The sequence below is a fragment of the Anguilla anguilla genome, chromosome 10 (genome assembly GCF_013347855.1).
Source record: "Anguilla anguilla isolate fAngAng1 chromosome 10, fAngAng1.pri, whole genome shotgun sequence".
Classification (NCBI taxonomy): domain Eukaryota; kingdom Metazoa; phylum Chordata; class Actinopteri; order Anguilliformes; family Anguillidae; genus Anguilla; species Anguilla anguilla.
The window spans coordinates 17,686,213-17,822,681 of record NC_049210.1 but is presented as its reverse complement, the minus strand read 5'-3'; the positions used below and the strand labels follow the sequence as shown (position 1 = coordinate 17,822,681).

Sequence of the window (136,469 nt, the reverse complement as noted above, 5' to 3'; positions counted from 1 at the left end):
TTTTAATCTCCTAAAGTACAATTCAGCTCAATATTACATCTGAATTTAACTAAAAATGATGTAACTGGGCAAGACTGGTCTATTATTTTGAATGAGACTTCTTTAATCTTAATGGTTAAGAGAATTTTTTGTGAGACAGTGGTTTCCCAATTGCTGTTATTCCAGTAGGGGGAGCTGCTAAAGCAGGGATATGTGTATAACCCCTAAACAGCAGGATTGCACCAGAAGGGATTTCCACAAATGCTATTACAAACTGTTTAGGAGTTATGGGTATTATGTAATGTTGAATAAATTCCTGGTAATTAAATTGTTGACTTCCTGTTACTGTTAAATTGCTGACCCACTGAAATGATATTGTTGAACCATTCTGGAAAAAAATAAAATTTGTTTTAGTGCAGTTTCTCCTTGTTATTCCATATAAAATATAAATTCCCTATAGCATAAGGACATTTTCATGAAAAGCTAAAAGGTAAATATGAATTGTATAATATTATAATGGCAAGCTAAAAGAAAGTGTAATCCTCCCACTTGAGAGAAGATGTGATTAGGCATCCAGTACTGAAGTTGGACATTTCAAAAATGGTTTTATCCATTTTGTTATAAATGTATTATTCAGTGTATAAAGATGAAGAAAATTAAGCCCTTCATTTTCATAGGTATTCAAAATGACATATTTTTTGTATAATGCATTTTATTTTTCCATAGGAAATTAAAAAGCAGCTGGATTTTAACTGATGGCATTTCCATCAATATATAATGAGAGAGCAGCATATGTGATCCGTGAAATACCTTCTGCTTTAGTTATTAAAATTGTACCTCTCAGAGATAGGTCCCTCAAAAACCATCGGTTGGGTTTTCTTTGGTTTAGTATTCTTTTTCTAAAATTTCAGTTTAAAAATTGGCATTGTACCTGTAGTTTTTTATATTTGGTAATAGAGATTCCCAAATATGTAACTGTATCTGTGATTGGAATTTTAGAAATTGCATAAATGATGCAGACTTTCACTACCATAAATTCATACTTATTTACATTCAAATGTAATCCTGAAGCCTTAGAGAAAGAGATAATGATATCAAGAGCATTCGAGACATGTGATGAATATTTTAAAGATTAGTGTGGTCTGCAAGCTAGCAAATGATGATTTTTTCCCCTGCTATTGTGATGCCTTCTAAAGAGCTTTTGTTCTGATTAGACAACAGTTGGGTGACGAGCAAGAACAGATATGGGCAGATCGGGTATCCTTGACGGATAACATTATTTGATATATATCCGTTTTTCATGAAGCTAGATTGAGACTCATCTATAACAGCATCCAATGCCAAATTGAAGCATTTTGCAAATGCAATTGCTAATATTTCATAATCATTGTTTATCAGGCAGATTGCATGCTAATTATCTATGAGTAATAGGTCCTTCTTAAAACCTATGTAAATGTAGGAGGGAGAGATCCATTAGATATGCTTTTCAATGTAGACCTGCAATATAAATGAGGCTAATTGCAAAGCAATTGCTTTATAAAATTATTATATAATTCCACCCACCCCAGGGGACTTGTTTAGTTTTAAAGTCCAGGAAACTGAAACCTGTTAATTCTTTGATGATGTGTTGTTTCAATACTTTTTCTATTCACAAACAGCCAAGAAATGTTTTTAAATGATTCTTGCGAAAATAAATAAATAAATAAATAAATAAATAAATAGGCAAACAAACATAGAAAAGCTTGTGCTGAAATTGGCTTGCTTTTCCCCTTGGTTAATGCCAGGTCTTCAGTGGATGAGGTTAACAGGGTATTAGTCACATAATAAAAATCTTAAGTCAAAGTAAATGATGCTCTTGTCACTTTTGTGCGAGTAAGGCAAGCTAAGTTGAAAATGCCTAAGCATTGCCCCTTCGCTGGATGCGGAGAAAGCAGTATACTGTAATATTACAATAACCCGCACACTGCAATATTACAATAACCCGCACACTGCAATATTACAATAATCTGCACAGTTAGTATATTTACCATTATTCTGCCAGAACGTGACACAGAACATGTTGGATCAGCATCATGGATGAGGATGACTTCCCTCCCCTGCTTATTACACCAAGCAAATCCCCTCTAAGTGAGAGAGGTAAGAATGGGTTGGGCCCCCCATGACATTTTCTCCACACTGTCACAACCTAGTAGCACCAGGCCTGACAAACTGGAGTGCATGATTCAAAAGAACAGAATTCAGATTGCGGATATAACGAGAAAACTCCAATCCTTTTGTAAAGAGATAAACACTATAAAAGAAAACCAGTTCATCCAGGTAGAGCAACTTTACAACAATGAAAAGAGTTGACAGTCTGGAGGCGTAAATCACCTAGAGAGCAATTCCAGGTACTGGAATCTCCGGTATCTGGAATCTCCTGCAAAAAAACAAAACAAAACCGAGGAATCACCATGTGCATTTGGAAGGGATCAGAATATGTCAGGCTCTTTTTAGGCTACCATACATTGCCTGGGTGGTAAGAGAGCAAATGGAGCCAGAAGTGCGATCCTCCAGTTCTCCTCTAATCACAGTCATAACATTGAACAAGCAATTCACACCTTGTGAAAACTGCACAATAAAAAATATCTTTCAAAAAAAAAAAACATTTTAAAGCTAAATTCTGTGGCCCACAAATGGTTGTGGCCCTAAATGACCACATAGAGCATGCATAAGAGAGTCTGCTAAATGCGTGTATTGTACTGTATTGTATTGCATGCCAGCAGCCATCTCTGTTTGTAAAAATGGCCTACAATTTGCAGAGGACCTGTGTAAAGGTGAAAAGGAAACCGCTTTATTTAACCTGTGATGAAGGGATCCTTATTGCTCCCAAAACTGAGCCATTGTAATTCAGAGGAATATGGTTGACATTAGGGTAGCCATTTATAAAGCAATGCAAAAGAATCAAAGGTGTGGACATAACAGGTAAAAATTCAAAAACATCATTCTCAACAGCTTGAGAAGTGCACCATCACCGTCAGGTGACATGATGCTTACACCTTAATGGGAGGGCCATTTAAATCACCAACCTAACCTGTTATGCCCTTTGCTCTGTATGCCAACTGCAGCTATGCACGCTGGGCCAACTTTGCATACCTCTGTATTTATGCCGGTCAGAAAAGTTTAGCGCTCCCATCACCACCCCAGCATACACCTGTGGGCCCTGCATCTCACATGATCACTGGGAGATGGGAAGGGGGGGAGAGGGGGCTGTAGTTATCACTCCCTGTCATTTTGGCTGGCTTGGGCAAACAGGGAGCGATAAGACGGCAAGCCTTGATGCCAAAGTTGCATTTGCATTAATGTTGTCTGACTGAGCAGTTTGCAGTTTCGAAAACAGCCTTTGAGTTTCGCAAACAAGTTGCAAGTTGCAGCATGACGTGTCATGAATCTTTGATCTAAACTGGCCTATAAAACAATAAAAACATAAAACATGTTCCAACTGAGTTCAACTCATATTTCTACTTGAGATAAAGCTCAATACAGCTGTGATACAACTGCAATATAGCTAGAATTTTCCACTTTACACATCCATTCACATCGATTTTTTGATGTTTTTGCATTTTTACCTGTTATGTCCACACCTTTGATTCTTTTGCATTGCTTTATAAATGGCTACCCTAATGTCAACCATATTCCTCTGAATTACAATGGCTCAGTTTTGGGAGAAATAAGGATTCCTACATCACAGGTTAAATAAAGCGGTTTCCTTTTTAATCTACTTTCCCACATGAAATAACTGTGAAGAATGTTACAAGTTACAACTGTGTTTACTGGTGGGACAAACAACAAACGTAGCTGCGTTAGGAACTGCGTGGGGGAGGGAAGCACATAGTAACCTTTTGTTGATGGAAAGACTCCAAGCAACATGACGTCAGCTAAAAGGAATGGAATTGTCTCCCACCATCAATGATGTTTCACTGCAAAAACCAAAAACGAAGTCAATCTTAACAAACATATTTTTTAAATCTTATTTTATTATTTTTAGGTAATAACACCAAATGATTGCCAATGAGGTAAGACAGTCTGATTTATATTGCAAGATTTGCCAATGGGGTATGAAAATTTCACTTGACAAGCAAAAAGCAGCTTAAAACAAGCTAATATTTTCTACTTGAGAGGAAAAAATGAGATTTTAATTTCATTACAAGATTGAAACACTTAAGACTACCTTCTTTGCTGTGTGACTAAACAAATTACCTTACACTCACCCTTCAAGTACGTCATGTGAGGACAACAGCATCAAAATATGATCACATGCTGATGGAAGGCAATATATGATAATGTTGCGTACCCTGAGCAGACAAGCATGGTAAGCATGAGTAAGTCAAAAGAATGTACATAAAGCCTACACAAACATGGTACTGACAGCAAACAGCCAACAGCCATATTCACCTCTCCAGTTACTGTAGTCAGCACCTTGCCTACGGGCGTAACCGAACACCCTCAGACCCCACCCAGCCCACAGGTTTCATCTGTACACCAGCTCAAGAGAAAACATGCTGTAACGCATTTATAAATGAGTACAAAAACACCATTAAATGCTGCTACAAAAATTTTGAAAAAGTCTTACTTATTACAAGTAATACAATGAAATATACAAAATTCAGAAAATACACATAGCGACTAAAAAAACGAATTGAAGACAAAGAGCCTCAAGACATTACCAAACTTCCACAATGCACAATGGGAAAGGTGAAACACAATCACACACAAATACCCTGGATGTCAGTATGATTTTCTTACACTCCATGGCATAGTTTCCTTGTGAACGGGCACTATACTGTGAGATCCGCAGTTGACCTGATCCACTCAAGTCTCAAACATTGAAAAATCAGTCGTCTGTCACCATGATAGTCTCACCCAACCTATAACAAGGATGATGGAGCTGATAAATATTAGGACAGTAATCAATCATAGAACAGCAACTGAAACCAAATGATCAAGAATTGTTTCAGCTGAAGATATTGCATTTGGGGCGGCACAGTGGTGCAGTGGGTAGTACTGTCGCCTCACGCCCCTCTGGGCCTTTCTGTGTGGAGTTTGCATGTTCTCCCCGTGTCCATGTGGGTTTCCTCCGGCTGCTAAATTGGTTTTCTCCCACAGTCCAAAGACATGGCAGGTAGGCTAATTGGAGACACTAAATTGCCCATAGGTATGCATGTGCGTCAGTGAATGATGAGTGAATGGTGTACATAGGTATGCATGTGCGTCAGTGAATGATGAGTGAATGGTGTATGTGACCTGTGACAGATTGGTGGTCTGTCCATGGTGTATTCCTGCCTCTCACTCAATGTACGCTGGGATAGGCTCCAGCACCCCCTACGACCCTGCCCAGGATAAGTGAGTATAAATAATGGATGGATGGATAGATAATGCATGCAATAATGTTGATACTTAAGCAATGGGTGTGGGTCTGAAAAGGTATGATGCTTTTAACATATCTGGCCTTAGACAATTCAATTCAATTAAATTTATTGTCATTATACCATTCCAGTATAACAAAAAGTCTTGTTCGCCAGTCTCTCTGGTGCAACGTAAAAGCACAAAGCTCCTCAAAGGATTTAAGACATGCAGGAGCATCTTTTTTAGGTTTATAACCTGACAAGCTCTTTTGCATTCATCATAATGTAGCCATGCCACATACTGTGTATCTCTACAACAGGAATAGAGAAAAGTCATCCTCAATGGAACAATAAGGGAAAACCGTGCAAATGCAAACATTTAACATATGGATATAAAATAAACTATATGCAGCAACATGTAATAGTTTCTTCTTCACCCACAGTTTTGAGGGAAAACCCCAAAAGGGTATGCTAGCTAATTTGCAATTTAGCGCCATCCAAACAATGGAATATTCAGATTAAGTTGAATTTACCCAAAACACTATTTTATTTTGAATAAATTGTACCCTGGAAAAAATAGCACACAGGAGCAAAAACATGACTATCATTCAGTTTATGACATAAGATGAAAAATGTAAATCATTAAAAAATTTAAAGCATTAAACACTTCAGTTTCAGAAATTTTCAGATATGTGAACATGCGCATGCGGTTTTCCCCTGTCGACTACAACTTGTGAGTCGCGTAGGCCTTACACCAAAACCGGTTTTTCACGTCGGCAGGGAACAGTTTTTCATGCGTATTAAGCCGCTTCGAATTCTATGTTATTTGCCACTCTCAAAACAAATGCACTTCAATAAAAAAAAAAATGTGCTGAAGCATTTCCTTTTAACATTGCCCGTTTAGCTAGATAAGACACATCAATTTCCTGAGACGTGTATACGATGGGCAACTGTGTCAGGCTGGCATAGCCTATTGAATTCAATAGGCTATGCCAGCGCGAAAACCAGGAGAATAAAATCTACAGCACTGCGCCACTTCGTTGAATTAGTTGCTTCGCGACTTAAAGGCACCCTTTTTACTGCTATTCTGAAGAGTCATTATATTATGATTCACAGAAATTACCGTTAGAGTCGAACCAAACAGAGATCCGTCTGGAACACACTCGCTATAGGCAATTACAGCCCCTTCCATTTGTCCATTAAACCCGCCCCACCTATGGGTGATCGACAGACCGGGGACCATGTACCACCTCTAGTACGCTATGAAATATTGTGACCACGCAGTTGTCTTCATTCACAACCTATGGACGCATACAAGCGAGTAATTAATAGAATAGTTGACTGCGCGCAATTTGCGGGAGTTCTTTTCAGAGAAACTCAAAAGCACGCAAACATCCATATTTGGCCACACCTCAGGTCTCAGTCATCTCTGAAGCTAAATGATCTGGGTGGAGTGTGACATCAGGCCTGGGTAACTGAAAAGGAAGCATCCGAGTCATCGCTTGAGAAAGATAACGTGTACCTCCGGTTCTAACCTGTTCATCATAACTATTTATTCGGCATTTGAGTTTCGTCCGTTTCTACAGAAGTCTGACGTATGGATGGAAATACTAACTTCCACACACTGGCTTCATGAGGTTTGTAGCAGTTGTTTGTCTACGCAAAATGGCAATATGCTCATGGTTTTACGTACTGAAATTAATTAGAATTAAATAATTATCATGTCAAATAATAGGCTAAACAAAAATAAGAGAACATCGTTGTTCCAAACGCTATAGCCGAACCTACGCAACTGTAGTGAACAGCGCGATATATGTAATTTATTCACTGCCGTGCGGTTTAGTGATGCCCTACGTATGTTTAAATTATGCAGTTGTTGTTTTTTTCCGTCGGGGATGAACATTTGAAACATGTCCTGTAAACTGAGTGAAACTAAAGGAGTTGCAAACCGAGATAAATTGCGGCACTGGCACTTATAGGAGCTTGAATATGACTTGTTCTTCCACTGGATTCTATTTCACTATTGTTCATATTATAAGTCTGTTTTTCCATACGCGGAAATTGGATTTAATAATTTTATAGTGAGTAGCCTAATGATCTGGAAATTTATATATACAAAAGACTTTACTGCAAAATGGTCAGATGCGATTAAATAGCAGGCTATATAGTTCTTTTCTTTTTAAGCCTAAATTTAGAATTGGATTTTGTTTCCGTAATACGATTCGAAAAGCAGTTGTAGAGCAGTCTATTTCAATGGGGCGCTTCAGAATAAAGTGCTCCGAATCGCCTGGTCATTCTGACAACAATTTCACATTCAGGAATTATAGGCAAATTGAGACTCCATTAAATGTAGACCCCTGATAATATATTTAATGCCCTTCATTGTCAGCCAGGACTACGTGCAAGTTGGAAACTTATCAAGGCGAACTGACTTTAAGACTTCCGGATTCCTACAACATGATGAAGTTCATCAGGCTGGTAGACATACTTCTTTAACAATATCCAAACCTTGTTTTACAAGCCCCCTTAGTGTTATCAAGACAAACAGAAACAATTGAACTTTTATGTAGATAAAAAGTATCGAGTAGTTTTCATAGGCTACAGAAAAAACAATTAAAACAACTGCATTTTTATGTAGGCTATACTACTGAGTATTTCATTGAGTACATTCCTTAAATAGAACTGCAGTATTTGAATTTATACACTCTCAAAACAGATGTATTAAAACAACACAGTCTATGTGAAAGTCTCCCTTTGTGTTACAAATATACAATTTATGTGTTACAAAGTAGACTGACAGAAAAAGTGTTGAAAGTAACACAAAAGTAGCAACCTAAAACGTGTTGGATATTAACGCATACTTTTTGAGAGTGTAGGGACATGGTGTGAAATCGTATGTAAAGTACAGGTCATAAAAAAGGAAGTATGTATGCACAAATGGGAAATATCACGTAAGGTAAAGGATAGCTGGAAAGACATGGTATTGTACGGGTTAATATAATGTGACAGGGTAAAGCATTGTATGGGAACGGTTCATAGGCAAGTTGTGGTAAATGGAAAATTATTAAATTACAGCTTCACTTAACACTGAGAGGTCTAGGGCCTGTTTTCCCTCTGGTTTGTGCTTTTTTGCACATCCGGTCTTTCATATAATTTGGTTCAGTACAAAATTGTCCACTCTGTTATTTTATTGTAGATTCATGTTAGGAGACTGTAATATGGCACATGGACAGGGGGGAGAGGCAGAGATCGCGAGACGGCAGAGCAGCCAACGAGACCCAGTAGCGAGAAGTGCAGGCTCCCTGAATTTACAATTGAACTAGCATACAGCGCAAGAACAACCCACTTATTCTGTCTTTGAATGTTTCAAACACAACCTGGTGCCTCATTATCACTCGAACAAAGTATAAACACAACCCAAATACTTATCTCGTCATTCCTGAGCAAACAGAAAAACCGATGTGATTATTAGTCAAAATGTACATTTAGCAACCGAATATGGACCGATTGCCTCTTTATTCTTTTTCTTATATATGTGGACATGCATAGTCTCCATGCATCTCCATGGTTTTCCCCAGAATATTTCATTACTTCTATTACTCTGAATGTTTAGAGTACAAGTGAACGCATGCAAAACGATAGGCTTTATCACTCGAACGAAATATAAACAAAACCCAAGTACCTTTCTTCAAAAGACTCGAAAGAAATAGCGAGTGCGCTATTGTCTAGTCCTTACTTCGTACGCACTTCCTGTTTACACTATGTGATTGTAATTATACTAAATACATTTTTGCTAGACAGTATTGTTCAATAATTTTTATGTAGACTGGTACCTATATATATATATATATATATTTACTCCTGGGCAAAAAAAATCTCCTGAATATTTTTTCCGTTGAGTTCAACAGGAAAATGAATCAGGAGAAACAATGCTTGTAGTATCTGTAGTATCTACTGCATATCTGGCAGCAGCACGGTGGTTTGAGGCTCATTTGGTACCTTGGACCCTTGATGACTGGATTTTCATACTGTATCAGCATACTTTACAGCTGAATCTAATCCCACCCCCCAATTCCCATAGAGATCCATTCAAATGCAAATAGTTTTTGTATCGTTTTTGTATCGCTTGTAGGACAACCTGAAAATAAGATATCCAGACTCTGATGATGTTGATAGGTCACAGACATCAGGAAGGAGCAAATGGCGGCACATGAGGTCTCAGGAGTGCATTTGTTTAATTCTTGCAAATTTTCTGACCAATGATTTGTTGTTAAGACCATTAAAAGCTTAATATTTTAACATAATGTCAAATACAGTAAAAGAGTCATGTTTTGTATTTGGTTGCATATCCTTTGCATGCCATGACTACCTGATGTCTGTGACCTATCAACATCATCAGAGTCTGGATATCTCATTGTCAGGTTGTCCTACAAGCGATACAAGAACTCTTTGCATTTGAATGGATCTCTATGGGAATTGGGGGGTGGGACTAGATTCAGCTGTAAATTATGATGATACAGTACGGAACACATTTGTTGGCTAAATGGCTTTAAGTCATCAAGGGTCCAAGGTATCAAATGAGCCTCAAACCACCATGCTGCTGCAAGATATGCAGTAGATACTACAAGCATTGTTTCTCCTGAATGTTTTTTCCATTGAGTTCAACAGGAAAATTAATCAGGAGAAACAATGCTTTAGTTACTAGCTGTAATTACTACATGGTGAAACCGAAATGTATAAGAATACCCTTTAATAAAAGCTCTGAGTCTGCACTTTGACCGCGTGTGAATTGTTTGATTACAAACAGAGAAAATAAAACATTAAATCAGAAAAAGCAGAAAAATGCAGCGAGTGGTTTTAATGTTGTGGCTGATTGGTATGTATATATATATATATATATATATATATATATATATATATATATATATATATATATATATGTGTGTGTGTGTGTGTGTGTGTGGAACTACAATCCAGCTTCCAAATGCGCAAAATTATATTGAACAGCCTTAGACAAAAGTGTGAGACGAACATAGCTGGCTCCTTTGTGTTGTAAATGATTAGTACTAAGATAGTTTGCATCAAACAAAGAAACACTTTGCTCCAGTTGGCTAATGGCTAGCAAAATCTCAGACTGGTTTAGCAACAAACCAGAGGACTGTTTGTGTAGCCACAAGGCTTTGCTTCACAGCACAAATGAAAACAGGTTTCTACCTGAAACGAGAGCAAAGTTATTCAACATTAAATGCCATATCCCCCCTTTTCTGTCCTCGGGGACTAGGTAGACCTAAAGCGTTGAATGAACAAATTTTCATCTAGTGGCACATGCAAACGTGACTCGGGTTAAAAGATGATCTGAGGTTGAATGAAAAGAGCAATCTCAGGAAAATCTGTCCCATATTCCACTCATCAGTTGGCTTATACAGAGACTGGGATATTGGATGTCTGACATAATTGAACACAGTTTCATGTAACATCACTTGTTTGTCTCCTGCTGCAGGTTTCAAAGACAACAGCTGGTTCTACATGGAGAAAAAAACCTCATTGAAATGGGCTTTATGCATTACAATCATCTTTGTATTCATGACTGTTGTGTGGATGAATCACAAACAGTATTTCAGCTCAAGTCCATATGTACGTGAAGAGATAATTAAAGATTATCATGAAATCCCAAAATATTCAAAACAGAAAAGTATAACCCCAATTAAGAACTCAAAACATTTAATGGTTTCTGCCTTCAAAGACCACAGAATAAATGGAAGAACTCGGATTATCAGCATCTTAAACAGAGACCAGCTGCAGTCACTGTTTTGCATTTTTCAATGTGGAAAAAATAATGATGTCACGCCAGCAGAAATAGATATGCACAGTGACCATTTTGGATTTCGCTATGTGACTACTGATGTGTTGTGTAAAAATGTACCAAACTGCAACGCCACACACGTCACACTCTCTCTGAAGCCAGACATGCTGTACAACCTCACAGACTTCCTACCAATACAGAACCAGATACAGGAAGAGGAAGCATTTCCATATGAATTTACCATTTGCATCTCCAACCTGTTTGGAAGCTATAACAATGTTCTGCAGTTTGTACAGACTATGGAAGTGTACAAGCTCCTGGGCATTCAGAGAGTGGTGATCTACAACACCAGCTGTGGTCCAGAACTTGAAAAGGTGCTGCATTACTACAGTGAGGAGGGTATACTGGAAATCGTAGAATGGCCTATAGACCAATTCCTCATCCCCTCCAGAGGCTGGAACTTCAAAGAGCACGGGGGGGACATGCATTACTATGGTCAACTGACCACTCTTAATGAGTGCATCTACAGAAACATGTACAGGTCCAAGTATGTGCTGCTGAATGACATTGACGAGATCATCATGCCTTACCAACACGCAAACCTACATCTGCTCCTGGAGGACCTCCAACACAAACACCCAGATGTGGGCATTTTCATCATTGAGAACCACATCTTCCCTAAAACCCAGTTTGACAACAGCGGCCGGTTCAACCGCACAGAGTGGAAGAAGGTGCCAGGAATCAACATCCTGGAACATGTTTACAGAGAGCCTGACAGGAAGAACGTTTTTAACCCAACCAAGATACTTGCCAACCCCAGACAGGTGGTGCAGACGTCTGTGCACTCAGTCCTAAAAAATTATGGACAGACCTTTAGGGTACCGCCAGATGTGTGCAGGATCGTGCATGTTCGAGTGCCCCTACAAGGAAGCCTCGCAAAGGAACAACTGTTTGTGGACAAAAAGCTTTGGGAATTTGAAAAGCCTCTCCTGCCAAATGTTGATAATGTATTGAACAAATCTGGGATCTTGAATTGAAGTGACAACAGGGTTTTAGATTGATGATCTGCAAATGTGAAGACAGTTTTAATTCTCTGTGCTTTTTATAGTGAACAAAGATTGTTCAATAGAGGTGGGGTGAATGAGAGGGCATGAAACTTTGAAATTTTGTAATTTTGTCTGGGTGTTGCTACCTGAATTCATGCAGAAGTTCATAGATCGGAGTATTTATCTTGCACAACTGTATCAGTTGTCCATCAGCCCATCCTTTTATTCACAAAGGATTCCTGGAGTCCTATCTTGAGGCTGAGACTTTCACACCTACAGCGGAATGGTAAACTCCTTGGTAAAATCGCAGACGCGGACAATGGACCATTTTGGTGGTGGGGGTTACTGGTATTTCTACTCTTGGTTTTTTATAAAAAGCTTTACATGAACTGCAGACAATCTTTTAAATAAGCGATCTTCCTATTCTTGTTCATTTTTTGAACTATGTGCTGGTATCACATTGCACTAAACTGTTCTGGCAGAAAAAGAATAACATACAAATCCTATGTTGTGTTCCTTTTTCTTTTAAATTCACTTTTATTCAAAAGTCCCTTCAGTGTTTTTGAGACATGGAGAGCAGATCAAGCACAAAAGAAAAGGTGTCATTTCTAATTTGTCTTTCAATATCTACTTTTTCCCACAGTGCCACAGGACTGCCGCCATGGGCTATGTGCTGCAAATTGTGGTCACTCACTCACTCACTCACGGATGACCTTTGTAGGCGCATGCGCAGGAGGTGCGCCGTGGGTCTGGAGGGTTTTGTGCTTGTTATGTAAATCAAAACAATTACTGTACTAATAACTAAATAAGCATTTAGTTTTCTGCACACTTGTACAGGAAGTCAGGCAGGATGTGGGACAGGCCTTAAAACCCTGTACAACTACAGTGCATAGAGGAAGCAGTAGGGAGGCCGTAGATACTTATGAAAACAAGTTATGCAAAAAACGGGCAAAACAAGCCTTAGATTAGAACTACTCAGTAAGCCAAGGAGGATAGGCTGCACTAGGAAGGTGAAAGCAGAGACAGTGGGGGTAGATTATAGCCTTCCTGCTGGTCTTCGTCATGACAGAACTTGAGAAGACCAAGGCAAAACCTCAAAAATCATACTTGTTTAGTCATGTGATTTTTCCAGAACTTGATAAGCAGCGCCATCAAAAAGAGCACTGTAAGCACTGCAACCACTTTAGCTTTGAGGGAAACTTTTTATTAAACGTGCAGATATTTAAATGATCTGTCCTATGTAAAAAAGAAACTTTCTCCTCAGACCATTTGATAGCCACACTTGCTTGTCAGGGAAAGGTGGCCAGAGGCCAGATTTTTGGAAAATGAAATGTGCTGATTCAGTCTGGTGACTCTGAGCCCCTCAATAACTTATTTAACGGGAACAGGGATTTGGCAAAAGCTAATGTGGCTCTTCATTGTGTTTATGAGTCTCATCTCATAAACCTCATCAGTGTGGTCATCTACCTCAAAATGCTCTGTATTGGTAAAATACCACATTCTGGACAGATCATGGAGCATTTCTATTTTGGGGAAAAAACTTTTGTTCCATTTTTCTGCACAAAATCATATCGCCATCACCCAAAGGAGTGCAAATCATAATAATCATTCTGAAACAAGCATTTGACAAGGATTTTTATATTGAAATATAGAGTATAAAAATAAAGACAATCAGATTTTTTTTTGAAAGTCTTAACATTGTGAAAAGATCAATCAGCAGAAATTTGGGCAAACAATTTATGGAGGGTGGTTACTTTGTATTGGGGAAAACAATGGAATGTTCCAGTAGCCTATGAAGGGCAGAAATTGTTCCTTCAGTTTCACTTTTCCTTCAGATCATTATTGAACATTTCTAGTAAGGAGCTAATTAAATATAATTGGAATAATGCAGTGCATAAATAAATTAAGGCCTTGATCACTTATAGCATTTCCAAAGCGCATGGTTCACACCATTAAGTTTAAAAATATTTTAATGCACATCATCCTACAACTAAATTTTACTCTAAGCATTTTTTTTAATGCAAGTGTGGGTGGAGCTTAAGTGAAGTTTCAATTTATCAAAAAACATCTGTATAATCTTTAAAACTTATGTATAAACAATTGTAAATCTTGAAAGCAAAACCCTTGTCTACTATAGACCATACACAGCTTTGACTCATTTCATGCTTAAAGTGATACTATTAAAAAAAAAAAAAACCAATCGGTGAAAGATGTTCAATAATGGCTTTAAGATTTTTAAGGACAGAGCTTTTCATGATGTTCCCGGCCGTTATAAAGTCTAGCATGACAACATAGTTACTGCCCCACCAAGTGACCAAATTAGAAATTTCATCCTTACCTATTGCTTACATTTTCCAAAACCCAATTAAGGACATTTAATGTTGCTGCCTATATGGGAAATATATTGCACCAAATACACAAAAAAGGCACAAATGACTAAAGCTTGTGTACAGGTTCGCACTGGGGGTGAGGGCAGGGTGTCTTGTAAATGTATTCAAAAACTAACTAACCCAACATATTTATACAGTACATGCTGTAGTGGATCCGTGCTTGCATCATTCATTTTTACCTCCATGGAATCCTGATACCATTTATTCAAACGCATTAAAAGAACTGTTCCTAGGCCAAAGGAAGAGATGCCCTTGTGCAAAGCCGGTGCCCGGTTTGAGCATTCCATATGATTGGACAACTGATATAGTACGAGTCAGCTGACACAACACAATATACACAACAGTTTTATATTAGTTCATTCACTTCCAGATTTATACACCTCATTAAAAACGGGTGACGCTATGGTTTTGTCCACTGCTGTGTACACTTGGGTGCATATGCAAGTGCACATACACAAAACACGCACACCTGCGTTACACATTAATATACAAGTACTTGTATGCATATGTACAAATACTCACATATTGCTGTAAATATGTACTGCTCACACACAGATACACAGTACATCATGTAGGGGTGCCTTTAAAAAAATATTGCAATAATGGTGAAATTCAGGAAGACAAAACTATATGGCACAGTACTTTCCCTCCCCGTTCTAAACCATGGAAAATCTGCCAGAACTTACTGAGGCCGTCGACTGCGCTGATTGCCTGTGCAGGATTATATAAACAAGTGTCAATGGGAAAAACATGAGCCATTTACTCGTGTCACACATGGTCTTAAGAGCTAACCGACCAAACAAATTACCCTTATTCTGCACTGGTGGGTATAGTGCGTGACGTGTTCATTTAAATAAACTGTTAAAACCCAAAAATCTAATTGTAATACCATTGCTCACACTGGAGATGTTAATTAAAAGTGAAAACACTGAAATTAAATTTGATAAACTTAAGGTGACTTTAATACCTTGAAACCTAACCAGAGGACACACACATACACATGTATGTTAATAAAGCATATGATTGGGGAGGGTTGTGAGTTTTACGATGCAGGCTGTTTGATCTGTTTTCCAAGTCACAGTTATAACATTTGCCATTTTAATGAAATATTTCCAACACATCAGTGGCGGTGGTGGGAGAACAGGGAATACTCCAGTTAGAGTTCATAGGTCTGGAGACTTACCTCAGACTCATTCTGAGTCGACCAAGCAAACCAACAGTTTTAACTGCACCTCTGCTATAAAATGATTTCAAAAAGAAAATGAATTCAAAGGTGTTGAGAACAGACGCAGGTTTCCTCACAAACAAGTTGGTGATAATGTTTTACTTTTCATTGACTTTTTTTTTTTTTTTTTGCAAAAAATTATAAAAGAATAAAAATGCCGTACACGCAGCAGGTGCTATGTTTTTGTAACATGGTTGTGGTCTGCACATGCTGACTGGCTTGTATTCACCCGTTTACACTGCCTACAAAGCTGGGAGTTGCACAATGCTTCTTGTGTGTGTGGTTTTTTTCATGTTTTTTTTTTGTGTGTGCAGCAGGTTTTTTTTTTGCAAAACTTTGGTTCATGCAGTATCTTGACTTCATGGCCACATATTCGAAATAAGCAGCACCAATCGATTTTTACCTATTCAGATTTTGTGTTTTGAACACACCAGGGCATTTCCGGCATCTACCCATTCTCCTTCCACAGTACCAAATGAATGCTATGATCAGGCATGCTCGTGGCAAATACCAGCCCAGAGTCATTCTGTCCATCCAGCCCGTTCAGCCAGGAAGTCACACCGGGCAGGAAACTGGATCCTCTTTTGGACTTCCTGTAGGCGGGCAGAGGCCAGCGGCCCGTTATTGTCTCTGTCCTCAGATCCATAATATACAAGTAATGGTTGTCAAACAAGAGGGCAAAAACTTCTCCAAAACTCAGCAAGGACAGGTTGGCGGAATCCTGCGTTTTGATAACCCTAAAAAAAAAAAGACAAAAAACAAAAGCAATGGTGTAGAACTGCTCAGGGGAGTTAAACCTGTTTCCTGTACCCTATAAACATACCAACTAGGGGACAAAAAGAGTAGGGAGGAGGTCAAAGGAAACATCTGCGACAAACTGCTATGTAACCACAACGAACATCTTACCCTAAACCACACAAGGCCACACACAGGCAAGATGCTAACATTTCTTAGGGTTCAGTAAGCAAATGACAAAACAGGTGATGACAAAAAAGCAACTATAGCAGTTCCAACAATTGGTTGTTTACATTGATAAATTTGAACAGAAAAGGTTCTGAAAATGTATGCTTTACTTACCATTGCTTTAAAATTATAGGAGAAAAAAAATCCAACCAAATTCTTAGATGGAAGATAACTAGTTCAATTTAAATGAGGTGTTACATGTGGTTTGACTTTCAATTCAACATTCTCCTTACAATAATGGACAGGGAAAATACTTTTTGGTTTTCTCAGCATAGAAGCCACAAAAAACTGGATAAAACAAAGACAAAAAAGAAATAGACAATAGGTTCAGTGTATTCGATTAGGTCCTATGAAATACTGATTCAATGTCTTGTGATATCGGTGATATACAGCACCTAAATGGTTGCAGAAAAAAGTTGTAATAAATCTTTAATTGTGACTTTTTTGTACGAGGGGTTTCCCAAACCATCTGAAGGCCCCCTAATTGGCCACCTGATTGTCCTCGCTCCAACAAAATTATGTTTTCTTACAAATTTAACTAACACCCAATGACAAGTTGACATTTATATATATATCATATCATATATCATTATATCAGTCTGTGATACGCAACTACTGCACATTGTACAATACAAATACTACACAATAACAATGGTCACACAATTATAATGGCCGCGTAAAGGTTCGTTAATTTTTAATGTAATCCTATGTTGGCAAATCAGCGACAAAACTCACAAGGATGGAAATGAGACAAAAGGCAATGGGGCCTCATTCACAAATCTTAAATTATTCTTACTTTAGTTCTTAAATTTGTTCCTATGAAAAAAAAAAAACAATATGAGACACGTGTAGACCTTTGTTTTTGTGCATATCCCAGGTGTATGAGAGAGATGATGAATGCTGGCTGTCTGCAAATTTTATGCAAAATCCTGTTCATGTGATTTCCATAAGGAAGAAAATACAGATAAGAAAACAATGATGAATGGCAAAATGGTTTACGATCAAATACACACGTACGGATGTTTTGTGAATGAGGCCCGTTTTGTGCTAGTAAAAAGCAGTTAGCGCAAGCAAAAACTCTCCTCAGTCTTAGCATAGCATCGCACAACATATGAAATTAATATGGCACGTAAATACACCAAATGGTGCATATACTGTCCATTTTATAGGAGAGAAGCAGAGAATTTTTGCTGTACCTTGCTTGCATAGAAGACATTGCTGCGAGAGCACAGTGCCACCCCCCCCCCTTATCTCCTCAATTCGGAAGGCACAACCATGTTCACGCTATCATGCTCATTGTAACCAATTTGAATTTTGACTCAGCTTTTCAGGACTTTGTTGCCATTACTTTTTCCAGGAACAAAAAGCTGCAAAAAAAACTTTGCCAATAAAAATACCGGCCGCTAGTTTTCCCTGCTATCACCTAGACGTTGACTCATCAATGTCTCAATTCTGCCTTTGCTGCAGTTCTTGCGCAGTGGACTATGATCAATCTCAGGTCATTTACCGTAACTGTGGAGGGAAACAAGCAGTCCAAGATAAAGAAAAAATTGATTTCCCCACACAACTGGAAAAGAGAATCCCACCCGAGTGAAATGGTCCAATCTGGCAACACAAGTCGCAAGGAAGGGACATATTTAAATGGCGGTTAAAAAGAAAACAAAAATGTTCAAATTCAACTTCATGATATAAACAATCCAATGACAGACGGTTTACCATTTTATTGAAATAAATAAGGAGGGAAAGCTTTAGCGAGCAGTGAGGAAACTGATAAGAAGTTGCATATGTACAGAGCTCTGTACATAGTGAAAGCAAACATGAAACATTTTATACTAAGCTGGAGGTTAAATCAAGTTCTTCCGAAAATGTGATTTGCAGGGAGTGTCAAATATCACACCAAAGCAAACAAGATACTAAACATGACTAACCACATTAACAGTCAACTGTATTCTAAAACTTATTTTGGGGGGGGAGGGGGGGGTTATGTGTTGTTCTCTGAAAAAGAAAGTTTTGGCCCTGTTCATTATCATCGGTGCACTGGGAAATCTAGGCATAAACAAGAAATGACAATCATCAGAAATGCGATCTCACCAATGTGACACGCAATAGGCTATTTCAATAATACTTAAAAAGGCATCTTTGGGTTACTTTTTCTTTTCGTCCAAACTGAACAGTATTAACTTCCTTGTTTCAAGGATGGGTTTCTGCAAATACTGACTCATTTCCTGTTCAACGTGACTCGTGGCTCTTGTATTTAGACCACACAAATTCTGTTTTATATTGCTGGTGGCCAGTGGGGAGCACACTGAGCTCAATATCAAAACTCAAAATCAGGATCACACCTATCAAACTGCAGAAACGATACTGAACTTCAGCACTCCCTTATTTCTGATATTGTTAATTACACTGCAGATCTGTCTTCACGATTAATGAAAAATAACATTTGACCTATAGTACCTTTAAAGTGACATGGGCTGTTTTTGCAGATCGCTGGATTCCTGCAACACAATGTCTTTCATATCTGGAACCATAAAGGTGTATATTTTGTACTAAAAGTGTAAGAAAGTCAGTTATCCTCCGCATTTGACCGCAAGAGTGCTGATGAATACACAATGCTGTGATGCTTGATATATCCAGTTATTGTTGTGGATGCGGGGTCAGCTGTAGGCAGAAGTCACAGGGGCATTCTCTTCAAAGACAAAAAGCCACACTACACTGAATCTAAAACCCCTTCCTCCACACAAAACACAGGTATGGAGACAGGCAAGCAAAGGACAGAACAAAAGGGATAGAGTAACAGTCCTTCAGGGGTGGGGTGGGGTGGGGTGGGGGGACAGGGGGTATTCTCTCTTGGGGGGGGGGATTGGAGTTGTGTAAAGTTCTTACCGTTCTGACACATGCGACCACTTCAACAACTCCCCTGCTGCTGGCTTACTATTGTAGAAACAGATGCAATTAGTACAGAGATGGGCTCACCAAGCTGTGAACTCAATACAGTCACTCACACACACAAGTAGGCACACACAAACACGAGGAGTCTCCTGAGATAGTCCCTTGCCCTTCCCTGTTAAGTGTGTGGGATGCATAACATCGAAATGTGAAAACTGAACACAGCCCGTGTGGAAACTGGTTACTTCCCCCAATTTGGGCCACTTAGCTCATCAGTTCCTCAATTGTGCAACGCCTTTAAAAAGCGTGAAACGTGAGAGGGGGTGCGGAATAAAAAGCTCCCCTACTCCACCCCCAAAACTGACACTGATTGCACACAGCATTGTGTATTCACCAATACTTCCTCTCTAATTAATGTGTGTGAGTTACGAATAAAAAAAAACAAGTACTTCAAATATTAACTTGTCTTTTAAAGGAACTACCAGTTTCTCAAAAAAAAAAAAAAAAAAAAAAATGTGGAAACAAAACCAGAAGCTGCACTTTGAGCTAATTCCCTCACCGTTCTTCCGTGGTTTGGAATCGCACAGATTGCCGGAGTCTGAAACCGGCTTTCAGCGCTGCGCACGGGAACCGGTGGAAGGGAATCGGAATTCAGGGCTCGTAAAAACAGAGGCGCCCGCGTACTGCCTGAGCAAATGTCCCTCTCTCTCCCCGCTGTGGCAAAAGCGTGGCGGTGAAGTGCGCAGGCGGCCGGCGCGGGTACCTGAGAATCTGGTAGCTGGCGAAGTCCCACTGGTAGAGGCCCAGGTCGGAGCTGCACACGATGTAGCGCCCGTCGAACTGCAGCCGGGGCTGCAGGCACACGCTGCGGTCCTCCGACACCGTCAGGGTCTTCAAGCACTTGCAGTTGATCTCTCTGCCTATCGGCCACACCTGTTCGTAGAGAGAGGAACGGGGGCGTCGGCCTTTTACTCGCAACAACCGCGGCAAAGGGGCTGCTTTAAACCTTCAGCGTGGTGGAAAACCTCTAACATTTTCACAACTAAGGTTTCAATATAACACAAAGGCAATCAGGGTTTACACCAAGACACATTCACAAGCCACCAATGTGCCCCCCCCCCATTCCAAACAATATGAACAAGTTGTAGTGTCAGAGCTCCCTCTGTTGGTCCTTTTGAAATATAACAGAGATTCCCGCACGGTAAAGTGGTAGACACTGACAAAAATGTGTTTAGTGTAAAAGGAAAAAAGAAAGATGAGACGGATGATTAATAGCCTTACCTTGATTTCATATTTATCTGCACTTAATAAAATATAGTCACCAGGACTATGCATCAGAGACTCCACTTGGCTTTTTTGCAAGACCACCTGATTTAGGGATTAAAGGGGAAAAAAAAACATACTGTCTCACATTTCAGACAAAAAAAGTTACTTCATCAGATTTCAACATTATATTTAAAAATTTAAATGAAAAAATACTGGCCATCCTATATTTATAATCCACCGTAGGTGCCCAGGCAAGATAACATTCTTTGAATGAAATATACATTAAAAAAGCTATTAAGAGAGATGTCTCTTATTTACATATCAAATAAGCAAAGACATAAAGGCACAAGTGAACATTGAGAGACTATAGGACTGGTGGTGTTTGCTTACTGAAGCCTGAGGTAACTGGACAGACTTTTGTTGTATTGGCCTGTTCAGCCTCAGGCCTCTGCAACTGAACTAGACAAATGTAACAAATTATTAATTTACTCCTGGCAGCTCCCTGCTTTATTTTAGGTGCGTGCATGTGTGTGTTGTGCACGTGTGTGTGACGGAGGGGGTTCCTACCTTCGTGACCCACTCTGTGTGCCCGGTAAGGGTGTTTAGACAGGCCCCTGCTGACAAAGACCAGACCTTCACGGAGAAGTCGGCTGAACCGCTAACCAGAGTATCCAGCTCATCGTTGTAATCTATGCTGAACACTGCATGAACAATGAGAGAGAGGGAAGAGTAAACAAATCTGGACCTTCAGACTTGAGAGATTTATTTCATTTATCCAAGGATGGACTATATCAGTGGTTCCCAAACTCGGTCCTGGAGTACCCCTGTGTATGCTGGTTTTCATTCCAACCACAATTGCAATACCAGAATTTTAACAAGTTGTTCATTTTTCTTAATTAGGTGCTTATCATGTTTAGAGGGATTATTAACCCACTTAAGCCACATCATGTCAAAAATAGCCATAAACAATAAAGTTCCCATGTTCATATTGTGCTTAATTGCAAACAATTACATAGAAGAGGTAACAAATTTTTGGACCAATTGAAAGAATGAGATTAATCAATAGACCCCTGAACATGTAGTGATTTAATTTAATTTCCTGAAATTTATTGACACAATGCAGGTTTGGCTCGTTATCATTTGCTTTGTCTTTCAACTCTTCGTTATCTTCCAGATGGTTAGTTTTAGTGGCCAGATGTCCACACTTTGACCAATTAGAAGCCTATTGACACACCTCAATCTTTAATTTGATCCGCTAAAAATAATTTACCTTTTAATGTAATTGTTTGCAATGTAGCACAATAAGCACAGTGTGAACATGGGAATTTTATTCTTCATGGAATGCTTAGCTATTTCTTACATAATGTGGTTGAAGAGGGTAAATAATCCCTCTAAACACGAAGAGCACCTAATTAAGAAAAATTTACAACTTGTTATAATTATGAAATTTCAATTGTGGTTGGAACGAAAACCAGCGTACTGGGGTACTCCAGGACCGAGTTTGGGAACCACTGGACTATATAATTAATCAAATCCACTGTCATTTTTTTGCACACACAAAAATGTTTACACATACAGTGGTGCAGTAATTTATTATCTGTAATGGGAGCAACAGAAGAACTGATTTCAACCCACTGCTTCATCTGCCACCAGTTTAACACCAGTTTAAATGCCCCTGTATTTGTTCAAATAATGGAATGTCAACTCTTTCTTCCACTTTACAACAGGTTCGGCATAATCAAAACTGGCCAATACCCATTTTGTAACCAAACCAAACCACTGTTTATAATATAGCCTAGTTATAGTTGACATAGGCCTAATATGCACACACATTAGACATCAATTAAATAAATGCCAAACTTCCTGTCTCTCTACTGTTGAAGCCAAACCAAACCATTTGGCGCGATATGAGACTATTCATGAAAGGATATTACACAGTAGAATACTCTGCCATGCAACAGTAGTTTAATGAGCCCCACAACAAATGAAGGGGTAAAAATCAGCCCTGAGCTAAAGCTCCAGATCCCCACTGGCTGAGAGTTAGTTCTGCCTCTAGGTGGAGGCAGAATGGTCTCCACAGTCACACTGCAGAGCTTTTAGACACTTGCCCACAAAAAGGATCTCAACGGTAGCGCGAGTAACACTTTTCTTTCGCCGACCATCTAAAGAGAGAGAGAGAGAGAGAAGCGGAGCGGTGCCATACCAGCGCCAGTGTGTCCGCGGAAGTGCTGTATTTTCGCTCCCGAGCTCCACTCCCAGCAGGCGATCGTGTTGTCAAAGGAACCCGTCACCAGCTTCTGCTCGTCAAACTTCACCGCTGCACAGGTGTGCGTCTGGATGCCGTAGATACACTGCCCAGTGCACACGTCCCACAGCTTAGCAGACAAGTCATCAGAGCCTGTAAAAACAGAACCAGAAGCCCTTACAACCTTTAATGGTCGGTCGCAGTGATCTCCTCAATGGCAGGAGTGTAACAGTTGGGTTTTATTTGTATTGCTTATTTGCTTTTCCCGCAGTTTGGCGATGCCAGATCGTTTTCACCAGCGGCCATTGCTGCGACCTCTGTTATCAATTCAAGAGAATGCTGACAAGCGTGTGCTCTCCTCCGAAACATGTGCCGTCAGCCGCTGCTTATGTTCACGGTCTACACGTCAGGCCTGCGTAGCCATGAGTTCAAGGACGCTTCATGTCACAGGTCAGCAGATGGGCAGCGGGTGGCCCATCCACCAGGAGAGGGGTCACTAGCTTGTGTGAGGTTGTCGTACTGACCGACTGCAAAAAAGGCTGTCATACTGACTGACTGAAAAAAAAAAAACCTCCCCATGCGATGCCAACGGCAATTGTGCTGCCGGCCACAGACACAACCCTAGCGCAGTCTGGATTCGACACCAGACTGTGGGGCCCCATCGACACACAAGATCAGTGCCTTAACAGGACAAGCCGCTCAGGAGCCCTATCCTCTACACTGTTATCCAATTCAATTACTACTGTAAGTGTGATCCAAGTTTCTTCTTGGAGAGCTGCACAGTATGCTGGTGCTTATTTTCACCATAAAATTAGCAACTGATCCAGACTCATGAAAGCAACTAAGGTGTGTTAACTGCATTTACTACACAGTGAGAGGAAGGAAGCTCACTTCAGCCACCGCTGATTTAATTCAGCCCCTTCACTACATTACAATACATTACAGGCATTTAGCAGACGCTCGTATCCAGAGCGACTTACACAACTTTTTTTTACACAGCATTTACAAAATGCTACGTACATCAGGCACCCTTCACCGCCATGCTGCACCAGAGCTCTCTCCACGAATCAGCTGAGGAGTAGAGGGACAAACTGAAACACTTCCTCCCTGCTTTGTCGGTATGTCACGTGTTGAGCCCTGTACCCACCTGTGCACAGCAGACCGTCCCTGTAGTAGAGGGCATACACGCGTGCGCTGTGCCCGATCAGCGAGGATGTCTCGAAGGCCTCCTGGTTCTTCAGCTGCTTCATCCTCAGCTTGGCCTTCAGGTAGACCTTCTTCCAGTGGGAGGCGTCCTGGATGGACTCGTCGATCTGCCAGCCCAGGTCGCGGCACGCCCCCTGCCACACCTCGGTGCAGGTGTTGATGGCCTTGTTCCACTGCTTGCACACCAGGCAGCAGGTGAGCAGGGTCTTGGGGTCCAGCCAGCGCAGCAGGTAGAAGGTGAGCTCCAGGGGGAGGAGCTTGAGGAAGTCGCGCTTCAGCAGCGTCTCCAGGCTGTTGGAGAGGTGCCGCAGCTGCGCCGCCCCGCTCAGGCCAATCAGGTGGTCCAGCGACTGGTTCTTCTGCTGGTCGGTTAGCGTGAGGAAGGAGGCGGAGACCGACTCCAGCCATCCCTCAAAGGCCTTCTTCTCCATGAGCTCACGTGAAAGTTTACCTGTCGGAGTGGGAATTAATGACGCTGCAGTTGTTGGAGAATGGAGCTTTGTGAAACAGAAAATGGCCGAGGTTACATAGACGCTATCTGTGACACTGATATCAAGCAATTGTCATGTACCTTCGGATTGGTAGAAATAGGTCAGTGACTGACAGTTAATTTAGCACCCCCACCCCCCCCAAACACTGGCATGTCATAGTCACATGCTTCAGCAGATTCAAGACAGTTCAATCATTTAATTTCAGCCAGGTTAAAGACAACTATCTGTAGCAACAATCTGTAACTGCGTAGCAAACCACTGTCATAATATAAGCTGCTTTAGTAGTTGGCTGAGATGATTTTACAAACTGCTTCCACGGGTCTACTATTTTTGGCATTACTTGACACCCTTACTCAGGGCCCTCTTGCATATTTGACATTATTACACAGCAAATTGGCCTACTTTAATTTAAAGAAGCAATTCACCAGGGCAGTTGGCATATTATTAAGTAGTTGTCCAACTATTCAATAAACCGAATAGTAAAAATTTTCAACGAACAGTTAGCTATTATTCACAGGAGGCATCCCCTACTTGATTCGTCTTGCCTCTTCAGCGAAATAGCCGCTTGTTGTATGGGTGTGCGATTAGCATTCCCAAAGCTAAATGCTCAATTGGTGTCATTGAACGAGGGAACGGTAGACTTCAGCGGTATAGCCAGCTAGTAGGCTACAGTGTGTAAAGGCCACTAACGTGCACCTAACTACACAGAACAATACATTCTTTTGACAAAATGCTAGCAGTTAGGTTTATATGCTAATAGCCCCGTAATGTTAGAATCTCGTTCAAGGAATAGAACTGACAAAAAGCACAAAAGTAAAAGCACTGCCAGCTAGTCTAACACATAGCGTTCTAAACCGACAGCTAGACCAGTCATTACCACCTGTTTAATGCGAGCGACGTTTTATCCATTTGCTACCACAGCGTTATGATTGTAAAGTCAATGCCCAACATGTGTGATTTGACGTTAGATGGCTAACCTTAACAGGATAATTTGTCAACAGATTGTCTTACCATTTCCCGTAGAACTTGTAGTCTATCGGTGGTAGCGGGTAACTTCCAGGAGAAGGTTTGCAGATAAGTACATTCAAAACCCTTTGCTTCACTCGTGCAGTAGAAACATTTACGCAAGCTAACTTGGCTCACTCAGCGAAAAGGCTAGTTGTAGTTTGCTACGAAAAGGGGGTTAGCTAGCCAACAAGATGAGGATCGTGCAATACGGCCAGCCAGCAAAACGTCAAATGCATTTGTGACTTAACGTTAGCTATTTTCAAATGTTTGACAACAACGATCCAAGTTTGCTAACTAGCCAACTAGCTAGCTAGCATTTTGGACTAGCTAGCTAGCTAGCATTCCTCATAATTCACCGATAACACATTTTACGGAAACGCATGAGAGGAACAACCCCCACACCCCAAATACGTGACACAAAATACCGCTGACCAAACGGTAATGCTTGTTCACGTTGGTCCACTCAGCCCGAGACGATAAAATTGAGCTCGGTTGTATGCAGGCAACAAGGCTAAGGCCGCTTTTGTTTCTTGAGCTTGATTGCCACTGGACGAGGGCAGTTAGCTTGGGAGCTACGCTAACTAACTTAATATCTGAAAAATATAACGTAATTAATTAAACAGTACGATTTTACGAAAACAACAAATGTACACACAGTTCACCAGCTGTGTTACTGTTACCTAACTACAAAACCGCCTCAGTTGGAACTGTCTGAAGCCACAGGAAGTTATTCGTAGTAGGAAGTTCAGTTTGACATCAAAGTAGCTAACGTCAGAGACCGTAGCGCTGTTAGCCTCTCTGCTAACGTGGGGAGGAGCAGCTGCAGCAGTAAGATGGCTGACAAGGCAATCGCCTGACACTGTACAGCATGATACATTAATTGCATGCATTGTTTTTGTTCACAACTGATCTGCTGGCATACCATTGTCGTAAAGTGTAATAATTTGGCTACTAAGAGTCACAAGTTAATTAGACACTGTGCTCCGTTGTGATTCCTGGAGGGCCCTGCTGAGGCGAACTATATACACTAAAATGATCACACAAGGATATAGACCGTTGACGTTAATTTATTGTTAGCTGCCGGCCGGTAGTACTAGCAGTGGCCAACACGGAATGTATAGTACAATAAAGCAACGTTATGGTAAACGAACTAAATGTTTTTGTATGTGTTTGTTGTCTGCTGCTAGCCCATTCGCTGTAGGTGGTTCAACAAACTAGTTAAATTGTCTTGCTAGATCTTCTGCACTCTCAATCTGATGCAGATTGCTTCGGAAGTGATGAATTTATGTAGAGGGTCCACATGACATGCCTACCTTGCCACTCTGCCTTAATATTTGAGGGTGAAAGTAAGTTTGAGTGACTCGTGTATTGCTTTCTCGTACTCTGGCACTGCAGACTATACAAATGCATTTGCGTCTGTATTCGGCAGTTTCACCTTTGCTGGCAAATTGCACACGATTAAATATATGTAACGATTTGAGCGAGGGACATGCCCGGCGGATCACATTTTTGAATGGTGCTCATTTATTCATGCAAAGAATGCAGTTTAAAACATAAGCACAGGAAGAGTCGATCTGGGTTTATGGGCGAGCGTGGGTTGCCTGCCCTGTTTATAATGCAACCTGCCGCCTAAATTTGAATCTGCCGGAGACATAACAACAACATCCTAACTGGCTATCACAGATAAACCCGGACTAGTAACATCAAAACAAGGAAGTAATGTGTGCCTATTATTTATGCACACAAGCGGGCTAACTAGTTAGCCAGTCGCCGGTACAATACACGTGTCGGGTTGAGAGCTATTTTGTCCCATCAACTTTAATGCATGCACCCCTCAACTCTTGCATATATTTATGCAACAGTACCTCGCCAACCACATATGCAGTTTTCACTTTGTGTCGCCTACCATTTTACCAATGGAGCATTTCAATGTCAATTTCATTCCCCTTTGACAGGAAGGCATGAGTGGTTTTGCAAGTATAACTATGTATTGCACTCTTGGCTGGAGGGTTACCATTTCACAGAATTTGTTCCATTACATATCTAAAACCATTGTTAACTTGAGTCAGGAAAGACTTGCTTAGCCACCTTTCTGGTACAGTGCTGTGAAAACATTTTGCCTGATTACCTCTATCATTGAATATTTGTCATACATTTGTCATGAATGTTTTCAGTTCTTTAGACAGAATGTAATATTAGACATAGGGAACCTGAGTAAACACAAAACACATTTTTCAAATAATTATATTTATTTAATGAAAAAAGTTAATAAACAACAATACCCCCCATTTTAAAAAGTAATTTCCCCCTCAAACTCAGTAGCTAGTTGTACCACCTTTAGCAGCAATAACTGTAACCATACATCTGTTATAATTTGATCACTCTTTCACATTGCTGTGGAGAAATTTTAGCCCACTTTTCTTTGCAGAACTGCTTTAATTCAGACAAATTGATAGGTTTTCAAGAATGAACTGCTCGTTTCAAGTCAGGATTTTGACTAGGCCACACCAAAACTTTCATTTTGTTATCAGCCGTTCAGATGTAGACTTGCTTTTGTGTTTTGGATCATTGTCTTGCTGCTTAACCCAAGTATACTTCAGCTTCAGCTAAGTAATATGGTATCTCATAAAAAACACGTTTTCAACGTACAAAAATACCAAGTTACACATACAAGACATACACCGACAATAACTCATTCATTCAGACTGCCAAAATCCAGGCCTGCCATTAAAAGTATTGATATCAAAATGACGCCAAGTTACGGTACTACTAACAATATAGGCTATCTTGCCTCACCGAAATTTAATAACATGTATTCCAAAGCAATCCTACCCAATATTTCCTCAATTCTTTCAAGTCACTTGGCCCTGTGTTTTGTAATCTTACCATATTACAATGTCATGCAAACTTTGTGTCAAATATTAAGGAGCTGTTTGTTTTCATCGCTGATAAAAATTACCCACACATTTTTAAATCAGCTGATATATCTTAAGTAGGCTTGTCGCGATGTCCGTCAATACATTTTGTAATTACAATTAACAACTAAAATAAACGTGCATCTGCAGTTTCAACATTGAATATCCAAATATGTGCTTGCTAACAAGCTAGCTGGCTAAAACGTAATTTGCTAATCATAACATAACATATAGCTCGCTGACTGATTTTATGACATTCCAAGTTCCAGCGCACACCAAACTACGGAGGAAGAGGTCTGCATGCTATTTCGCCGAGGCTCTCAACCAGGCGAACGTTTCCCTGCTCCTGTTTACAACCTGAGACACTTCTCCAAACCGTTCGCCTGGTTGAGAGCCTCGGCGAAATAGCGTGCAGACTTCTTCCTCCGTAGTTTGGTGTGCGCTGGAGCTTGCCATTGAGCCATAACACGGCATTCTGTCGCATGCTGCAGCAAGGGTTTCTATGAAAGTCTCGCTGGTTAAGAGATTATTTTCTATTTCTCTAGCTCTTTGGGCCATTCCCTGTGAAATTTGGTGCCCCTACTTGAAAGGTCCTAATACCAAGAAAATAAGGACCCCTTAATGAAGTCCGAATTATTGCCTCATTCAAATTTTAATTATTTAACGTTTTTGTTTGCTTATCCTTGATTGTACTGTCAAATTTTACTGATGCTAATGTTAAACTTGTTTTTTTCACTCAGTAGCCCATGAAGAAAAAAAAAGAAATAATTCAAAAAGTAAAAACGGCTGTCTTGTGATATGCCTGATTATAAACCGAGTTATATATATATTCGGAATTGTAATTTATATATTCAGAATTGAAGTTATATATTCGGAAATTGAATTTATATATTCGGGAATTGTACTTATATATCCAGAATTGAATTTATATATTCAGAAATTGAATTTATATATTCAGAATTGTAAATATATTCGGGAATTGAATTTATATATTCGGGAATTGTACTTATATATCCAGAATATAATTTATATATTCAGAATTGAAGTTATATATTCGGAAATTGAATGTATATATTCGGGAATTGTACTTATATGTGCACGGTTCACCAGGGATATAGTAAACTAATTAAATCAAGGTAGGCTATAAACGAACACTATTAAAATCTGCGGTGTCTATGACACTGCATCCATGTTTTGCATGTTCTGTAATTGACAGCCGGTCCTCTTTATTTATGACTTACATACAGTGCCGTGGAAAAAGTTACCCCTTCCTGATTACCTCTATTACATATTTGTCACACTGAATGGTTTCAGAACCTCAGACAAATTGAAGGCTAATATTACACAAAGACAACCCAAGTAAATTAAAAAATACAGTTTTAAATGATTATTTCATTTATATAATGAAAAAAAGTTATCAAGCATCCATGTCACCGGTGAAAAAGTAATTGTCCCCTTAAACTTAGTAAGTTGAACCAACTGAGCAAAAACTAACCAAATGCTACTATAATTTGATATCAGTCTTTCACATCACTGTGGCTGACTCAGAACTGCTTTTATTCTGACAAATTGGTAGGTTTTCAAGTACAAACTGCTCGTTTCAGGTCCCGCCACAGCATTGCTATTGGTACTCAAGTCATGGCTTTGACTAGGCCAAAACTTTAATTTGCTTGTTTTACAGCCATTCAGGATTTGCTTTTGTGTTTTGGATCATTGTCTTGCTGCAAAGACCAATTTCGCTTCAGCCTCAGCATACAGACAGATGACCGGACATTCTCCTTAAGCACAGAACATAATTCAGTGCAAATGTGAGATGAGCATTGATGTTAGTGGTTTCCGCCTTGCTACAGCATTTTTGCCCAGTCTATTTCTTATTGTGGAGTGGAGTCATGAATACTGATCCTAGCTGAGGATAGAGAGGCCTGCAGTTCTAATTGAATGTTCTTCTGGGATCTTTTGTATCTTCCGAGATGAGTGATCGCTGCACCCTTGGATAAATTTTGGTAGACCAGCCACTTATGGGAAGATTGACCACTATTCCATGTGTTTTCCATTTAAAGATAATGGCTCTCACTGTAATTCGGTGGAGTCCCAAAGCCTTAAAAATGCCTTTTTCCTCTCATCTCTTCTGGAATTTGCTTTTATTGTGGCAGTGCGCTTGTATAAACTTTGTGTTGACTACTTTACTCTGATGGTAAGGTTCAGTATGAGTGAGGTTTAGATTCAACTGGGATGACTGCAATCAAGCCTATGTTCCGCTGAATTTAATTATCAATTAAATTTGATTAATTGGTTGATTGAGTAACTAAGGTGGGAATTACTTCTTCACATGAAGGATATGGGTGTTTGATAACGTTTTTTCATTTAAATGAAATAAGTATTGAATTAAAAAAATGTATTTTGTGTTTACTCAGTTTCCCATTATCTAATATTACATTTTATCTAAAGATCTGAAACCATACCAGTCCAGGGTGTATTCCTGCCTCTCACCCAGTGCATGCTGGGATAGGCTCCAGCCCCCCCACAACCCTTACCCAGAATATGTGGTTTAGATAATGGATGGTTGGATGGATGGATCTGAAACCAAATATGAAATAATAGTCATTATAAGTGTGCACGTGTAATTTTGACATTGTCCTATTAATCAAGGTGGTATAGTCTCAATACAATTCTGTCCTGTGTTGTTTTAGTTATTGCTGTACTAACACAACACATCTTATGATTGACAATACAATAACAGCGTGTAAAAATAAAGGGATTTAATAGTCAAAAATGCATTTTGAAATACAAATGTGTGAATTCAGTCCAAGAGGTAGAACTAATACAGTCAAAATGCTATTGGAACTGAAACTCACTTTACATCTTTGTACGGGGAAAAATGGCAAAATTGTGTCTTTTACATGATGGACATCTCATAGTATATCAAACAAAATATTTAATGACAGCTTCAGCTAAGGCAATACTGATAAAATATTGTTCAATTAAAAAAACTAAAACATAAAACTCATCCATTTTATTTCTGGGAGAATATAACACTAATAGTTCATGAGTGGAACTTTCCTTATGCTGTAATATACCTCTCCATAAATCTGCAATGTTGAATTACATAAATACATTCAGTATTATAGCACTTTAATTAATCTTGATCCCACAACAAAAAGCACAAATTATAAAACCTAACAAATAAAGAAGTATCCAAGTTAACACATAACACTCTTGCATTGTCTCTCAACATTTTCATAACTTTACCTGACATTAACAACATTATGTGTGAGCTAGGATGTACATTTCAGTTATATATAATTAAAACAACTCTTATTAATAATGTCATCATATTCTTAAGAACACAAAACATTTTTATTATTGGGATTTGCGATACAAAATGAAAACTGTGGTCCAGCAGTTTCAATTATATTTGAACCATGCATACCATTCTTTGTAGACTCCTGTCCATTCATGTTACTCTCCTATAAGGCTGAACTTGACCTATTTTTGTTTTTATTTTTATTGTGGGCAGTACGTTCCTGGCTTAAGCCCTAGCATCTGAAACACAGCAAACAGGAATATGTGAAGTAGCTGCTGTCAAGTGGCATGTAATCCCTCTTTTAATTTGTTTGTGGGGGAGGGGAGTGGTAGTCATGGATACAGTGTGATGCAGCCCTTGCGATCAGTAGGGATAGCTGGAGATAGAAATGTAGATGATGAAGATGCTCTGATACGTGACATGGCCCTGAGCGGAGAGGGTGGTGGCTTGAACTCGGAGGCGCACCAGGCCTGGCCGGTCCAGCGGCCGCACCGTGAAGATGATGCCCCGCCCGGCCTCATCCCGGATGGCGAACCATTGCCCGTCAGGTGTGTCCCCGCCCTGCTCCAGGATGGTGAAAGCCGTGCGGTCCTGCAGGACCCCAGCCTCGGAGAATGCGGACAGGCGCACCACGTTGTGATTGGCTGGGATGCCCAAGGGGAGGGTCAGCAGCTTGTACTGCAGCACGAGGGGGGACCCCCCAGATGCGCAGTCTAGAGAGCAGGGTCTGTAACAGGTTCTGCCAAATAGGGGGAGACAAAAAGGTGAGTCAGTAGGGGAGGCAGAATTGAAGGATTGAAGCATGGGAGTGAGTCATTACCAAATTCCATGAGTGTGAGAAGAGTCTAATTTGTTGTTGGCTGTTTGCATTTTTCTCAGTTTTTTCCTTGCATCATAATATTTTCAATGACTATTATTTTTGACAATGAAGAACACTTCGCACACACTGGTAATTTGCTGATTGGCTAATTAATGTGACTTAACACCAGTCCTTACGACTCTTAAACTCAGTTCTGTATTTGTGTGTGGATTTCATTTGCTTGTTTAGTTAGCTAGCCAAGCCAACCTATAAACCTTAAAAGCTATCCAGTATGTACTGATCATGTGACATATTGTACTGTCAACTTTGTATGCTGCTGTGTGCCTGTACCAACTGCAGAAATCATCCAGCCACCAGCACTGCAAGTGGTGTGTATCCGCTTTCCAGTGTACAACCATAGCCGAAAACAGGTTTCTTGTTACCTATAGTTCATGGCCTGGCTGAGCTTTTCCCTCACACACACTTGCTCCTTACCCAGGACTGCCCCCTCTCTGGTACGAGGTAGGACAGGGCGTGTCCAGGCACTGGTACCCTCCACGAGTGTTGAAGCACATCTGGTTGGGGCCACACTGGATGCCCTGCTCCGTGCACTCATCGATATCTGAAGAAGGAAGATGGGAAATGTGCATCGCATTTGACGTGATCGCAGACCAGGAAGTTTGCTCTAATCACATTGGGGCAGCCAGCCACACTCACCTTTGCAGCTCCTCCCATTGGGTAAGAGCTGGTAACCTGGGGGACACAGGCACTGGAAACTGCCCACTGTGTTCCGACACTCGTGCTGGCAGGGTTTTCTCAGCAGACACTCATCTACATCTGCACAGAGAGAAAGACAGCAAGAAGATTAATAACATTGTTATTACTATTCATTTTGTTTTCCATCGGTTTTCCTAACCATGTGTTTACTGATGATGTAAGTTTTAATGTTTACATTTAGAGCGTTACACTTTGATATTTACCTAATTAAATACCTTTGCTATAAAGCATTTTGATTTGAATTTTATTTGAATTCCCGAGAGAGAGAATGCATGCAAAGAGATATAATGAGAGGTCACAGAATCAGTCACTGTAGGACAGAGCAACATGGGCTCAACTTTGGAAAGTGTGCAGCAGAAGGAAAAGGTTGGGAAGCACTGATGTAAGGAACAAAACAACACAAGATGTACTGAATGAGGGCCAACACTGAACATGGCTCTTTTGTGCATGTACGCTTTATACAATCAAACAGTCAAAGCGTATGACGACAACTGAAGTCTTTGTTTTTGAAATGCTGCCTCGCCTGACCTTTTCCATCACTGGTCACAGAGCTGAGTCAGTGTGAGTGCGCTGTTTCCTGGTCCAGTACCCACCCACGCACGCGCCGTCCCTGCGGCTGTACCCCAGCGGACAGCCGTTCCGGCCGCCGTGTGAGAGGCCTTGCTGCTGGGGCTGGACGGAGAGGCGGGAGAGCACCGGCCGGCCCAGCGTGGAGACCAGCTGCGGCCGCAGCCTCGCCAAGATCCGCGTGCCGTTGGCGGGGGCCTGCCCCCTCTCCAGCCCGGCACAGGAACGCCCGTCGCCCAGCAACGTGGTGCCCGGCGGGCACGTGCAGCGGAAGCTGCCAGGCACATTGCGGCATTTGTGGGCGCAGGGGCTGGGCACCTGTGTGCACTCGTCAATGTCTGAAAAAGAGGCCATTGAGACTCATAAATCATACCAAGTCCTCCTCTCCCTCCACCTTCCCAGACAAACCTTTCAAATAGCTTTCTTCTGTTTAACTAATCTATAATAAAATTGACAAATGAGAAAATGAAGAAAAGACAGTAGCACAAACTAAAACAGCAGCGTAGGCGGCAGTGTAATATAATGGCTAAGGAGTTGGTTTTGTAACCTAAAGGTCGCAGGTTCGACTGCCCGGTAGGACACTGCCGTTGTAACCTTGAGGGAAGTACTTAGCCTGCATTGCTCCAGTATATATCCAGCTGTATAATTGGATACAATGTAAGTCGCTCTGTATAAGAGCGTCTGCTAAATGCCTGTAATGTAAAACAGAATTTTGCTTACCCAGGCATGGCCGACCCACGCCCTGTGACCTGTATCCTCGGGGGCACACACAGCCGTACCCGCCCACAGTGTTCTGGCAGATCTGGCTGTAGCGGCACATGTGACTTCCGTCCTGGCACTCGTCCACATCTGTGACACGCAGGCAGAGTGGGCGTTCAAACCTGGCGTGACATCACACCGCACGCACGTGTCGTATCAACGACAGGGCTTCCCCGATTGGCCGCCGGGGTCCTCTTACCTACGCAAGCCCCGCTCTCCGATTTGGTCATGCCAGCTGGACAACTGTCGAAGCACTGGTACCCGCCCTCTGTGTTGCGGCACTCCTGGTGGGCCGGGCACACATTCCTTGTGCACTCATTGATGTCTAAATGTATGGAAGCACAAAGAGATTCACCTTCAGCAATCCAGCAGAAGGACAAAGGAGCCTCTAACCTCTAACTTATTTCTCTGAGACTCACTTGATCTTTTTTTTTTTTCACTGATTCTTCTCTCAAATGTCTCTCTATAAACTGCACAGATCACATTATGTTGTCAATAAGACAGGGATGATATCATATCAGTCCAAACGAGGCTGGTACAAATGACAACTTATTCCAAATGCATTTTTCTCCTTGTTTCAGAATGTTCTACCTTGGGTAGCACAGATAGCCCCTTGATCAGTACCTTAGCTCATAGCAAAAGTAACTGCTAACATGCTGCAATGTTACTGACCTAAGCAGCGGACACCGGACAACTGGTACCCTGGGTGACAGGCACAGCGGAAGGAACCCAGGGTGTTCATGCACTGCTGATGGCATGGTGACAGGGAGGACTCCTGGCACTCATCCACATCTGAAACACAGACACACACACACAAATGCACACGCACACGTTTCAGTCACAGACAGAGGTCAGAGGTCAACCTCACTAAAACAGCAACTAAAATGTAACTCCTAATTAAAATTAATGTTGTGTTTCAACTGCGAGTGAAGAACGATGTCACTTTTTGATCTGAAACAGATTGTTCCCTGTTTTTCCATTTGTCTTCATTTGATGAGCTTTGAAAATGGAGAATCAATAATGAACCCAAAACCATAAATCAGGCAGTGGGAGAGCTCGTCCATCGACCCATTCCTGCTGTCTGGTCATAACATAACATAACATAACATAACATAACATAACATAACATAACATAACATAACATAACATAACATAACATAACATAACATAACATAACATAACAATGACCAGAGCAGGCCATTCAGCCCCAACCTTGTTCCCATTTTTCTACCACTAAAGGGTACTAACTAGATAGTATCTAGCACTGTATCAAGCCTGGTCTTGAAACCCCCAAGAGTTTCTGCCTCAACTACATGACCAGGCAAGCTATTCCACACAGACTACTCTCTGTGTGAAGACATATTTCCTGATGTCTGTGCAGACATTACCTTCAGCTAATTTCCATTTATGCCCCCTTGTTCTACTGACAACTCAACCGAAAGACTCCTTTTACTAAGCTTGAAGAGATTATATGATTATTTAATTACTTTTTGCATATTGGGCAATTTGCCTTTCAAAGAGCCTTTTTGCTACCTTTAGGTCTTTTTTAACATAAGCATACATATTACAATATTCAGCCTTATTACTCTCAGTACTGTCATTTTTATATATCTTATAAAGTTTGTTCTTTTTTCTCAAATTCTCCCATATAGCACACATACCCTCGCAGCTGGTTCCCAAAGCACTGGGCTTGAATCCTGGCCCACACTGGGCCTGGCATCGATACGTTCCCAGAGTGTTCACACACTGTTGATTGTAGTGGCACCTGTGTGAGCCCTGAGCACACTCGTCGATATCTGAAGGGAGAGGTCACATACATGTCCTGTCATGCATCCCATGGGAACTCAGGTTTAGTCTTTTTACTAATAAATACTAGTCATTTTACTCCATTTAAAAGCTCTCAAGAATAAACATATTCATCTCAAACCTAGTTCAACACTGCAGGTGTGTTTGCATTGATTTTCGCACAACTAGATACAGCTTATACATTTCTATGAATGCACCTGTGATGTCAGAATCATTTAGGCATGACGACAATCACTTTTTTGTTTAGGTTAACGAAAGCCTAAACAAGATGGTCATAACATCTCAGATGTGAAACAAGATCAAATCCCAGCAAGAGCTCAAACATCAGTGGTAGCAGCTGAGATAAAATTTATATATTCTGCATATTTTGATATAACCCCAATAAAGTTAATAATGAAAATGATTTATTGTCACCTTAAAAAAAAGGTGCAGGATGATTGTCAGTTAAAGATGTCTACCAGTGCTCCGAGCGGCTCACCTTGGCAGGTGTTGGAGTGCGGGGAGATGCTGAAACCGGATGGACAGGCACAGGAAAATCCGCCCATGACATTATTACAGGAGTGAGAGCAAGGGGATTGGACAGCGCACTCGTCCTCATCTGAGAGAAAGGACAGACAGCCACACGCACACGCACACAGGACATGCACGCACACATGCACACATACAGACACACATGCACACACACACACACATTATACACATATACACATACAAACAAACAGGAGCAAATACAAGGAGAATGTCGTTAGAAGTTGCAATACTGTTTAGTTTCAACACATTAAACTTACAATATATTGAACTAGCAAACTGCTTGTTCACCAATGATCAACAGAATTCGCACATTTGTGAGCATGAGTGAGTGAGGCTGAGCTTTGTGGACTGAGGCCGGAAGACATTAGCCAGCATCAGAAAAGTGCTAGGCTGTAAATGAAATTAAGATAATCACTTTCTACAGTAGTGCTCGTGTTGTCCGAGCTTATTGAATATGGCGAGGAAACACTGCATCGTGTCCAAGAGGTAACTGGGCCACCGCTTTACATGAATTCTTGCCATCTATCTCTAAATCTAAACGGATTTGTGTTTCCAAATATCTTTGGCAAATCAAGTAATCGTACGATTTGTGCAGAGTCACTGTGGATGATGTGCTCATTTACGGAGCAGAATATTGGTCTGAGTGGCATATTAGATTGCAGCCTCTCGGTCATAACGGCTGGTGTTTTGGGCTCCGTTTGGGATACAAAGCTTGATGGGTGCATTTTCTAATGAACCACAATCTTATTTATCTTATTCTATGCCATTTTATTGAATAGAATGTTCTAAATAATTTATGACTGAAGAAGCATTTTTTGATTTATAAAGCTGAACGTGGGCCTGGTCCATTAAAAAATGGGAAAAATATTTCACAAAGAATTTAGTTGTTTGGGCTTTTGACTTAATTTCATTTAATAGGATGACTCATGAATTTAAAATCACCATTGGCAGACATGGCTTACCAGCACAGTATGAGGTTGCATCCAGGATGAAGCCTTGAGGACAGGTTTCTCCTTCACCATCTAAGAATATAGGTATAAAGGTCAAAGGTTAATATTCAACACTAAAAGACAGGCAAGAAAAAAACAAAAAGCTTGATCTAGCAGTAATTGCAATCACTGCCTGTTAACCACAAACATGTATTTAGCAGTTTGGCACTCACCAGGAATGAGGAGGGACACAGTAAGCTGGAAGTCCAGACTCAAGGTAAACCGGCTATAGGCCCCATTGATGTTCGAGACCCTCAGGAGCTGCAGCAGGGGGCCCTGGCGGTCCTGACTCCCCTCGTACACCAGCGAGTGGTTGCAGCGCAGCAAAAGAGGAGCGCCGCCCTGCTGGTGGGTCTGGGAGGACCATGCGTACAATTGCCCTGGGCCGGTCTGCACATAGGATTCATCAAACTCCTGAAAGAGGACAAACTGAGGTCAGAAATCCTCTCCAGAGCATGTGCACTTTAAAGTCTAGGCCTCAATCTTTCTCTTAAACTTTGGCTCAAGAAATTATAGAGACATTTATCTCTTCTAAAGACCAGGTCCAATCAAAATAGCAATCTTTTAATAGTTACTCAAAAAGGACTGAATAAACCAAATACTTCGATAATTAAACCTTGTCAAAGTCGACATTTTATATAAGTTTTTTTTCTCCAAATACTGCCTGTCACAAGATGATTTGGTATTGGTCATTTGAAGACCATGGTTATTTCTTGATTAACATGGCATTTACATTTTTCAGCCGTGCAACCTTTTAGTGGTTGGCCAATCCGGAGACGACCTGAAGATAAAATCCATATCCATATACAGGATGAATGTGCTGTGTCAGACATACAGCACTCATGTTTAGAAATGGCATATCTAACAACAACGAAAAGGAAATCTTACTGCTTTACTTCATAAATAATAAGTAAGAATATAGCTTTATCTTCTAACGTAATGGAAACTTTAATCGTAATTGCACAGGATCTTTAAATCTTTTATCTCTAGAAACTAGGTCATATTCTATAATGGTATGAAAGGTGGTCTCGGGGCTGCTGAAATCACTTTAAATCTGGCATTCAAATCAGACATAAGGCTTGCTCCTGAGGTTTCAGTTTGGGGTCCATCACAATAAGAATCAGAATTAAAATCACTTTTATTGGCAAGTATATTCATATATACCAGGAATTTGATCCAGTGGAGTGGGCCTGACAGCAGAAATAGACTACCTCAATAGACAAGAATTACACATACATATATAATTTACAATATGAAACATAAAAACACACATTTCAAAATTGTCAAAATGTACAGAATAAACACATTTAGTCCAAAGGGTAAATGTGCATATATAGCAGTGGTATTCCATGGATATTAGCATTTTGAGTGGTTTAGAAGTGATGAGAAGGAGCAGGGCATAGAGTCAGGGAAGGGGGATGGTTAGAGTGGACCAATTTGATGGTTGATGAGGGCCATGCCTCAGGGCACTCATCGACATCTGATTATGTAATGTAGTACTGCAAGAACTAAAGCTCTTTGAGAGGTCAATCAAATAGTTGGGCAGTCATTTAGTCAATGTTTCCCATGCTCAGTGAAGTGGATTCTGGATCCAGCCAGGTGCCGCAATGTTGGCTGGACCCCAGACGTTTTACAAAGTAAAACAGCAATGAGACTTGACCCTGTACTGACCTGCAGGCTAATGTGAGATCCGGACAGGATTTGGGGGACAAAGCCATTGATGACAATGTCGACCAGGAGAACTCCATCTGCGTCCAGACCTCGAGCCACATGGGTCAATCGTAGGATCTCCCCTAGTTACAAAAATAAAGTTACAACACCATGTCCCGCTCTCTGAAATAAACACCTCCTAGCAGACACACAAACTAAGTTATTTATTCAAAGTTTCCCTATTTATCTCAAGGGAATGAAGGTCTGTCGTTCTACAGCCATCCTCACCTGTCTCAAACTCCAGCTGAGACTCCTGTCTGAACTGACCCTGGGTCAGTGAGTAGCCGTTCCTGGTACCGCCAGTCTGCAGAACGGTGGTCCAGTAGATGGGAGCGAAAACAGACAGCAGCACACGCAGCAACGGACCTGAGGCACAGCCCGGAAGGTTCAGATCACCTCTAACTCCAAGCACAACCCCAACATCACCCCTCCTTATGTATGCTACCATTGCTAATGCACTGTATGGTAGATGCCCTTAAACTAGGGTGATATATTGTATCTATGGTAGCAATATTGTTCAGCATCTCGGAGCTCTATGCCTGAACAGCTGGAGCCATTGAGATAAAGCAGGTCTCACTGACCCTGGTCCCAGTGAGACACAGGGTCTGCTGAGGTTTTTTCTGTTAAAAAGTAAATTCATGTCATCTGCTTTCTTGGGTCTAAAGAGTATGTAGGATTTACACCTATGACCCCCCTTCCCACCCCTTTGCCCAAATACAGTACCTAAACCATTCCACCAGACCTGTTTGGTAGCATCCCCGCTCTCCCTCTCATATGAGTGCACTCACCCACACTGGCTGGGATGTCATTGACATGGGCCTCCAGCTTGCTGGTGCCCTGCTCTAAGTCGTCCGTGATGTTGGCCTCCAGGAAAGCAACGCCAAACTCCTCCTCATTCACCATCCCTATGAGGCTGCCCCGTGCACGCCGAGGGACCTCTCCTTGGAGCCACCAATCAGGAAAGGGACAGAGGTGATGTCAGAGTAGAGAAACTTGAGGAAGAAAAGATGCCCTGCTCTGGACACGTTCAAGCATATCACCCATATGACCCAAGTCCCATTTCTCTGTGATGAACTGGATGGCTGTTAAGACAGAGGAACATGAACATAATCTTGGATTTAAAGACTACCTGGACAAAGTTTGGAGTGACAGCTCCTGGAATCTGTGCTTTGTCCCTCACATGGTCTCCCGCCATTGGCCGGAACAGGATTGTTGCACAATCGAATTCTTTCTTGGACCCCCTGCCCACATGTGACACTACATGGGCCCCAATTTCCCCAGCTAGAAAACCCTCCAGGGACTGAACCAACAGACAAAAACAGTTAATGAGACAATTGATTTTAGAAATTTAGACATTTCTAAATTTGCATTGACATCTTCATAGCATGTAAAAATATTGTTACTCCCGTATACCCACTTATAGTATTGAGCATGATGTTTGTACGCAGCTAATAAATAGAATTAGCAAATGCAATAATAACATCAAAATCCTGCAAATACAGTATGGCATGGACATGCATGTGGTGCTGTTTGGTGGCCCTAATAAAGATATAGCAAGTACACAGCAACCAGTAATAACGTTTTTAGCAAATGGAAATGTACTGCCGCGTAGAGCTAGATATGGGCCAGATGCTATATTAATAATATATGAGAAGTGAGAAATTGATAATGAGTCACTCACTCTGCACTTTCAGAGCGACGGTCCTCTCTGCCATTCCAGCATCGCTCTCTGCAACACAGCGGTACTCCCCTGAATCCCCACTCTGAAACGCAAACACGAGCATAAACAGCCAGGAGCATTACCATAGCATGTCCCGTATACTGCACACAGTACCACTTACATTTAATTTTTGAATATGTATAATCCATGTATTAACCACAAGTAAATTGATATACTGGAAATTACTGAGGAAATTTAGCACCTTGCTACAGGTGCTATAGCAGCCTGCCTTACTCTGGGAACCAACTCTTCTATTGTCCAGTTAATGGACCAGCTCCTTACAGCCCACAATGGAAATACAATAGTTTTATGAATTAGTGGGCTAATCCTCTTCAAGCACTGGAAAGATTCCAGAGTGGATTTTGTCCTTGATGCTAGTGTAAAAGCATAATATGGAAATATATTTTTAAAAAAAACATCTGTTGTTTACAATAACTGCCATTATATTGAAGGATACAGAAAACAAATGACATAAAAGACTGCTGCTTCCTGCCGCCAGCGGCCCTGCCACAGGGATACAGCCACGCTGTCAATTACAGCTGTAACAGCATTACAGCCCAGCCACTCGGATTCCAGGCCGGGAGCCCAAAGAACCTCGCTCTCGAGACACTAATTCCATTAGCCACTCAGTCTAAACCAGAATCTGATTTCCCTGGGCCTTGGGGAACTTCAGCAGCAATCACAGAATGTTCCAGTAAACTTCTTCCTTTTCAAAAGTTTTTCTGTGCACATTGGAGCCAAGTGCCCTGGCCAAAAATAGTGAACTTCAAAGCCCTGAAACTTCTGAGTATTGTCAAGCTTTAGGGCAAGGGTAAACAAAGTAAAGAAAGATCGTAGAATACATTTATATCTATAAATATATACTACAATTTACATAATGATTGCACATACTGGTTTATGTGATTAAATTCCTGACCTCTGTAACCAGTAGTTCCATCGTCTCAGCACTTGGAGGTCATGCTAGTCTCTTGTCTTGTTAAAGAGTCGACCCATTTCAGTGCATCAACCATATGAATTGAGCCATTGGTTAAGGGGGGCCATAAAGGCTATAAGGGAGGTCAAAGGTCATGCAAACTGTGTGTTTACCGTTACGCCGTAGATGGCCAGGGAGCCGTTGTGCATGGGGTGCAGACGCAGGGTGCTGAGCAGGGGCCGCCCGTCCCGCAGCCAGCGCAGTGAAGGGGCAGGGTCACCCTTGACTGAGCAGTCCAGCAGGGCCGTGGCACCCTGAGGCACTGTTTGGGAGCTGTGGGCCTCCCCACTGATGACTGGGGGTTCTGGAGGGGGACAGGGTACAGACACCAAAACATAACTTTTTGTTTCTCCTCCTCAAACAACTATAATGAAACATAGTTAAGTCACTTAGTAAATGATATTACTTATTCTGTTTATTTGTCATTGTAAAAATCCTAAGTAAATTAAATGCACATAAAGTGTATTATCCTGTAAATCAGGGGTTCGCAACCCTGATCCTGGTGTACTAAAGGTTATGCTGGTTTTTTGTTATTACTCAGTACTTAATTTAATAATTTGTTCATTTAGAAACCCATTAGTTTAATTTACCTTCTCTTCTAGGGTTCATATCCAAATACAGTACAAATAAAAATAATATGGGTCATTAAATTGTAGGAGTGCATAGCAATCACATAAAATAAAAATAAATGTATAAGCCCAAAAGTTCACAAAATGGCAGCAGCATTAGCTGCACCCACATTGAAATCTGTCTTTTAAAGTCAGTGATTAATTGATCAGCTAAAACAATTCATCACTCAACCTGGTTTCTTGGGTCTAAATTGGTTGTAGATTTTAAGGTTAAGAAAAACCCAGCATTCCATGCATCCCAACAGGACCAAGCTATGTTGTAAGGCCAAACTTAAACACACCGTTTAGAACAGGACGGTCAGATTTGTCTTCTTATTAAATAGCATAAAGTTAGAGGGTGGCCACTGGCCACAGCACTGCTGTTTTATCACCACCTTCTCCTCCTAACTTCCACCTCTGCCACTTTCCCCACAGACGAGGGTCTACCTCTGACACGGACGAATGAGAGAGCCCGGATGGTGCCCACGCTGTTGTCTGCCTTGCACACGTAGGTGCCCGCGTCACTCACGGACACGTTCTCGATGACCAGCAAGCTCCTGCCTGCTTCATCCACTCTGGGACCTGGGAGAAGCAAGAGGTCACCACGCTCAGAAAATCGACAGGGGAAACATTTAGCTGCTCTGCTGTGTACACGCCCATCCATTTTCTGACCTCAATACCACAGCAATACGACAATAAGTCCAAAGCACTTCTTTCACATTACATTACAGGCACTTAGCAGATGCTCTTACACAACGTTTGACCCAGACTTTTGGACTTTTGACCTGGACCCTTCATTAAATTATTCTTTGTAATGATACCGCTCTGTCTGGATGTTGGTGTACTGCAGGTACCTGTTTTCAGCAGACGTCACATACTATTTGCCATAAACATTTTATTTTGTAATTTTCAACAATGTTTTGTCTACTGGCTTTTTGTAGTACATTTATGTAATTACTATGCAATTTATGCTCAAATCATCTGTAATAGCTCAGGAAAGAAAATCTACTTGGAGGAAAATAAAATATAAATCTGCATAAGAAATCATAAGAATATCCCCCACTTAATGGACTAACTACATTCTTCCAAATTATGACAGAGCACCCAGCCATTTAGACAAAAATAATTGCATTCATCAGTTATTATTGTACTGCATTATATTATTGTATTGTACTGTATTATTATCACAGAGATAATAATTACTATTGTGTTTAAGGTAAGAAACATCTTTGAAAAACTTTAAGCTATTCAAACGACAAGGGATGACATATGCCCAGTATTAGTACTCCTGACAGAGTGTGGTGGGGGTGCTATGTTGTACCAGAGAAGGGGCTGTTATTCACGGTCCAGGAGATGGTCGGGATGGGCATGCCCTGGGCGTGGCAGGACAGGGAGAGGCGCTGGCCCGTGTTCAGCGTCACGTCGCCCGGCAGCTCCTTGAAGGCAGGCCGCATGTTGACGGACAGGCGGATCTCCTGCCGGGCGGTGCCGGCGGCATTCACAGCCACACAGGTGAACACACCTGCATCACCTGGCTGCCAGGGGAACGGCAGAGACAATAGCATCATTGTATGTTTGGCTTAGCAGGAGCACGCTTAATCGGGGTGATTAACAATAGTTACATGTCACAAATCAGGAAATGCATACAGGTAGAATTACAAAAGAAGCTGTAATCTACCTTGAACAAATAGAACAATGCTTCACCTCAGATTTTAACCAGTATCATTTTGGCTTTGTCATGTTCCCAAATAATTGCAGCACACTACGTTACACAAGGGTTTCAAATTATGAACATTGAAAATACTATTCTTTCACATGTTCATTTTCTGCTCAAATGTTTGATGTTGGATATGCATGAAAGCATTCAGGGAGACCGAACAGCACAGTGAGAAAATAGGGTAGAAGCTAGAGCCGTGGGGCATGCATGACCTGGTCCAGCACAGTCAATACAGTAATTATAGCACATCTGTATTGATTGCCATTGGTACTGACCTAAGAACTACATAAGAACAATTCCACTGAGGAATGCTGCTGTATTTACATTTATATGTATTCATGGTGCCAATGCTCTTAGCCTCAGCAAATACATAGAGATATGAAAATCACATGCAGCCCTACTATAATGAGTGTCAATCACAGGAATTGAAGAGTGCAACAAACACTGGTTCATTACAATTGTCACTCTCACAGATGTTCTATATAAAAGCCAGATCAGCTCCTGCAGTCCTTCACTAATTCACTACCAGGTATGGACCAACATTTGTCCTGGAAAACTAAAGTTCATTGAACAATTAGATGATTCAGCAGGTTTGCATTCGTGAATTAACTGAACTTAACATGAAAATAATAGCCACCATGCCCTGTAGCTCTACGGGTCTAACATCAGTGTTGCCATGCTGGCTATGAATGTTCTGTCTTCATTCAAGCCCCATTGATTAGTATTTGTAATTAGCCAGCAACTATGCATATTTTGAGCTTCAAAACAGCAGAGACAGAACATTCCATACAGAGAATATGGAGATGACCATCTGGACAGCACAGAGAATCTGTGACTCCAAACACAGCTACACAGGTTGACCTCTGACCTCTGCCCTCTCGATGATCAGCTCTCCAGATCGCAGAACGGTGAATTTTCCCAGAAGGCCTGCCACCTTGATGCCATCCTTCTCCCAGGAAATCCTGGGTTCGGGTAGTCCTTGGGCAGCACAGGGTAACAGCGCCTGGAATCCCTGAATAACTGACAGCTCCGACTGACCAACTGGAATCATGGGTGGGACTGCAGAAGGGAAAAGGAGATGTTAGAAGAGGATCTATGTCTATCCATACTGTTGTGAACAGCACACAACCTTAAATCACAATCTTTAAAATTGCATGCAATATTTTTCTACTTGAGGGGCAACTACAGCTGTTCTCATCTCATTGAGGGCCTTGTTTATATTATGGTGATGGGCCCAAATCCAGAATGAGCTACAGTAGACTGTAGAAGGCTAGTGAACCACTTCATAATTGGCTATAGCAGCATTTCATTAGTTTTTCTTTTTACATCATTAAATTTTGCCTCAACCAGTTGTTCCAGCACCATCTGTATCAGGTGCACAGTTATTTGGTATTATAACTGCAAAGCTCAGCTTGTGGACTGCAGAGTACAGAAAACCATGCCTGACTGAACACATTTCGGGTGATGCGCATACTGGTGCGTATTCTCCAGTGCTGACAGTGGAATTTTGCAGGGGTGAGACGGGATCACACTTGCGAGTGGGAATTTCATACTGGGGGAGAATAAGTTAACATGTACTTTCAAATGGAGTCGTCTATTTCTAGCAACCAAAGGACTACCAACTGAACCTCAGAGAACATGGCTTATAGAATAATATGATGCGCACAAAAAAATGCACACACATATGCACACAGTAAATAAATCTCAGGTGACAAAACTTATTTAAATCAAACATTCAACCACTTTCCCCTTTGTTGTAACCGCTCAAAAACAACCCTGGTGCCCTTTAGGCCAGTATTGAGCACTCACTCTGAATAGTGAGCCGGATGTCCAGGCTGGCCCTGCCTGCATAGTTTTTGGCTGAGCAGGTGTAGAGGCCGGCGTCGCTGCGTTGTGTGGTGGCGATCCAGAGGGTTCCATTGGAGAATAGCCGCACGTGGGCCCCCTCCGCCACTGGCCGCCTGTCCTTCTGCCAGGACACCTCTGGCTGGGGCTGCCCATCTGCCCCACACTGCAGGCTGACTGGCTGGCCCACCACGGCCGTGTACTCCAGGCTTGGGGCAGTGAGCACAGGAGGGACTGCAGTAAATTGGCCACAGCGTGTGAAATAAGATGAGACAAGTAATTCAGTTATGTGTGTATAACCGAAGAAAGACTGAATAGAGATTATAAAAGAGGTCTGCACTCAAGAAGACTCTTAGTCATAGTCCTAGCCTTATAACCATGTTCCACACACGCACACACACACACACAGTACAAAGTGTAAGATGCTATTCAACCATGAACTCAACATGAAGGGTACCTTGCAGGACAAGCCGTGTCCTTCCCACAGCTGTGCCTGCCTCGTTCTGTGCCATGCACTGGTAAGTACCAGCATCCCCTAGTGTCACGCGGGAGAACTGCAGGGCACCACTCGGTAGCACGGCCAGCCTGTGACCTGTACAAAAACCGACAAATGTCAGAATAAACAACCACAGCCGAATGGTACACCAAAACCCAGTAATGACCGAGAAGCAAGAACGATATGTGAAAAACAGGTGCCAAAACAGGCATTAGATCAACACACCAATCAAGTTCTCACCAGTGGCTATCGGCACACCCTCCCGTTGCCAGGTGATGGTAGGTCTAGGGAAACCCTGCACGTCGCAGGGCAGAATAATCCCATGATGCAACACCACTTTCACTTCTTCCTTCATGGGACGCACCTCTGGGGGTTCTGAGAACAAAACAACATAAGGTATCATGGGACATCACAGAGAAAACCAAATACTCGACCACATGACCGTGTTTACACTACAGCTTCAAAAGAGCTTTCTTTTAAAAACATAATGCATGTAGTCAGTACGTTATTAGCCAAACCTGTGACAGTCACGTTAATGATCATCATCAACATTATCAACATCATTATCATCATAGCCTTAGGCATTTGTTTTACTATTTTATAAAATCCCTCTACATACAATACATTATGTATTCCCATATCATTAGAATTGCTTAAGCCTCATTAGTTGTCTGTGTAAGTCAATCACATAGACCACACACAACCTCCCAGCCCTTCAGCGAACCTTGTACGGTGAGGGTGATGTGTTTGTAGGCGACTCCAGCGGGGTTGCGGGCAGAGCAGGTGTACCTTCCTGCATGGCTGGGTTCAGCCTTCGTGATCTCCAGCACACCTGAACATTACAGCACAGCATCACTGACCCTGACCAGCCAGATAACACTGCAGGCCACTGATTGGAGGATCTCTCACAGACAACAACTGGAATCCCATGGGTACCTGGTGTGCTAGTGCGAGGCAGTACTGCCCCAAATCTTTTGGTGGCCCTATACAAAATTTGATTTGGGCCCCTATCCCTACACCCTTATATGTGTGCCCGGGTGGGACTACAGTAAGGGTAGTCAGAAGAGTTCTGACAGAATTTAAACCAACCCATCCCTACTTTCACACTGCTACAAACTCCTGTTCATAACAGAAGAATGCATATAAGGTCACATGGGAATACAAGCAGGTGTAAAGAAAAGAACATCGCTACTATAGCTGACAAAGTGTGACTGCACTGACAAAAGACAGCATGCAAGCTAACAGACTCGCCCTTGGTAATGTGCTACAAGTACACTGGCATTAAAGGGCTGTGTATTACCAGTGGGCAGGACCCGATAGCTGCCTCCACGAGAGCCCAGCTGCGCCCCACTTTTGGTCCAGCTGATTTTTGGCTCGGGGCGACCCAGCACGTGGCAGGGGAGGATCACAGGGGACATCTTGATGGCGGTGACTGTGGTGATGTCATCCTCAATAGAAGGGGGGACTGGTTGGAGAGACAGAGAGGGAGGGAGAAATTCCACACTCATTTCTTGTGTTTTGTGTTCAGGCTTCCGTTGCTACAGCTATCAGGAACCCATGACTAATTGAATTCATCAGCAAGCACACTATTCTCAAGGACCTCCTAGCCTGAGAGCAATACATCCTTAAATAGCAACATACAGATACATCCTAAAGATATTAAATGAACAGGTTAACTGGTGATACCTTGCAGAATGACCTCAATGACCCTGCGCTCTTCTCCAACCTCATTGGCTGATGTGCACTCAAAGTATCCTTCGTCTTCATTGGATGGGGAGGTAATAACCAGAGAGCCAGAAGACAGTAACCTTTCAGGGAGAAAAACACAAATTATGAAACTCCTAACAAAATACAAAAACAGCTGTGTTCCCTGAAAGTGACTCGGCTAAATAAAATGTGTGTATCAACCAAAACATATATGTGATTTGGTTGATATACAAAAAATACTGCTGATATCATTGTGAACAGTCTGTGTGTGTTTGTGTGTGTGTGTGTGCATATGTGTGTGTACGGAGTTGGAGGTGGATGTAAGCACCTGTAGGCCCCAGGATCCTTTGTGAGGTCAAGGGGGGTCCCATTCCTTTTCCAGGACACTTGGGGAGTAGGGATACCCGTGGTCTCACAGCTCAGAATGGCTCGCACCCCCGTTGTCATGGTTATGTTAAAGGGACCGGGGCGGATAGATGGACCCACTACACCCACAGAAGAGAGAGAGCAATGAGAGAGGGCAGGGTGCAGGAAGAGAAGAACAGTGAGCTCAGAAGCTGTGCTGTAAAGGCTCTACAGGAAGAGCTACATCCATTCAATACAACTTATTTTAACATACAAAAAAGGGGTATTTGGAGCAGAGTCTGACACTGTAGCCCCAGTAGACACTGTTCACAATGTCCAGGTCTGACAATGTTCACCCTAAAACTATGCTGGGTGCTAAAACCGGTGAATACTGGTAACAGGTAACAAAAGTAACAATACTGCTATATTAACAAAATTTCCATATAGAAAGAGAACTAAAATAACACATAAAAAGTAACTTTCAGATGAAAATTCAAAGGAACAATTGAAAAACTGAAAAACATTGACAGTTATGAAACAAAAAAAAGTGTTGCCAGTACCAAACACTTGCAGATCCATCCCATGATGGTCCGAGCCGGCTGGGTTGGAGGCTGTGCAGTAGTACCGTCCGGCGTCAGACAGCTGCGCAGACCCGATGCGCAGTGAGCCCTCAGCCAAGATGGTGAACCTGGCCCACACATAACAACATGTTCAACCGGTGTGGAGCTAAAACCAAGGCCGCTCAATAGCAGCTAACGCTCTGAAGCCCTGTCCATCCTCTAGTGCTAGAGCATCATTACTGCTGCTGCTTACCGAGGAGCAAAGTGTCCAAAGATACTTAAGATAGGATACAGCATTATACAACATACTCTCAGAGCTTTTCCTCTACTCTACTCATCCCCGCAGCATAAGGGGGAAGAAGAGGCAAGGCAAGAGAGGTAGAGGTGCTGGCCAACACAAGGCTTTTTAACAATATTTTACCCAATTGCAATAAATTGTGAGTGGCCTTTGTTCTAATTAGAGAAGAACATAATGGCAATTGCTTGTCTTGGAATGGCTAGGTTCTGTGGATGGGTTTAGGGGCTGGTTTGTAATCATGAAAATTCAGAGCAGAGGAACACAATAAATTGCTTTCTCCAGTCACAGCAAAAAAAAAAAAAAAACAATAATAAACTTCTTTGAACTTTGCAAATAGATCTTCATACAATATTGCTAAAATAGCTTTTCATAATATAGTGTTTTTTTATCAAAGTGTCAATGTGCTTGACAAGTACATTTCCATAAAAAGTACGACCATGAAAAGGAATGGAATGGACACATTAATACACAGACAGGGTTAGAATGGGAAAGGGACACCCAAAAGTTTCAAAACTGCAGTTTAAAAAAAAGTTTTTTCCTCAAACAACAGTCAAACAAAAACCTGAATGGTACAAAAACTTTGCAGGCACTGCTTCTCCTCACCTGCTGTTGTTAGGGACCAATGGCAGGCCGTCTTTTCTCCATATGACAGATGGGGTGGGTGTTCCCTCTGCTTCACAGGGCAGCACTGCAGCCTGATTGACATGAACTGTGACCACTGAGGGGCCTGCCTTGATTATCGGTGGCACTGAAGAGGAAGTGGAGAGGATATTCAGACTAAGAAATGCAAAAAAAAATGTGGCGCAGCAAGAAGCAGGTAAATCCAATTTACACTGAAGGTATCTTTCAGGGACTTTCCAGATAGATAGATAGATAGATAGATGGGTCAGTGGTAAGTCACCAATACAAGAAACACAGGGATAGTTTCGGTGGATTGCTCACCATATTTGTCAGAAATATATTGACAGAAATATTGTCTCAAACAGATAGTCAGCCACAAGTACTCAAATCAAATACTCATGGAGAGACAGAGAGACAGACAGTTGGACAGACATACTCACAGAGGACATCCACTGTGAAGGACAGGCTGTTGCTGCCGGCTATGTTGCTGACCACACAGCTGTACAGGCCACTGTCCTCAGGCATCACGTCCTGAATTTCAAGGAACTGCCCCCCTGCCAGAATCTGGACACGCCCACCCAGCTACAGAGAAGATCAGAAGATCAGAGGGCCATGAACATGCAAAACAGCATGCCTTTCATTTCTACATTGGATTTGATCATTCTTCAGTCAACCAGTCATTGATTCATTTACTTATTGAAGAATTCACAGCTAATTTGCATGACCCCCCACCCACTGCATTCTGTCTGACCTGCAGCTTGGCGTCATCTTTGAGCCACTCAATGACAGGCGGAGGGTCACTGTTGGCCTGGCACTCCAGTGTCAGGTGACCCTTAGTGGGGACAGATATGGTCCGGATGTCTCCAGAGCCCAGCAGTGTTGGAGGAACTGAACAAGAGAGAAGAAGCGACAGGCTTTCATTAGAGACAGGATGCACTACTGGGAAGCCTGCATCACTTTGCTGGAATGTTCCACAGAGAGACTCTATTTGCACACATGAATGTATCTCACCTTGAACCTGTACCCAGTGATTCCTCCCATCCTCCCCGGCAGGGCTGCTGGCCAGACAGGTATAGAGACCTGCATCTTCTACCTGTCCCAGTAACACACAAAGGTTTACAGAATGGGTGTGGTCTTGTTTAAGGGAATGGACGGCTCAACACTGGAGATGCATACATCACTGAAATAAGCCAGCAATGCATACTCAGGTAAACTAGTACTAATGAACTCCCTCCCCTCCTCATTAGTTGGTATTTGTTTAGGGCCCGGGTTTTCAACAGTGGGTCCTTGAAGGTACTGTAGGGGGTCCCTGGCCAGACTTGATATACAATGACTATATATAGACTTTGAAAAATATTTCAAAATATACATATACTTTTTTGATGTAACCCTTTTTTATCTTATGATGGGGGTCACCCCTGGAGCCTGAATGGGGGTCCCTGGATCAGAAAAGGTTGAAACCCCCTGTTCTAGGAGTAAGTAAGACCCATCATTGCGACATGGTTACTACTACTCACACATACCCCTCCACATGACTCCCCATTACAAATACAGTTTACAGTGTGACATCATCTTACTATTTTTCATGCCTCTGAGTTACATACTTTTTTCTTACCAAAGATCACCAAAGGGTTAAGTGCACATCTACAGTTGGCTACACATGTCTCCCAGGCTACCAGGCGAATTGCCCAGCCATAGCTGGCTAATTCTGGCGGGATGGAGGTCATGGTGGAAGCCTACCTGAACCTTGCTAATCCTGAGCAAGCCCCCATTTCTCAGCACCACAGCATCCCCCTCCAGTGGGTGCCCGTCCTTCAGCCAGCTCAGAGTGGGAGGGGGAACCCCTTCTGCAGCACACTCCAACTCCAGGGGACTGTTTATGGCGATGGACACTTCCTCCGGGGAGCCAGAACCAGAGATCTTCGGAGGCTCTGTGTTAAAGCACAAACATCGCAGAGATACAGTAGGTATGCCAGGTAAATACTGTAGGAGCTCATTCTGGTTTTATTTGCTTATATATGATGATATGTGTGAGGCACTGCGGTGTGCATGTCTGTGTATATTGTGCTTGAGTGTGTATGGCGTGTGTGTAGTGTGTGATTAGCATATCCACGTGATTGCCCTTCTCATCCAGGACAGTGAGATTGAAGGTCTTGGTGCTGCAGTGCATTGGCTTTTCAACCGCAGCGATTTGTGTACCTGCGTGTAGCATGTACGCTGCGTTCATAGCAGCAATGCGACGTGGACGTGCCGTGTGTACAGTGTGTGCTGTGACGGCCCCGCTCACCCTGCACAGTCATGTTGAAGGTATTGGTGATGCTGTGCATTGGCTATGCAGCCGTATTAAACTTCTGAGTTTACCTGCGTGTAGCCTGTATGAAGCAGGAATGTGATCTGGAAGCACCGTGTGTGTAGGGTGTGCATGCGACGGCCCTTCTCACCCTGCACAGTGAGGTTGAAGGTCTTGGTGCTGCTGCCCGCCTGGTTGCTGGCGACGCAGCTGTACTGGCCCGCGTCGGCGGAGCTCACGTCCGGCAGCCGGAGCCGTGTCTCGTGCCCGTCCAGCAGCAGGTTGCGGTGCAGGGACAGCGGCTGGCCGTCCTTCAGCCAGGACAGCGAGGGCGGCGGGATCCCCCGGGCCTCGCAGGTGAGCGTCACCAGCGAGCCCTGCACCACCGTCACATGCTCAGTGGGCTCCACATGATCCACACCTGGGGGCACTAACACATCAAAAAAATTTGTGATTGTAATCCCTTTCCTTAGAGCTTAGCCTCCAGCAGGGAAATTACATTACCGCAGGCAAAAAGAGAACTCAGCATAATGCAGCAATTTTAACTTGTGAGTAAAAAGAAGAACAGAAATTGAATGGTGAAAAAAGACTGCCATCCAGTTTTGAGTCCCTTGATATAAGCTAGGCTAGGCCGTACCTTGCACCTGCACATTGTAGCTGAGTTCTGCCAGTCCTGCCCGACTGCGGGCCACACAGGTATAGACCCCAGAGTCTGACAGCTGCACCGGTGAGATCCTTGGGAACACAGAACACAGATGGTAAAGTATCCCCCCAGTCCCCCCCTCTCTCATCTAAACTACTAGATTGACACAAAACTTTCTCATGTTATCAAAGGAGTACAGAAAAGAGCAGGGAAAGCTGGATTAAATCTAGAGACAATTAAATATAGGAGGAGAGGACACACCAGCTGACAGTGTCTGGACAGAGGAAGTGGGAAAGAGGAGGGGTAGGTGGAAGAGGAGGAAGTGAGCAAAATAAGAGCAGGATAAGAATATGAAGAAGGGGAAGGAGAGCTAGAGAGAGAGTATGGTTGAAAAAGGGAAGAAAAGGTGGCAAGAGTGTAAATGCGTGAAGAGTGAGAGATATAGGATAAATGGAAAATGGGGAGAAATGAAGTGGAGAGGAGGAGGAGATGGGGAAAGGGAAAGGAATAAGGAGAAGGAGGAGGAGTAAGGGCCTCACCTGAGGACAGCGTCTGCAGAGAGGAGCCGGGTTCGAGGGGAGAGGAGCAGAGGGCGTCCGTTCCACAGCCAGCTGATCTGGGGTGGGGGGTATCCTGCTGCCAGGCACTCCAGGGTCACCACACTGTCCTGGGCTACCTGCACTTCCCGTGGGGAGCCCACATCACCCCCAATAGAGGGGGGCACTAAAAGAAGAGTAAAAATGGCCTGGGTCAGTACTGGGCCAATCATCTTCAGCACAGGAAGTGCACCCCTCTCCCCAGACAGGAAGGGCAGGCGAGTAAAACTGACCCAGCACGGACAGGGTGTAGATCTTGCTCTCCTGGCCAGCGGGACTGACCGCCAGGCAGGTGTATGTCCCTGAGTCGGTGGGCCTCAGCCCCAGCAGCGTCAGAGCGCCCCCATCAGGAGACAAGCTGTTGCACACAAGCACAATGTATCAAAGTTCATGGCACACGGTCCGCGGATCGACACACATTCTGAACCTCCCCCATTCTCCTCTCTCCTCGACTGTGCCCTCCCTCCCCCTCTGCCTCCTCTCCCTTTTCTCCATTTCTTAATTTCTTGCCTTTCTTCTCCCATCCCCCTCATAAAACCCAGAAAAACCGAACAAAAGCAGGCACCCACTGTAAGTTCTGCATGTCGGTGGTGTCCAGGGGCGCCCCATTCTTCAGCCAGCTCAGCTGGGGCTTGGGGGTCCCTGTCACCCGGCATTCCATGGTCAGCTCCTCCCCCACTGAAGCGCTGATCTCCGAGGGCTGGCCGGAGTCCAGGATGGTGGGCAAAACTGGAACGTGGAGCGTTGCACATGTCAGTACAGACCAGCACAGAGGTGACTACAGTGGTTAATGCGAAGCTATAGCCCAAACCCAAGTCAGAAGTCACACCTACATTCAACATGCAAGAGCTGCCCTGGTATAAGCCTGTTTTTCTGAAGCCCTCTTTTGAGTGATGAATATTCTGGTGATCATTCTGAACCAGAGCTCTGAAATCTCAATTAATGAAGTTTGACTGAGCTGATAACTGAATACTGCTCTGAAATTGACACCCCAAGTTGTGTCACATTTAATCAGAATGATCTTTTTTTACTCATATACTTCTTTCAGAGCAAAGACATTTCTGACAACCCATATCATATTGATTTTACAGTGAGCTCCATAATGATTGGGACAAAGACATGCTTTTTTTTCCTGATTTGGCTCTGTGCTCCACCATTTTATATTTATATAATTTGACTGGGAACAGGTTTGAGAAACAGGAAATCCATTGCTGTTACTAAATACAATAGCCTATCTAATCTATTTGATAATATTCAGATAGATAGATCAGTTATTTCTGGTTGTGAACACACAGGCAAAACTGGTAGAACTGGACACACGGAAGCTGTTTTTTACCCTGCACTGTGAGGCTGTAGTCCTTGTGAATCTCTCCCTCGCTGTTCTTGGCCACACAGGTGTAGGTACCGGCATGAGAGAGCTGAAGAGGTCCGAGTTCCAGCCTACTGCCCCGCACTGACCACTTCCACTGAACACTACTCTCTGTGCGCCAGTAACAATAAAGACGTGGACATCAACATCACACAAACAGAACCTGAACATTGCTCTCTGAGCACTAAAAACAATTAAGATAGCCATCAGTATCACAGAGACGTCTACTGAACAGTGCTGTTTTGCATTAGAGAGAATAAAGACATGGACAGAAATGTCCAAGAATATCACTAAACACTATGAGAGACTATAAGGAAGTGGACACCGACACCAGAGAAACGTTCTCTGAACACTGCTCTGTGCATCAGAAACAAGCACAAAAGAACACCAAGAGCATTCAAATGAACCCTTACAGGCACTGGTACCAACATCGATTCACACAACTTCAGCTAATATTCGTACATTTAAATTCAGTCGATAGATATGCATTCAAAACCAACAATTTGCAATAATTTAATTTTAGTAGCAGCCTACTGACAAACACAATGTAAGCACTTTCAGAATGATTATGGCAAATAACATGGAACTGTTATTGGAATGTGCTGATAAAAATTTCTGAAGAAGTGACTGTAATGCTCACTTCTGAAATAAGTGACACAATGCATTTACTGTCAGTTGTTGGCATATAACTCAAGCCACTGTATAACTGAGTAAGTAAACTGATTCCAAAGACACAATAGATTCAAATATTTCTCCCAGGAAATGTAGGTTTACAGATTTCACAAAAGTACTTTCAATAGTTATGTTAATAGAAGTTTTTTGCATTTCAACACTGCAGCTCAGCTGCTGAGAGTATAGCTCAATAAAAGGTCACTATAATATAATATAATATAATATAATATAATATAATATAATATAATATAATATAATATAATATAATATAATATAATATAATATAATATTTCTTTCTGAAAAAACAAAACTGAAGGGGAGCTTATTGCATTACAATCCTGAAAGCACACTAGAACAGATACAGTTCCATTTTCTCACCAATAGGGACACCGTCCTTCATCCAGGCGATGCTGGGGGCTGGGACGCCTGTGGCCTCACAGAGCAGGGTGATGTGGGAACCTTGGGTTTGGACCAGGGTCTCCTGGAGAGGCTCATTCAAAGCAGGGGGCACTGCCGATGTGCAGGGGGAAAACCGGAAAAAATCTCACCTAACATTGTGTGGAAATCAGTTTTCTACATTCAGCCTTGATAACAAAGGGCTAGATACCCAGTCAAGAGACTTATGCTGCCAGAAGCTGGTAGGGCACTACAGAAAGTAGAGTAAATAAATGCGTCAGAATTTGATGTCTCACCGTGGACAGTCAGGCGGAAAGTCCTGTCCACTTGTCCAGCGATGTTTGACACCTTGCAGGTGTAGATTCCATTGTCAGCCACCTGCAAACAACAATGAATTGACTATCGTGGTCAGTACAGAGTGTAAAGTACAAGTCTGTTTGCTGTCAAATCTTCTATGTCATTGGTGTGATTTGTGGTCAGAGATGGGTCTGTGATTGATGATTAATGATAAGGAGTCCATCCATAATTCTGATTTATATCTTTGAGGTTCTAAACATTTTAAAGAGGTAGAACGCTTACAAAAATAGAAAGGCTCTGAAACTGGGTCTGGGGGTCTGAAATCTCAACAAAATGGCAAAAAGTATTTTCCCTAAATACAGAAAAAAGTAATAAAACATAACTGTACTAAATATACTGTAGTAAGACTGATGGAAGGCTCTAATCCATATATTACTGTATTAAATTGCCACTGCATTGCAGCCTGTGGTGCCAGATGCAGGTTTTAGAAGTAAAATATTTTATAGTCTGATATAATTATATGCTATATGACCTCCTGTTTCAAATTAGCTTCCATGCATTAGTATATTAAATTAACGTTGCATTGCAGCATGTGGTGTTGGATACAGGTTTCAGAAGTTAACTAATTTACAGAGGTGAGGCTCTATCAGGCGACCATTTTAGGGGGCCTAATTTAAAAGAAACCTTTCAGAAGAGCAGGAATAACACACAGACACACACCTGCACTCCCTGGATCTTCAGCAGGTGCCCTTCCACCCTCAGACCACTTCCCTGGGCTAGCTGGAGCCCATTGCGGTACCATGTGACCTCGGGCTCCGGCTTGCCCTCCGCTTCACACCGCAGGGAGACGAACGTCCCCACTTGGGGGGTCACGAACTCTGGCTCAGAGTCAGTGCGGGGCTTCAGGACTGGCGGGACTTTAACAAAGATGTAAAGCAGATGAAATTAAGATGGAGTAAAGCTTTATGTTAAATGTGACTTCATAGAACTTGCTGTGTGGAATAAGTCCATCAAAATTCACTCTTCAACCTTAATAAAAATATGCAACCTTAAGATGCCTGAGAAATTCTAGTTTAATTATACCCAAGACGAATTAATCCTGTTGAAAAGCATCAGTTTTCCATTTCACATTTATGCTTTTAAACTTCTGTTACAATACCATCCATGCTGAATTGATGAAAATTACATTGGAAAACATTCAAATAGGCTGACAATGTTTCATTGGGGGTGGTGCTGAGGTTTAATTTCACTGTGAGCGGTACTGACCATACACACTGAGCTGGATGCTTTTCTGGTTCTGTCCTGCACGGTTGGTGGCGGTGCAGACATACTGCCCGGCATCTTGCACTCTGGCCCGGGGAAGCTGTAACATCTGACCACCTGCAGACATTCAATCACGTTAACGGATACGTATTCACTGAAAACACATTCACAGAGATGAGCCTTCACCAAGCCTACTTCGTCATCAAAAACACACCTTGCAGACACACCTTAATACAGCTTAACACCTTAAGACTAATTAATAAAATTAACCAAAGTAACAGAAAATTTAACTGAAACAAAAATTCTCTCACAGAAACACTTTTCGGGTGAGTACGCACACCCATGCACACACACACACACACACACACACAAAAACACAAATGAGGAGTGCTGCTCTGGCCCTGACCTGGCAGGATGTGGATTCCTGTACTGAACTGTAGGGCCTCTCCATCCTTGGTCCAGGTGATATCAGGAGGAGGGTAGGCTTGGACGTCGCACAGCAAGGACACCATGTGACCCTCAATTACGCTCATCTCCTCCTCCCTCTGCCCGACGACTCTTGGGGGAACTATAGCAACATACTTTGTTATCAATGATTGGGTAAAAACTCACCAGCATGCACTCGGGCCAGTGGTTCCCAAACTGTGGGCTGGGATCACTGGTGGGTTGTGTGAGCGTTTAAGGTTGGTTGAGATAACACAAAAAATATATGTTGTATACTTTTCATTGCACGTTACACGTAGTGCACATGGTACATGCAGTGATTTTGACGTTAGGTATAAACGTTGGGGTAGGGTTAGTCTCACCTTGTACAGTCAGACTGAAGAGCTTCTCCACTGCGCCCACTTTATTCTCTGCTACACACAGGTATCCTGCCATGTCTGACACCTGCACACTGACAATCTGCAGAGTGGGGTTTCAGCCACGATGTTATATGCAGGCCACACGACCAGCCAGGCACCAGCACATCAGTGAACTCAACACCAGCACTATCATTGTGCTATTATATGATGGGCTCTTATGGGCTCTCATCTAAGGCTACGCTACATATCCTACATTACAAATCTTGTCCAATTAAGGTTAACAAACCTTCTTTAATCGTACAGTGTTGGCTCCCCATCTGGGAACTGAACCTGTAACCTACTGGTTATAAGTTCTTTCACCATCATGCCAGTAAACAAGGAACGAGGCTCGAACCTCAAGCAGCTTCCCGTCCTCCAGGATGTGGAGCTGAGGCCCGCTGTAGAGCGGCAGGCCGTCCCGAAGCCAGGAGATTGCGGGCGCAGGGTTTCCGGACACGGAGCACCCCAGCTGGACCGTGCTGTTGACCACTGCCATGACCTCTTCCATGAACTCATCCGCCTGACCGATGATGGTAGGGGGCACTGCGATACCACAAGGGATACAATGATAGAGGGCACCGCAACACAGGAAGCGACACAAGTTTTGTCCCCACAAGTAAAGAGGTCCCTTTATAGAAGGTGAGTAATCAAGTCCCCACCAGAATAGTAAAACGCATACACACACACATACTGTGTAGTCCTGCAGCGTAGCTGCAGCAATACCATGTGATGAGATGAGGGGTACAGTGACTCAGAATGGGACCGTTTGATGCACAAACTAACCCCGCATCATCTTAATCATTGGTTCTCTAACTGTGTGCCAGGACCCACTGCTGGATTTTGGGAGGGGGTGGGAAAAAAATATAACCCATCTTTCCCTTCATCTCACAGGTTCTGAAACATGCATCTTGATGGTGGCACTTTGCCTATCTTTAGCTCTTGTGGTGTTTGCTCAGCATGTTAAAGGCTTTTTTTCAGTAAGTCACTTTGACTACTTCAGTGCAGTACAAAGGGCTTTGTGAAAATGTTTCTGTCATAGGTAAGTTAGAATTTGTTTATGAAGTATGTGGTTTTACAGTTAAAGTAAAACTTCAATTTTCTATTATTCAAAGCGTAAATCCCAAGTGATTCCTTTATGCTCTGAATAGCTTTTTAAACAATACCTCCCTAAAAGGCATCAGCTATCAGCTAGTTTAAAGAAGCATACCGTTCACCTACCCAACACCTCCAGATCAAAGTGCATGCGGTCTTCGCCGGCCTCATTCACCGCCTGACAGGTATACTTCCCAGCATCCTCTTTCCGGACCCGTGGGATCTGCAAGACCTGGCCTCCTGAGAAAACGATCCACTCATTGAGCTTTAAGCCACAACCAAACAATCACAGAAGTCTATTTCTGGGGCCATGCACTGTGTCATACAGGACTTGCTGTAGATGTACTGTGTCATGTGACGGGAAACCTTGCAGACTCACCAGGAAGCAACACCACTCCATCGCTGGTGGAGAGCTTGCGCCCATCTCGGTACCAGCTGAGGCGGGGAGGGGGGATGGCGTTGCTCTCACATGATAGGCTGATGGTGTGACCCAGGACTACCTCCCGCCTCTCCATCATCTCCTCCCCTCCATCTCCACCCTCCTCCTCCTCTCCCAGACCCCAGGCCGCTGGTCCGTTGTTCACCCGGTGGAAGACAGGCGGCACTGTGGAGTAGGTGTGGATGTAATTTAGGAATAATGACTGTAGTAGTGTAACTGTATTAAAGCATCACAATGCAGTTAACAATAATGCTAGATATACTTTTAATCAAACACACCAGTGACACAGATTTCACAATGGGGAAGAATTTAACAGTCCGTACAAATAATTCTCGTACAACACTATACAATTTTGACAACTATGAAATAAACCTGCCTCTGGTCTCCTAGCATGCAATAATATTAATTTGTGGCATTACGCAATATGCTCGCCTAGCAGACTGTCTCTCCTACAATTAAATCATCTTCGTCATTGACCGAATGAAGACAATTACCTTGTACGGTAACGTGGAAGTCCCTCTTGGCCTCCCCGGCCGCGTTGGACACCACACAGGTGTACTGTCCCTCGTGGGACAGGAGGGCACGGTCGAGGTGCAGAACATGGCCGTCCACCCGGATCCCAACGTGAGCGTCACCCACAAGCAGCTGGACATGAGGAAAAATCATCAGCATCCTGAGAGGTCCATACAGTAAGCCTGGTTTCCACTCAACAGCCTTGGCCAAGGTCTAAGCTGCTCCCTGTTTACACACTGTGACCCAGGTCTGCTTTCACCTACCATTTGTTCTTAACTTTGAATTAAAACAAATTCAAATGCATTTTCCTTTTTTGGTGACTGTTCTGAGGGAAAATGTTTGCACTTAATTGGGAGTCAATGAAAAAAGCACACTGAAGGCTTTTTAATAACTTGTTGAACTTTTCTGGAACCATCTATATCAAAATCTATTCTGATTGCTTATGAATAGATGAAGGAGCCCATTACACAGATTTATGCTTTTCCTCACTATTTTGTAATGAAGGAATTATGATGCATAAATCTTTGTTATTACTGATTGTGGGAAGTAATAATAAAAAAATGAGTGTTAATCATAACTATGAGTACGTTGTACACATGGGGAATTAAAATGTTTAGAACCTCCGATATAAATCAAAGTTTTGGTCTGACTCCTTATCATTAGTCACCAATCACAAACACGTGAAAGCAGTTACTTATCTCTGAATCACTACCCATCCAATCAAATGGGTTCACCCCAAAACCGCTTATCACACACACACACACCTGTCCGTCTCTGTACCACTGTATGGCGGGCTCAGGAAAGCCTTTGGACAGGCAGGACAGAGCCAAGGTGCCATTGATTCGGACCTTCACCTCTCTGCTGCCAAACCCGAGGGACGTGGAGTCATCTGCTTCAATCTGAGGGGGAACTAAAGAGAGGACACCATGCAATCCAACTGACAAACGTGTTGTGCTTAGATTTTAAAGATGTTTTGCATGCATATTATACATTATTTCAGTTACGCAAAGTATTCCTTCATAAAGTATTACTTTATAAAGATACACTTTGTCAGTGTAAAGCATTCTGTTTGCTTACAAATTATTTTTAAGAATGGTGTTGAATGTGATTGAAGGTGTTACATATACTTAAGGAATACTTACTTTGTATTGCTTGTTTTTATTATTTACATTGAAATTAATTTGTCGTTGTGTGTGTAATGGCATAGTGCTACCTTCAATTTGATGCTGAATGCTTAGCGCAAAGAGCCTCATCATGGCCTTCCTAGTTTATACATCTAAGAATTTATGAGGGTTCTTGTGGATAATATGACAATATACCAGGGTCTGTTAAGTCGAAGCTTCTAAATTTGGTTTTCACTCCATACCAGCAGAAATCAGATCAGCCGATCTGCAGAGCAGCATGAAAATGGGCACACCCCCTTACCCAGAACCCTCAGCGTGTAGTGTCTGTGGGCAGTGCCGGCGGGGTTGGTGGCGCGGCAGGTGTACCGGCCTGCGTCGTCGCCGCGCGCCGCCCCCAGGTGGAGAGCCTGCCCCCCCCGGGTGTACGTGAGCCGGGCGCTGGACACGATTGGCTGGCCGTCCTTCAGCCACGTCAGACTGGGGGCGGGCACGCCCTCGGCCTCGCAGGGGAGCATGGTGGGAAAACCCAGAACCACAGACACCTCCGTGCTCTCGCTGGAGCTCCTGATGGAAGGGGGTGCTAACGAGACATGGGGGGGAGGGACAAGGGGAAGATATTAGCGGGAACTACAGTATCACCTATCAGGATGAACCAGTGTAAGGAATGGGATGTTTTATTTTGGGGAGGGGAAGGGGGGGGGGGGCAGGGAGGTTACCCTGGACTGTGACCCTGAACTGGCGCATCTGGGTGCCGGCGCGGTTGCTGGCGACGCAGCGGTACAGGCCCTGGTCCCTCAGCCGGACAGACTTCACCTTCATCACCTGGCCCTGCTCCAGGAACTCCACGTGGGGGTCTCCATCTCGTGACAGCACCCTGTGCAGAAGGGAGGGATGCTGCCGCTTGCATCACAGGTACGAATGGTCCCCATGTGACGAGTGTGTTAGCGTGAGTGTGTGAGGGTCTCTGTGTGTGTGCATTTGGGAGTGTGTGTGTGTGTGTGTACTGTAGGTGTGTGAGCGTGAGTGTGTGCGTAATTGTGTGTGTATGTGTGTGCACGTGTGTCTGTGTGTGTGTGTGTTGTTTGAATCTGTAGTCAGTAACCCATCTTCACTCACTCTCCATCCCGACTCCATTCTACTTTGGGTGCTGGGCGGCCGTTGACCCGGCATTGCAGCTCCACTTCCTGCCCGGCCACCACCGCCAGGTCCTGCATCGCCAACGTGCCTGAGATCACAGGGGGAGCTGTGGGGCCAGGGACAGTCAGACAGGTGGACCACCAGAGGCAGAGAAAGACAGAAGGAGGACACATACAAACGGGAACACAGAGACACAAAGGGAGAATACTGAAAACCATGACCCATTAAGTGCTCAGAAAAATGAGGTTACACCTTCCTGAACCAAAAAGGTTTCTAAGCAAAGTTCTTGCACCCTACAAACCACTGATACATCGCAGTCCGTGCTACCTGTTCTAAATCCCTTCCCCAGATTTCTACTGTTGTATGCCAATGCGATTTACATTCCAGTCTAGCTCATAGCTCTCAGAAATGGACTCCATGCCAAAGAGTCTATTCTAACATTTAATTAAGCAATTCAAACTCATCTCATGTCCACAGGGGTTTCACTCACAAAAAATCAGCGGTTCACTTTCTTTGCATATTGTTGAAGAAAGTTTTCCTGTACAAAGCTCTCGCTTTAAAACTGGCATATCCGATGAATACCTACCCTAAACAAATCCATCCGAACCGAACAAGAGATGCTGTCACTCACCTTGCACCACAATGCTGTAGTCCCTCCTGGCTTCACCGGCTTTGTTTGAAGCCCTGCAAGAAAATGTGCCAGAATGTTCCATCTGGACCCGATAGATTCTCAGAAGCCTCTTTCCATTCTGGAGGTAAATCCCTGCATAATCGTTCACCTGCAGAAGACCAAAGATGAAAGGAGTTTGTAATCTGACTCTTTAATAAAAGTAATATTTATCAACCGGAATATACTAATACACCACTAGGTGTCACTGTGTTGCTAGAGATATCAATCTGGTGGTTTCAAAAGACCAAAGTAAGACCACAGAAAGACCAAAATAACTATTGTGTGGTTCAGCGCTGCTGGTGCCCTGAATGGCAAAGTGGACTGGACTGACCCACTTAATCTCATCATAAGAGCAAATAAATGAAATTGTAGTTGAGCGTCTGGGACATTAGAGAGGTGGGCACAACTGTATTGTTCGTCTGAAAAACCAAAGCCTCTTCTGGGGAGACGGTACCCACAGGTCGGCCATCTTTGGTCCAGGTGATGGAGGGAGAGGGGTTCCCGAAGGCATCACAGCCCAGACTGAGGGGCTGGTGAAGGGTCACCGTAAGGTTGGCAGCTTGTCCATCATCCTGAATCTCTGGCGGAACTGGAGGGTAAACAAGAGAAACAGAATAATAAATGAGTGGTGGAGTAGCAGAGTCAATACATAGCTATTAAGTAGAGGACTTCCTAAGTAGTGATGAAGTAGGGGAGTTGAAAAGTAGTGATGGAGTAGAAGAATTTGTAAGTAGAAATGAAGTAGAGTTGATAAGTAGTGATGGAGTAGAGGAGTTGATAAGTATTAATGGAGCAGAGAAGTTGATAAGTTGTGATGGAGTAGAAGAGTTGGTAAGTAGTAATGAAGTAGAGTTGATAAGTAGTGATGAAGTGGAAGAGTTGATAAGCAGTGATGAGTAGAGGAGTTGATAAGCATTGATGGATAGAAGAGTTCTAAAGTAGTAATGAAGTAGAGTTGATGATGGAGTAGAGGAGTTGATAAGTGGTGATGGAGTAGAGGAGTTGATAAACAGTGATGGAGTAGAGGAGTTAATAAATAGTGATGGAGTAGAGGTGCGGTAATGGAATAATAGTGAGGGGGAGTGGTGGGGGAGCGGCATTGTGGTTTAGCAATTTGAGCTGCTGGAGTGATAATGACCCAAAATGTTAAGTCTGTTTCCCAGGTGAGGCATTGCTCTGGCACCATTGAGCAAAGGTGCATAAAAATGAATTAGCTTTAGAAAATGTCTAACTGTGATATATGAATTCATAAATCATGAGCTCCTTAACCTCCTGTTGTCCTGAGGTTCAAAAATAATTCTATCCTGTTTTTAACAGCAGAGATAATTCCCTGAAATTAATAGTTTTCAGTATTAAATTTTATTACTTTTCCGGGAGTGTCCCTACCATTATAAAAAGTTAAACATTGCCCTTTTTTTATATAAGCGGTTCACCATCAGCTTACAAAGATTTCCTTATGAGTCTTTTTTAAGTTACGAAATCAAAAGTTATAAAATCAGAAGTAATAATGAAAGCTAAATGGCACACATCTATCACAGAAAAAAAAAAAACAGTTAGGACATATGTTTTGTAGCAAAAATGGATAGTTTAGAAAGAAAAAAAACAGTCTCCCTGGACTGTGAAGCCAGAAAACAGCTATTCACTGATTTATTGATGAATGACAGGTTGTTTATCAATAAAAAAAATACTTGAGAATACTAAATACAACAGGAGGGTTAAACTGATCGGGAATGACTCAGCAAATTAATTAAATAAAATGCAATCGCTCACAGATGCTTTTATAAACACACATCCTTTAATCGTGGGAGCGCAAGGGTTTCATGTTATATTCTTTGTTTCCTGGGGAATGATCCTCAAACAATGAAATCATTCTCTGTTTTGGGGGTGCTGCATGAACAAATACCCTAGTGACTGGAAACTATTTTATTCATTCATGACAGATGTGAAATCTGTTGAGGTACGATGCTGAAAAACAGAAATCAGCTGGAGGGAGTGTGTGGGTAAAGGCTACTCACCATTTACTTTCAGTCTGGTCTTCCGCTCCACGGATCCAGCCTCATTGGTGGCCAAGCATTTGAAGTCCCCACTATGGCTGGCGGACGTGGAGCCAATCACGAGGGACCCATTCAGTGACACCGTAACCCCGATCCCTGATTGGTCGGGGTGTATTTCCAGCCCGTTTTTGAACCAGCGCACCTTTGGAGGGGGTGAGCCTGCAAGGGCATGCAGAGAGAGAGAGAGAGAGAGAGAGAGAGTGAAGTGGGGAAGGGAGCTGATCTGGGGTCAGCCTGAAACGAGGTAAAGCTTCCGCTGTAGGAATACTTCCTCGGACGGTTGCCTGCAAACAGGAAGAAAGTGGGTTCTCCATTTATCTCCTAGACGGATGGAATGGCAGGGGAAAATGTGCCAAAGTACTGCGGAGGTCTGCATCCGTTGTGTCGCCATCCTGTGATATTTCAAGATAAGTCAAAATACGACGATAGGGGGCGAGAGCCAAGCACAACATATTTGGAGATGCCTGATTTAAAGTGGCAGGGCAGAGATTTACAGCCACAGGAACAGAGGCCTGGGGTCAGGCACACAGAGGCTTGGTGTGGATGGGACCTACAGTTCAAAAGTGTTAATGTGTACATTCAGGTGCCCGAGGAGCCAGAAACAGATGTTTTCCCAAAGTTTCACAGGGTTAAAAAGCCTCAGAAGGCACCTCTCGGCTTTTATGGCCGACTCCAAAGGGGCCGTTCGGAGATCAGAGGAGTGCGTCCCTGACTTGCTAAATGTTTACCAAGTCCTGACAGCAAAGCACACAAGGAGAGAGAGAGAGAGAGAGAGAGAGAGAGAGGGAGAGAGGATGAAAAATGAACACACATCACATTCTGCATCCAAAAAAGAGAAAAAAAATCTCAGGAGACGTAACAAAAGAACCAAGGATAGTTTCCAACTGGGTCCTGCACTGAGCTCATGTTTATGGTTTAAAATACAGAAATGTATTACCTTACGGGCTTGGAGGAAAAACATGCTGTAGTGTAGAATGATATGAAAAACAAGTCCCTCATTTTTAAAGAATGACATCTTTTTTTCAAGGCTCATTAAGCTTCCTCTCATTATCTGTTCAGATAAAAACCCCATACTGCTACAGAAAACAAACCTAGCTGTTTATGCAATGCAACGTTATTGATTCTTTATCTCGGGGGTCAACAAGAAAGCTTTGCAGAATATGTAGCTACACACCTGCAAACCTTGCACTCAAATCAACCTGCTTCAAATACAATTAAAGGCAACAAACCAAACGAAATGCTAAGTTGGACCTACCAAAGATTCATAAGCCAGTCTTGTGTTGGTGCATCCCCGTTTTGTTCAGTTAAACACTTTTCCATGGACTCATTTTGGGAAAATGATCAATTCAAGCGTTTCCCCCCAGAGGACAGTACTTGAGAGACTTAATCATGAAGGCAGATAATACTTCTGCCACCCACAGCACACAGTGATTGGCAAGCTGTGATTTAAGTCTAAATCCGGCCTGGCTGGCAAACACTTCCTGCAAGGACATGTATTGCCGTACGCGCTTCGCGCATCGCAAAAGTTTTCTTTTTTTCTTTCCACGCATTCTCCAAGAGGGAGGAGCACGGGCTCCATCGCCATGCCGACGCTCCAGACATCCCTAATACATTTCCACAGTGCAGTGTCCACCGGCAGCAGCCTGTAATTAGCATTCCGCTCCCAGCGGGCACGCTCACTGCAGAAAGCAGATGTGGCCCAGGATGCGGGAGGCAAAATGATGTTCCAGCTGCTGCGCAGAACATGCCTGCCCCCACACGCGCGCGCACACAAACACACACACACACACACAAACCTTACACTTTGTTGCCATGGCAGGTTTCCATCAAAACACCACCTATTTACATAACTTGTTCTTCTCGAGAAGTAAGGATGGTTGACATGTGTGCATGCTGACACAAACACATAGAACAAACACACATGCACACATACAGTATACACACGCTCATACAGGCATACCACAAGCTCACCCAACTACCAGCTGTATTCCCTCCCCTCTTTGCCAAGTGTGTGGGAGGTCGTTTGACTTAAATTGCATCATGCCCATCTTTGATAAAACTCCAGCAATTAACTTCCACTGTTGGGTTAACTGATGGCAGTTTTGAGGCATTTCAGAATAGAAGCACAAACACACATTTTTACGCTCATTGTTAAGCTTGAGGAAGAGAAAACTTGAAGGCGACAGCACTGTACAGGTGGGTACGAGTCTGATGGTTCCTCTTCTGGTTTGAAAGCAATCAAACCACATTCAGCGAATATTTCCTCTAACAGGTATGAAACAGCAATTTGCAAAGTACATTCAATGCCCTTGAATAGTTTTTCTTCTTCACAAACACAGCTGTAGGCAGCCTCATTTAAATAAAACCAACAGGAACAGTAATTAACTACATGAATTGTCCCCTGTAGACTTTACGCACAAATAAATAATGCACAAAATAGCTATTTCCTGTGCCTGTAAACAAAGTGTGGCATTAACCAAAAGAGTGGACAGTGTTTGTACTCTCAAAACCAGAGCCATCCCTAGACTTTTGGGGGCCCTAGGCAAAACATTATTTGGAGGGGCCCTCCAAACATTGGCACCTTCAGATTCTTCTGCTGTCAAAGAAAGGAGAGAAGGTGGGGCCCTGGGAGAGAAGGCAGGGCCATAGGCACAGTGCTTGATCTGCCTAGTGGGACGGCTCTGCTCAAAACAAATGTAAAGACAAAATGGCAATTGGCTGATTTAGCACTTCCTGCTGATCATCCCTCACCTAAATCATATGTATTGTGCTTCCAGATCCATACATACCTTGGGCAGGGCAGGGGATCACCACCTTGTCATTGGCCACTCTCTCCATGACATCATTTCCAGCCTCCACAAAGAAAGGAGCCTCTGAGGTGAATAGAACAAGGTCACATGGTCAGTCTAGCTATTTGCTATGGTGACCACGGAAACATTCTTACATTCTCTGCACACTCAAACTGTGCCCCTCACTTCCTCTATCCTGTCAATCAGTTGACATCATGCCCTTTGAGGTCAACAAAGCAGTCAATCCATGGGCCAAAAAATAAATTAATCTTCCATGATCAGACAGTGGTTGGAAGAAAAACACCCAGCTGTCACATAAACACATGGCTGTGGTTTTATTTTTTATGTTCTTTTCTCCCAAACTGGGATCCCTAAATCCAACTGTCCATCAAAAAATCCCACTTCCCAAAACTTTTCTGAGGCATGTATAAAGTCTTCATTACCACTGCTGAAGTGTTATGCTATATTTAAATGTCTTCTTAATAAACTTTATTCAAATATTGAACCTCAATATAATATTTATTAATCCATAAAGGTGTTACATCATGTTCAGGAGGTATAGTTCATGCTTCATAAAGGCTTTTTGAATATGTGCTTTGCTTATAGTGAAAAGTGAAAAAAGGGGGAAGGGCAAAGAATGTCTGTGGTTCCTCAAGTACCCGCTTACCCAACACTTCCAGGGTCGTTTCCATGGTATCTTGCCCGGCAGTATTCTTGGCCACACACTTGTAAGTCCCCCTATCAGAGTGGGCAACCCCTTGGATTCGGATTGCCCCGCCTTCCTTCAAAGGTGTCCCGTTGCGGAACCAGCTGATCTGAGGGGTGGGCTCTCCCTGAACCACACACGGCAGAGTAACAGTCTGACCAATCACAGCTTTCAGCAGTGGGGGTGTGGCCTGAATTCGGGGCTTAGCTGAAAAAAACGGTGTAGAATATTGTTTTACGTGTTATTCGGACAGTTACTTTCAAACTACATGAAAGGTTATGTTCTTCTGGAGCCATTACAAAATGTATCAAATATTCTAGAGCACAGCGCAATTGTAAGAACTTTTGCAACTTTCGTTTAAAATTGGAATCAAATTGGAATTTGTAAAACTCAAAGGGGTGCTCTTTTTAACTGTATGCAAACAAAATGAGGTGCAGGTGTGTACCTTGTACTTGCAAATTGTAGGTGAGGGAAACGTTGCCTGCTGGGTTCACAGCAGAGCAGGTGTACTGTTTACTGTCAATCAGTCGTACGTTGCTAATTTTCAGAGAACCAGAGGGCAGCACACTGAACCTGGATCAGCCGGGGAGGGGGAAACAAGGTCAGTGTCAATAGGACTAATGCAAAAGCAAGTTATCTGTGGTCAGTTTCTGCTGCTGCTGATGATGATGAAGTGTGATGTGTTAGCGGAAACAGACAGGAGCCCCTCGGTGGCAGTATATGGGCTTAGTCCAGGCTGTAGCCACAGTCAGAACCTGCCGTCTCATAAGAGCTTCCAGGAGCAAGCCACATTTCTGGAAAATGGCAGCACACCCCAAAAGCTAAATGACCAGCTCAATGCCAATCTCATCTTCCAGACCTTGGCACAGGCCATCTCACCCACTGATATGGCTCCCAAACACACGAGGACAGAAAACAGATCAGCATATGGCTCATCCATCTACCTCCACAAGCACTGGCTCATCTGTGTACATGAGCAATGTGGAAAAATCGGGCTAATCAGTGAGGCAATACCACAGTTCCTCTTGACCCGGTAAAGAGGAGGCTATGTTTGGAACCTCTCATCCTAGGCGACCTTCGCTACTGTGGGAGGGGGGTGGGGATCCGGCTGTCCAGTGATGACTGATTTCCTTCTTTCCCGCTCTGTGCAGTCAGCTTCCTCTCCGTAGGTTGCCTGAAGGCTAGGTTTGGGGTGGGGGCGGAAGGGCTGTGACGTGGAATGGGGAAGAATGGCGAACATTCCCGTAACTGAGGTGGCCCCCATAAAATATAGTTATGGGGGAAAGGCCGCATAGTACCCTCCCACGCCCCGTGATATTCATCATCCGGGGGCCTGCAAAAAAAATTTGGCGCGCTGTTTTTATGGCAGACAATCCCCCGGAGACTGAAACCTCACTCCATTTCTGAGCTGTCTTTTTCCGTTCGCGGCCCACAACACGCCCCCCCTCCCCCGTTTTCCAGGTGATTCCCCCCCACCCTCCCCACCCCTGTGTGCTGGCCTCATGCTGCTGCTCTGCTGTGGCTGCACCGAGACACTCAGCAGTCACTGCTTCCCAGACACACCGTCTCCCCCTGTCACCCATGGACTCCTGTTCCCTCCGCTCGCAAGCTGCCTGGGGGGACCTGCCCCGTTGGTGGCCCCCGTCGTGGGCGTCCGATGGACAAAGAGACACGTCTGAGGACTTCATCTGGTTACATGTTCCTCTTCCCGACAGTAGTGGTTCCACATGTCTGGAATGAGCTCTGCCACTAAACTCTACGGGACCTGACTCTTCAAAAGCAAGCGACTAAATTGGATACAGCTGCTTGATGGCTGCTTCCTCTAAATGTTGGTTAAATCAAAGTCCATTGAAAGAGAGCATGGTTGAGCAGACAGTCACTCTGGTTCATATAATGACTATGCTGTATAATGAGATGGTATGGCTGGTCCTTAGACTCCTCCCTGTTCCGTGTGGACATGTAAAATCCATGTTCTGTGAAAACACATCCCCTTACCAGGCTGTAATGGGCGGTATGGGATGGCCGTCCCTGGTCCATGTCACCAAAGGGGTGGGGATTCCCTTTGCTTCACAGGGAAGAATGACCTCTGATCCCACCTCAGCATCCATTTTCACTGGTTGTTTACTGGTCCTACTGACAATTTTTGGCTTTGCTAACAAGAGAAGAACATAAGAGGGCCATCGACTCAAATCAGATAGACGTTTACTCATTACAGTTTAATAGGCACATAAAGCTGTTATCTAAAAGAACCTCCACTAGATTATTGCCTGGTAATTTATGATGTGTAGTTACTTGAAGACTAAATTCATTGTACAAAGGTAGCTATCAAGCACACACTTATGTCATATATGAAAAAAGAGTATCGCTTACAAGAGTAAAGAATAAACACTTAATACAATCTCTCAACATAAAGCCATTTAAATGTACATAAATCATTTAAAAAATATTAAATATTTATGAGATGATGAATATAAATATTTTTTTTGGAATGAGGAACTAGTACATAATATTCAAATATTCAATATTTATCCATCCCGCTTATTCCAGGTCAGGGTTGCGGGAGGTGCTGGAGACTATCCCAGCATGCATTGGGCGAGAGCCAGGAATACACCCTGGACAGTTCTCAGGGCACACACTCACTCATTCACTCGCACGCTCATACGAAGGGACAATTTAGATTCTCCAATTAACCAAACCTGACCAGGGAGGAAACCAGAATACCCGAAGGAAACCCATGCTGACACAGGAAGAACATCAAACAGAAAGGCCCTGGATCTGCCGGCCCCGAACCGAGGACCTTCTTGCAATGAGGCTACAGTGCTACCCACTGCACCACCGTGCCTCCCTATTCAATATTCAACATCTCAGAAATATCAACGGCACACTTTATCTTGTTTGTACTAGAGCTCTTTCTCCCCTGCAATAGGTTAAAGGGTGCTGTGTCTTACTGTTGACGCTAAGCTGCATCTCCTGGCTGGCGTACCCCACGGGGCTGGTGGCCGTGCAGATGTAGACACCAGCGTCCTTTTCGGAGGGGCTAAGGATGTGCAGGTGACCGGCCTTATCCACCCGGGCTGATGTTTGGTCCAGGGACAGGCTCTCCCTTCCCTGGAGGACAAGGCAGGCAGAATGCAGAATGCAGATTGAGATCAAACGACAAAGGTACAGCACGTTCCGAGACCTTCTCAAATTCCCAAAGTGCGATCCAAGGGCCGGTTTCCCCTCTTTCCCTTTAAGAGGAAGATGGCTTTAGCAGACTCACTTTCATGTGACAAGAATAGAGATGGACAATACCCTAGTGGAGCTAAGCTGACAATGCTGGAGATTGATGGATGAAAGGGAAAACTCACCCGACAAAGGAATAACCCCCCATGAAATGCCTCATTGGACGCTCAGTATATCTGCAAAAAATTTACTATTTCCTATCTGTTGCTATATCTGACTATTTCAGAGGAAGTAAAATGTATCAAATGGTCCCGAATTGCTCAAACTTTGCCAGACTCCATCAGGTAATAGTCGGTGTACGTTCCAAGGCAATTCATCACTTTGGTTTTTCATGAGCCAGGGCCAAAATTTTCATTAGCAAAATGAAGTTTCCAAGCAACAAGGATTACAACCAACCTTGGACCAGGAGACAGTTGGTTTCGGAACACCAGTGGAGTCACATGACAGAGTAATGGCCTCGTTCTCAGTGGCGACATAATGGAATGGACCAGGATTTATCTCCGGGGGAACTACGGGGAAGAAAGAACAAAACAAGGACAACAAAAGTTATCAGAGCATTAAACAGATTTGTAGGGTGAAAACAAATCTCAATTAGCTTACAGAAACATTGCAAATTAACTTCTAAGGACGCAAGATTTAACAGCACATCCAAGCGTGAACCTACGCCGCTGGGGATGTTAATTCATTCAAATGTGTTTACATTCGAAGCGGTGGGGCTGTTGTTTTTTTGTATTGACAGTCTTAGTTCTTCACTTAATTATTTTGTCTCAGTCTACTCAAAAGAAGGAGCAAGCAGCCGCCCTCACCATGGACCTCCAGGGTCATGGATATGTTCATGGACCCTGCCATATTAACGGCTGTGCAGACATATATCCCAGCATCCTCTGGTACAGCCCTGTCAACATACAGACTGCCGTCACTCCTGAGGAAGGTTCTGGAATTCAGCTGGACCTGTGGACAAGCACAAGGTATACATATTAACAGTATTATATATATATATATATATATATATATATATATATATATATATATATATATATATAAATAAAATTGTATAATTATATGTATTATATATATATATATATATATATATATCTCAGTTGTGCAGTCACATATAGACTCATTCTCATTCTAAAAGCAAAATCAAAATGACAGAAGATTCCCCATTGCTGTTCTTACTGGTTTTCCATTGTGTGTCCAATGCCTGTCTGGAAGAGGAATTCCATCCAATAACATGCAAGGAATGGTGAGGGATTGACCAATCACAGTGAAGAGCGTGGGGGCACCTTGAGCCAAAAGTGGAGGTTCTGTGGGCCAAGAGATAGAAAACATAGAAACAAAAAGAGAGCTAGTGACTCATGAGTGGAAGGAGGCTCAGTGTAGGCTTATGAAAATCTGAATGCAGCTGCGACCGTTGGCTGAACAGAAAATGTATGAACAAGGTTACAGAAAGAGCTGCTGCAAAGCTCTCTCATGTACTAATGTTACCAGGTGCTCCTCATCAGCAAGCAGAGAAAACAGTACTGGGTCCATGACCGTGCCATGAAGATACTGACCCAGACCAGAGATGGTGACCCTGGCTTCTTTCCTGATGGATCCATACTGATTTTGAGCCTCACAGATGTATACACCTTCGTCATCCAGCCACGCACCTGAGGAGAGATTCACACAGGTTACACATTTTGCTTCAGTCATAGCCAGGTAAGAAAAGGCCTAATACAGCTACACTACCCTGGCACAGGGGGCAGACCCCATGGAAGGAGGGGTAGCAGATGGGCTGGGCATGGCAGTTCAACTGCTTCCTGAAATTCAAAAGCAGTAACTGCAATAAAATAGTATGCGGCCTGCTGCATAAAAATATAACACAGCGCTGTGTCTGAATCAGCGCTCTGCTCCTTCTCCTGGTCTTCTTCTTGCCAGAACCCAAAGTATCGACGTGGGGGAAATCAGAATGTCTATCCGTGCTCTGGTCTCTATGTCAAAGATCCGGCGGTCTATAAAAGTTCATATTTTTTGTAATGCTTCCCTTGAGAATGATCAATGAAGAATTTCTAGTATTTGGTAATGTCACCTGGAAATATTTTACAAGCCCTGAGTGAGTCAGAAAACTGAGAGGGCTGTCATTGCATTTTCCACATTCCCATAATCCTCTCTGACATGCCATTCACAGAGCAGAGCTTGGCTCATTCTAGACTGGTACTCAGCTTATTGGCCAAGTGTGTCACAGTGAGATTTATGGCGAACTACACTGGCTGTAGACGTGATACCTCATGGAGCATGGTCTAGGGGTTTGAGGGTGTAGGTGAGGGTGAGGGTGAAGATGGTGGTGTGAGGGCAGTTGTAACTCACTGTGGATCAGGAGCGCCCCAGACTCGACCTGCATGCTGCCACTGTTCCCATCATGCCTGGTGGGGATCATCAACCCGCCCTTTCGACGCCAAGCGACCGTAGGAGTGGGGAAACCATGAGCCACGCAGGGCAACGTCACATTCTCCCCAATGTTGGCAGTGACATCACCAGGGGTCTCCAAGAAATGTGGAATCACTGCATAGGCGAATGGAGGTGCATGTGGGAGGAATGACACAGCTTGGCTTTTAACTTAAGAGTTTCACACATAAGCATGTTTTCTATGAAAGGATTTGGACATCTTGAAATATGTTCCTCTAAATAAAATCTATTGTTCATTATGAAAAGTTGGGATTTGCATTATTGTGCTTCAGTGGTTTGTTATTGCAAGACTGTGCTAGTTACATAGTACAGGATTCATATTCCTCAAATATACAGACAATGGAGGTAGGCAAACTGACCTCCGACCTCTAGAGTGATTGTGGCAGAGGACGTCCCTGCAGAGCTGCTGGCCTCACAGCGGTACTCCCCTGCATCTCTCTCCTGCACCTCTCCAAAATGCAGTGTCCCACGATGGGTGTGCTGTCCTGCAAATGGTAGTGTCCCAACCTGCAGATCGCCTAAGGACACACATGTACCGAAAAATCCACACCGACACATAGACACACACACGCACACATGCGCGCACACACACACACACACATATAGTGTCACACTGACTTCATTGACAACCCACACAAATGTGCAAAAACTGTAGATCTGTTGCGAATGAATGTAATCCATTCCTTCAATTCTGCATGAGTGCATTGCCATGGTGATCGTGTTTACCTTTATACCATTTAACCAGAGGGGGCGGGTCCCCTGTAGCTTGGCACTCTAACGTGGCATCTCCACCGGCAACTGCAAGCACAATCTGTCTGCTTGCTGATATGGTTGGGGCTTCTGTGGAAGGAGAGAGAAATACGACTATTAAAACGTACCAAAGGGCAGCTCCACCGATCTTACCCCAAACTTCAAGAGTTATTGCTGTTTAAATATACCGTTAAATGCAAAAGTATTGGGACAATGCCATTTTTGTGATACAGTTCAAAGTCTGTTTAAAAAACCACATGAAATAAATACATTTTTTGGTGAATTTTGCCTAATAGTCATTAAAAAATACAAATTTGATTAGTACTCAGGAAAAATAACCAATTTGACACAACTGTCTTACTTTGGCATTTAAGTATGTTCATATTCAACAAAGCACAAGCATCGGCCATAATAATAGCACAGCTTGAATGGAATGTATATTTAACACACTAGGGGGAAATACAGTTGTCCCACTTATTAAAAATAGCAGCAATGCCGACATTACATACCCTAGTCTGTGTAAGGACAGAGCCAGGCAAATAAATATAACAAAAGCAGTGAAATTATCAAAATGGAGACTGCGATGGGGCTGAGCATCTCGGCAGGGTCCTGTCAAGTGACAAGATCATATGAGTTCCACTAAAAATGACCCCTGTCCCCACAAAAAAGAAGTAAAAATCCAGTGCACTTGGTGAAAAAGTGCCATGATGTTCAATCATTGAGGCAACCACTGACAGACATGTAGGTTAAAAACTCGACCCAGCAAGTTGTCAGACCTACTGACAATAAATCAGAAAATGTGCTGCTGTCAATCAAACCCCCTCTTCTTCCCAGCAGTCAGCTGACATGGCCCAGTCCATCACCCACCTGTGTAGATCAGGGTCGCCGTCTGGGTGGCGGTTCCAGCCTCATTGGACGCCAGGCATGTGTAGTTCCCAGCATCCTCCGGGGCGGCGTCTCTGATTGTCAGCGTTCCATGTTTAGAAATGGATACCCTGAATGGAATTGGGGAAGGCATGTTTAGCAGTGACACAATAACCGACTTGCATCTGGCACTTCAACACATATAAATATATACTTCCCCAAGCTGCCTTTGATGGTACTCTATAAACAACAAGATGTATTTCTTTTGTATACTTCTACTTTCTCTAAACATACACAGCACATTTAAATGTTTGACCTGTTCTTTTCCTGCACATTGTTCATTAAGAATTTTCCAGAAAATGAATACACCTGGAATGAATGAGTCAGCAGGCAAGGGAAAAAACTTTAAAATTAAAGACGCTGCAAAAAGGTCAATGAACGCATTCATCCTACCAACAATTAGTACAGTTTCCTAGTCAGTACAGGTTGAGAACCTCTCAAAAGCCAAAATCACATTTTAGTAACGTGTGTAAACATAAAGAGATGAAGTATGATATAACTGACAAATATAGCATGATAAATGGAAACCCCAAAATGGTATGAGCTGGAGACTGTACATACATTTCAAAGAGTTTGGGTGACTTATAGGCACAGGTTTAAACTCTACGCACAGCAAGGGGTTGAGAGGCTGGTGTATGTGCGTACATGTGCGAATGTGTTTGCATGGTCGTGGTGGTTGGGGGGGGGGGCGGGGGGGGGGGCGGCGCGGGTGTTCTGTACCTGTGTCTGCTTGTGATGAAGAGGTTTCCATGGCTCCAGGTGGTCTGTGGCCGAGGGGAACCAGATGCAGTGCAGGCAAAGTGGACTTCACCCCCCCTGGAGAACTTCAAGGATCGGGGCATCACCATCACAGAGGGCACCTCTGCCGAAAAGAACCCCGAAACGGTTTGATTACTCACCGCAATCGAACCAAATCTCCGAAGATGAGCATCAGCAGGGGGGCGGAGCCTCGGACGAAGCCGTGACGAGATCAAGTCAAGCAATCACCGCGAGAAAGACCACTCTCATCTGAGCCTGCGTTCTTAATGACAGCCCAAGCGTTTCAACAGCTAAATATCCACAACGGTACCGCAATTCTATTTACTTTTCTTTTTTTTAAAAAAACCTGCACTAATTTTCCTGATTTTGCCGCATTGCCGTTTCAAGCATTTCGAGAGAAGTAGTAGAGAAGCGGATCGCTCCACCGGCTGAATCACAATCTGTAATAGAGACCAGATGTCACTCTCCCTGGAGTGCACGTGGATCCAGTGTTTGAACTCTTTACCGCATGTTCAATATTCACGAAAATATCGTTTGAAAAACAAGTGGAAACTGTAAAATCTGAAACTGACAAATATTTGTACATACAAAGCAAAACACTTCTTCGGAACAAGGAACAAGGGTCAGACAAATATTAAACAAAGAAATTTAATAAAGTAAATGCTAGCAATGAAGTGCTACCAATAATTTTTTGTTTTAGTAGAAGTGGTTTGAGGACTGCAACACTAAACTGCTGACTGAAGTTTCTGGTGATGGGCAAGTGGTGATGCAACTGCTACGGCAACTGGTTGCTAGGCTCTAAGATGCAATGTGTGAGCGGGTGGCAGTTACCTGGGACCAGAAGCCAAACGATGGCTCCGCTCTCTCCCTGCGTGTTGGAGGCCACGCACTGGTACTCCCCAGAGTCCTGAGGCCGAACGCCACTGATCTCCAGGGAGGTGTTTCGCAGCACCCTCACCCTCCCCGTGTGACCTGCCAGGCCCCGCCCATCCCGCCGCCACGTCAGGTTGTGGCGCGTGGAGCCCTCCACCAGGCAGGTCAGCACAGCCACGCCCCCCGGGGCAGAGGTCACATTCAGGGGGGGTTTCAGCACCGGATGGGGGTCTAGCTCAGGGACACAGTGGAGGATGAGGAGGGTATTTTGGTTAACCACAGCAAGAGGTTAACCAAATCCAGCAAATACAGTATGAAGAATAAGTTACTCCTTCTCAGCACAGTGCATTGTTTGAACAATTTCCTATTTATTAATTACAAAGATTTCCTATTTATTAATTGCATTCCATTCACGGTAGCAGCAATACATTTTATGGAGACATTTGGCATGTTTGTGTGTGTATGTGTGTGCACATGTGCACGTGTGTGTGTATAAGCGTGTTTGTGCATGTGTGTACGTATACTATGGACACAGACCTCTCACTGTTAGCTGTGTATGAGCTTGTCCCTGTCCAGCATTGCTCTGAGCCACACACTCATACTGGCCCTCATCATCTGCCGAGGCATGTGGGATTTCCCATGATGCTTTGGAAGAGGACCTACAGAAAAACATATCACATGGTGTGTCACCACAGGGGAGAAAGGGAGCCCTGGACCCTAGGGAATGCTGTCATCCCTGCATTTCAAAGCTCATCTGGATATGCTGACATCACATCAGCAAAGAACACGATTTCTTCAGTAAATCATTTACACCCTTGAAGCATTTTGGTTTACAAAATATTACACGTTTATTATTCAATATTATATTTGATATCCCCCCAGGCTAATGGGAAATTGCATTTTCAGAATGAAGGCTGTTATACCATAGATGCAACCTAGCAGTTTTCTGAAAAAAGACACAGAATAAATTTTTAGCAGCTAACCAGAGACCTAGTACTCAAAAAATAATGACATTTTCAAGATGTATAAGTGTTATAAAGAGGGTATAAAGAGTGTATAGCACTGACACATCTATGTAAGAACAGGTGTGAAATTATTCACTGAGATGTTAAGTTAACTATGGTACGGAACTATGGTTGCCAGAAGGAAAACACAACTCACTGGAAGAATTTCTCCTCCCCAAGCCTGACTCCGCCTCTCGTGAATCTCAGCCTATAGGGAACCTCACTCTCCACAGAACATTCAATCACAGCAGGCAGCATGTAGAAGCCCTTTATAGTACTGGGCATGCTCACTACCGGAGACTCTGTTGGGGGACAGAAATCCACTTGTCAGTATAAACTAGTAAGTATCTAACACATTTGTATTTATTTAAACTATTTTAACCAGGATGCCACACTGTGATTAAAATCTTTTTTTGAGAAACACCAGGCCAAATAAAGAATATGGCATATATCATCCAATATTTTAAAAGAATGACACAACACAAAGACCATAGATAACGGCATGCTACATGGCATGAGTGTGCCGCATCGAGTTATGTCATGACGGGGCATGAGGAAGTGACTCCTGCCTGGGACGACGTTGGTGTAGGAGACGCTGGACAGTCGCTGGAAACGATATCCTTCCGAGTCCTTCCCGGAGACCTTCAGGAAGAAGCTCTCAGAAGGGGTGCGGAATTCGGGAACGTTCCAGAGCCCACGGCTTCCGCGGTCCTCGGGCAGGGGGATGGGGAAGTTTCGCAGGGGGCGTCCAGATGCTGAAACCAGCTCTACGTGACTGAGCAGTCCTGGGGGGGTCAGACCCGTACACCTCAACAGCACATGAGCCGGGACACCTGTGACCACAGGAGGGGCAGGAGACGTATTATCAGAGATCACAGATACATAGTCATGCAAAATATATACATACATCCATAATCACACTGCAAACAGACGTGCACTGGCACGTATTCACATACACTACACACACTTGCAAAGCACCATCAACCGGCAGAAGTGCACCCACATACAAATATACAAACTTACACATAAACACATATATGCCCATGCACACACATGTGGCCCACACATGCACACACACATTCATGCACACAAATTGGACATGTGCATACTCTGCATATATACACATAATCACATGTATGCTCCCCTACATTGTTAGGACATTGCCAATGTCCGTAAAAAATCTGTCGCCTGTGCAAACCCTGTTGCCTTCCACTTCCGGTCAAACCCTTATTGGATAAAACACTCTCACATGATTTAAACTTTGGTACATTGTTTTGCACACATATTGCATGTATAAGTTCCTGGTATGTTAGTTCACATAGTTGCCTGTGCGTACGGTAGGCCTTCCATATAGGCCTTTCTACAGTTAATTCGCTGCAGGTAACTACTTAGCTAACAGTGCTTTAGCCAGCAGGCTAATAACAGGAAGACTGTCCAACCAAGATGATATGTGCTTACAGTGCTTTAGCCAGTAAGCTAATAATGACAAGACTGTTCAACCCAGTTCAATGTGAACAACATATCGCATTCTTACTTTTTCCAATAAGGGGTCGATATGTTTGAAAGACACCAGTTCCGGAACTAGACCTGAAGCGGAAGGCAACAGGTTTTGCACGGGCAACAGATTTTGTACTGATGAGGGCAGCTAAAGTGTGAAGTACCTTGAATGGGCCGCTCCCTGGTGTTGTTGAACTTTGTCACTGGTGAGCTGGAGAATCCCGCCCGGAAGTCCAGGTTGCTGACCCCCGTGACCCTGAGAGTGTGGCGTCCGCTGCAGCCAGACTGGGCAAAAAGGCAGGAGCTTAAACCGGCAGCACAGACAGAGAAACGCCATTGTGCAGAAAACCACAGCTGGTACAAAACCAGAACAGCAACTGCTGCGCAATCTGGAGCCACACAGCACATATCAGGGCACATCTTGCATCAGTGTTTGGAAACACTTTGATGCTGGCAGACATGTATTACCCTGATAGCGATAAATTGTCTACTTCTTTCAAAATGCAGCGCAGACCTGTGTTTAATCCATGCAGAATGTCACAGACACATGGAGGAGGACTGAGGATAGAGTACCTTCAGCGTCCACGTTCCTGGCCGGGGGTATTTCAGGTTAACCACGCGGGCAGAGTTTGGGATATTCAGCAGTTCTGTTAGCCCCTGCGCCTCTCCGACACTGCGGCCTAAAAACACACACAGTCAGCCACACTTTCGAACTCACACAAGGGACCATTACAAAACAACTGAGGACACCTGGCATCCTGCCCACATCACGCAAGTGAGGACACACTGGCATCCTGCCAAGGCTGCTAGGGCAGACAGTGATGGACTGCGTGCTTATGAAATTAAAATGAAGGAAATCAAACACAAAAAAATAGATCCTAAGCAGACAAATACCACTGACCACAGAACAAACCACACACACGGCTGTACCGCACGCAAAAGCCACGCATCATACCATAAGGGTCCTTCAGTTCGATCTGTGGGGCGGGGCCACTGAGGGACACGGTGACCTCTTTCAGACTGGGGTCGAAGGGCACCTCCCACTGGTTCTCCTGGGCGGTTTCGTGGTTGGAGGACAGCAGGTGGACCTTCATGGCCTGGACAGTCTCCTCCACCCACTTGAGAACCTGTCAGGGGTCAGGGCGAGGACATGTCTTGGGACTGGGGCAGAATATGTATGGCAACCTGCCAAGACAGCCAACAGCTGAACAGACGGTACCTGGGATCCCTCAAATTTGCTTGTGTTACATCTTTATCCCAAAAACCGAAAGGTGGGGGCTTGCCTGAAGGAGCAGTGCTTTTTTGTGACGCTGTGGGCCAGCTGCTCTTCATCAGAAGAAATGTAGGTTCAGACACCTAACAATATGTCCCTCCATAACCATAAAGGGAAAAAATGGAGAATGGGGAATGTCTTGTGTACTGTACAGCATGGAATGCATCTTGTTAAATGTTTCTCTTTCAGGCAGAATGGTTAATGCTCCTCTGAGACGGTCTAGCCTGGTGCAAGCTTTACCCTGTCAGAAAGGGACACTCATCGCTTTTTTAATGCTGAGGAGGAAGGGTTAAGGCCATGCGTTAATCAAGCCGGAAAGTGCTCCATATTATTCACAAGTTTAATATGCAAAATCAGTTACAGAAATGAATGGCTTTCTGTTCTGTCAAATAGGTTTTGCTTAAAATAGCGGTTGCAATCTGCGTTGCCATTTGCATTGGTTTATGTTCTGAAATGAGGGAAATGGACAAGTTATCAGTCCCAAAGTAGCTAAGCCAGGCTCAAATTTCCAGAGGCTGTCTGATTTTATTCCCAGCAGCATGCTAATATCATAATTATTGGGCAAGACTATTATAATAAGTACTCAACCCCCCATTGACCGTTGTTCTTTCTGAGACATTGCAGAGAAATGGGTTGGAACACCTTAAAACCATTACAGTGATGTAATCCTAATGGTAATAACAGATAGGGAATGATACCGCTGCAAATTACTCACACACTGTTAAGCCTGTACTCCCTCACCACATAAGTAAGAAACCAACATATGTGCAAAGTGATCTGCTTCAGGTTTACAATTTGCTCCGTGAAACTTTATGGCTAAAAACATTTGTCCAGCATTTGACACATTTAAAAACAGTTTTGTGGCCAGGACCACCAGTTAGCAGGCAAGTTGTTATTTCTTACCTCAGTAACACAAGCCAAGGGGTATTGTTTCAGTCTTAGGAGACGGGAGTAGGTTAACACATCTTAATAGATTTAAGAATAACACAGTAAATTGGGGCAGGCCAGGTCCTCTGACAATTGAATAACCCAGACCTCGCCTCACACTCTCTCTCTCTCTCTGGCTCCACTCGTTGCTGACAGCAGCTGGTTCCCCTCTCTAATTTTTGCAGCTGGAAACAGCTGTAATGTCTGCCACATGTGCAGCTAATCCCCAGTGAGACCTGAAAGAATGGCTTTGCAGTGACCCACGTCTGCGTCCAGAATCGGGGATGCTGTTGCTGCCTCAGAGGCCAGAGGATAAGAGCTGGTATCTTCCCATGACCACAGGCAAAAACACCAGACCCAGGAACTGGGACCCACTGGCACCCACCACAATCTGTCTTCCCATTTGCAGAACTCCGTACGACAGCAAAATATTCAGTGCAAAATAAACTCTGATAGGGCATTTTTGACTGAAGAGCACATTAATCCCCACTGGACTCATGTAAACTGTTTAGCACTAGGGATTTTGCTGTGTGTGCCTATGCCATGGAACACTGGGGGGAATGGATCCCAGGATCTGCAGTAGAAAGGCTTTGGAATTTTATCAGCTGAGGCCACCTGAAGCCAAAAAACCACACCTTCACTGTTTCTGAGAATCCCTTTGGTTTTGGAAGCGGGACGGGATGCGGGGTGGACAGGGGAGTGGGGGTGTGGGGGGGGGGGGGGTCAGTCGAGGGAAAGCAGTCATCCCTTTGACCTCAGTTCAGACATTCTCTCTCAGGGGACTCCACCACACCACCCCCACCCCCCCTCCCCCGCCAGCACTAGACAGGCTGATCGATTGTGCGGCGAGGGTTCCCGTGGTGTCGCGACCGTGCCCTCAGACCGGGGGGGCGGCTGCCCCCCCGCCGGGGGTTAACATGCAGTCCCAGCCCCGGCCCCGGGAGGAGTGAGGGGACGGGAACTCGGGAATTACAACGAAATCAAGACCAGATGCTACGCCCCGCTGACCCCCGCCACGGCCTCCCCTTTCAACGGGAACGTCAAAACACCTGCCCGCCGTTTTCCTGCGACGGCACCCCAAGAGCATACCCCACATCTGCCTTCCCTTCCCTTCTCTCTCAGGCTATTGGGGCGGAACCACAGCACCCGGCTTTGTTCCGGCTACTGCAAGAACACGAGACGGGATCCAGGATGCAAACATTTCATTTCCTCCCCATCCCTCCATGACCAATAATTCCCTGTTCTCTCATTACCCCTCACCTGCTGGTCTGACTGACAAGGAGGCCATTAAGGGGTAATGTTATCGCTGACTTCTGGAAAATATGTTAGGGTGCCAGGTTGGGAAAACCCCCATGGGGATCAGGCATGTTTAAATGCATGCACGAATAGGTTCTTGCATTTGACACAACTTAATGTAATATAAATATACCTGTCAGCATGTGGTTAAGAAAGGTTTTAATGAGGACATTCTCCCCTGGATTTCCCCCGTTAAATTGTTCTTCCTTTGGCTTGGTGTGTATGTGTGTGTGTGTGTGTGTGTGTGACATGAGATATTTATATGTGACACATCACAGAAGCGGGGGAGAAAAGGATTGTGGGGCTTCTCATGATTCTGACATACAGCAGCCTCAGTCATTTCCCTTAAAAACTACTCCCTGTTCTTCACAAGGATGTCCTCCATCTACCCAAGAATCACAGCAAGAATAGACGTTGGTCTCCTCACCAGGAGAAAAAAGGCTCAAACCTGAAATCACAAGCTCCATTTCTGTTTTTATTGTTACCGGTCGGAATGTTTATTATCTTCAATTCACATCGGATGTCACGGCCCTTCCGTTTTAAAGACAGGTCACACAGTAGAGTCACAGTGGGGCTGTTGTCTGCAGACTTGGCAATAGCTCCAGAAGGCAGCTGTGCTGGAGGAAAGTGCTATAGTGTAATTGATCATATCTGGGGGGTTTACACAATAAAATAAGCACTCTGTTCTCTCTTCCCATGATACCTCAGATATCACAAAGAGCTTCGTACATTTTATTTGGCTTCAGTGCATTAAACTAGAAATCATTGCTTTGCTTTTGTATATTGATGAGGCCGTTTTTTTTCAAGGAATTAAATTACCAAATTTTATGACGCTTCCCGCAGGGACTGTTTAACACCAGTGTAAATAAATCCAAAATCAAATTACATCCTCTGTCACACCGGCTAACCAACGCGTCAAATTAGAAAGTCTCTCAAATTGCATGCTCCAATGCAGCATCACTTTGCATATTCACCATTTGCCCGGGGAGTTTTTTTAAACAACACGTACTGTAAACACAGGGGTAAGGTTTGAAGACAAAGATCGAGAGAGAGCCAGCTGAGGCTTGCTGTATGAATATTATTTTCTGAGATGGGGAGAGAAGAGGCTGTTGTGTGTCTGTCGGGCCTATTACAGGTCCTGTAACAGTTCAACTACAGTACGACCTGAAGCACAACAAAGTGCCAGGGAGCGTGAGGAAGTGATAGTAGTCACTGGGTCTGACCAGATAGATATGCACATACAATACATATAACAAATATCATACCCTTACTCATGTGTGCAGGCAACTAGACACATACACCAACAGGTACCCATACACATACACGCACACACACACACACTCACACACACACACACACACACACACACACACCTGTATGTCTGGTTGTGATGACTCCTTGTCAGACTGATTCTGTGTTTACATGCAGAGCACCAGTTTCTCTCAGTGGAAGAGCTCTCCTCATTTAGACAGTCTGACTTATGAAGCCCAGATGGCTTTGGCTTCAGAAACTTGGAAGACACTCAACTCTCAAATGAATGATGATGAAACAGCTCGTGCCTGGCCTGTCACTTGATTAATAAGTTTGTTAATGCTGAGATGAATAAAAGAGAATTAAACTGAACAGGACTGTTTGTCTCGATGAGCTAGCTTCCTTTTTGATATATTTCTGAGACCTTTTAGTTGATTATTACAACAGGAAAGACACACTCAGCCAATAAAAGGGCCATTATTTTAAGTATTTGACAAAGCTCACACTCGCCTAAATCTATAGCCAGTAAAGGTGTGGTGAGGGGGCAGCAAACATCAGCTAAGACAGTGTGTATGTAGTGCATGTGTGCTTCTATTGTGCTCGGACATTCCGTCCAGACGACACAATCAACAAGGCTTGACCTCTTGACCTCTCCGCCTCTCACCTCGTTGACCTGCTGTTTGTCGAGGTGGAAGATCTGGCCGGAGCTGGTGGCGGCAATTTCCTCATAAACCCTGTAGCCAGGCTGGGTGCGGTCTCCACAGTCGCCAGTCAGCACAAATACCACCTGGAGGACAGTAGATGGGGCAAGGACAATCAAATGATGAGAGTGAAATAGAAGCGAAGCCCTTCCCCAAATTGCGAACACCCAGCTTCCAAGTCAAAATAATATGTGACTAACCACTCTCTCTAAGTTCTGCTTGATTCCTGCACATCCAATAATAACACACAGAAGGCACAATATCTTATGATAGGCATAGGCTTTGCCTTTGGAGCATAGTCCAACAGCAGGGTACAATGGCATGCGAATAGTTTTGTGCCACAATTTCACTGAGCTCTCAGCTAAGCTCATCCCTGATGGGGGTATCTGCTATACCTGAGACTGGCGAAGCTGCACCAGCTGCAGGACATCATGTTTGAGGCGGTAGTCCTTCGCCCTAGCGTCCGTGAACACATAGATGAAGGAGCCGGGCAGGGAGACCTCCAGAGCCTTCTTGATGGCCCCTATGCTCATCTCCGGACAGTCCCCACCTCCCTGAGGGACAGAAACGTTGAACACACAGAAGTCTGACTCGTTAGACATCTCTGGAGTCACTCCAGTATCCGCCACTACACTGTCGCACACCTGCGACATTTCAAACTTAGATCCCAGAGGGACCAACATGAATGGCGCACACATTTTGGCCAGCAAATGCTTCATTTTTTGATTTAGCCCAATCACTTTTTCTTTCCTCCCACTGAGAATTCCACACTGATTGCTCCTAAAATGATTTACTGCAGTATGTTTGGTAATTTTATCCACACTGAACTGATATAGCTTTCAACTGTTTGAGCCAATCAACATAGGACAGTTGGTTGGAACAAAAACCAATAGACAGCAATGGGGTGGACCAGGAATTGAGTTCGACACCCAAGGTCTAAGGTGAGAGTTCACTGGCCTGGGTCACTTTACAAGTGTTCATTGCTGACTCATAGTGCTTCTGGGAAGAGCAGGAGATGATCCCGCTAGCTGTGGTTACTCCGGGAATATTCTCTTTTTGAAGGAGTGGACTATGGAAACACAAGTTCTCACCTTTAAGAAAACACAAATCCATTCCGAGCAGCCACAATGTCATAACTGAGCAACAAAACGAGCGCTCCAAAACACTTCAGTGGCTCTATAACTAACTGTACAGCAAGTCTTACAAAAAAATTCAGAATATATTTTGTTTTACTCTCTGGATTGACAATAGTACATCAATAGAATCTAATTCAGCAAGATTTTTATTTGGTCCAGTGAAAGCCAAATGATGAATCATGGGGAAAACTGAAATCCAGTATTTGTTCTATTAAAATTTACTGGAAAGGGTTAATATAAGGGTTGGATAACATAAAAACTGCTAAACGAAAAGGGCATTTCTCTGACAGAGAGGTATTTCTCTGACTCTTCCTTGAGACGCCACAAAAATGCACAAAAATTGAAAGGCAAGGATGAACCAATTTGTTTTGCAGTTCATGGATACATCAAGGATTTGCGCTGTCAGTGACAAGCAGGATTTGAGGCATGCAATTTAATTTGGAAACCTAGAAAAGCGTAAGAAGGTGCTCCCAATTCTGCAATCACCCCCTGAAAGTGACTCATTCAACCCCCCCATGTGACTCATACTCAGAGAAAGATGGCAGACCCCACACGCAAACTTGCAGACCTCATTATGAATCACCCTCCATGCAGGAATTAAAGCCTATGTGGAAATCCCTGCTTGAGAGCAGGCTAAACCTGGGATGACTGCAAAGCAATACTGTAATCCATAGATTTCCCTGCGATCCCATTTTTACTGAAAGTCTCTCTGCCCAAGCCGACAGGCAAGTCAAACAGCCTCAGCCGGCAACGCCACTCCACACGAACCTGCACAAACAGCTCCTGGAGATCATTCTGGAATTTCTTGGGATCAGTGGTGATGGACACAGGGCCAATATCTGCAAAAGGGGAGAACCATTTCAATAAATAAGTTGCATTATAAAGACCCCCTCTCCCTCCCAGCTTTCATGAGTTAAACTGAATGGTCAATCAAAGACTTTTCAGGGAAAACAGGAAATAAATGAAAGCTTCAATTCACCACCGTGGTGCACATGACGTATTTCACAAGTTTTGTTTTTGTTTGTGTACTGTTTAGTAGCTTAGCTTATGTCAAGCAATCTATATTAAGAGTAATAATATAATATGAATGAATATGAATAATATAATGACATAAATTAAAATTATGTTCATGTCATATTTAAACTTTAAATATCAGGTTGCTCCCAAATGTGCTGCCCCTGCCCTTACAATGGAAAATATTCTCAAAAGCCAATGGGCTGGTACTGCATATGTCTTTCATATTTGCAGCATAACATTCCATACTCATGTGCCAAAATAATGTTTCCAAGATACAGTATGTATACACAAAGCAGATTATGCAGGCCAACTGTTTTCAACCTCAAAATGTCTGAAGGGTCTTCTGGTTTTTGTTTTTCGCCAGATCAGAAACCAATTCTGACCCAAGGATGTTAAATGAGTAATAAACAGCTGTAACTGATCACTTAAGTGCTGAGTAACAACAAAAACTATGAGACTGCATCTTGTCAGGACCAGGGTTGAGGAACACAGAGTAGGGTAAAGGCATGGGTTATTCAGGGTCATGTCCTGTCATTTTTCTTTTCCAGGTAGAGTAGATGTAAAGATGGGCTACAGGTGCACAAACAGGTGCCAACATCAGGTGCCAAACTGATCCCAGTGAGGGGCAGCTCAGATCTCAATGATTGGTTGTTTGTTGCTTGTCACATTCACCTTCAATGGTGCACCGTTTAAAGTCATGGATTCAACCAACATTTGTCCTTAAACTTACATATAAATTAAACAAAATCATTATCAAGCACACTTGAGCAAGTTCAATTTTGACAATTGTCAATTGTACTTTTCTATGACAAAAAATAAGAACTGCATTTATTTCTAAGTCAAATTTTATGGACAAATTGTCTAATTTGTCAATGGCATCGTAGGGTTCCTTTGGCAACAGTCATGAGTTTAGATGAAATAAGCATACATAGACAGCAGGGAAATGCCCTCTTTGTCACCCATCTGTACAGTGAGATATGCTTACCACGAGCCAACAGAGTAGGGGAAATGGTTTTCATTTGTCTGACCAGCACACACTGTTTCAGAAAAAAAGTTTTTTCAATGGATGCATCACCACGCCCTACAAATTGGCTGGTATTTGAGGATGTCTCTCGGGTGGCCCGAACTGGATATCTGAGATGAATGCCTCCACCCTTCTTCGTGTTTAGCAGGACTATGTAAACTCTAATTCTGATGGCCAGAGGACCGGGTATGTCCATCCAGCACAGAAAGCTGGTCCAGCTGCTCTCTTTCTTCATACACTGTGCTGGCACTGAATCACTTTCCCACCATACAAAGCTGTCTAAGACTGCATGACCGCTTTGATTAAGGCAGCCAAAAAAATCTCATATTTGCATCAGCCAGCTGAGCAGTTTGTGTATCATTGCTCTCCAACACCTCTTCTGCACATCCTCTATAGCAACCATAAAAAAGACAATGCAAAACAGGACACTTGGAATCATTAATGCTGCTTATTCCCACCGTTTTCCCTTTTGTATTGTGTGAGGCTCTTTCTATGTCTCACTGTCAGTGTGGAGGGTGGGGGGGTGGGGGGGAGGTGTAAGATTGTGGGGATGAATGATCACGTTTTCCTTACGTCTGGCACATGTTTGGACTCTCCAGGAGTCAGATCCATGGAGGAGTAAACACTGAGAATGGACATGGGACTAAGAACGGCCTGGGGTCAAGGGTCAAGCCAGTGAAGGCAGCTGTGGCCTGGAGGGTGGGAGTGTCACTCACATTACAGGCTTGCTTGGTGAACCTTTTTCATTACAGGCAAATGCATTATTCCAATTTCAAATGCTTTATTGGCATGACAATTCTGAATATAATTCCAGAGGACCCCCCACCTCCACCCATTTTTCCTCTCTCTCTCTCTCTCTCTCTCTCTCACTCCCCCCATAGCACGCATGTGAAACATTGGCCTAGTCACTCCTCTTTGTCAATCACAGAATTTCACTGCAGTCTCATCTCTGAACAAGTTCCCCAAGGGCACGCCGCGCATGACACTGGGAGCCTTCAAAAGGAGCCCCCTATACTGCCATCCACCCCCTCCCTCCACCCTTTCTGGCTCCAGTCCCTCTGTCTCATTCGGTAACAAGGGCTGCCTGGTTTTCCCCAAGCATTGGACGGGGGGCGATGGGAGGTAATTACATTCAGGCAGACAGCATATGCTTCCAATCATCCTCAGAACACCCTCCCCTTCTCCTCCCCCACACCCACATTTGAAGCGCTCCTTCTCTGATGTTAGAACCCATGGCTGCTTCCGCTAGACACATCGTCCAAAGGAAGCAGGCCCACAGGCAGCCCAAATCGCTCTTTGTACCTCTGTGTATGACAGGCATCAAGCATTACATTTGAATTACTCCGCTTCTTAACATTGTAGGACAGATGAAAAATTGATTGTTTAAGAACCATGCTCTTGTTCTATTGCATTCCAGAAAAAAAAACTGAAGAGAAAGGGACTTTCCGATTTTCGTATTTCTTGAGGTCTCTTTTCAAAACAGATTATATAGCTGATTCATTAGAATAACACTATTTCACTGATATTGACACAAGTCAAAAGATTTAAATCATTTAGTCTCATCCTAAAAATATATGTGTATCTTTGATGAGCAGAGATATTCTTCATAGTGACAATATCAGCATGGACAAAAGGTGAGAAAAGTTAGGATTAAAAAATAGACCAATCTATATAAAGATGTCATATAACTGTATATGCAAGAAGTATAGCTTGTAACATGTCTTTTGACATAAAAATAAGTTTGACGATTAACAGCTCCGTCACCATTTGTAGAAGTGTAGAACTGGAGCATGTATGCGTTCCGGCATTACAGCGATCCCTGCTGGTACATGTCATTAGTACACCTCATTGCAAGTAAAGCATTTAACAAAGGACGATATCCTAGCTTAAAATGAGTAAATTAAATAACAACTATGCTAGATACGCATTTCTTAAACTAATTTAAACGAAACAGAATGAAATAATAGTCGTAAAAACATTTTCAGTGAGAAATGAAAATCAGATTTATTCCCATACAAAAAAGTAATTTACACTGTGCCCTACCGTTTGTGAGAGCTAGTACAGTCGCTGTGTGGGTGTCTATCATTTCTGCTTACCTGGATCGTGGAAAGGAACGAGGACAAAGTTTTTGATGGGTCTAGTTCTTCGGCTGAGGGTTTTTTCCAGGATCCGAGAGGCGCCATCTATCACCTGTTTGAGGTCGTCGTACATGGAGCCGGTAACATCGAACACAAAGGCTAGTGTCGAGGCGCTGTCACTGGAACCCACATTTTCGTCCACTCGGGGTACAGCGAGGAGTTTCGAGGCGCAACCCAACAGCACCAAGACACAGCACTTTATCCAAATGCCGGTCATTTTCTGCTTACAAAAATTATGCAAATGTTTAAATAATTAATAACCAAAATCTTAACACATGGTCGATAAATCCTTTGCGTAATGGCGCATGTGAATGCCTACCAAAAAAAAAAAAAAAAAAACTTCCAGCACCTTGAGACAATGAGGTCCGGTACAGTTTAAAACGGCACGCAGGTTTTTTGCTGTTTTTCCCCAACAAAGAAAATAGACTCCATTGGCATGACCCAGAAACTAGCCTCAAACTAATGAAAGAGAGTAAAAATCCAAATGACACAGATTAAAACATCTCCATGTCCATGTGCTTGAATGCGTAAATTCAGGTTTGGGAGAGGGACGGAAGAGCACTCTCACTGCTGACTTCCCTGGAATTGCAAACTGCACTTTGGAAACGTGGGCGGGAGGGTGTTAAAGGGTCCTGAGTAGTTTGAATCTGTTGTATGTGTGTGTGTGTATGTGTGTGCGTGCGTGTGTGTAACTTGACCCGACTCTGACTTGGAGCGCTAACCCCCCACCACCAGCGCCCGCGTTCAGACGCAAGTAAAAATGAGCAAATTTGCTGATTTGTCAGAAGTATCATTGTTCTTATCATTGTTTGGACACTAAGAAGCCAGAGTCCAAATTACTCAGTGTTTATTAATAGCAATGATACTATATACTCAGCTGGCATACTGCTAATTTTATCCAGAAATTCTTTGACAAAACCGACCCTCTTGTGTATGAATGGAACAGAGTTGACATCGCTGAAGAGCATTGCCAGATGGTTTTTTAAAAGGAAATGCGCCGGAAACACACAGAGCCCTTTCTTCTTTAAGTGAAATGTATACCCTATGCACCATTAGCACAACTTGCGACTATAACCATTATTATTTTATTATTTATTATTTTGAGTCGAGTAAACAGGTCTTTGGTCACTTAATTTCGGCAACATATCCGAAAAGGCGACACACACATTCAACTCACACCGAGACACGACATATCAGACACTCGACAAGAAAGCTGATAATTCAGGAAAACTGTACAGGAAACGGAAAAGGGCCGCTCCAGAATGCAAACACTTAAGTGACCCAAAAACGACAACCTTTTTAAAGTCCTCACTAAATGATATGTTCTCTCAGAACAACAGAACGCTGTACCATGTCAGATTTTTGGGTTCTCTCAGTAAAACTAAATGACAGCGGGATGGAAGGAAATACAACAGACATTTGTCGGTAGACCTCATTCAGCTTCGAGCTGAAGAATTCAAGATAACGAGGCCAACAGTCTTCGAATTCAAATCGCCGCGTCTTTGGTAGGAAGGACGGACTACTGACTACTGCGCAACCAGGACACACTTATATGAAAGCCATAATAAATCGAAACATTAGGAACCAAAATAAGGCAATCATAGACCACACCAGTGGGGTCAATGCAATACAAATTCTGTACGTGAAAGCTTATACAACTTTGCGGTCCTGACAGCCGTTTCATACTCCACTTTATTTCTGTCTCACATTGAGTGCCAAACTTGACCCACTTGCCCTGCCTTGCTAATACCCCATGGCGATCACGGAATAATTCAGATTTTGCGTATCTCATTGTTTGTAGGCGATCATTTTATGATAATATAAGACAGAACGAAATCATGTTCTTGTAAGTGGGAGAAAAAATAGCAACAAAATGTATACAGGTACTGTCAGGTTAATACCACCACTAACACTTCTCCTTTCCACCAATCACTTTGGCTCAAGACCTTGGTTATATTTAAAACTCCACGGCCCTGCTGGATGGAACAGAACCCAGAACATGCTGTGAAGGTGATTTGGGAGGAGGGGAACAGTGTGTGGTGATCGAACGCACCCCCCCCCCCCCCCACCCCACCCCCCCCCCCACGCTATATCCTGACATCAGTCAAGCAACCACATTATAATACAATCACCAAACAGCTGTATATGCCGGTACCTCTACCTCTGTGCCTCTCCACATTTTATTTTAATCGAAGGCCACTTCCTGTTGTAAAATGGACATAACTGCTTCAGCCAAGATAGGAATTTTTTACATAGTTTTCGTGTGTGTTTGCTTTAACCCTACTCTTAGTGCACTGTAGGCAAAAGAATGGCAAATTTTTGTAACTTTTTTAAAGCAACTGTTCAATGCGATCAGAGTTGAGACAGGGTCTTCCTTTGGAGAAAGAAAAACAGTTGTCTAACATTGTTATTGGCTGGATTGGGGCACTCATATAAAATGCAGTTTGTCAGGCCACTATTTATTCCATATCAAATACAGAGGAACCTATAACTTCACCGAGGTAACAAAGGAGTAAACCTAGAATTCAATTCAAGTTGAACATCTTGTTTTCAAACGGCCACAGTGAGCCGTTATTATTGATAATTCCCTATTCTTTAATATACTGTTTGCACAGTAACTTCTGTGGTGATTTTGGCAAAACAATAAAAAATGAATAAATAAACCTGTGGCCAGACATAGAAATTACAGATGGAAATTTAAAAACAAAAACATAAACACATACAATCTCTCTCTTCTTGAATCTCTGGTTACAGCGGCCACGGCCGATATTTCATTCCAACATATCAGCTGCCAGAGGATATCTTTACTGCAGGCGTTGTTACTGTGAAATGTCAACAGTACAGAGCAGCACATGCCTGCCACCCATGGGGCCGATTCCCGGCAGTATAAACCAAATCAGGAGACAAGCGAGAAGAAGAGGCAGACAGTGGAGCTTCTTGATCCATGCGCCCTCTTCCCAATTCAGGTCCTCAAACCTCCTTCCTGCCCTAACCGGCAGAGTTATCTCCCGCAGACAGGGGTCAGCTGGGTGAGATAAGGGTGACATCACGGCCACAGTGAGCCATTAAGGCTAAAATCTGCCTAGCGTCAATGTGGATTGGATCTGTTGTGCGTTCAACTGCATCTAGTGGAGAAGTCCAGTTAATACCAGAGTTGACAATGGGTCCCTCAGGTTGCTGCAGATTCAGTCTAACTGCAAAACGCCATTGCCGTTTTTTAGAATCGTAAAACAAATATGAAAATAATATTTTTACTTTTATCAGTATTTTGATGTTCATTTTATATCAGAAGCTATCTGCAAGAACCAAAGAAAACTATTATTTGAGTATTTGATTTGTCAAAGATGAGGTTGAAAGCACATATTGCTAAGAACCAGTCACACCGATTCCCTCCTGATGAGACGAGAGAGGCCAGCGAAAAACCTGCAATACCTTCTGAATGTCAATACAAAAAATGCAAATCACATTAGCCTGACAAAGTGGATATTGAGCAAGAGCTCATCAAGCCAAGAGGAAAGACCTCCCTCTTCAAAGTAGTGTCTCTAGATATTCACTAAACACACCGGGCTTCTGGTCAAAATGTAGGCGATCAGAATGAGTGCACTTTGTGATTTATTTTTAAAACGGAACAGACAGCACAAGACTGATACACTCTGGATGTTCACAGCCTGTCAAAAGTGTGTGTAAAATATGACAGACCATAATGACAGCAGGAACAAAGCGAAGGCTCGGATCTGAAGACTACCCCAGAGCTGGAGCAATTTGCTCATTCTACAAGATGAAAGATCTCATTATTTTTTAAAATTCTTTTTTCAAAAGAGTTCTCTCTGAAAATAAAAAAAAGGTTTTCACATCAACCTAAGGAGTACTGGAGCTGACATTCAAAGGAACGTATCAGGCAGAATCACTAATAGCAAAAAAAAAAAGAAAAAAAGACACCCTGCAATCTTTTTTTATTTCAGTGCAGCAGAAGCAGCAACATTGGAGACAATTGTTCTGTGATCTACACGGCAATTCAGATATTAACTTATGGAGCCGGACAAAGGAAAGGTTTTTTTTTTCTTTTCTGTTGACCCACGTTGCTCGAGAGAGGTTTTAATTAATGAGGCCTGAGAAGGCCATAATGCGTTGACACTTCTTAGGGACCTCACAGGCCAAAACAAAAAGCCTTTACACACACGAGGGCTATGGCTTTGTTTAACAGGAAATCACATCACTGAGAAGACACTAAAAAGACACAGCAGAGCAATTCATGTTACTTCCCCAGTCGTCTGGGGGTCTTAAGAAGGGAGGGAGGAATCCCTTTCTTTCTCGACCGCGGGAAGCGTGACCGCACACGAGCTAAGCATCTCAGTCCTCGAACTCCTGCAAGGGAGGCGAAAAACCGCAAGACAGCCTTCCTCCCACTAAACATCAAGAACAAGGGAAGCGGTGAAATCATTGAAGAAATATAATGTGCATGAAAACTGATTTGTGGGCTGTTTTTCTTTCTTTTTTTTTGGTTGAAGGCGGTCTGTTCCACACAGCCTTTTATTAGTCAAACGCATTGACAACACTGTAGCCGTTTCACACAATGGTGCGAGTCTGACACATTGCGGAGTGTTTGCTGGTGCAAGCAAGTGAAGGAACACCGACTACACAATGGAAACATACTGTACCTTAAAACACATTAAATTAATACAGAAAGAATCATCTCCTCCTAAAGTTTCTCCTCTCTGAGAAGTGAGGAGTGAGCAGAATGGTATCCTAGGCTACAATGCTTACACTCCAAGCCAGCACCGTAGCCTAGGATACCATATCTCTTAAAATCTTCAGTATATGGACGGTTTCATTCAATATAAAAAGCAAAATAATTTATAAATAACACTTAAGTTTCATTCTAAGTGAATGCACAACACTTTCACAAAACCTCAGCAATGTTGCATTTTCAAGTGTTAAAAGCCAATATATACATAAACGAGGTTGACGATTTATCTGTTCTTTCCCGAGAACTCCAAAATAGTGAGCGCCGACCAGGTTAGCTCTCCCCGGTAACCGTAACCGCACTCCCCCCGGTGGTCACGTGAGCGGAAAAAGCTGCTCTGTCCGCGCTGAGCCCACAGGGGGCGCCGTCGCCAGTCGCCGCGTCTGCAGTTCCAATGAAGCAGGGAAACACAGAAATGGAAAAAGCATTCAAGGCAAGTTCCTCCTCACATTCTGTCCTCTCGCACGTCTGTCTCCATTTTTTTTCCTTCTACAAATACAGTTCCTCAGCCACAGTGAGGCTTGATGTTCTGGGCGATGACGGAGATGACTGAATGGCAAGAGGCAAATCTCGTCGGCTGGCTCCTGTGACCCCCCCCCCCCCCCCCCGTTTCTCCCGTCGTCTTCCGGGTGGGGGGTCCAAGGAGACATTTGGCTTCTTCCAAGAACAAGTGTAATGGCACTGGAGTGAACACTGCTTGGGTATCTGTGCAGAGGGGACAGAAAAAGCACAAGCTGAAATCAGATGCTGGAGGACCGGCCGGTATGTTTATATAGAGGAGGGGAGGGGTGTGACACGCACACACAAATGCACGCACACATATAATATATGCACACACGGAAGAGCACACACGCACGTACGTACACACACACACACACACACACACACACACACACACACTTCACCACCACTTGAAATCACTGTGTCCCAGCAGCGGCGCGGTAGATGGGACTGGCCTTAATGAGGTCACTCGCGCTTTGGGAGGGGTTCGGGGCTGGAGTGGCGCTAACTGAACGGGGGCCAACGCTCTGGCGGCCTCCCCCTCCCCCTCCCCCTCCCCCTCCCCCTCCCCCTCCCCCTCCCCTTCACCGGGGCCCTTGATTGCCAGCAATCAACAGCGAGTGCCTGAATAATTTATGAGGGCGCTGAGGAGAAGCTCCCGGCTAAACAAGCGGCCCATCGGCGCTGGCTTGCCTCGTGTGAGGAGCGTGGCCGAGCCGCGGCTGGTTTCAGAAGCCTCGGGCGACGGCCGGCCTTACAGGCGAGCTCACACACGCGTGGCCTCGCGCACGCGCCCACACACACACACACACCAGCGCCCACGCACACACACACGCGCCCACGCACACACCCACGCGCACCCAAACTCCCACGCGCGCCCACACACACATTCACGCGCATCCAAACTCCCACGCGCGCCCATACACACACACACACCCGCCCCTACGCACACAAACTCCCACACAAACGCCCTACATGCGAACGCATGCAGAGAAGTCCAGGAATAACAAGCTTCACACCGAATTCAGACATGCTCGAGACACCAGAGCAATGACATTAACACAGTATTGCACTAGCAGTCCAGGTAATGAAATGCAGAATCAGGTAATGCGGGGTGCAGCTATATTAGGTTGTTGTGGATCTTCAGTGCCAGTTTTTCATTGAGTTAAATGTTAAAATAACCTTTTATGGATACTAATAACTGTGCTGGTTTACTGTTATTTGTGTAATTTATCCCTTGACTTATTTTTCCCTCCCACAGATTCAGATTTTTCAGTTGTGGCAAATTCCAATTTCAAAAAACTATATTTAGTTCATGATTAAGTGGTGAAATTAAGCTATGACACTTAAACCAGCTTAAATTACAGACAATGGAAACGTGGCAGAAATAGCTCGCTTCTATAGATTACAATATCAGTGCTGTGTTTTTTCCCTAAGACAAAAAATTAACATAAAGTCCCCAAGAATATGCTCAGTACTCAGCTCAGAACTTCCTCAGTCAAAAAGGTGTATCAAAAATTATGCTGCAGATATAGTAAAGAACATTCATCATTTTAGTTAAAACCACTCACTTCACAATACCAATAAAGTGAATGTATGAATGTATGTGAAAAGATAGCTATATATTCATTTACGCTCACACTAATCTAAACCTTTCAGTCTATAATGAAGGGTCATAATATCCGGGAGACAACACTAACTCAAAACTCAGCCACCCCCTAGTGGACACATTTGAACCATAAAATCTGCTACACTTCAATGGGTTTGCTTGCTAAAAATGAGGAACGCCAACAAAGACATCTGACAAAGACAACGCACTCATTTTGAGTAAGTAAATGGGGAACTGAAAAGAAGGCATATTCATATTACCCATTTTGGGCATTAACGTGAAGAACTGTATCACTGATTTGACGTTGCCATGGTATATAGGCAGTACACTAGTTGTTTTACATCAGAAGCATATCTGAAAAGTGCCAAACCTTCGACTGACTGAAATGAATTCAGATATAATTGCAAGTATTTGTAATTGTTTTACAATCTGCAGAACCTAGCTAATGAGCTGCTCATTCCCATTAGAATGTTTTTATAAACTGCTCATTGAAAAAAAAGTTGTCCATTCCTCAGTTAAATTTCTGTGTGAAGCACTAGCTTACATAAAAAAATAATATAGCTAATATAGTTACTAATATAGCTGGGTAGCTAACGTTGGCTACATTCTATGCAAACCACTGTGCAATTTAATCTGATCAGCATTCAGCTGACCAGCTAGAACACAGCGCAGGAACTCCTAGCTTTAAGTGAATAAACACCATAGGTGCAACAAGATATTAAAATACCATATTAAAATGTCATTAAAGAAATTACTATCATTAAAAAAGAACTGCTCATCACTGACCGTTAGCCAGAGATGCTAACGATAAAGAAAAATGATTACACACTTAGTAACAGTGAGTAAAACCACCCCCCTCCCCAGGGGACTGCTGGGTTAAGGGTGTGCGGAAGGAAACGGACGGGAGTCCCAACACCCCCTCCCACCCCCCCGCCTGTCAACACGCAGGCGCTGCGGTCCCGCTCACCTCCTCTCTCCCCCGGGGCGCCTATACGAGCCCGTCGTACAGGGAGAGGGCCTGCACGATGGAGGGGTCCGCCTTCGATCCCTCCTGGAACTCCTGCAGCGTCAGCTTGCCGTCGGCGTTCTGAAAGGGGAGAGGGGAGGCAGGGCTGCGGTGGGTCTGCGGGGGGGGGGGGGGGGAAGCGGGGCCGCCGGCGCGTCGGCCACGCGTCGGCACCCCCTCGGCCCCCCGCCGGACCCGCGCGCAGTTACACCGCGCGCCTGGCAGAGGGAGCTGTTCCACAGAGCTGCTTCACTCCAACTGCAAATAGACCTCCCCTGCTTCTTCCCTCAAGCCATCCTACTTTTTTTGGCTGGTCTACTTTGACAGTTTCCACAAGAGCCCCACTTTTGATAGGTGCTTTTGAGTGGTGCTGTTGGATCCTCACAGCCGTGATGAGTATCCTGACCTACTATCCGTGTAATTGGCAGGAGCTTGGATAATTGGTGGATGACAAGAGCTCGGATAAAATGTGGATAACTCCACATATGAAGGGTCCTCTTATCCTGGGAGACAGGCAGGCATGGGATGAGATATGCTATATCTTAATATACTGTAAATTATGAGAGAATGTGTGAAGGTGAGTGAATGTGGGGGTGTAGAATCTGAGTGTGTGTCGGAAACGTGAGGTATGATAGTGGGGGGATGTGAAATGGGAAGGCATGGGGCTTGTGTGTATAAGGTATGGGAGAATGGGGGGGGGGGGGACTGGCGGAGTGAAGTGTGGGGGTGTGACAGTGGGGCAGAGGGACGTGAGGCTGGACGGGTGTAGGTGCGCAGCAGTGTGTGGATATGAGAGCTGAGGTGTGAGGGAGTGTGAGGGTGTGGGGATGTGTGCGGGCTCGCAGAGGGAGCTCAGCCGTGGGTGTGGTCAGCATTCAGCATCGGTCGGTGTTTGGCAGACGGTCACTGCAGTGGAGCGTGCCGCTGGCACAGGGGGCGGCGTTCTGTGACTTTCCCTGCTGATGGTGTGTGTGTGTGTGTGTGTGTGTGTGTGCGCGAGAGACAGTAAGAGAGAGAAGGAGAAAGCCTATTTGTGTGAGAGAGTATGTGTGAATGTGTGTGTGTTCATGCGTGAGAGAGACAGTAAGAGAGAGAGGAGAAAGACAGTTTGTGTGAGAGAGCGTGTGTGAATGTGAGTGTGTGTGTTTATGCGAGAGAGAGGAAGAGAAAGAGGGAGCAAGCCTGTTTGTCAGTGAGAGAGAGAGAGAAAGAGATTGTGAGTGTGTGTGAGTGTGAGACAGTAAGAGAGGGAGAAAGCCTGTCTGTGTGAGTGTGTGAATGTGTGTGCTTATGTGCGTGTGTGTGAGTGTGTGAGAAAGTGTGTGTGTATGTATATATAGGTGTGTGTGAGAGAGAGAAAGTGCATGTGTGCATCTGCTCACACAATGTCAAACAATGCGTCTGTTGTGCGTGTGAGCATGAGAGATAGAGTGTGAGTCTGTGTCTGGGAGGGGGAGGGTAGAATTGGGGAGGGTGGGGGTGTGCTGTTTACTGTGGGACTCCTCTCCTGTTCCCACAGCTTGTCCCTAGCTTGAAGCTGGCAGCCTCGCATCCCCAGCTTCTCCGTACCGCAGTAAGAAGTCCATCCATCCCTGCCGTGCTTACTGTTCCTGTCAGCCTGTGGAACATTACTTTGCGCCTCCACGGAAAAGAATCAATCCTGCCTCTCCAACTGAGCGTCGACAACCGACTGCGGAAGTTCTGCTTGGGCTCTGCTGCGTCCGGTTCCTCCTGCCTCTCTGACTCTCCGATGCCTGTCTGTGCTCCAGCACGTTAAGCCAGCCTCATCGCTCTCACTCTGTCCCAGCACAGCCACTTACCGGCCCCTGGCCCTGAATCTCAGCCGTCCGTTTGCCTTTATTAAGAGGAAAGGACTGCTATCTTGATCAGCGTAGCTTTATTGCAATTGTCTAGCTTTTGCTTCTGTGCAACCAAGACTGCAAAATTCAAAAGGTCAATGAAGAACTATGGAAGCTTGCGATATTGTGTGTATCTATGCAAACTGTGATACACAGGATATTCTGCCATTTTTGGAATTTCTCGTGCCATGCTTAACTAACATGTCCTCTGCAACAGGTTAATCTTAAAGATGTCAAACATTCACTGATTTGTTCGTCAGCTCTCTCTACCTTGTCCATCATGGCGAAAATACGGTCCACTCTCTTTTCTGGAGTGTTCTCTTCCTCGGGCAGCTCCACAGTGTTTCCCTGACAAAACACACACACACACACACAGGTAGTTAGGTTCAACGTAACATTTAAAAGACCAATGTAGCTTAATGCCACATGTGCCGAGTCAAGCCTGCCACAGCAAAACTAACTGAGGTTGACCTTACAGTGGCAGCAGTGTAACAAAATGGTTAGGGAACTGGACTTGCAACCGGACGTTTGCAGGTTCGATTCCGAGGTAGGACACTGCCATTGTATCCTCAAGTAAGATACTTAACTATTAATTACAATTTCTTCAGTATATACCCAGCTGCACATATGTATGCTAGGTAGAAGCGCAATGCAAGAAACTTATGCAAGTTGTCCTGGATGAGAGTGCTGCTAAATTTGCAGTTGTAATTGTAAAGCAATGCAATCTAAAGTTACAGGCTGTGACATGCTCACGTGAAGAGCAGAACCTACCACCATCTGGTAAATGGCATCCACGATGTTCAGCATCTCATCGCGTGTGATGTAGCCGTCGTTATCCAGATCATAGAGCTTGAAAGCCCCTGCAGTGGCGATTAAAGAAACGCGGATAATTAGCATTCGTGCGTGTCACACTCCACTATCCTCTGAGCTCGGAAGCCAAACCGCTACATTCTGAGCCGCGAGTGGACAAAGCCTGCCGCTAATCTACAATGACTTCAGCACCCCCCCGCTCTGCCTGTCAGTGAAGACATCTGTCTGCACAGACAGCTATCCCTGTGTGATATGCTAGACACAAGCCCCTCAAAGGCCTGTCACAAACGCAAATCTCTGTGTGCATGCGAGTGTGTGAAATAGACTGTGACTGGTAGGAATGTTGAGTGTGTGAGGAACTGATTGCACGTGTGTGAGTGCGTATGCGTGCGTTTAAGTATGTGTGCATGTATGCGCGAGTGCGTACATGTATGTGCGTAAGTTTTGCGAATGCGCGTGCAAACGTGTGTGTATGTGTGAGTGCTTGTGTGAGAGTGCGTGTGTGTGTGTATGAGTGCGTATGTGTGTACACGTGTGTGTATGTGTGAGTGCTTGTGCATGTATGAGAATGCGTGTGTGTGTGAGTGCGTATGTGTGTGTGTTTAAGTAAGTGTGCATGTATGCGCGAGTGCGTGTGCGTACATGTATGTGCGTATGTTTTGCGAATGCGTGTGTGTCCGTGTGTGTATGTGTGAGTGCTTGTGCATGTGTGAGCATGTGTGTGTTTGAGTATGTATGTGTGCACACTTGTGTGTTGTGAGTGTGGGCAGTAGCTGGGTCAGCGGGGGGGGGGTGCTGAGGAGAGTGGCAGGCCTCCTGCATGCACACAGCTATGGAGGAAGTGAAACGCCCTGAGGAGGGATCGGGTGTCCCGGCGCGAATTCCCGTCCCCTTACATCGGAGCTTCTCGTCCAGGGTTCCCCGCGAGGTGACGGACAGCGCCTGGATGAACTCGGAGAACTCGATGCGTCCGTCCTGGGGAGGGAGAGACAGACAGTGAGTGAGAGAGAAAGAGAGAACAAAAACCTTCCAGCAATAGCATCGGCGCCACAACTCCCCCCTCCCCCCCAACTTTACTCAGAAGCAGAAAGTGGGGCGCACTTCTCGGGTGTGCCCGCTGCTATTTCTGCGCTGCACCTGCTGCCTGCCCCCCCCAAGGCTACGGCTCGCCGGCGCGGGTCATCAGAGAGATGCGTTCTGCGGCCCGCTTCCTGTCACACAGACAATCACGGCTCCGCTCGGCCCTGCGTCTCTCACATTCATCAGACTACTTTATAAAACTGCAAAAGTTTGGGAGTACACCCCCCCCCCCGTCTGTTCCTTTTCCCTTCCGGCTCTCATTTCGCTTCATGGCTGTCTGTTCTTCTTCACGCTGTTCAGTCATTCCCCCCCCCCCCCCATTACTTCACACAAGGGATAGATTTTCTGTCCTCGGAAACGCGGGGCTTTGAGCAATTTCCCCGCTCGCGTGCTGATTGAAAGCGCGTGTTCTGACGGACACGGCGTTCCCGTGAAAAATACATCCGTTCGGGACGGCGGCGATGGCGGCCGGCGCGTTTCGCCTCGGGCGCGGCGCTTTCCCCAGTGAGAGGAAACCCAATCGCCCGCTCGGCCCGGCGAGAGCCTATTATCGCGCGGCTCTGTCCTCCTCCTCCTCCTCCTCCTCCGCGGAACGCTGTTATTTTCATAATGGCGTCGGCGGGTGCCGGGCGCCGTCCGTGAAGACGACGCGGCGAGGCGCGGAATTTGGTTTCGCCCGCTCGCGATAGCCCCCCCGCGTCTTCAAAGCGAGACGTGCTCCGGGAGAGAGGAATCCGCCGTCGGGGGTCGGGCGCTGAGCTGAGACGCGGCGGCGGGGGAATACTAATGGGCCTTTACCCCCCCGCTCGCCATCCACACGAAGAACAGGCTTTAGAGCGCGTACACGCAGAGCACACGCAGGCACGTGATTACAGGTGCGAATATGTGTAAGCAGGGGAAACACACGCCCGTGCACACACACACACACACACACAAGTTGCTCCTACAACAAGTCACGGTAGAAGAGAAGAGTTGTAAAGTCATTTAAACACCGATAGCCACCTTTTTCTATTTTTCGCTGTGGAATCACCACTTGCGCTTCCAGTCACCAACTATATGTGCCACCCACACTTAAAGCAATTTGGCAGAAGTACTTGAGAGAGAAATGGGATGTAGTAAGCAGTAGTTCTCCCAGGATCCCTTGTCAACTTACACCCACTGACCCCCGCCCCCCCCCAAGGCCCATTTTGTCCCGTAGCCAAGGGCTCCTATTCACAACCGGCTAATGAGACAGACGATGCTTCAACCTTAGAAGCCGTGACAACAGGGCCCAGACCATGCTAGTGGTGGGAAGTTTTACGAGACGCTCAGAAGCTCCTGAAAGGGGAAAGAACTTTTTTTTTAATTTGGGCAAATGTAAGATAACTGCAGTTATGACAGGGGTGTGTGTAGGTGACTGCCAGCGTGCTTTTCAACGATATTAGCAAATCAGCAAGCCGTGCGAGTAAATGAGCATTCGGAAAGCAATATTTCAGCGGTGTCCAAGTCTGTTGACCTGACGAGAGGAAACCTGTCACCAGACAAATGGAGCTGCCACGCTTCCGACGGGCCCGCGGAACGGCCCGGAAACCCAGAGCGAGGCCGCTTCATGAACCGCTATCAACAACGGCGGGAAGAAGAAACGCTAGCAGGCTGCGCTGTCAAGCTTTCATGGGAAAACAGAGCTGAGCGAGCTCCCTATGCAGCACCCACAGGCGTCTCAGACAGACAGATAGACAGACAGACAGACGAGGCCCCAAAAATCGAGAAGAGTCTGAGAGGAGGCGATGAAGGGTGAAGGGGCTTCCAACAGGCGAGGGAAGCATTTGAACGGTTTAAAATGCGCCCATGTGACACCTTTCGCATTTTGCCTTCCCCTCCCTCTCTCTTTCTCCTCTGCAAAATGATTGCACCACTTTATTAATCTGAATGATCCAAAACCCCACACCTTCGATTTCCTTCAACACGCTCCATCTGTCATACCTTCCAGCGCAACAGATTGAGAAAAGCTGGACCCATTCATCCATTCATGTGTGCGCCCCCTTCAGGCCGCAGAGCGCCAGCGCACTTTTCTGTCGGCAAATCCAGACACCCAGGCCCCTTCGGCCACGAGGCCACAGCTCGTGCCCTTACCTTGTTCTCGTCAAAGACGTTGAAGACGAAAGTGGCAAACTTGGTGGGGTCCCCGAAGGGGAAGAACTGCTTGTAGATCTTCTGAAAGCCTGCAGCGTCCAGCTGACCGCTGGGACAGTCTTTAATGAAGCCTTTGTACCTGGGGGAGAGATGGAGTTGGGGAAGGGGAGAGTAGGGGGAGGGGAGGGAGGAGAACAGATAAGCAAGGAGGAGGCACGGTCGGATTAGGAGGAGCAGACTGTTCGGCATTATTATCTGAAAACCAGAGACTGTGAGAACCGGCTCCCGCCTGCAGCTGCGTTTTAGTCCGCTCGGAGAGCTCATCGTTCTTCAGCTCGCCCCGAATCACGAAGCGATTTAAAGTTAAGTCCTAAAGCTTCGCTTTAGTTTGCCTGGGCATCAGATGAGCTCGTTTTCCCCCTCGCGGAACCTGCAGGCTGCTCCTGCTTCGGTTCATTCCCATCTCTGGCTCCTCTCATCCATTTTGTACCCCGGGACGCACGGAATAATTCATGAATCAATCTAGCCGGCTGTTAGGTCCAATCACCATGTGAAGGCCATTTTATGCAGAGGTGAGCCCAGTCCTTCTGTGAAGAGCAATCGTTCATTTGGTTTATCACTTTCTCCATTGTCAGCTCTTGTCTTAAAAAAAAAAAAAAAAAAAAAAAAAAAAAAAAATTAATTTTACAGTGATGAACAAAGGGAGAACCAGAGAAAGAGAGAGAGAGACAGAGAGGGGGAGAGAGAGAGCGAGAGAGAGAGCGAGAGAGCGAGAATTAAGGGATGAGAATGTGGGGGAAGGTGTGTGTATGCGTGTAGACCTACAAAGAGCAAGGATTTTTGCGGTGACAGATGTCAGGGAGAACCTAGCAGAGCGCGCGTCATCTGCAAACGCACCGGCGGAAAACGGCGACGGCCTCCCCGCTCCGTCCTCGGCGCCCCAGGCCAGGCGGGAAGCCCGTCTGCGTTCCCGCCGCTTTTTAAGCGACGCACGACCACGCGAGGCGCCGCGGCTTTCTAGCACAGACGGGGTTCGCTAATGAAGATTTACCACAATCAAGGCGAGCGAGGGACCGACGAGCGAGCGAATCGCTGACGGGCGGCGGAAACTTCATTCGCTCTTCATCTTCCTCGCTCTGAAAGTTTTAATCGCGCTTTTAGAAAAAAAAAAGAAACTATCGTCGTATAGGCAAAACCGAGGAAAACTGCACAGAGCGAGCAAGGCGGAAAAAAGAGGAAGGCTTAGCGAGAGACTGCGCCAGTTCCCTCATTTGCATATAACCTGAGATAAACGCTCCTTTATTTTCGTTTTCCCCCTGTTCGTCAATTAGAAAGGCGTAAAGGCGTAAAACGAGGCTAATTCGTTCAAAGCGAAATCCTGTCGAGCCGCTGATTCCACAGGTAAGGAATGCTAATCCCCAGGACGACCCATTTCGACACGAAATAGAAGGTGCCGCGACCCCATTTTAAATTGCGACTCATTCCGATGGATGCGTAGACACGCAAGGGGAAAGTCCCTCTTGCTGCCTCCGCATCTCCTTAAACACCATTACGCAGTCGGGCTGCTCTTAAGATCTGTAATGCCAACAAGCTCGTTGCAGTGATGACACACTTCAGTTAGGCTATTACTTCAAAAAAAGACAGGCTTCAGAGAGAACAATTTCTTTTCTCATCAAACTAAATCTTTGGCCCCTGATCTATTTTTTCCCTTTCCTCATTAATGCAGTTTAAAATATAAAAAAAACTTAAACAACTATAAAAATCTGGCACAATGAAACCTCTTCCTGGCTGTTAAAAAAAAGCTCTAGCAGAAAATTATGTTTGACCTCTTTTTCAAGGAGGGAACCCAGCACAAATTAATAAAATCATAAAATGAAAATGACTGAGAATGGAAATGATGACCGACCCTTTCTCAATAATAGATTTGCAAAAACAGTCATGGCTTTCAAGAGCGGATGTAATCAGCTGCTCAAATGGAATTAAAAGCACAGCGGTTCAGTCTTATTCTGCTTCAGAAAAAACGAATAAAAACGTTGGCCATCCTATTCTTCCACAGAAACAACTAGAAATACCGCCTCGCGGTTGTATGCCTCCGCCAACCAAGGCAAAAACACGTTTTGTGAGGTCACAGTGACCTTGACCTTTGACCACCAAAATCTAATCCGTTCATTCTTGAGTCCAAGTGGACGTTTGTGCCAAATTTGAAGAAATTCCCTCAAGGCGTTCCTCAGAATGAGGACGGAAGGACGGATGGAAGGACGGACGGACATCCCGAAAACATAATGCCTCCGGCCACGGCTGTGCCGTCGCGGAGGCATAAAAACGTCCTGTTCAAACTTCAGAGCGCTGTACAGCACATCGCTGCATTAACTAACAGCCACCGCCAACAGCGCCTGTTTCAAGCTGCATCCAAGGCCTGTATGACTGCCAGAAACCAAGGTCTCATCAGAGATAATGTATGCACAAAGATGAAGGGCATTTCCCTCCCTTCACTAATCAGCACGCAGTGGATGCTTGTCATTATACGAGGAACAAACAGGTCACCTGCAACAGCCTCCCTCGTTGTCCGTCCGCACTTATCTCAGTCAAGTGCATGGATTTCATCAGCTGTGTCGTTTGAAAAGCAGATGCAAAGGAGGCGGGCCTGACATAGAACAGAGATGCAGTGCCTATGCCTGGCTTCACATTTGAGAAGGTGACAAAGTACTACGAGTGTGTACCATAAAGGGGAATTTCACCTTGAATTATATGATAACATGGTTTTAAAAACACACACACACACACGCACACACACACACACGCGTGCACACACACACACACAAACAAACACAGCAGCAATTAAAATATACCAATCTTCTAGATATCCATCTCCCATCCTCTCAAAAAGCAGCAGTAGAAATGCACAGAGAGGTGTGTTCCAGATGCAGGAAGCAGCCAGTAAAATATCTACACAAACAAAACCTTAAATTCTGAGGAAAAATACTAAGAACCTATGAACAATATATTCTCTTTCGACAGTAAATTAATAAAAAAAAAATAAAAAAAAACAATAACTTAGAACAAGGGCATAGGTTTTCTTTAACTACCATAAGTTAATGAGCACCTTCAGTAAAAAATTGTGGTCCTTGATGGGTACCAAAGTGTTAGGTCCTTAAGGACATAATGACTATTTGTTGGTGCCATTATCCAACTAGTGGAAATGATTGGTGCCATTATCAGAATTGTATGAATGGCCCACAACTGTTACATTTTAAATTTAGCAAACAAATCCATTTGGGCGTAATAGGTATTGCATTAATTCATCCTTTCCTTTCTTCCAGTAGTTCACATTCCATAAGGTAGAATTCTAAATGTGTGCAGGCATCTATCTGCAGATCAATAGACCAATCAATCAATCTGTCATGGGATAGTGTTAAAGGTGAATTCCTTAGGTTCATCTGTAGCAGGTTTACCAGTGAAATGACTGATAAGCACATTTGAGAGAACGCTCGGCAGGATTAGTTCCCGGTGCTTTGAAGATGGATTTTTCATTCAACTCTATCGGCCTCAGGAAAACAAGATGGCGACTGGCCATTACAAAATGCAAAGCAGCAGAAAGCAGTCGCGTTCACGCTCCACCAAAGCCATTCCGTGTGCGCTTCTCAACCAGTCAATAGAACCGAGGGGGAAAAACTCATTAGAAAAAGAGAGCTTTTTGGGAGGCGTGCAGGGACACTGGATTGAGCTCCTATGGAGAGGAGACCCCCTGCCTCCTCAATTCCCCACTCCCACCCCACTGCCAGAGTTTCGCTCTGATTCACACCCACCCCCGCCCCCACCTCCCCATGACTACAGACTGCAGCACAGACCGCACTAAATGATCGTTTTCACTACAGAACAACCAGGCAGAAGAAGAGCGGGAGAAGAAGTGAAGGCCATTCCACAGTGTGACAGAGAGGTTGTGCGAACACAGGCGTGGAAAAACCAATTTGCTGGATAAAAACCCAATACAGGGGAGAAAAGGATAAAATAAAAATCCAAGGATGGTTTTCCAGACTGCCAGCTGTGTGTGGTATTACCTACAAGCGGCGCAGTGGTGCAGTAGTTAGCACTGTTGCCATGCAATAAGGAGGTTCAAGGTATGGATCACGCCCGGCCCGGATCCCCTCTGTTTGACGTCTGCACGTTCTCCCAGTGTTTGCCAGGGTTTCCTCTGGGTACTCCAGTTTCCTCCCACTGTTCATAGAAATGTAGCCCTGGGTCTACAGATAAAAATTAACCTCCCTGGCTAACTCTGGCACATTTACAGAAATGTTATTACTGTGCACTGACCCTGTCAAATAAACTAATAAATTAAAAGGAAATTAAAACCGCAGTCTCGGGACCCAGCTGGAATTCATTTGGCCTTTTTTCTTATGGCTGCAATCCCAGAATGCCGTACGGGCCATCGCTATCGCAGCAGCAGCTTCCTCTGCACGGGAGAGGCTGGCACGGACGGCGCCGCTCCACGCACAGCCCGCTAGCGGCGTGGAGAGCGGGGGACGCCGAAACAGACGCGCAGACCAGCGTGGCGACGGGCTGATTAAGGGCCGACCAGGGAGCACGCTGCGACCCCCGTCCTGCCGCACCCCACCTTGCGGGGGGGCGCTGTCACATCTGATGTGTGCCCCGGCCGGATACCCACAGGCAGGCTCCGTGGGTCCGGTCCAGCGGTAAATAACACGCGCGTTCTGGGCTGGGACGGCAGGGCGGCGTGCGTCTGAGTCACGGGCTCCAGTCCACCGCAGATCACACCAGGCCATGGACACCCTCCCACTAATTACACACCATGTGGGCCCCCCACCCCCCGCTCCCCCCCCCATAGCTTGATCCCGTGACAGCAGCTTAGATTTCCCCAGCTTTCCCGGTTGCTTAGCTCTAACGAGAGCCCCAGGTCCCAGATCCTACGGACGCAACGCCAAAGCTCCCACAAACTGAGGAACTGAGGCGCCCACACCCGTCCCCTGCCCATGGGAGCAGTCCGTACTCCTAAGCGTAACATCCGCAACTGTTGCTCTCCGCAAACACGGTTCCATCCGCTGCTTATCGTAAGGCGCAGATTACCCCGCCGAGCCGTCGAGAAGCTGGGGGGGGGGCTGCTGAGCTCAGCTTTGTGACTGAACGTGCGGGGCGATAATTCTAACGAACGGAATAATGGGAGCGTCGCAGCAGAGGCCGTGGGTAATAACGAGAGCAGACGCAGCGGTCGGGTAAGAACAGGGATTCTCTGACTCGCGCTGGCACAGGCGTGGGTGAACTGACTCTTCGTGCTTTTATTCTGGAAGCTTCTCCACTCACTGAAGCCTGAACAACAATGAGACCGAGAGAGAGAGAGAAACAGAGAAAGAGAGGGGGAGGCGGAGTGGGAGATAAGAGAGAGAGCCGGAACAAGAGAGCGAGGGAGACGGAGAATGAAAAAGCAGGAGGGAGGAGAGAAACAGAGACACAGAGAGAGAGAGACAGAGAAAGAGAGGCTGACATACCCCACTCCACGGGCGTGGAGTGTCACTCAACGAACAGCTCAAAGCTGCAATGAGTACACGTTTGTATGCAGTGCCATGTTTGGCTGTGGTCTGATTTAGCTAAGAGTATACTGCCACCATCACGCATTCACACTTCAAATGCTACACAATATGCCACACCTCAACACAACCCAAACCACACACAATGCAACAGACTCACATTCTCCCGCTCATGTACAATTTATGTAGGGGCAGAAGAGGTGAGAGACGAACTTGGCCCACTGTGTGTCACACCACAGTACTTCTGGGGAAAAATGATTAAAGAAGATTACAGTTTCATATGTGCTACAGTGAAACTGACCTTTACCCAACATTACCTCAGCTGACGGGCATATGTAGTGCCTGCCCATGTGGCTTCCAGCTGTGCATACCATAGGCCTGTCCTCGTTTGAGCCAGAACATCATTCCTACCACACCTTACACAAATGCATGCGTGATACCAGCCGAGTGCTAGCCCTCCCGCATTACACTTCTGCCACGTTACCTAACCCGCGTTCCTCTCCGCCACCTGCAGGGGGCGCTGTGCTGAAGCTTTGAGCGCTGCGTAAAAATCGCCGCGCGGTACGAGCGGTCGAGGGCTCTCGCTGCTCTGCCGTCGGGAGCACGCACAGTGCCAGGCAGCGATGAGTCAACGCCCGGCCGCCGAGCCTGGCCGCCGCCCAGGTAGCGCCGCGCCAGCGCTCCCCCTCCTCCCTACGGACGACCTTGCGCCCGGCTCCTGCGGCAACGGCCGTGCCAACTCCCCCCCCCCCCCCCACCTCCCATCCCCGCCCGCCCTGCTCCTTTAAGCTCGTTCCCAGGCCGAGCCGTGACGGGCGGCCTCTGGGTCGGACCCGTCGTGCTGGCCGCCGCGGGGCGAGCCGCGGGGCCAAGCCACAGGGCCCAGGGCTCCTTCGGCAGGCCCCCGGGGGGTTCCTCTCTCTCCTTCCCTGCCGAGGCTTGACCTGGGGACATGGAGGATCGTGAGAGGTTCTGGAAGTCTCGAACCCGCGGCGGTCTGTTCACATGAGTGTGTGTCAACGCGAGCGCGTGAGAGTGTGGGAGAAGGAGTTAGACTGCGCGAGGGGGAGTAACAGAACAAACGAGAGAAGGAGAGAGACGCCAGCCAGCTCTGTCGCTGAAAACGCTGGGGAGGGATAATGGGCGGCCGAGAGACAGACAAACTCCCATTCTCTGCCAACAGACCGAGCTGCACACGGGAAGGACAGCAGGAGATTAAGAATGAGGGAACACAGGGTGAAAAAGAAAAAAGGAGGCAAAAGAGGGATAAAAAGCAAGAAATACAGAAGGACGATGAGAGACGGGCATAGGGAAGGAAAGGAAGAAAGCAGAGAAAGATGGTGAGGGCAAGAAGAAAGCGTAAAAAAAGAACTCACCACTGCTGTACTTCCTTCTCTGTAACTGTGGAGAGAACAGAAAGAAAATATTAGCTAGGCAAGGATGAGATGTGAAGGGCACAGCAATATATTTGTTGAACTTAACTTAATAATTTGTTATCCACAAACTACAATTCCCAGTTATAATTGAAAGTGCATTTCATGGCCGTAAAGGCCTTGTCAATTCAGGAGGGCAGACGAGTGTACTTTGAAATTGAATGCAGCGAGCTGAAGCATCTTTACAGCTTTCACCAGCTGGGATCCACTTTTGTCGTGCTGGAGGACTGCACAACCTCCACACCTGGCTCAGGCCGACTGCAGGTACCCAACTGAACACAGGGGTCGCCAGTGAGCACAGAGGTACAGAATACTATGGCAATAAAGCCAGTGTCCATAACACGTCCTCTGCAAAAACTAACAAACCAACCCCACCCTCACCACACACACACTTCCCCTTGTGATACGACTTCCTAGCCTGGTTTGATTTGTTATACTGCTCACTTGTTGGTCCCCTGCTTGGGAACCAACCCACAGACCTGCCCAGAATTCGAAAAAGGTACGTGGTTCTGATATGGGGACACAATGCAATAATTTTGACGACCGTACACAAAATCCCAAAGGAAAACATCTCTTCCCATTGGTTTACATTTCAGCTCAGAAGATGCTGTGTTAAGCTACAGGCTACACACTATCCTCGGGAAAGGGTGCTGGACACAGACAGACTGGGGCTGATATCAAAATCCAATATTGGTCTGGCCATGCTGCCTAATCCAGAGAACTGCCAATTAGACATTTATAGCACAAATGCAAACTGCAACCCTGCTTTCACATTCAGAGACACCGATAAGCACAGACTTGAAACATTGGTTTGAATTTTGGCATGTTATAAGACTAAACTGGAAGACTAAAAAATGATTTAAAATAACACAGTAACTTTTTAAAATCCAAACCGTGCATTGGGATATTTCAGTTAACTGTTCAGTTCTCTAATTATTACGATGAAATGTGACTATTTGCATGCCCTCTTTCATTAAATGGCTGCCCTCTTTCATTAAATTTTATAATTAGCAGGGTATTTGTGTCCGTATAACTCCCATTCCATTCATATGTTGATGCATCGCCAAAGCTTGCCATGGTAAGTTGGTAAATACAAGCTTGTACAATGCACTCAGCCAAGTTTGTCTGAATTGTAGCCAAGAAGTTGTCTGCAAAATTAACTTTACACCGTTTCTATACAGGCTGAATGTGCCTGCAGTAAAATGACTCCATTTATGACAACGTGAATTATCACATCTTAGCTCTTTCACAACTATGTTTGTAATTAGCTGGCTACGGTTTACAGTTTCATTTCACACAATGTAATCCAAAGGACTTCAGTGTCTAATGGTTTTGATGGACTTCAGGCACAATCTAGGCACAATATCTGGCTCAAATGATTAGGTGAGTTTGGTTACATCTCTTATTATTCATCTTTTTTAATCCAAAATTTGCAGGTTTGTAAATAGATTTTTATTTTATGACAACACAGTTTGAAATTTGATACCCACTCACAGTTCCTGATGATAATACGATTAACTTTTATTTGTAGAGCGCCTTTCTCAAACCCAAAGGTCTCTTGAAGTGTGCTGTGGCCAGTTTACTGCTAAAGACATACAGTACTGATAGCATTGCAAGTTTGGCTGGTAAAAAAAGATGCGTTTAAATGAAATAAGACTATCAGACTATGATTACTGTCAGTTAATTTTTTAGTATGCCATTTTCACTTAATTTACAGTGTAAAATGTGTCAACTTCCTGGCGCGGGTATGTTGCACCATTGTTTTGCCCCATCACGTCAGCATCAGGTCAACGGTTTCAGCTATTGCCAGCTGATACTGATATGAAGCTGCTGCCAGGGATTTTGGGGCCGGGCTGCATGACAAGATCTCACATTGGGCCCAAACAGTCCCCTCTTACACAACTGGGAGATGAGAAAATTGATTATTTCACAGGGAACGGCAGGACTGTCGCAGGACACTTCAGATAGCTGGACAAAAGCAGGTCTGTTCGCCCCGACCTGTCTCTCCAGCTGCAAACAAACCTGTGGTTTGGAGTGACATGAGCAACACAGCATTCCCCTCATCACAATATGCTCGTCAGCCCGAAAGGACAGCAGCAGTCTATTCCGGAAAAACCCAGAGATAACTGCCACATTCCGTGGAAAACCTATCACCACATGCAAAAAAGATTCCAGGAGATCTTCCAGTGCAGTATGTCAGAATTAAATGAACATTACACATACTAGTCAGTTCGCTACATTTCAAGAGTCAGCAAAAAATGTCAAAAAAGACAGTTAATATTTCACTTTAAGGTGAAAAAAAGTTAATGCGCTAACCCCTTCAAATGATGTCACTGTACAGCTATGGTTCAGTGCCTCAAGCACAGGAAAGACACTTTGTATGAAGCAAATCTATCAGGAATACTACACACAGTCCCGAATCGTTTTTCTTTAAGCCACCTTCTCAGTACATCTCCTTCTATTCATTCGAAAGTGCAGGACTGCAGAGGACACCACAGGTTAGCACAGGTGAGAGAATAAGTGACTGACAGGTGACAAGGCTCCTGTTTGAATGCATGTACCTCGTTTCTTCCACTGAATTGGAACTGAATACAATGTCTCCGCTCCATTCATCAAAATCATCAGCAACTGGACACCCCCACCCTGCCTTGTTGTGTGGACGTCCGAGCACACCATTATTAACAGGATCAGTCAAGTGCATTGATGCAGGCAGAGAGAGAGAAAGAGAGAGGGAGAGAATGGTAGAGGTAGAAAGAGCGATGAAGGACTAGGAAGGACAGACGTTTTGGAAGAGAGCCTTTGCATTAGTGCCAAAGCAAACGACAGCATTATCCAAAAGTAAAAATCAAACAACCCCTTATGCTGTCGCACTTGACCGACCACCCCCCCCCCCCCCCCAAAAGTGACTACAGAATTTTGATGATCAGAGCCTCACCCTCTAAAACAAAGGTAGGAGAAATCAATGCCAAAGGCTTAATGCCTCGGTTGTAAAGAGGATAAAGGAGACATGTAAATGAAAACGCCTTAAATCTTAATTTTCTGCGGTCGTCTGCGGTCGTCTGAAGTCTGGAAGAAAGGTGGAGTCATAAAAAAAATGCTTGGACTGATCCAGAAGGTTTTTCTGTATGCAACCGTCCAGTACCCTCCTGGCGGCGATGGATCCTAGTATATGCATAAGCTCCTAATTTCTACCAGCCGTACCACCTGACACTGACATCTGGTATAAACATATTGCACATTTTGCAAGTATTAGGAAAGCCCCATGCCCAATTTGACAAGAAGAACAAATTTTTTTTTTTAAGGCTGATGTCAGTAGACAAAAAGACCTCTGCGTACCAATTGAGTACAAGGACCTCAACGGGGAACAGAATTTCAGCGCTGTGTTTTGCACCCTCCAGAGCATGCTGGGACTGGAGCGGGGGAAACGGGAGAAAGGTATGGGGGGGGGGGGGGATGTGTCGTTTTTCAATTAGCACGTTTGCTCAAGTGCGTCTCTCCGCTTCGGCTTTCTGTCAGCGAGCGAGGGAGCGCGTCAGGGCGATTACTCGCGCAGCCTCCGTAAACGGCACTCGGACGGACTCACCAGAAGAAAACGAGAAGACGAAGACAGAATATAACTGCATGTGTTATATATTGCACTTAATGGGGGCTTCTCTTCAACCAAGAGCAGGGTTATAGAGGCGCATGACAGAAAACGCAATTTTCACAAGCCCGAGAAATTCTTAAGAGTGTGAGGCCATGATTATATGAGTTTGTGCCTGTGACTGTGTCCGTTGATGTTCACATGGGTTTCTGAGTGATTGAGTGTGTCTGTGCATGAGTGTGTCTCTGTGGTAGTACAGGTGAGCTGAGTTATTATGAAAAATTCATTATATAAGCATCATAATATCAAGTATAATGAGAAAGGGTCTCAGGATTAATACTGGGCTCTGTGATACAGTCCTCCTTCAGGATTAAAGATGATTAAAAGCCTGGTGCTCATGTCAGAGATGTCAGACATCCCTGCATGGAGACACGTAGTTCAGTAGCCCTCCAAGGCTAACCAATTTATTTCTCGCAAAGCACTGGGAATCAGAGCCAAGTCTGCACCGCTGATGCGATGATCTGAAATTCTGTGAAGCGGTCACAGCCAACGCTTTAAATTCCATCGCGAGTTTATTTTCATTTTCCATTTGCTCACAACAACCTTCCACCTAATTTCTCTCAGTGTTGAAATAATGGCATGCAGCCAATGTCCCCTGGTACAAATTATAACATCCAGTAGATGGTAAAGGATGCTAAACTCACAAGCCCTAACCCAACAAGCTGAACTTAGGCCCTCAGCTCCAGGACCTCCCTGGTCACTGACAAATAGAGTTAATTGGCTATCAGCTTTTGGAAGGGGAGGAAGAGGAGGGGAAGCGAGAGGATCTGTCCGCCTCTTCTCTCCCCATATCCGTCTCAGCTGCCCTTTGGGAAAAGGATGCCCCATTTTTGGGGATGAAAAAAGAAACATCCTGTTCTCTCTTTTTCTTTTTCCTTGGTTAGACAGAAGTGGGGTCAGCACACTTTCAGTCAAGTGCAGCTCTCTTTCTCCACTCTCTCGCTCTCTTAACCTCCTGTAAAATCGGTGTGTTTATTTATTGTTCATGTGTTTGTGTGCCTGCGGGAAGGGGGTAAATATAGTCTTTACTAATTCATATTGGAACACTAAAACTCCTTACAGCAGTGTGGTGGTGTGTTAAGAACAGTGCCTGCAGCTATTCAAGCACAGTAGACCCTTTATCATTCATTCATTTAAATATTAAACGGGAGCTGGGTTTTATCAGCGTTTCAACACATTGTGCTGTCAGGTATTCAACATTACCAGTATGTGCATGCAACCCTAAACAGAATGCATGTCTTTTTGTGCATGTGTCTTCTAAGCAAGCTTCATTTTTTTGCCTCTGTTTAAGGACAATCCATGCGGCAGGATCTGGTTTCCACCACCTGAGCCTCGTTTCCGGAACCTTGTGGAGTAGGACTCCCAATGGCAAAATGAAAGTGAAATCCAACCACAGATATATATTTTTAAAAACCAGATCACAAATCTGTCAGGGTGAGCAGAAGAGACTCTAATCTCTGCATTTCCAGATGTTTTTGCCGGTAAAAAATAAGACAATGTAAGCACTATTTTTATTTCCTAAAAATACTTGTGGTATAACAGAAAGTGGGGCGATTGAGACATCAAACATGACACTGTAAGAATCCCCTCAGACACACCAAAGAGCGGAAGTATCTGAGTGGCGAAGGAACACTTACCTGGTGCTACTGGAATGGGATTCATTTAATGTTATCTCTGTAATCTGACTCAAAAATAGTGTTTTAACCTTTCCTCTCTGCTAACAGTTACACATAGAAGGAGACTGCAGAGGCTAAAGCCTCTTTCCACCAAGAGCGTGACTCTATACGATCGATATCTATCTTGGTAGATGTGGACATGCCTCTGCCTTGTGTAGCCTGCAAAGATACAATTGTGTATCTTGTGACAGCACTAGTGTATAGGTGAGTGACTACAGGCTGCAGGACCTCAAAACCTCTAGGTGTGTAGTGGTTTAGAGTCAAGGAGGAATGTCAAGGAGGTTAAAATGAATGCAATTTATTGCGCAGTATGTTCAATAATGGAAATATACAATGGTGCAAAAGGTGAGTGTAGTGGAATGGCTATACGTGAATGGCAAGCAGGAGATCGTGATTGCGTCTCTTTGAACCATTCCAGTTTTCCCCTTATATACCAAAGAACAAAAAAAAAAAACTCCAAATCATCAAAAAAGACACAATTAAAACAAAACAGCAGTAACATCAATGACCCTACTCGAGCTATCTCTGGAAGCAAATTAAACCAGGTTAACCTCTGCAGCACAGCAGGCTGCTGACGAATAGGTAATTACTGTTCACTTTTGAAACGGTGTTCCAAGATCTTTATTCAGTGCCCACTGTAACACACCATAAATGACTCCAACTTGTTCCCCATGACATCGGCTTTCCAACACCACCAAACATGATTACACTGTATAGGGAAAACCTAAGGTTCACATAATGCTATTTTAACTCAGTAGCTGTGAGTGCATTTCGCAGAGCAATCAGAATGATTGCAATAGCACTGGCTCCTTAGCAAACCTTGCTGACTCCCTGTCAGCACCGTAAACAGTCAATTTTCCTTTGGGGGTCTGATATGGAGCATATATCTGTAAACCAACTGACTGAAACGTTCATTGGGATGATACATACTGTACTGCATGTCCCATTCAACTACCAAGTATAATATGCCCATGTACAGTAGCCTAGAATGCATCCAGTTTATCTTCTTTTGTCATGTTAGCATCCCTGATGCAACATTTTAGACAAAATCCAGCCTATCACTGCTGCAGTGTTCAGTGCTTGATGTTATTGCCTGTGCTGAATGTTCTCTCAAATGGCACACTTGTGACAGCAATGCACAGTGCTCTGTGCTTCAGCAGTAATTGACTAAATGGGTAGGCAATTGCAGATCTGTTTAGCACTGAGCGGAAAAAAAAACAAGCGCGAATCCGCAATAGCTGCGACCGCACGCGCGCATGCATCCGTGTGTGCATGCATCCACGCACACACCCTCACACAAACACGTGACCTCTTCTTTGGCTTATAACCAACCTTTCCACAAAATCTTGTGCAAATCTGTGAATCCATTCAGGAGTTATGCGCCATTTTGTGATAGGCCACGCCCATCGCCACGCCCCCTCTTGGTCAATCGGCCTTGAAAGTTGACCACCGTCCATGCCAAATTTCAGCCTCCTGGGGCGAAAACTGTGGCCTCTACAGGGTGGGACACTTTTTGTGGACCAACCGACCAACCCACCGACAGACAGAACTACAGAGCTGCAGTCACAGGAACAGGAACTTTAACGCTACCATCGTTAGAGATACTGTACTTGATCTGACATAACACATATGATATTCTCAAAGCTACATAAACACACACACACCTTTCTCACCAAAAACGAACATGTTCTTTAACGGGCTCTTCTTCATGGCTGTAATGTATGCTACTTCAAATGTCATTCCCACTTTGGCTGACTGGTCAGCCTCTGAGGTTCACATCTTTGTGGTTTTTCCAGCTTCATAACAGGTTAGCTCAAGAGCGGTCTCTGTTTGCTGAAATAACATTCAACAGAATATATAATGTGCTTCAATATTTTGCTATTTTTCTTTCTTAAAATGCTAATACACTATATGACCAAAAGTATCTGGACACCCTTTGGTCAGGGGCTGTTTTTCACGGTTTGGGCAAATCTTAATGCTACAGCATACAATCACATTCTAGAAGATTCTGTGCTTCCCAACAGTTTGGGGAAGGCCCTTTCCTGTTTCAGTGTGACAATGCCCCTGGGCAACTGTGATTGCCTGGAACTGCAAGGCATGGTGTAAACTGTTTGATTTTTTCCCTTGATTTTCAGTAGCTAAAGAAAACCCTGCAATGGAGCCAGAACATTTTGTGAGTGAATGAAGAAAATAAACCTGTGAAAGAGTTTGCGGCATCTGCCACTTGGCTCACACTCCTTGGCGTTACATTTTAAGATGCCCACGTGCACAGCTTGGATTTACTGCTAGACGAGCATTTCAGAAGCGTTGGAACAGCAGCAAAAGGATGCTGGGAATGTAGTTAATGTTCGAATGCAAGAGAACCAGGCACCACGGTCCCTTTACACACGGAGTGTCTCAAACGGAACCGCGGCACCAATGGAAGACTTTTATCACAGCCATGAAGCAGGACTGAGGAGCACAGCATCATACACGCCAGGTCACGCTTTACGGTGGCTATATCACAGGGGGCTAGCACATGCTAATGTGTTGCCAGGCCAATTCTCCTGCACGCTGGTCATAGGAGATCCACAATTGCCAGAAGGGTTGTAGTTTTCAATAGGGTTGCAGATTTTCAGGAATCTTTAGGAAACTTTAAAGGGGAATTAACATGAATATATGGGAATAAAAGGGAAATTGTGGGGGCCATTTGAACAGGCCAAATTTACCATGTCATATGCATGAAGAAACATAAACTTTTTGCCTTATCATAAGAAGACATAACTGCAAAACCTGCTAATAGAAATCCAAATTCCCAGCTCAGTCAGCAGATGCTAAATGTTTGCAATTTAAATTTGCCTGTTTGTTGCCCAAAACAAAACTGAGCACATGCATGCTAACCTGGGTTTAAAATAACCTGCGCACGAGAATTTGAACGATGAGGTAGGTAAAGCTTTGCGTACTCTCACAGAAAGAGAAAAAATAAGCTTCACAGATAGAGCACATATACGCCAATACTTCAACAGAGCATCACTTCATGCAGCACTTGAAAAAGGCATAGCCAAAACATTCAGCTACTTTGGGTCCTGTGAATCACAAAAATAAAAATACTGTGAAAACACTAAGAACATTTTTCCCGGAGATAGTTTTGGCGCAAGTCCAATTTTACTTCTTTAGCCACTGACACACCATCCCAAAAATATTTGGGCTTTGAGCAAATACGACACTATTTGCCCTTCCAACCACTCGCTCTAACCATGCCATGTTTCTTCCTGTTCTCTTCCTTTTAAAATTGGCTTTCTGAATACACATTCTAAATATAATTTTAAATCTCAAATCTGTAACTGTACCAAGTAGGCCTGTTAGCCTGAATCCATCATCATGTTTGGCAACTAATGCAATTATATAATACAGCAGCATCGTCACACTAAGAACATTTTATAGTACTCCCAGCTTAAAACTGAAAATCAGCAAATGTCCAAAACAACACATCGTTGTGTGGGATTTAGGAGGAAAACTCAAAAAATGTTACAAATCGTACAAATAATCATCGTTATTTGTACAATCACAATGGTTATATTGGTAAACATACACACCACAGTCTTGTTTTTACTTGGGTGGCCCTGCAGTGGTGATAACAAAAATGGTAACAGGCCAAAACAAAGTTAATCACTGAGGCACAAAAAAGGCACAGCATCTATAATAACAGAGCAGATTATACTATTTTGAATTTTTTAACAACTCTAATTTAAAACCTGAGACAAGCTATTTCACTGAGACACAAAGAGAGACAAACAGTGTGAGATGAGATGTTAACTGTACACCTTCACGTCCTACTTTGACAAAACATAATCTGACGCCTACAGTATGTTCAGTGACCTTGAGCAGAACTTAGTGGGGGATATACAGTAGTACGTTAGCTCCAGGATCCCAGGATGTAAGCTGTTGAATATGCAAATGGAAAAAAAATACAGGGAAAGGTTGACAGTGGAAGAGCAGGCTACAGCATGTGCTCTCACATCTAGACGGATTGTGCGAGACAGCGCTGAGTCACTAGCGTGTGTTATTCCAACAGAGGAGCCGTAGACCCCGGCAACCCTTCACCACCTCGCACGGATTGTGAGACGCTTCTCACAAATGCTGCTGACAGTCTGTCTACCATCACAAGTCTCGGGTTTGCCTGTTTCCTCCCCCCCCCCCCCCCACCCCCCACCCCACCCCACCCCGAACAAATCCTTTCACAATTCCGCTGAAGGGGTGCAGGCTGTTGGCGCGCATTGCGAAGAAATCCCAGTACTTTCGCCTCTGTCACAAGTAAGGGGGGGGGGGGGGTGGGTGTTGGGTTGACAGTGCACCATCATGGATGGGAATTCCACTGCAGAGATTTTCGCATTGCCATGCCCAGTCTCGCTATACAACACCTGCTGTACAATTGACTGTCTGCAAGTGGTAGAAATATTGGGTCTCTGGGAGCCATCAAAGTAAACCAGCTGCCATTTCCTTGGGCTGTCTGACAGGAAAACAAGAGGGGGGAAAAAATAAAAAATAAACATTTTTTTAAAAGAATCTTGCCACAGCCCAGATTCACTCAAGGCTTATTTTACCATCAGCTCTGCAGTCTCTCCAGTGTGTGAAACTACCTACTGCTGCAAAACTCCAGTCTGACTAAACCATCCCACTGACCACTTACCTGATAACACAATTAGCTTCGACTCAGAAGAACACTGCACTTTTCTCACTTGCTTCCTGAACGTGATGGCGATACAGGCAGATTGCATAATGATCCGCAATGTGATATAAAGGCCAAATAGTTTCTATGAATTCTGTTTAACGTGATTCAGTAGTCCTCTAGGAAAACATGCCAGTTTCTCAAGGCCTATACATTCTAATATGGTACAATGTTAGACTGCAATGAGTCGACAGTGTATTATAAGGATCGCTTGCGTGACCAAAAGGAAGGCACACAAGATTGTGGAAGTCTACCACCTGGGCTATGAGTGATGCTTGTACTGGCATTATTTTGGTTTCCATGACTGCAGGATTAAGTGTTTAATTGGTTTGAATTTGTTGAATCACAACTTTAAAAGGGCAGCAATCAACAGCTTTTAGGGACAACACCACAGCAGGGGCAGTTTTGGATGCGAATTTCAGAGGCAACAGAATGGTGTTAGGCAATTAAGCACACCTGATGGGACTCCTCCGGTGTGGATTTGTAAGCAGGGCGTCATCTTGCAGTGCTGCTCGCAGAATGAAGAGCCTAGCGACGAGAGCGAATCGCCAAGGTGCACTGATGCTGCTAACAACGGCAGTTAAGAGATTCCATTGTTAAGCAGTCGCGGTGCAGTCAAATTAAACACTAAGGTATTAGGTGTCCCAGCACGTGTGGAGCATGCAATGGTGCAGAGCTGGAGCTTTATCAGAAGGAGTGCAAAATCCTAGAGCCGTCAGTCCCTTACACATTCTCCCTCCTTCAATTACACCTGCCAGGGTTTCCTGGTTCATCAGACAAAGAAAATAAATGTATAAAGCAGACAAACATGCCTTCAAAATGCATATAGAAAAAAGGAAGAAGGCAAAAGAAAGACACCGCACACTCCACATGCAACCAGGTGGTGAACGGGCAGGATGGGGATCACGGCCAATGAAAGCGCAAGGTCCTAAAACAGTTTTATATTGCAGGCCGGAACAAAGGGAGCACGAAAACCACACAAAAGAAAAAGTCTGAGCTCTGTGCGTGAGCCGTCACCATGGCGACAACAGAACACAGGAGTTTCAGTGAAAAAGGGAACAAAGAAAAAGCATCAGGGAAAGGGTGGTTCTGCGTAGAGAGAGAGAGAGAGAGGCCGTTTCTCCCGCAACCCCAGCAAATGCCCCCACTGCCCCATCCTCTGTAAAATCAGCCAGGGCAGGTGTCGTGCCGTACGTTTTGTGAACAGTATGGAAGGCACAGGTGATAACAGTGGTCACGTTAACACAGTATTGTGTTTTTACCCTGAGAAAACGAGCCAAAATGCAGGGGGGGAAATGCACTCCATTCTACAACAGTAGAAAATCCAAGGTCTTTTAAGATTACAACAAGCGATGACCCAGACTTGAACCACAACAAAATAGTTATTCCCCTTTCTTTGAGCTTTTCGGTGTCTGACATTCGCGTTGTTAATAGCTCATAATATTTACACAGCCATTGGTAGCATTTCGAGATTCAAAGAGAAAGTGCTTCATTTTAATGAAAAGTCGAAAATGAGATGTCACGCTCTAGCTAGCTTGCTCAACATGAGTAAATTAAAACGGCAAACTCCTAGGGGTTTTTTAATACCGCTAGCCTGTATGGCAAACATTTGTTTTGATCAGAATGGCAAAACATTATTTGTAGTTTATTTCATTCTGCTAATCTCACCGTGTCATCTCGCTATTGTTACAAATTACTGTGTCACAGTAAAATTATGAACAACATACATTTTTTGTGTTATTATTGCAAGTTGGCATATTATTTCAAAAATAGTTATTTTTATCAGAATGCAAGTGAAAGTGCAAGTTAGTCAAAACACAGATTTTTAAATGTCCTGCGTTCCAAAGACAAAGCATTACATGGGCTAGTGCCACCACTGGATACCAGGAGCCATCTAAGCCTAGAAGGAGGCCAATACATCCGTGGCATGGCTCATCCAGTGTAGGGTAGACCAAGTTGGAAAATAACCATTCATCTCACAGGTATGAGTTCTGTTTGTCATATCTTCAGGTTAACAGAAATGCACTTCAATGTGAAAGAGTGCAGGTTTTCTGGAACGGGAATAAGCTTCTACAAATAGAACAAGAGCGGATATGGGGGGGGGGGGGGGGGGGGGGGGGTTAACAGTACGCGCTACACACTCCTGAAGAGAATGGAAAGAACAGCAGGGAGATTAAACAGAAAGTGAGGAGAGGAAAATATGGGTTTCAAAGAGAGAAATGCTGGAGGTTGTGAGAGAGGCACATGCTGGTGGAGAAAATATGGATGCCCCTCTATGCGACTGCGAGTCGATAAGACCCTAATTATACCACTCCGCTCCTCGTTCAAAGAGAAGCAATTAGGGGATAAAGACAGGGAGGGAGCAGGAAGGAGCTGGGAAGGGGGGGGGGGGGGGTAGAGAGAGGGAGCTTGCGTCGCTGTGGTGACAGCAGCAAACAGCCCCCTTCTCAGTACCGGGTCCTCTGCTCCTCAACACTACAATTTCCTGCCACATTGGCTCTCTGGGTCGCCATCTCCGTGATGCCAACTGCGTGCACAACACCCTCATTATGGAACAGAGCTGTCAAGTCATCGTCCTACACCTGCAAGTGGTACAACCACCAACAACCCCCCCCCCCCAACTGAATTAGATCCTGTGTCCAAGACAAATGAATGACAGACATGCCAATCTGTTACCAGGCATAACACAGGCAGGGGGTCTGTAGCTAAAATGAACAAAGACATATCCACTCCAACCTAACAGCGTCAGTTGAAAGGTTGTTTCATTTCTTTCTTAAAATGGAAAACCTGCATTTAAAATCTGGAATGATTTTGCGCTTTTGTTTCTGACATTTGCAATAACTTAATCTGAATTCATCAAACCGAAAACAAAAGCAGCATAAAAACTGGAAAATTGTGCTGTTAAGTTGATATTTCCCCAAAACAGCAACAGAATCTCATCAAGTAATGTGAGAATGCCAGTGTTCAGAATTAATGCTGATATTTGATTATCACATAAATGTTTTTGCTAAGAATGTTTATATAAATTAGCATTTCTTTCTCGCTGTGAATGCAATCATGATTTGCTGGTATCCGTAAACAGCTGAGAGCCAATACTGATGGCTAGTGCTCACAGCAGTTTGTTTTTGCCTGCCGTTTGGTTAATGTCATTTCTCAGAACATGATACAAAATGACCATACATTTTGACAAAACTGACCAAACCAAGCTGTGTGTGTGTGTGCGTTTGATTAAATCAACACTCATCAATACTGAGATTTGTCAGAACTCAATTCCACATTCATACTCCAACAGACATAGAAGAAACAAATTCTGAATAAAAGATGAGGGAATAAGATACGTTTCTGAAATAAAGCCATCATGAATTAGCCTATATTGTTTCTTAGTTTTCTACATGCTACTACATTGTATTTATGCCCTCAACTTTTTACTGTAGTACAGCCTGCTAATGTTTTTAAAAATGAAAAATATTCTTATTTTGGTGTTTTTCTTTCATTTTGTGTAATACATAATATGGTACTACTACTGGTCACAATTTTTCTAAATTTAGTCATTTTTTTTGCATGGTATGTTAGGAATGGGTGTTAGGTGCATGTAATGAACATACCCCATCACCTATTGTTTTGAACAGTTTATTTATTTATTTGTGTTATGACTTCCACTGTAGACATTCTGCATTGGAGCCTGGGACCTGGAGCTTCACCTTGTGCAAATAAACCACAGGTGACCATACATCAACATCTGCCATGTTGATGCAGGGTTGCCAGTGGTTTATTTACAGAAAGTGGGGGCTGCAACGGTGGGGCCTTATTTACAGTGGTGGAGGCTTTACCTTTTTTTTGTTTTTCCCCAAAGAGAACAATGCCACAGACCTTCTCGAACCCAAGTGACTTGCTGGCTCCACATGGCCTCACCAAGCTTGGATGTTTGGAGACATTTTTATGTTAATTTCTCATTTTGGGCAAAAGACTGTGATATATGATCTAGAGGGATTTATAAACTTGCGTAAATATGGATAAATAAACAAGTTGGAGCACTCAGTACCATGGGTGTACAACCGTTTCTGACAAACATATGAACAAATCTGCAATCATCTGATAAATGTGGCCTACTGTCTATAGAATACTCTTCTACTCTCTTGAGCACATTTCAAAGTCATCAGCAATTTGTCATCAAAAGCCTTGAGCCAGCTTGCCTGCCTCCTCTCACTACTTGCATATTAATTATTTAAATTGACTTCCCTGCATCACAACAGCGGGGCATAATACTTACACTGCATATTAGCGCTGCCAAGTCATATATTGGACTGGCCTTAACAGCCTAGTTAGAAATGTCAATGAGAGAGATTATGCCCAGTGACATCATGCATGGTCTCCTCTAGTGGAATTACCAGGGGACCAGTCCTCCCTTTCCCCTGGCATATTTCATGTGTTTTTCTTCCACTTTGGAAGAGTACACTGTTCTCACGCACACTCTTAAATTCTAATGCATTAGCCAAATAAGGAATGCATTTTAACCAATTCTGGTAGGCTAAACCAATTGTTTCCTAAATAAATACAACACCTTGCAGAAATCTGCTAGAGTGGCTGACGCCATTCTAGGAAAAAGGTCATATTTCCATGACGGATAACCTTTACTTCATCTTTTTTTTTTTTTTTTTGAGTGGGAGATGTTAATAATATGTTTTGCTTCATTTAGACAGGTAGAGTGGAGAGGGTACCAGATAGAAGAGGGACCACAGCTGAGAAAGTGCCACAGCGGGAAACTAAAAAGACCAGACGGGAACCAGACATGGCTCCAAATTAGGCTACCCTACGGACTGAGTCACGCGTCTCGTCTGGCCTTTACTGCATTATTTAAGTTGAGCATACATGAAGTACTGTGACTGGATGGCAGTTCTCACAGACATCTCTCAAAAAGAAAGCACACATTGTTTGAAAATAAACCAGACCAAACATCTGGACTTGTGAGTCACTAAAATATCCACATTTCACCTTAACTGCCATGTACCTCATACCATGTCTGGTTCAGCCTCATTTGAGACCTCTTAATGTTTATAATGTGAATGTGATGTTCTGTGAAGGAAATGGGTCTGTTGGAATTTCCAGTGTTCGCTACATTTGTCATCTCTCTGCACCCACCAGTTTGACTGTAGATATCAAGAATAACCCATCTGCATATTCATAAGTCAAGAGTCCCCGATGGAGTGATTTTAAAGACTGCGATTAGAGCCGCTTCCAGATTTCTGCTAATCAGCATTCCTGACTCCTTATGCGAGCTAAATATACACATGAGAGCAGACAAGCTCATATCTGATCTCCCTCCTTCCATGGAAAGTTTGCTTGGTAATTACCAAACCATTTGTCAATGTATAAAATTTGACTGTCTATAGACCTACAGAGCTTTAGCTAAATGCTAAATGGCAGTGAAACATCACCTAGCTGATGATGGACACTGCTGGACATGCAAGTCTGCCCCCTTGTGGGCTCCAGATGCAGGAGCTCACTAAACACTAAAAGCCAACTATACACCACTTAAGCAAGTCAGCCAAAGCTGTCCATTGTGAAAAACACAATTGATCCACGAACTGTGAATTGGCATAGTTACGAATTTTGAGATGCACACACCCCTCGCCCGAGGTCAATGCAATTGAGTCAGCAAAGGCAGGGTGGACAGAGAGGACACATAACGCATGCAACCCCACTCAATCAGCTCTGCAGCACTGATTGACAGCTCTGCCCCTCAGAATTGCAGTCGCATCATGACAGGTTTACAGCAGTAATCTCCCAGCCCTCTACATGACACTACAGTCGTGTGAGCCATGCTTCAGGTGACAGGTCATGAACAGGAAAACCAAGGGATTAGCAAGAGAGATACATGTATATATATATTTTTAAAAACCTAAACGCTTTGTCAAGGTTGTCACCATTGTGAAAGCTAAGCTTCTTAAGGGACCCTAGCCTCTGCAACGAAAAATCTCGGTGATACCAGAGCGTTCAATCGTAGCCCCGTTAATCCACTAAATCCATGGCTGATGTCATCTGCCTTTGAGTCTGCAAATACAGAGATTCTGCAATGGTAAGGAAACCATAGCAACGCTGTCCATGAACAGGTCAAGGCTTTTCTTCCCAACTGAGGCCTTGACAGCCAGCAGTGAGATGGGCTTATAGACCAAGATAGATGGTGCACAACTGTGATTCAGCATCTGTAGACTTGGCAGATCACTTTCATAACCCTCCAGTGCAGTAGCTCTGACAGGCCCCAAACAGGATTATTTCTCTACAATGTATTTAGGGGGTATGAGGGGTTGGAAGGAGTAGAGCGTAATGGCTATATAAAAACAGGCAGGGTTTTTCCTGCATAGAGAGAGGTTTTTTCAGCATTTGGCATGCACCAAAACCAAATTTGCAAGTACCAAAGCAGAAAAAATGGAAAACTGGAAATAGTTCAACGCGAACAATGTGGATTGACCCTACATGTGACCATAAGCGCCAGCCCAATGATCGGGAGACTCATTTCACGCCAGGAAAAACCCCGATGGGGATGAGCAGGTGGAGAGGAGAAAGGGACAGATGCATGGTACTCACAGTAGGTCTTCCGGGTCAGTTCCTCCACCACCTCCGGCTTCAGCTTGCTGTTCGACTTCCCCATGGTCAGGGTCCACACCTTTGCCCCACGCTTTCTGAAGCTCCTTCAACTTGCAGCAGAGGGGTACGGCTCTCCCGTTGTTACATACACACTCGTGCACATACACACACCCTCCCCCCGATGAGCCCTTCCAGCTTGCTTATGCTTCAAACAGCGCCCAGAGAGGAGCCAATTTTATGAATGAACAGATGCAATAACAAAACCGCGCTAGTTAGCCGGGGTCTCCTCCGGCAGAGAGCAGTCAAAGTGAGCAGGAGGCAGGGGCCCGGTCACTTGCATCCATCCTGCTTCCTCCGCTCCCCTCTCCAGTCTCCCCTCCCTCCCTGGAACTCAGCACTCCACCCCTGGGAACCTGCTCCCAGACTGGGGGCTCATTACACGAGCTACGGGCAACTTCGGAAGGCTTCTCGCTGGCTCAGTGGCGCATGGCAACCTCTTCTATGTTAAGACTGTGCTGGGTGCCACGGCCGTGCCACCTTTGTCCTAATGGCAGTTGGTCGCTCTCTGGCTTTCGTGCGCTCTCCACAGCTTTCCCGCTTGCTCTCTGCCACCTCTCTCGCCAGCTTCTTCCTCCCTCTGTCCTTCGTCACAGCCTCCGCAGCTCTGGGTAACTCTTAAAAGATTTCCTCCCCTGACAGCTCAGATAAGGGGTGGGTAAAACTTCAGTTGGACAAGCCCGGCTTGCCTCGGTGACATTTGATCTTCATTTACACAGATTCTGTAAATGAACTCCATGAAGCGAAAAAATAAAAAAGGCTCTTTGCTCGTTTCTCACACTCCTTGCTCAAATGATTATTATTGTGAATAAAATTCTTTAAAAAAAATAATGCAGCAAAGGATTACATTTGTGGTTTTCTTCTTTAAATAACATGGCAGGCCACCAGCAGTATGAGCTGAAAAATTTACAGCATGAGACGATCCTTATTTTTCTTCTGTCCAAACTCAAATCTGCCTCCCTCCTCACCTCAGAGTCAGTCAGCTGCGCAGTTTGCCGGCTTCTGGTTAACAGAGCGTAATGGAATTTGTGTGTGTCACAGGTTAGCGGTGTACCAGTAGATGCAAGCTGCAGCCATTAGCTTCTTTGTTCCTCTGCTCAGGACCCCACAGAATGTTCTCCCAGCTAAAAGCGTCTGTCTGCTACTCTCTTGGTAGGGTCTGTTAGTCCTTATTTATTTCCTCATTCAGATCTCAGCGGCGTGTCTGCATGGCTCCAGGGACCTTCGAAAACAAACAGCACCGAGGGGTCAGGTTAGTGTGAGAGGCCACGGATTGCAACAAACACACAGCTAGCCTTAATCCTGAGCTTTCATATCTCATCAACTCGACAACAAGCTGACCATTTCCCTCACAGACATTGCTGATCACTTTATCCCCACAGCCAGTCCGGCTGGGCTGCTGGCTCTTTCGCATCTACGAAACCAGAGATTTAACATCAAAAGTCTGCCACCCACCAATCACTGAGACTGAGGTCAAGACTTGTCTCGATCAATGTTGCTTGTGATCAGTTTGCAGTCCAATCATTTTCGTGATGGTGACGTCCAGGAACATCTCACAAATAAATTAACCATTTCACAACTGCAAGTGAAGGCATCAAATATTTACTCCTGTAATAAATATTTACATATATTAATATTCAAAAGGGAAATTTTTGAGAGCAGACCCAAGTGCTTAAAGTCTGTTCAAGGTCTTTTTTTTTAAAGCAAAAATCTACAGCAGGCATCTGTTCTTCTCTAGAGACAAAAAACATCTTAAGTATTCATTAAGGTGCCTTAAGATTACTATTTTTTGTTTCCTATTGGGATTTCATCTACATAATAGGCTTATATGGCAGGGTATGATGTGGTGCCTGGCATTTTATGAAAAGCTTTGCAAAAATGTAATTAAATTGCATCAAATTTGCCAGATCAAAACTACCATTTCAGAGCTTCCCTTTTGTGTATGCGTCCTCATTTTGTGACTTGTTCTGTCCATCGTCTTTCAGGGGCTCCTTCATAATTTATTTTAACTGTCTGGCAGAAATTACAGACCTCCAGCTCAGCAACGCCCCAAGGCACAGGGAGCCATTTCTGTTGGCTGCACTGCACCCACTTCAGGAGCAATTATACCAATTCCTCATTGAACAGTGCAAACCGAAGGCCCAATCCTAGAACTATAGCATATCATTCTCCAGTCATATACGCCTGATAAAATGCCTGCAGCGATCATAAAATGCCTGAAAGAATTTTAGTAGAAGATGCATGGAGAGCTTTTATGAGAAAAACCATCTCTGCCTGAATAATACAGCAATAATAAACAATCACACACAAGCACACAAAACACACACACACACACAAAAGATCTTAAAGAGCTTCTACACTTGTGATGTCACTAACAAATAAAAGCACTTTGAAACCACTTGCAAAGCCATACAGTTGGACTTAGGAGGCCAAATGGACTTCAGTGGTCAATGAAAATGGACTGTGCTACACCCGCTGCCATCTTACCCACAATGCTCCATCAACCCCATCTGTGAACGGAGCCGTTATAATGCCAAAATTGGTCCATCCAAGCCATATATAGCTCATAGGTTTATTTAGTGCTGGTAACGAATAACGTAAGAAAAGTAAAGTCGTATACAATGTTGACACTCTGAAGGCGCCATCAATCACGGGGGAAAACATCAGTCCATTAAAAACAAAGATGGCATAAAATGTTGCTCCGATATGAATGGTTCCTCCGCCGACAGTGAACACCTCGAGATATTTATTAGCCTACCACGCAACGCTGAGGATAAACGTCTTCCGCAAAGACTCCCCCATATACCCCTCCTCCCTCCCCCTCGCACTTAACTACGGATGTGAGTCGGAAACGCAATCTGTCTCTGTCCTCCCTCAGACCTAGCTCAATTAATCCTGGTCCTGAACTCCCCAGTGCGTCAACATTTCCTTAAAAAAAATCATTCTTACAGTTTGGAGCAAGGAGCAGAAAGTATTTGTGCGTGTGTGTGTGTGTGAGGGCAAAGGGAAAAGGCTAATTTATTGAGGATTACAAGCAGATTCGGCTTTTGTGAAGTGCACAAATGAAGTAAATCACAAAGAGCAGACCAAGAATTTTCATAAAAGATTATCCTACAGACAGACTCGTCTACCCATATACGTACAACGGTGTAGACGTATCAACATTGTTTCTGCTGGCCAATAGTTTACGGTGACATGCAAGTCTTTTGACATATTAACCGAGTGTACAGCCAGGCTGTTTACTTAAACAATTCTGATGCCAAGTTAGCCTATATAGCTCGAGAAGCTATACAAGACTGAAACGGTAACATCCCATATTGAACCCTAGTTAATTCCTTACAACAACAAAGCCACATGGCCGCCTTTGTGTGGGTGTAACCTAGAACATGTCAACTTGCCCCATGCACCTGCACTACACACTCGTAGGCTAATCTGCACATGGCGCTCTTTCACAGACATTTAAAACTCAGGACAGTCATCAGACCAAATCCTCAACCCACGGTAGCGTCCATAGCCACTTAACCCCCACTAACCTGATTTTAATTTTCTAATGCGGTAAACAGATCTCGCCTTACGCATACAATAAAGGTTAAACGACCGTCAAACGATTATTGCCAGAAAGGAAAATCCTAGCCTATGGTAAGAAAAAAGAAAAATAATCACAAAACAAATATGTTACCAGAGCAGAGGACCGAAAACTCGAAATAGCGTTCTTTGCATGAGACATCAGCATGATCAACAAGATAATGCATGTCGGTGAGGGTAGTCAACCCGATACCGGCCCATAGGCTGTAGCCTACGGCTCCCACAAGCTGATGAATAACTACGCGATCTCATCCAAGTCACCAAAAACAAATTGGAATCAGAGCACGTAAGGACATTTCCCCTAGCCAGCAGTTCATCCATCAGCACAAACAGTGAAAAAACGTTAAAAAACTCAGTACGTTTTTTTTCTTGAGTAGGCTAAAATGTCGCTTTAAGTGAATTCCAGAGTTTTTCTTAGCAATGTGTCCGGCATAGGCTCCTGCAGTAGCCTAATAGCCAGCTTGGGAGCACTCTGAATATCGAATATCAATCTAACTTAACCTCGAGGCTCCCCCTTTGATGCACCATGTCGGAGCTATGGTTTTGCTATAATGATAGGTTTATGAAACGGACCCCAAATAGGCTAACTTTGTGCTGATCGGTTACAAAATATATTTACTTCGCCTTATGTTCACGTAGCTCATTTTCCCCATAGATGTTCCGAACAGATGACATCTTTAAAAAGTATGACAATGGCACGCTGCATTTTTTGTTTGTTTTGACCTCGAAGCACACGAATATCTGCGTGATCTACACTTCACATATGTCAAAGTGGATCAGTTGTTAAGCATTTTAATTTGTATCACAAAGTGGAGTTGAGGGCTGAATGAAATAGCCTGCTATATCACACCGATACACAATGCATTTAGCCAGCTAATTAGACTAGTTTAAAGGCTAGGTAGTTAATGTTTCCCAACTTTAACGGATTTGATTAATAAAGCTAAAGTGAGGTATAGTTTTAATATGGTATATCTTGGTTGCGCAATTAGCACCCACAAACCTGTGACTCCATGCAGTGTAAACTTAAAAAAAAACCTCCACAACACGCTGGTAACGTTAAGCTACCTAAAGGACAAAGCTTTATGTAAGCATGTTGGCTAACGATAGCTAGCTAACTTAAATGCGCTGTTACATACGAAAGCACGCTAGTTCACAGACTACGTGATTAAGCGGACACCTACCTTTGATTGGTGTCCTCTCATTTCCGTAACGTTAGCCTAAAATCACTGTCGACCAATTGCTCTAACGTTAACGTCGTTTGCTTTTTTAGGGACACGATATAGTTCACGTTATAGCTGCCCAGCTAGTCTCTGCGACAGGCGCAAATCTGTCGGAAAATTGGGCTATATTAACATAACATTGGCACAGTTATGTTTCTACTACACTTAGCCTATGGTTTAGCTACAGCGATATGATTCGCCAGCTGTTCCACGATAGCAAACTCAAGCTAATTATTCCAAAGTGCATTAAAGATTAGTTAGAGTTAGTTAACTAAGGAACTAAAGAAGGTAGTCTAGGATAGTCTAATTTACACGAACTGTATACGTAGTCTGAATTGTTCATTTTGCTTACCAAATTCCTTGTAACAGTTTAAAGTAATTTGACTAGATTAGACTAACAGTCAAACCTCCTCTTGCCAACTGTTAATTTACATTCCATCGTATTGGAAACATTAGGCAAATGAAAAGAAGCTAAATTACCTGGTTAATTTTGGCAAGCTGAATTTTCTGTAATTGTTACTGTATCCCAAGCAACATAGCAACTAACGTTAACGTTTACAGTAACGTTAGCTACAAGCTGGAAAGCAAGCTCGCCTAGCGCATACATCACCTTGACAACGTTGTAGCAAACGTTAGGTTGGAAAGCCACGTTGCGACACGTTTTACTCAAAACCATGTAGCCAGCCAGTAGCCTACACAACGTCAAGAATTTCCACTCCAGCACAGTCTACGAAAATGCACAATATGCTACCTCTTTGCATTCAGTCATCTAAGCCATCCAAGTTATATGGGATAGCCAGAAAGTCGGAGGCACTCACCGTTTCTTTTGCTCCAGTAGTCTAAGTGAGTAACGATTAGTTGGCTGAGAACAAAATGAAATGAGACTGGCACTAAAGTGGGTTAATCGATTCACTGATCAAGCTTTTTTGTCTTTTTGACACCGATGTCGTGAATTTGGTCTGTACCTAACGTCACTAACTGTTTTCTGCCTTTCGCGGACACCTCCTTCGCTCTGTAGCCGGTTTTCAGTGCGCGATCAGCCGGTACGCAGTCCTGACATCACTCGGTCTCCACCCAGTAGCTACCTTCCTCAAGACTAAATGAACGTTAACCCTTTCTTTTCAACCATTAAGTCGCCTGGGGCTGGGGAATCAACGCCGACCGAAGACGGCACAGATTACACACTATAAGACATGGTTTTTTAAACAAAGGATGAACCAACTCACCACCTAGTATTTATATAGACTACACGCCAGAAAAAATGCTGCGAGTAGCCTCAAGCTTGTGCACACTTAAGCTTTTGAAAAGCTGAAATGTCACGTTGTCGCTTGTTATAATAAAACGCTTTCGAGTTTATTTCCACGCCACATTTCCCACGTTGCTCAGAAGACAAGAAAGCCCAGGGGCTATATGTGAACCATAAAATCGCCATTATGCGCCTACGCTGACAGGATCAGGATAATCTAAAACAAAATAATTTTCTGTGCGGTAGAGAGTTTGGTCTTGTAGGCCTATTTAAATGCTCGTCACATTATTTAGCAATTTTGTCAAAAAGCATTAAAATGCTTTGCGCACAGGAACAATAGGCTACAGTCTATTAAATAGAATTGTTTTAAAGATTTTCTGAGTGGTTCACTCCAAATATTGACATTATCAACTCCTAATGTACTTTAAACCTCCTACGCATACCACTCTTCTGGAGTGATGCTTCTGTTTTTCAGTTTTTTCTTTTCTTTTCTCGAAAGCTTGTTATTGTCAGTAGGCCTATGCAGTGATTAAAGATGTAAACTCAGTTTAAGGTGGGTTTCAAAGAGCAGGTGAGTTTGTATATACAGATAATGCATTGAAGCTTCCAAAAATAAAAAAAAATAAAAATTCCTGCATGTATTATGACGGGCAGAAAATATCGCCATTATTTCCCTTGGGTGATGAAATGGCTCCACTAACGGACACATCACTGTAATCTAAGGCCGTTAGACTGCTTAATGCACCATGCACTTGTTCCTAAAGTAAAATGTAAAGTAAAGTGGCTATCTAGCATGTTTGATAACAATCTAATGGGCATATATGGATGGGAAAGGGTTTCTTAGGAATATTATATTCATGAGACACTTTTTAAAAAATTGACCCAGTCTTCAGTGTTTATAAGGGTACACATTCTGCAAGACTGGTGCTGGGTGACAGCTAAGCATGGGAAAATGTAAGCCTGTGCTTGCCATAAACAGAG

At 44.0% G+C, this 136,469-nt stretch overlaps 4 protein-coding genes and 1 long non-coding RNA gene across 13 annotated transcripts; 1 reads left to right on the top strand and 4 right to left on the bottom strand.

Annotated features, from left to right (window-relative positions):
* Positions 1-1,685: 1,685 nt before the first annotated feature.
* Positions 1,686-4,397, bottom strand: LOC118237414. The gene is made up of 3 exons (XR_004767161.1): positions 4,227-4,397; positions 3,855-3,935; positions 1,686-2,395 (listed from the first exon to the last, which is right to left on the bottom strand). It is a non-coding gene; the product is annotated as an uncharacterized LOC118237414 (long non-coding RNA).
* A 2,199-nt stretch (positions 4,398-6,596) lies between these two features.
* LOC118206176 lies at positions 6,597-12,715 on the top strand. Its single transcript, XM_035378466.1, has 2 exons — positions 6,597-6,997; positions 10,861-12,715. The coding sequence occupies exon 2, from the start codon at positions 10,887-10,889 to the stop codon at positions 12,198-12,200; it is 1,314 nt and encodes a 437-aa protein (XP_035234357.1). The 5' UTR covers positions 6,597-6,997; positions 10,861-10,886; the 3' UTR covers positions 12,201-12,715.
* Positions 12,716-14,783: 2,068 nt separating this feature from the next.
* fbxw2 (F-box and WD repeat domain containing 2) lies at positions 14,784-26,665 on the bottom strand. 4 transcript variants are annotated; one of them, XM_035378463.1, is made up of 9 exons: positions 25,896-26,665; positions 24,335-24,844; positions 23,146-23,340; positions 21,510-21,643; positions 20,958-21,044; positions 20,440-20,609; positions 19,674-19,721; positions 19,245-19,308; positions 18,494-18,833 (listed from the first exon to the last, which is right to left on the bottom strand). In XM_035378463.1, the coding sequence occupies exons 2-9, from the start codon at positions 24,822-24,824 to the stop codon at positions 18,738-18,740; spliced, it is 1,284 nt and encodes a 427-aa protein (XP_035234354.1). In that variant the 5' UTR covers positions 24,825-24,844; positions 25,896-26,665; the 3' UTR covers positions 18,494-18,737. The 4 variants fall into 4 exon arrangements, with proteins under 4 accessions (XP_035234352.1, XP_035234353.1, XP_035234354.1 ...); XM_035378461.1 differs by lacking the exons at positions 18,494-18,833; positions 19,245-19,308 and adding an exon at positions 14,784-16,561 and having other exon boundaries at positions 25,896-26,659; XM_035378464.1 differs by lacking the exon at positions 19,245-19,308 and having other exon boundaries at positions 25,896-26,664.
* Positions 26,666-31,551: 4,886 nt separating this feature from the next.
* hmcn2 (hemicentin 2) lies at positions 31,552-92,717 on the bottom strand. Its single transcript, XM_035435556.1, has 81 exons — positions 92,033-92,717; positions 88,664-88,734; positions 87,155-87,313; positions 86,723-86,845; positions 82,267-82,438; positions 81,885-81,991; positions 81,476-81,596; positions 80,384-80,647; positions 79,972-80,116; positions 79,348-79,469; positions 78,769-79,041; positions 77,899-78,040; positions 77,122-77,249; positions 76,231-76,344; positions 75,864-76,022; positions 75,406-75,600; positions 74,613-74,708; positions 74,236-74,363; positions 73,863-74,007; positions 73,453-73,565; positions 72,780-72,939; positions 71,827-71,983; positions 70,277-70,404; positions 69,793-70,038; positions 69,126-69,209; positions 66,298-66,495; positions 64,741-64,871; positions 64,244-64,391; positions 63,592-63,718; positions 63,192-63,349; positions 62,777-63,055; positions 62,116-62,261; positions 61,333-61,483; positions 60,779-61,003; positions 60,526-60,639; positions 59,663-59,850; positions 59,272-59,368; positions 58,872-59,033; positions 58,469-58,582; positions 57,923-58,119; positions 57,202-57,283; positions 56,888-57,019; positions 55,805-55,948; positions 55,038-55,197; positions 54,702-54,826; positions 54,412-54,595; positions 53,867-53,964; positions 53,381-53,659; positions 52,680-52,870; positions 51,951-52,032; positions 51,691-51,827; positions 51,380-51,521; positions 50,922-51,066; positions 50,021-50,148; positions 49,444-49,600; positions 49,095-49,216; positions 48,709-48,873; positions 48,133-48,240; positions 47,649-47,783; positions 47,370-47,504; positions 46,877-47,146; positions 45,936-46,126; positions 44,672-44,885; positions 43,798-43,932; positions 42,856-43,046; positions 41,731-41,812; positions 41,179-41,349; positions 40,838-40,990; positions 40,278-40,415; positions 40,011-40,132; positions 38,513-38,753; positions 38,313-38,372; positions 37,298-37,417; positions 36,675-36,809; positions 35,686-35,805; positions 35,213-35,338; positions 34,975-35,103; positions 34,281-34,592; positions 33,628-33,747; positions 33,406-33,532; positions 31,552-32,850 (listed from the first exon to the last, which is right to left on the bottom strand). Exons 1-81 carry the CDS (start codon positions 92,289-92,291, stop codon positions 32,475-32,477), a joined length of 12,630 nt encoding a protein of 4,209 aa, XP_035291447.1. The 5' UTR covers positions 92,292-92,717; the 3' UTR covers positions 31,552-32,474.
* A 2,952-nt stretch (positions 92,718-95,669) lies between these two features.
* LOC118206648 (neuronal calcium sensor 1) lies at positions 95,670-135,466 on the bottom strand. Of its 6 annotated transcripts, none has more exons than XM_035379577.1 (9): positions 135,061-135,466; positions 129,381-130,659; positions 112,712-112,736; positions 105,796-105,934; positions 103,500-103,578; positions 102,565-102,653; positions 102,064-102,141; positions 99,896-100,015; positions 95,670-97,523 (listed from the first exon to the last, which is right to left on the bottom strand). In XM_035379577.1, the coding sequence occupies exons 2-8, from the start codon at positions 129,442-129,444 to the stop codon at positions 99,917-99,919; spliced, it is 573 nt and encodes a 190-aa protein (XP_035235468.1). In that variant the 5' UTR covers positions 129,445-130,659; positions 135,061-135,466; the 3' UTR covers positions 95,670-97,523; positions 99,896-99,916. The 6 variants fall into 6 exon arrangements, with proteins under 6 accessions (XP_035235468.1, XP_035235469.1, XP_035235470.1 ...); XM_035379578.1 differs by lacking the exon at positions 135,061-135,466 and adding an exon at positions 134,723-134,858; XM_035379579.1 differs by lacking the exon at positions 135,061-135,466 and adding an exon at positions 134,204-134,536.
* Positions 135,467-136,469: the final 1,003 nt, after the last annotated feature.

Coding starts and splice junctions, on each gene's coding strand:
- LOC118206648 (XM_035379577.1), bottom strand. CDS start 129,444: ATGGGGAAGTCGAACAGCAAGCTGAAGCCGGAGGTGGTGGAGGAACTG. Junction 102,654..103,499: donor CCTGGACGAGAAGCTCCGAT/GTAAGGGGACGG, acceptor TCGCCACTGCAG/GGGCTTTCAAGCTCTATGAT. Junction 102,142..102,564: donor ATGCCATTTACCAGATGGTG/GTAGGTTCTGCT, acceptor GTGTTTTGTCAG/GGAAACACTGTGGAGCTGCC.
- hmcn2 (XM_035435556.1), bottom strand. CDS start 92,291: ATGACCGGCATTTGGATAAAGTGCTGTGTCTTGGTGCTGTTGGGTTGC. Junction 60,640..60,778: donor TGGAGTGGTGTTGCTTCCTG/GTGAGTCTGCAA, acceptor TCGTTTTCTCAG/GAGGCCAGGTCTTGCAGATC. Junction 48,874..49,094: donor CATTGAGGTCATTCTGCAAG/GTATCACCAGTT, acceptor CTCTCCAACCAG/TCCCCCCTTCTATTGAGGAT.
- LOC118206176 (XM_035378466.1), top strand. CDS start 10,887: ATGGAGAAAAAAACCTCATTGAAATGGGCTTTATGCATTACAATCATC.
- fbxw2 (XM_035378461.1), bottom strand. CDS start 24,824: ATGGAGAAGAAGGCCTTTGAGGGATGGCTGGAGTCGGTCTCCGCCTCC. Junction 21,045..21,509: donor ACACAGAGTGGGTCACGAAG/GTAGGAACCCCC, acceptor TCCCTAAATCAG/GTGGTCTTGCAAAAAAGCCA. Junction 20,610..20,957: donor CAGATAAATATGAAATCAAG/GTAAGGCTATTA, acceptor CTCTACGAACAG/GTGTGGCCGATAGGCAGAGA.